Genomic DNA, 142,597 nt, shown 5'->3' with positions numbered 1-142,597 from the left:
GACATCCCAGGGTGTGATTCCTGGGGGCTGCTCCAGGGATGATCCACACCTTGACTTCTGCTTCCTCCCCAAGCAAAGCACTCTAACCTCCTATGGGACAGTGATACAGGATGAATTTCGTGCCCATCCCTCCACAAAGGACTGCATTTTTAATAAATAAATAAACAAATAAATACTGCCCTGTGTCCCTTGCACCTGGAGGAGGGGATTTGGGCTGTGGTGAAGGTTTCTCCATCTGCACCAGGGAGATAATGACACTTCCCTGTCCCCAGGCTCCACGGAGACAGGGCCCCACAGAGGGCAGAGGAATCAGGAGCTATCTCAGCTCACTGAGAGATAAGGGGGTACAAAGCCCCGATGGCATATTAGCTGCAAACCCCTGCCTGGTGGGCAGAGCCAACAAACCCCATTTTTGTTCCTCTGCTTCAATGTAACAAACCCCATTTTTGTTCCTCTGCTGTAATGCCCCCCAGGTAACAACCCCACAGCATGAGGGACAGCTGTGACACGGAGGGTGGCTGTCCCAACGGCACGACCAGCCTGACATTTACTATGTATTGTAAATATATTGACCCTCTCAACAGCATCCAAATGTTCCTGCTCCTGACTCCGGCAAAGCAAATAGGAAAGCAGCAGCAGTTTCTTACCTGAAGCTGCCAGGGCATGAAGTCTTTCCCAGTGGATTACAACAACCTCCACCAGCAGGGACCTGCCTGGGCAGGATAAAGCTCAGTGTCAGAAGCTCTGATCCTAATTTCACTCACAGGCCTCCTGTACAAGAGTAAAGAGTGAAAAGAGGTCTCAGTATTGGGATTCTTCCCTTGTAGAAGTGAGGCTGGAATACAGAGGAATTATTAGAGGGCTTGATGGTGCTGTAGATAAGGGGAGAGAAAAGCCTGGGAGGAGATGGGAGATAGGAAATAGATGAGATAAGCAGCCCTGTGCAGAGCTGATGGATAGAGAGGGAGTGTGGTTGTCTTTCCTACCTCACTCTTTTAAATATTGACCTGGAAACATTCTTGGCTCCGTATCAGTGAGCTCTGATTTACACTCCTGACTCTGGCTCCCTGGGTTCTTTTCCCAGTGGAAAATCAAAGGCCTTGTACCTACAAATGCCCATTTTCCACTTGGCCAGAGCTGTGCCGAGGGTGAGCCGCTGCCTCCAGATGTGCACAAATGTGCAGGGGCTTTCCCTGCAGAGTGTGGGGTGCTGCATGGCACAGCAGTGGGGAACAGGCACAGAGCACTCCTGAGACCCTGCAAGGAACATCCGAAAGGTTTTCCTCACCTGCTGTCCTTTGATGTGTCTCTGGCTCAATCCGAGCAATGCTGTTTAATGCCCCTGATGTGCCACCTCTTCGGGCCTCTTTGAACTTGAGGAATTGTTTTTTTCTCACGATTTCCAAGCCAGGTTTAATGACTGCAAGAAGCAGCTCAGCTGAGGCACTCCAGGCACGAGGCACCCTGAGGGGCTGTCAGGGAGCAGCAAAAGCACACATGGCACAGACAGGTCACAAGTCACCTGTGCTGTAAATGAATGTGCCTGCTGCTCTCAGCACTGACTTCTCCTCACCATGCTCCCTGAACTGAAATGCTTTCATATCTGCAGGGAGGGGATGGGGAGAACAAAACTGTTCCCTGAAGATAAAGAGTGCAATAGTCTATTTTATTTTCCACTTTCTACCTCAATGATGAGAAATTCTCCTCCAGGGACAGCAGCAACATGCTCCACTCTACCCCTCCCCAGTGAGCATCACAAAGCACCCCTGAACGTGGAGAGGCAGAGCTCCAGGAAGATCAGAGCCGGGGCAGGAGGGGAAGCAGGGCCAAGGCAGAGCCCGAGGCCATGGACAGGAGTTACACCAAGGTCAGGCCTTGAAGTTGTGTCTACAAAAGCAAACAGAGGCAGAGCAGCTCTAAGATCCCCCAAAAGGAAAACAAGAAAAAAGAAGAAAAAAAAGGAAAAACACAGGGAGAAAAGAAAAAGAAAAAGAAAAAGAAAAAGAAAAAGAAAAAGAAAAAGAAAAAGAAAAAGAAAAAGAAAAAGAAAAAGAAAAAGAAAAAGAAAAAGAAAAAGAAAAAGAAAAAGAAGGCACAAAAATCCAGGCAGGAGCTGTCACACAAGAGAATGCTTCTTTATAAGCCAAAGATAAATAATATATAAATAAGGCTTTCTGCTGCTTGCAGATACTAGAGTTGATCAGAAGCTCAAATACCTCAAGGAAATGAGCTTTGTTCACTTGATTTCTTCCTCTGACTGCTCCTTTTATCCCTGTTTTCCCTTTTTACACCAGCTCTCAGTGTGTTGTGACATTGTGCCCTTCTGAACAAAAAGTTCCCCCTCTAGTTGGGCCAGCACTGACTCAGCTGTTGCTCAGATTTCTTGTAAGCCACGGTTTAGGAGAAAAAATCTTCAATTTGTCTTCAGTTCTGGGATCACAAGAGGTCAGGGAGCAGGGTAAGGGTGTGACAGGCTGCACCAAGGTCCTTCAGGGACTCTGTCACTTCCATGGACCAAAATCCTTCTCTACAGATGGAGATTGATCCCCCTGGAGCTGCTGCAAGGCTGGAGCCCCTCTGGAGCCAGGCTGGGAGAGCTGGGGGTGCTCACCTGGAGAGGAGAAGGCTCCAGGGAGAGCTCAGAGCCCCTGGCAGGGCCTGAAGGGGCTCCAGGAGAGCTGGACAGGGACTGAGGACAAGGGCAAAACTGGTACCTACCTCTATTTTTCTGCAAGAGTCACTTTAGGCTCCACAGCCTCCACTTGGTCTCATTTGCCCCACCACCCCACCCCCCCCCAGTTGCTGTTTTCAGAGGATGGGGCTCAAAGCTTGTGACACACAATGAACAGCCTCGTGCTAAATGCCAGGAAAATCTGCAGCAAAAGCAGGCAATCACTCTGGGCAGCTTAATCTTTGACTGCTTAAATTAAGATCTTTTACAAGGACTTTATTTTCAAGGAAAGAGTGATCAGTTTGTCCTGAAAATGAGATTCTTTTAAAGTGTTTCATCTGCAATACCCGCATTTGACAAGTTTGATGTGATGGAAGCCCTGGTGGAGGATGTACTTAGAGGGCTTGGTGCAAATTCCGGGCAGGGAATGGATCTGTGTTCTCAGGGAATGGATCTGCAGCCCACTCCAAGTCAATTACTGCCAATGCCCCACCTCTGCTGCTTCCCACAAGCAAATAAATCCTGAATTTGTTGCTACATTCCCATCCCTGCGTTTTTCTTTGCAATTAAGTGCTGCTTTATTTCATGGCTGTAAAATACATCATCCCAAACCAGGAGTGAGGGTTTCACTGAAGTCCCTGGGAGCCACCAGCAAGCCCAGGAGCTGTCACACCAGTCAGACCAGTATGGCATCACCTGGTGCTCGTTAACAATGAAAGCAGTGTCTCCCCATTCTACCCAGGGCAAGGGAAATTGGATATCTTCATGTTCAGTAAGGAAGTGACAAAAATAGTAACCCCAAAAATAATAAGTGCCCTTGGTGAATAACAGTGATGGACACCCCCAAACAGCCCACTGGGAGACACCAGCCAGGAGGGAAATGCAAGCAACACACATTTTACATATTCCAACTTGTTCTGCCCTTTTCCTCTGTTTAATAAGGGAGGGAAAGCACTTGGTGTGTGGAATGGGAAAGAGAAATCAGGTGGCAAGGGGGCCTTTTCCAGTGAGCACCACCGTGCTGGGTGGAGCTGCTGTGTCCCAGCAGGAATGGAAGTGCCTGTTGCCAGATGTGAAACCCAAGGAATGAACAGTGGGGTTCCACCATCTTTCAGGCAGTTGGCTCCCATTTAAATAATGAGAATCTTAATTTTTAGCTTGATTTGAGCTGGGCTTCCTTGTACTTAATTCTAACACAGAGATGCAGGACCTGGGCTAGGAATAATCTGGTCTAGAGGGAGTTCCCTGTCCATGGCAGACTTGGAATGAGATGGGATTTAAGGTCCCATCAATCCAAATCATTCCATGATTCTCTAACCTTGTTGGGTTGAACTTAAGCACAGGGACATTGGTTCCTCAAGAGGAGAGCTGGGACTGCTCCTAAACAATCACAACCAAGCCCCTCTCTGCACCCTGCATCCATAAATTATCCATGTCCTTTTTTCTTCTCCTTTCTTGCTCTCCTCCTGAGTTCAATAACAGCTGTGACAACAAGCTCAGACAGTTGGTAACATTCATTACACCTGGATAGGGGGCAGAGCTCCTTTGTCACACAGCATTTGACACAAATCCTGGCACTCCAAACCTCAAATTGTCCTCAGGAAAGACTGATCCAGGGGGAATGAAAAAGGATAGAGGAAAAGAGAGGTGGAGGTGGAGATAGAAGGGGAAGAAAAGAATGAGTCAAGAAGCCCAAATTGTGTGCTACGCCCAGTCCCACCACGTTCTCCCAGTCCTACCATGTTGTCCAGTCCCACCACGTTCTCCCAGTCCCACTCAGTTCTCCCAGTCCCCCATATTCTCCCACATTCAACCCACCATACAGCCAAGTTAATGCCATGCTCCCACCCCTGGTGGGGTGCTCCCCTCCCAGATCTCTCCTGGCCTCCATGAAGCCCATCCAGGTGGGGACAGCCCAGCCCTGCCCCCCCCAGGCAGGGTGAGGGCCATGAGGAACCTTGTCCTGTGCAGAAGTGGAGAACTGCAGTGGATCATTCCGGGCTAGAGAGGACCATGGTGGGAGCAGAGCACTGCCAGACCCTGCTCCCCAGGGATGGTGTGGGAAGGGGAGCCCATCGCTTCAGCCTAGGGGAGCAGCATCAGCTCTCCTCGATGAGGCACTAATGCAAAGAATATTTATCCTCAGAGCTCCAGACACACGTGGTGACAGCTCTTTGCACAACAATGTCACTGTGCATTTCCCTCCTGGCTGTGCTGGGCTGGAGCTGCCAACCCCAGGAACACTGGGAATGCAGGGCAGGAAGGAACAAAGTGGGAAAACACAGCTGGGATTCACAGGCAGGACTGGGGCACAAGGACAGAGTCAACAAAGCAGCGCGAGGGGTTTGGGCCGTGTCCTTGACCCGTGGTGTCTGTGTTTAAGCAAAAAGCCAGCAATGGAGCAGTCACCTTGCAAGACTGAAGATAATTTTAAATGCATCAATCACAGATATCCACAAGCTCTGCTTCTCCATACAGTTTTCTGAATTTGGCCCGTTTCTTGCTGTGGGCTGTGCAGCACCTGTGGCTGACAGCTCTTAATAGCAGTTTTCTCATGCCCCCATCGGGATCCTAGGATGCAGCAGTGGGAATGTCCCATGCACCTGCAGTGCTGCTGGACATGGTTGGAATACAGCTCCATGTGGACTCACAGCAGCTGGAAAACATTCCCCTCCATCCCCTGCCACTCAAAATAAGGCTTAAATACCTTATTTGCAAATACAAAGAACAGGGAGAAAAAACTCCCAGTTGGAGGGAAGCAGCTACTGGATAAGAGAAGATGTGCGTCCATTCTGACAATTCCTGCAGGGAAACAATTGTTTTAATGAAATAAATCAGAAAAACAAAGAATGGTCTGGCTTGAAAGAGCTCTTTGCAGAGCCACAGAGCCTCCTCACAAACCCAGCAGGTTTTTTCAAGTCCCTTCCTGCAGGAAACACTTCAGACTTCCAGCACCTCTCCCTTGTCAGCATCCTGCCCTGAGCTGGGGGCAAGGTCTGACACCAGCAGAAAATGTGGATCCCATTTCCTCAGCGTGCTGGAGAGGGTGGCAGGGATGAGGGAATCATGGCTGGTGGCCCAGGGAGGAGCTGGTGGGAAGACAGCAGTTTTCATACAAACCCACAGGGGGTTCATTTGCCTCAGCTGAAATCCAGTGTGTAATTAACTGATCTTTGATAACATTTGCCTTGTCAGGATAGAATTCAGATTTTATCTTGTCTGACAGCAGCATTTATGGTGTTAATGCTGGGAAAGAAAGGAAGATGCTGTAATTGTGGAAACCCTATTTAATTTGAGAATTCTGTTATCTTGTCACCAGGGCTGAGATTTCACTAATAGATTCTGACTCTGGCAAAATTATATGCTCAAATAGATGGGATTTTAACAGACAAGATCCCATTGATATTTCTGTGAAGATACAGTGGCTGCACTGAGTGTTTAGAGATGTGATTTTGCTTTGGGAAATCGTGGGAGCAAAAGGGTCAGAGCAGAGCTGGATCATCCCAGGGTGGGAGCAGAGGGTCCTCAAAGCAGGCAGGACACAGAACCCCTCCCATGGAGTCTCCAAGGCACCAGCTGTGACTGGGTCATCCCAAAGTTCCCACCCTGGTATGACCCGAGCAGGAAGGACGGGCCGTGGTGTGCTCCAGGCTGGGTTTATAAACAAAGGTGTTTCCCTAGAAAGACAAATACCCACAGAATTTTCAATACCCTTGCCAGCTAAAGGGTGATCAATTATTTCTATTTATGGCAAAATCATAAACTCCAGCTCCAGGAACCCATTGTATCTCCATCAAGATTATTGATTATCTTGCAGCTTGCTAACAACTGTTCCTAGGAGATCTCCTCCCTTCAGCCCAGCCTGATTCCAGCACAAATCCTGCAGAAACCCATTCACCAGTGCATGTGGGGTGTGCATGTGAACGTGCAGGGCTTTGGAAGGCCCTGCTTGCACTTGAAAATATTTGCCTGGAAACCGAAGTGGTGATAAAGCTGCCTGTACCCGCTATCAGGCAGGAGCATGGAGCAGGTATCTGCTCCACAACACGGGAGTGCTCGGCTCCAATAGCATAATCCAGCCGTGCTGGATTTACCCAACATTTATCTGCCTCGTTTTTGCCCCTTCCTCTGTGTAAGATAAGAGCTACACCAAAAAAAATAGCCTTGTTAGTAGATATTGCAGGGGTTTTATCACTTTTTACTTATTTATTTATTTATTCATAGCTGATTAATTCTTATCGGTGATGCCAGCTGTCAGCAAGACAAATGTGACACCCCCATTAACACCTGATTCCCTGGGAACGCTCCATGGATGAGCGATGTTGTTTTGGTCAGGCACCCACTGGGTTTGGCTCAGGGCCCTGAGGTCCCGGATATCTTCCTTCCTTCCCCAGGAGCATCCCAGAGCGGGAGCACCGAGGGAGCAGCCCTGCCTCCCCTTCTCTCTCTCCCTGTCTCCCTTTCCGTCCCCTTCCCTTCATCCCTCCATCCCTCCATCCCTCCATCCCTCCATCCCTCCATCCCTCCATCCCTCCATCCCTCCATCCCTCCATCCCTCCCCTGTTTTCCCAGCATGTGCTGCCTGCTCACCCTGTGGGGGATCTGTGCCTCCTGGAGAGTGTTCCACAGCTTTGGGCACTGCAGTTATTTCCTGTGTTGCTCTGGGAAAATCGGGTTCAGGCCGGGACCCGAGTCAGGTTCTGCAGCCTGAGCTGGTGAAGGAAGGAGCAGTGATAGCACAGAGAGCTCGGGCAAGAGGAGCTCCCTTGGAAACACATCAACAGTGTGTCACAACATCCTGCTCAAAGCACATAAACCATCCACTGAAAGCCAAGAAGCTTTTCTTTTCCTGATGAAATTATGAAATTTGCATCAGGAAGCAGGCAGAATTGGGGGTGGGGGTTGGGGAAGATAAAAATCATTCTGCCAAAAGCTTAACAAATTCCATCCTTGGTAGGGAAACCTCCTGAGCACACTCCACTGTCCAGTCAGAATCCTAAAATAGTCTGGGAAGGGACCTTAAAGACCATATTGTTCCAACACAGGGACACCTCCCACTGTCCCAGGCTGCTCCAAGCCCCAGTGTCCAACCTGGCCTGGGACACTTCTAGGGGTCCAGGGCCAGCCACAGCTTCTGTGGGCACAACTTCTCAGTACAAGTTCTAAACTTCCACTGCCCCATGTCCCCAAATGCCACACCCACAAGCCCTGTAAACCCCTCCAGGGGTGGTGACTGCACCACTGCCCTGGGCAGCTGTGTCAGAGCTTGACAACCCCTTCCCATGGAGAAATGCCTCAAAACATCCAGTCTAAACTTCCCCTGGTGCATCTTGGGGAAGTTTTCTCTTATCCCATCTCTTCTCTAGGGAATAAAATCCTTTCCTTGGGGAAGAAAAGCCTGTTTGTGTAGAGAGTTCCTTCCAATTCCATTGAGACAAAAATTAAACTCCCAGGAAGATCTGTTTTGCTCCATCTGGCTTTTTGCCCATTCTCTCTCTAATGGAGTTACTGAGACACTTTTGAAAGCACAGAGTCTCATCTTCACCTCTGCTTTCTTTTTGGAAAATATTTAGTGAAGCTCTCTTAACTGGGCAGAATTAAAGGTCTTACAAGGTATTTGTACCCTGCTATCCCTCCTCCTCAGCCCTCCAAAAATGCTATAGACTTTAAATAAGTATTCTTTTCTTAAAGAAAATTAAGGAAAAAAAGAAGAGCTGATGGTAAAATATTGTTCTTTTGTGAAGGGGGTTGAGAAAGCAAACAAACCTTCCACGGGTGGCTGGCAAAGAAATGAGGAAGGAAACAAAAGCTGCTCCGGGGTAGATGTGCTGGGATGTGCTGGGACGCGTGTGAAACGCTGCACTGCAAATGAGCTCTGCCTGGTTTATGCTTGGTTCTGGTTTGTGCTCGGCTCTGGTTTATGCTTGGCTCTCCTGGTTTGTGCTCGGCTCTGCCTGGTTTGTGCTTGGCTCTCCTGGTTTGTGCTCAGCTCTCCTGGTTTGTGCTTGGCTCTGTCTGGTTTGTGCTCAGCTCTCCTGGTTTATGCTCGGCTCTGTCTGGTTTGTGCTCAGCTCTCCTGGTTTGTGCTCGGCTCTGTCTGGTTTGTGCTCAGCTCTCCTGGTTTGTGCTCGGCTCTCCTGGTTTGTGCTCGGGTCTCCTGGTTTGTGCTCGGCTCTCCTGGTTTGTGCTCGGCTCTGTCTGGTTTGTGCTCGGCTCTGTCTGGTTTGTGCTCGGGTCTCCTGGTTTGTGCTTGGCTCTGTCTGGTTTGTGCTCGGCTCTCCTGGTTTGTGCTCAGCTCTCCTGGTTTATGCTCGGCTCTGTCTGGTTTGTGCTCAGCTCTCCTGGTTTGTGCTCAGCTCTCCTGGTTTATGCTCGGCTCTGTCTGGTTTGTGCTCGGCTCTCCTGGTTTGTGCTCGGCTCTGTCTGGTTTGTGCTCAGCTCTCCTGGTTTGTGCTCGGCTCTGTCTGGTTTGTGCTCAGCTCTCCTGGTTTGTGCTCGGCTCTGTCTGGTTTATGCTCGGCTCTGTCTGGTTTGTGCTCGGCTCTCCTGGTTTGTGCTTGGCTCTGCCTGGTTTGTGCTCGGCTCTGTCTGGTTTGTGCTCAGCTCTCCTGGTTTGTGCTTGGCTCTGCCTGGTTTGTGCTCGGCTCTGTCTGGTTTGTGCTCGGCTCTGTCTGGTTTGTGCTCGGGTCTCCTGGTTTGTGCTTGGCTCTGTCTGGTTTGTGCTCGGCTCTCCTGGTTTGTGCTCAGCTCTCCTGGTTTATGCTCGGCTCTGTCTGGTTTGTGCTCAGCTCTCCTGGTTTGTGCTCAGCTCTCCTGGTTTATGCTCGGCTCTGTCTGGTTTGTGCTCGGCTCTCCTGGTTTGTGCTCGGCTCTGTCTGGTTTGTGCTCAGCTCTCCTGGTTTGTGCTCGGCTCTGTCTGGTTTGTGCTCAGCTCTCCTGGTTTGTGCTCGGCTCTGTCTGGTTTATGCTCGGCTCTGTCTGGTTTGTGCTCGGCTCTCCTGGTTTGTGCTTGGCTCTGCCTGGTTTGTGCTCGGCTCTGTCTGGTTTGTGCTCAGCTCTCCTGGTTTGTGCTTGGCTCTGCCTGGTTTGTGCTCGGCTCTGTCTGGTTTGTGCTCGGCTCTGTCTGGTTTGTACTCAGCTCTCCTGGTTTGTGCTCAGCTCTCCTGGTTTGTGCTTGGCTCTGCCTGGTTTGTGCTCGGCTCTGTCTGGTTTGTGCTCGGCTCTGTCTGGTTTGTACTCAGCTCTCCTGGTTTGTGCTTGGCTCTGTCTGGTTTATGCTCGGCTCTGTCTGGTTTATGCTCGTCTCTCCTGCTTTGTGCTCAGCTCTCCTGGTTTGTGCTCGGTTCTGTCTCCAGGGGGATGAGGCTCTGCCCCTTGCACAGAGCTCTTTCTTGCCTGGGCTGGGGTGTGCCCAAGCCCTTCCACTGGGGATGCCTGTCTGGGCCCTGTCCATGGAGCGGTTTTTGCTGCGTGGCTCTTTGGGCTGAGGGTTAAACCCGACAGTCAGGCCGAGTTTAGGGTCTGGACCTCCCCCCTCTGGTGTTTTTGTGCCTTATTTAATGGGTCAGCTCTGTTACTGCAGGGCTGGGGCGCGCACACACAGCCAGGGGACACGGAGGGGCTGCTCCTGCTCCCACCACCCCCAGGTCTGTGGGAACACTGGGTCTGCGGGGCCAGAGGACCCCGTTCTGCCCACCCAGCCCAGCACAGAGCCGCAGGGTCAGCTCAAGCACACTGGGCTTCTGCCACGGCCGATGTCCTCCCCCAAGCCTGGGTTGTTATGACTGCGGCAGAAGAGCAGCTCCAGCTTCGAGCAGACCCCTCACAAACGCGTTTTCTTTTAAGGACACCTCTGGACGGGGATTCGAGGGGGTCACACACACACACCGCTGCTGCTCCCACTGGACTGCCCGAAAGAGGGGAAAGAAAAAAAAAAAAAAAAAAAAAATCCCAGCTTTCTCTCTCGGCACTGCCAGCGATCCAAATCTCACAAGAGTCGCCAACAAACAAAAGAAGCCCCTTTCCGTCTTGGGGTGTCATGATGAGCAGGTGCTATTAGTTCATGGTGACAAATCAAAGGCTACTCTGATTGGTAATCTGATGTCCCTCACTTTCTGCCGGCCCAAAAATGTTGTTTTCGGTCTTTAATTTTACATTGGCTCGTTGTCCTTTGGGTCTTTTCTTTCCAAACGATGCTGGATTGTCTCTAATTTGCATGTAGCCTTGGGCGCACAGCCTCTTGGGAGCAGCAGGGGGATACCCGACGGAAGGGGGTACAGGTACAGGGTAGGTGGTAAAAGGGGTACAGGCTTCGACTGACAATTCATTGCAGAACATTAATATTTAACAATTGAACCTCAGTCTTGAGACCTTAACATTTAACAATCAAACCTTTACAACCTTAGGACATGAACATTTAACAAGTAAACCTTCAACAATTAAATACTCTTTTAACCAAGGACCTGTTATTTTGGGGATTCCATTCCCCACACGGTGAGGGGTGTGGAGCACAAACCCCTGGAGGAGCTCGTGGCACAACGGATTTTGTGTGAAAGGGGGCTTTGCATCCCACCAGGAATGCTCTCAATCTGCCCCCCACTCCTATTGGAACAGCTGAGCCAGGACAAGAAATAGAGGTTTTGTCCTTCTGGGAGAAAAAGCAACCGAGAGTTAATTCCACGCATTTGGCAAACATTTACAGGTTGAGAGTTAGGGAGAGGGACTGAGTGCGAGCCCAGCAGGTACCCAGGGCTTCACGCTAAACCCTCGTCCTCGCCATCTGCTCTCTTTCCTCAGAGCTCCTTACTGGGAGCACCATTTTTGTAGAACACGGAGGAGAGCTGTGATCACTGGCACAGGAGTCACCACCGTTTGTTTAATAAATACTGATGGGAGGGCGGTGGTGGGAGAGCGGAATTTCACCTTGAAAGCTGAGCTGGGCAGCCCTGCCCTTCTCCGGGCACTCACTGATGGGCGGAACGTGTGTGAGACGAGTTGAACACCAGATGTCGGTGGATGCTTGATGGAGTCGTTAGTGGGAGCACTGGAGTGGGCAGTGCTCGGGGGAATTAATGAAATCGTTCAGCCCTAGCACCAAAGAGGGGAGAGGGAAGGGCTGATGTGAGATATGGAAAGAAGTGAGGATTTAATGAGGTGCAAAGAGGCCGCAACGGAGGTTTCCGCTCTAATGGGGAGAAGGTGGGATGGGAGAAGGGGCCGGGACCCCGCCAGAGCCCAGCGGGTGCGAGTGGAGATTTGAAGCAGAGCTGGAGTGCTGGGGGCAGCCGGGAGGTGCCTCTGGGACACCGCACCCGAGCAGAACACCGGGGAACTGAAAGGAAAAGGGAAAAGCAGAACCCATTGCACTAATGTGATCAAATCTGCTTCTGCTCGGGATGACTGAGCAAGGCTCCCGTGCAGACGGTGAATTACTGGGGTTTTAAAGAACACATCTTCCCAGGCACACAAAACCAGAGACAAAAGTTTGAAGCTTTTTCCTTGAAGAGTCCCAGCGGTCTGAGTAATGATGTAAAGACAAAGGGCACAAGTCCAGGTGGTAAATCAGTCCGGAGAGTGCAGCACAATGCTGCAGCCCTGCCCTCCCTTTCCCTCATTAAACACTTTTATTATAGCCCAGGCTGGGGGCAGGTGAATTTGCATTTAAACTTTCCTTCCCCATCCGTGGTGGCACTTTCTGCCTTCTGCTTCTTTGAATCAGGAGATGCAGAATTGCCAAAGAAAAATAAAATAAAATGTCATCTTTTTTATTTAATATTTAACTGCTGTTAAGACTCCTCCAAAAAAAGACCCTGATATTACTGTTTGGATTGAATTACGATGGCTCCGCCTGAAAGTTATATATTGCTGATGCTCCATTATTCATTAATCGTAGCTTTTCCTGTCAAGACCAACATGTACTTCTCAGCTGGTACCTTTCCTGTGCAATGCCTCAGATAGGGAGGGAATGTAAAAAAGATGCCTCTTAATTGTTTGGGGATTTCAGACACGGCTTTTAAAATGTCAGTGTCGGCTCCTGAACGATGGCATCCTTTTCCCTGTGAGCTCTGGATTGCCAACAGATGTTACCAGCCCCCGGCTCCTTCAGGAGCTGGAGAGGGAAGGAACAGCAGCAGGGTACAGGCAGTGAGGTCTGGGGCTGAGTTCTGTCCTGGGAAGCAGGGGCAAAACCCCAGCTCGGGGACTTGGTGCAGCCTGAGCACCACTCGCTGTGCCAGGGCTGGAAGAGGGGGTGGTGGAGCTGCCAGCAGACAGGGGAGTTTAGGGGGAAGGAAATAAATTTAGGGAATTTTCTGTCCTGCAGCTTAAGGGTGAGCATTCCTGGGTCAGATCCTCCCTCCGCAGCGGACCTCACCCAGGTGTGAGAGCACCTCTGCGGTTCAGCTCTGGGGGATGAAGGTCAACTTCCATAGCCCTGCTCTCCTGGAGGTGCTGGACACCCACCTGCCCATGAGAAGCCAGGAACTGATCCCTTGGTTTGCTTTGTGTGTGTGCAGCTTTTGCTTCCCCTATTAAATTGAATTTATCTCTATCCATGAGCTCTCCAGATTTTGCCCTCACAATTCCCTCCCTGATCCCACTGTGGGGACTGAGCTAGGTGTGAGGGGCTGGGTCTGGCTGGCTTAAACCACGACATTTCTGCAAGCAGGACACTCCTCAGGACGTGTGGTGGTGCAGTGGGGAAGGAAAAACCACAGGTTTCAGCAGAGTTGGAGTGAGTTAATGACTTGTACTGAGGAGAAATTGTTCCCAGAGTAGCTGTGACTGCCTGACCCCTGGAAGTGTCCCAGGCCAGGCTGGACACTGGGGCTTAGAGCACCCTGGGACAGTGGACAATGTCCCTGCCATGGCAGGAGTGGGACAAGGACCTTTCCAACCCATGGTTCTATGAAGAGCACACAGAATAATCCCATGGCAGTCCCCAGAGCACCCAGGTTCTGGGGGTGCAGGGTGGGCACCCTTGAGGCAAAGGGTGTACCTGGCCAGGAGCAGAGTCTGCCTTGGAAGGAGCCCTGCTGGAAGATCATCCCCATGGTCATGGTGCTGCCAGACCTGACCTGCCCCATCCTCTGTCCCCCTGTGCTGGCCCTGGCCCTGGCCCTGGCACTGCTGGCAGCAACAGGAGGGCACAGTTCAGCTGTGCCCCCTCCCTGAGGGAAAGCCCCATGTCCCCAAATGTCCCTGGGACACCAGGGCTGTTTCCACAGTCACTGAGCATGTCTATTATGGGGCAGCCAGGAACTCAGGATGCAGGGACAGCCCTGCTCCCCTCGCTTGTCCTTCAGTTTAATGGGATACAGGCATAAATCATAGATCTGATACTGCACATGGGCCCTAGTTGTATTTTTTTTATAAAGAACATTTGCTCTGATTTATAGAGCCCTGGGTTTTGAATTAGTCTAGCTTGAAAACTGAATCAAATCTTTCCATCAAGTCTGGTTTTTTGCATTATGAATGGCTTAGCTGTTTAGTAATGGAATGCCAATCAGCCATTGCTTCTCTCCATGGGCAATGCCGAGAGGATCATTTCGGAACATAGACTCTGTGATTACCTGAAATGAACTGTAAAATTGTATTTTGTTTAAAGCTTTCTCTTCTGCTGGGAAGTTCCTGAGCAGATTGTGGAGTCTCCTTGCCAGTGGTGTGACAGGGGGTAAAGCAGGAGGGGTACACTGAGGGAAAAGGCATTCATTGAGCTTCTGCCTGAGTTTCCTCACGTGTGGAACCAGGAGGTTCACTTCCTAAACCAAAGGGGTGGCCTTGGAGTTCAGCCCAGAGCACATCTCTGGCCTAAACACAGTGGGACAACAGCTTTTTCCTGCTTCCTTGCCTGCTCTCTCTGCTTGGGGAAGGAGAACCATGCAGGAACAGCGCTCCTGACACAGAGGCTGCTGGAGCCATGGATCCAGCCACAAGCCTGGATCCCCTCACCAATCTCAGCTGCCCCTGGAGCTGCTCTCTGGCTTTGCAGACAGGTAAAGGTGCAGCACAGCCCCCAACTTTGCACAAAAGCTGTGCTGGGAACACTGCCCCACACGGGGCTGGGGCAGCTCCTGGCACAGCTGGAGATCCCAGGGACAGGTAGGAGTTAGAGGACAAGGAAAACCCTGGAATGCTTGGTTCCCACTCCCCTCAGCATCCCAAAGCCTGGCCTGACACAGAGCAGCTTCCCACAGACCTGAGCTGACCCAAGACCCTCAGCCCATTTGTGCCCTGAGCTCAGACCCCCTGAACCCCCCAAGCTCCCCAGAGCTGCTGCAGCCCCTCCAGAGCACCTTCCAGTGAGAGGTGAGAAATACTTAAAAATCCCCAGTCAGCCAGGCTGACCCTCTCCAGCAAAGCCCAGCCTCCCTCCAGGCTGAATTTGTCAGAATTCAGCTTTAATGAAGCTTTTTCCAAGGAAGGCCCTCGACACCAAGGTGACAGAGCTCCCAACCTTCAGCTAATATTTTTACTTTGTCACATACACAGAAGCATAAAAATAAGCTGTTTTTCAATCAAACAACCCAAGGTTGTCCAAATCCTTCATATTCAACCCGAGTGAATTATTCAGTGAATTATTTTGCTGTATTTAATGAGTTCCAGTTTGATTTGACGACGTGTAAGTTTACAAACACTCTCTGTCTGCTCCCATCCATCTCAATATGAGAGATTCGCTGAGATATTCCTTTAAAGTCACATTTAATGGCTTTGGGTTAGGTCTCATTAATACAGAAATGATTTTACTAAAGAGCTCACATGCTAAACCCACTCTGCAGAATACATCAGCAAAAACACTTTAAATGGGCTGAAATAAATAAAAAGCTTTCTGGAGCTTTTATATGCAGCTCCAGAACATCTAAGCTGAGCTATACTTGAATGGTTACATCAAATCCTTGTTTTGTAGAGAAAACTAATGCAATTCCACGTGAGATCATGTCAGGCCAGGCTCAGGGGCACAGCTCCAGGCTGGCAGGGGGGGAGGGAAGGGGCCCCTGTCTCATCTCAGCTGTCCTTATGTAAATTTGGGTGGTTTGGCTGGTGCCTTGACCCCGTTTTCTAGCCTCCCTTCATAAGTGTGAGTTTTGCCCAGTGCAGTGGCATCTCGCCTCCACACCCCTTCACACACACAGCCACGGGAAATCAGAAAAATCAGGAGGAAAAAAGTAATATTAACATGAGCATCAGACTCCAAATTGGCTGTTTGCTGCAGCTTTGGGCCTCATGGGGGACTGTGAGTTCTGGTTGAGGCTTTTCCTGCCATTAAATCTCATTTTCCTCCCCATCCTGCACCACTGCTCCAACATCTGATGGGGCTTCACTCAGGTCGTCCCTGGGGACTTTCTCCTCTGCTCAACTCCTGCTGACAGAAGGTGGCAGAATCATTGTGAACTCAATTGTGCTGTCAAATTTGCTGGGAGATAACTAAAATATTCAAAAATTCTAGAGGTTGGAGAAAGCAGAGATGCACACTCTGTACTCACAGCGTGGAGTTTCTTTAGAACTCAATTTCCTTCAGAAAACAGACAAAACACCTGCAGGAAGTTCCCAATTCACAAATTGTGCTCAGGGTCTCACCAGGAGGGTGTGCCAGTGGTCAGTAAGAGGCACAGCAGAGAGTGGGGCTGTCCCTGCCTCAGTTTCCCTGCTGAAAAGCAAAGCTGGAGGTTCCAAACCCTTTTAATTTTAATTCCCTTGGAGGCTGACACATGAAGATCTACCCAAGAGCAAAGCAGTCGCTATTAAGTGGCAGATTCTGGGAACAACAGGTGTTCGTGACAGTGCCAGGAGATTGCCTTCCACGAGGGTGTCCCTGGCAGGTGCTGGAGCTGGGATCTCTCCCAGTGGGAAAAGCCAGGAGCTGTGATGTATCGCTGCACTCTGGAAACAGTTAGAGCATGTTCCTCACAGTGGGAGCTGCAAAGCAGCTCCTTAAGCTTTTATCACAGCAGGGCAGTATCGACAGCCAATGAACTTCCCCTTCCCCGACCACTTGCGGAGGGATGAGTGCTAAAATCCTCCACCCGTTCAGCTCCCCGTCGATTTCCATCCGTGCTGAGCTCGTCTCGGGTCTGGGTCTCACCAGAGAGGGGTTCTGGCTGAGGGGCTGTGCCCAAGGACAGCGGACTCCACAAACCAGCTCCAGCCACTGGACACTGGGGCAGCGCCCCTGGACTAGAGACAAATACCCAGGGATTTCCCACAGCTGGGAAAATCAGGGAGCTGCAGTATGATACCCAAGACCCCACTGCAGCCCCCACCCCACACCCTGCCCACACTAGTGACTGTCAGGGAGGGTCCCATCCTGGGATACATTCCCTGTGAGAAGAGGAAGGGGTCCCAAAGGTGCCCTGATTCCTAGGGACTGACAGGCTTGGCACTGCAGCATGGTGAGGAGGAGCTAAAACTGTGGAATAAGATAAATCTGGACAAATACAACAACTTTGATACTTCACCTCTGCTCCACCTGCCTCCTCCTCTCCTTGTATGTTCTGTCTCAGAACTCCAGCCAAGGGTCATTAAGTCAAAGAGCAGATTTCCTGCTGTCCAGCCACCTGGGGTCAGGATCTCTTAATGCCTTGGCACGCGAGCACAGCCTGCAGCGCACCCCATATTCATTTTCGAGATCATTATTATTGACGTATCACTCATGATCCCTCCATCGATCCTGGCACACGAGCAGGACTCTGAACTGGCCTGGAAGCTCAGCTCTGCTGCAGCCTCGGGATTGCTGGGCAGGGAGCAGATGCTCTTCCTGGAACTATAGGCTGGGCTGCAACAGCGACTCTGATAGTGAAGTGCCAGGATTTTGGTGATTTCAGGGCTTGGGAAGAGGTCTGAAAAAGGAGAGAGACAAGAGCTGGAGCGCCGTGCCAAGTGCCTGCTGGAGATGCTGGCACAGCACTCGGGTCCCCAGTGTCCCTACATTTGCACTGTGCATTCAGTTTGGGGGCCCTCAGGACAAGAAGGACATGGAGGGTCTGGAGCATGTCCAGGGAAGGGAACAGAGCTGGGAAGGGGCTGGAGCCCCAGGAGAGGCTGAGGGAGCTGGAAAGGGGCTCAGCCTGGAGAAAAGGAGGCTCAGGGGGGCCCTTGTGGCTCTGCACAACTCCCTGACAGGAGGGGACAGCCAGGGGGGATTTGGGATCCGCTCCAGGGAACAGGGACAGGAGCAGAGGGAACGGCCTCAGGCTGGGCCAGGGGACGCTCAGGGTGGATTTTAAGGAAAATTTCTCCACAGGAAGGAAAGTCAGGCACTGGTTCAGCTGCCGAGAGCAGTGGGGCAGTCCCCATCCCTGTAGGGGTCTAAAAGCTAGTGCAGGTGACCTTGGCAGTGCTGGGTGATGGTTGGACTTGATGATCTCAGAGGGCCTTTCCAAACTGAATGATTCTATGATTCAATCCTTCTCCCCAAAACATTGGTGAACCTACTGTTCCAAAGCTCCTGGGTCACCGTTCCAGGACAGAGCAGGGCTGCCCACATCCCAAAAACCAAGCAGAGCTGAGATCCTTCCCGAGGAACTCACCCCCTTGCAGTCAGCTCCTCATCACCTTTGGGTGGCTGCAGACATCTCAGGGCACAGGAGGGCCCTGTATGCCCGTGGGAGGAGTGGGATGCAGAGATTCCAGCTGTCCAGCTTGATTCATGGGGCAATTCCAGAGGCTCTGAAATATTTGCACATTAAAAGCCAACGCAGTGACTTTCACAATAACTTTCTGTTGAATGATCCTGAATTCAGGCCCCAGGAAAGGGGACAGGAGCAGCTGGGAAGGCAAAAAAAGAAAAGATATTTTAAAGGTACAGGTTTTTTCCCTGCTCTGAAATGTTTCACCTCCAAAGGTGGAGCCTGGGGGTGGGGGGGGGGGCAGGGAAGCACAGCAAGGTTATCAGGAGCCCTCGGCATGACCAGGGCAGAGCTGTGACCTTGCAGAGAGCAGGGCAGGGCTGCTGCAAAAACAGTGTCCTGTCCTTGTCACCCTCCACACGCAGCTTCTGGGGGTGAACAAAGCCTCTCTCTCTCCACACTACTCTAAACTCCGTCCCTATCTAGCTCCCCACTGAGGCCTGCAGCTCCTCATCTGTGTGCATCACTAGATGAGATAAAGATTGAGGTGTAAGGCAGATGGAGATGGATTGGTGGAGAGTTGTCCAGACATCCATCTGCTCCTGCAACCATCCATCCTGCCTGCTGAGCTCTGCTGCACTGCCCTGCTCTCCTCCTGGATGAAGACTGAGAGGAGATGGATGGATGGCTGAGTGGATCTTTATTTAATGCATCCATCTCTCTCTTCTCCCAGACTGACCCATCAGACCATCTCCACATTTTTCCTCTGCCTGTTTATGCTCAGAAAGCCTGATCCATCCAGCTCCCAGTTAAGGATTTTACAGCTCCTCTCATCAAAGAGCAAATGCATTTGACCCTTCTCAGCACCATAAAATTACTTGCATCACTCCTTGGGTCTGTTATGGTTTTAATGGAGAGGAGCAGTCTGAGAAGAAGCAAATACCAGGTGCTGTCCCCAATTAAATGTCAGTTTAATCATCCCCAGGAAGGCATGAGCAGCATTCCAACGGCCAGGCAGGGTTCAGCAGAGCGTGCGTGAGGGACCCAGCCCAAAAAATCCCATAAAAGCCCCACAGCTTCCCTGGCATGGGTGGATCACATCCTTTGGGATGGCACCAGCTTATCCATTGCTGGGAAAAAGCAACCTCCACTGGGGGAGGAAGGGCTGGAGATTTGTGTTTGGCATCTGGAGGTGGGGCTGATTGAACCCCAGCTCCCTCCCCTCTCCAGGCTGTGTTGGGTTAACTCTGGGTGGTTCAGCACACACAGCTGGGGAATGTTCCCATTGCTCTTCCTTCCCTGGATCCTGTTCCCACTCTGGGGAGAAAGGAGCTCAGTGAGGGCTGCTGCCCTGAAGAGGTTGCAGCCAGACTTCCTCACACCTTAAAAACCAAGCAAATTAAAGGAGAAGGGAAAAATATTGACTCGGAGGCCACTTAAGTCTTCAGCACAAGACTGGGGCTTTAGAAAATGTCTCTTTGGTAAAACAGAACTTCTGCACAGAGGAGGCTGCATCCAACCCCCTCCTTTCTGGCTGCCTCTGGGACATTTTTGTCTTTGTTCGTGTTTCAGCCTTGATAGTTGCAAAATAAAAGACATTTCTGGTTTGAAATTATTCTGCCTTTCACAATGTCGAGCTGATTATCCTGAAATTAATTATTACAAACAGAAAGTTAACACGGTAGAAACGGATACAAAAACCTCCCCAAAATTGCCGAGGGAATTATTTGCACAGATCAAAAGCAATTTACTCTGCCAAGCCTTTATGTTGCAAATGGTTTTTGAGAGCTCTTCTTCCTAGCCCAGCGTGGTTGGCAGGGGAGGTTTGCTGAACCTAAAACGTTTGGCAGGGCAGGAAATTTTTCCCTCCTCCTGTGTGAGTTCATTCCCTGGAGGTGGAGGGGTCACAGGGAGCAAAACCCAGGGCAGCCCCAGGAAGGGGCTGAGGCATCCCCCTGCTCCCAAGTCGAATAATATTGCAAATTGAAGATGAGGAGATGAGGGTGGGAGCACCTGGCTGGATGAGGCAGGAGCCCTGCACAGCAAGGGGTGTACCTTGGGTGCAAAATATTTTGGGAAAAGCCCTGGAAGGCAGGAGGGGCCGGCAGGCATGGCAGGGCAGGGAAAGGGCAGCTGCCTGTCTGCTCTGCTCCTGTCCCAGGCAGTTTGTCCTTCATTTCCTGAGCTACAAATTCACTTGGACACATGTTCTGAATTTAGAAACAAGCACATTCAGTGGAATTCATATTTTATGAGGCTCCTTTTAGGGGCATATTGTAAAAGAAATTACTAAATCTGATTTTTCCATTCTCTTCAATCTCTTAAAACTTCCTAACAAGTGTGAGGGAACATAAAAGGACCTGCTTAAGCTGTGCTGTGAACCAGGAGATTCGGAAACCTGTGAACATCCCAGAATTTACCTGTACCAATGAGACGTTTATCATTAGGACATGGTTTCCCCTAGAGAGCTCTGCCATTACAACTCAGGTCTGGGGAGGAATCCAGTTAAACATTAGAGACCTGCAGCTCCAAGAGTGCGTTCTACCCCTGGGTGGTCGTGGACACAGGGTTTCCATCTTCTGCTTTTTTCTTCATTTATCCTGAAAACCACACACATAGAATCACATCCAAAACAGCTGAGGCTGCTAAATCCAGCACTCAGACATCTGAGAGCTCAAATTTGCCATTCTGATCTCACAGGTACAGAGAAAGATATGCAGGTATCCCTGCACTTCAGCTGTTCACTTAGTGCTGACAAAATGTCAGGGCCTCACCACTGAAGGTGTAGGTCATGGTTTTCCCAGACACAAAATGTGGATGTGCTGCACAAAGCAGCAACCCCTCTGCCTTCCCCCAAAACCTTCTCCCCAGAAATGGAGGGTCCTCAAACCACTGCTCCCCTTTGGAAATAAGGCAGGATTTGTGTCTTGGGCTATGACTGCATTATGACACCAATGTCAGCATAGTTTTGGAGTGCTTTGGAGTGGCCCCAGCCCTATCCCATGCTCTGGACATGGCTGGGGTGCTCCCAGAGAACCTTCTCACCCAGGAGCTGGCCAGGAGCCAGTTCAAGCTCTCCAGCACGGCTCCAAAGTGTGGACAAAATTGAAGGAGACACATCTCAGTCCCAGCTGATACACCCCTGGAGATGCCTAGGAGGGCCAAGGCCCCATTCCTCACCTCCAGACAAAGCTCACAGGTTTGGGATTTCAAGTGTGCAAACTTTCTCTCCACCTTCTCCAATCTATAAATCACCCTTCAGACATTTGGGCTGGGGAAATAAATAGTCCCTGCCACAAGCAGCGAGAGATAAAGTTGTAAGAGTTCAAACGTGTGTCTAATCCTTTTAATAGATCTCTTGCTATTAATTTCAGCACTCGCTGTGGCTCTGCCAGACCCTGCCATCATTCCTGGGGATAATATCTGTGGGTGGCCTATCTGCCCCATCCAAACATTTTTCATATTTCAGACTCTGGGCATTTGCATTCAGCACAAAGTGGCCAAACACCACAGGAGTCACTGAGACATAAATCTGCCACCCATCCCATGGGGAAACCAAGGGCTGGAGGGGACAAGGAAGAGGGCCTGGGGTCATTCGGCAGTGACAACCTCCCACGCAGCTCCAGGCTGGCACAATTCTCCTGTTCACTGAATGTTGGAAGGTGCATTTGTTCAGGATATGTGTGGTACAGTCCTGGGCACAGCACCTTGTGACCTGGAGGGGCTGGAGCATGTCCAGGGAAGGGAACAGAGCTGGGAAGGGGCTGGAGCCCCAGGAGAGGCTGAGGGAGCTGGAAAGGGGCTCAGCCTGGAGAAGAGGAGGCTCAGGGGGGCCCTTGTGGCTCTGCACAACTCCCTGACAGGAGGGGACAGCCGGGGGGATTTGGGATCTGCTCCAGGGAACAGGGACAGGAGCAGAGGGAACGGCCTCAGGCTGGGCCAGGGGAGCTCAGGGTGGACAGCAGCAGGAATTTCCTCATGGAAAGGGTGCTCAGGGATTGGCAGGGACTGCCCAGGGGGGTTTGGAGTCCCCATCCCTGGAGGTGTCCAAGGAAGGACTCTGGCACTGAGAGCTCTGGGTTGAGGACAAGGTGGGGATCAGGCATAGCTTGGACTTGATGACCTTGGAGGCCTTTTCCAACCTCATTGATCCTGTGACAGTTTGGAAAAGAGTAGTGTTGACCTGAGAGTCTCCAGAACAAACTTGGCCAGTTTATGCCCTTATAGCCGACCTCCCTGGGCACACTGAAGGTCAAGTGGTGAAGTTTCCTGTCTGCTCTAATCACCGCTGATTTTTAAGAGACAATGGAGAGCAATTGAGGAGCCTGTGTGTCCTTCCCAGAAGTTAACGGGCCCTGACGCCTCATCCTGGCACTGAGAGAGCTCCACCAGGAGCTTCAAGGCTGAGTTTACAGCTGCCACATCCTCAGCACCCCGTGGGTGCCCAGCTCAGCACCTTCCACCCATGTGGAACACGGGAGCTGCTCCGCTGCCATGAGCGATTTACAGCCCCCAGTTCAGCCCCCAGTCCTCCAGCTCAAACCATGCCCAGCCAAGGGCAGCGCTGCCCAGGGAGATGGCAGAGGACAGAATGCAGTGAGGACATGGGGAATGCAGCATCCTCAGAGCACATTGCAGCCTGTGTGAACAGCCACGTGTGCTGTGACCAGATGCTTCCAGCAGAAAACTGCTCAGCATTAATGCACAGGCAGCTCGGCTCATAAAGCCAGGCAAGGCATAGGAACCGAGCTCAGCATCCACTTTTCATGTCCCCTGTCCCTGTCTCCGTGCCTTTGTTGGGATGCCAAAGCCAATCAGGAGGTGCTGAACCTCCCTGGCTCGTGTTCATTTCTGGTAAATAATGACCATTAGTATTCAGGCCAAAGACCTCGCAGCATTACCCAGTTCAATATCTGCTGCCCTGTAACAAAGGCAATCCATTTCACATGCAGAACGTGGGAGTGCAACCTTTTGTTACTTGAGTTTCTTAAATTTTTATCTCAGAAATAAATGAAGGAATTGGAATTCCACATCTCATTTTATGGCCCAGAGAAAAAGAGGGAGAGCAGAAGGGAAAATTATGAAATAGAGGGAAAGGAATGAAAAACAACATCCAAGCTCATCCAGATATCCTCATAAACTCTTTAACAATTTAACTACTGGGCATTCTGTGCTTTGGTTTTAAAGCTCTGAATAAATGCTGGAGTTATTCTGTTGTGGGTTTTCTTCCCCCTTGCAGAGTCTATAGAATTGCTTGTGGTTTGTAGTTGATCTTCTTGGAGAAAGAAATTATTCTCCATCCAATTAATCTAATTAGAACGTAATCAAGTTATAGAGATCTGTGCAGCAGTGTGAGTGATTAGGAAAAATTACCTTTCTGCAAAGAGTTTGAATTTAATTTTAGTTCCATAATCTGAAGCCCAAATAAAGGAAAGTGTAATTTGCATTGCAATCCTTCATGCCATGCTGCCTCTTTCCTGGGAAAGCAAATTCCAGCTGGATCCAAACAAATCCCCCTCGTGTTTCATGGCCCAATCCCTGCAAAACCACTGAGCTCCATTTTCCAGAAGGAAATGGGAAGACAGACTCTGCCCAGGATCACACGAGGGTGGGTGAGAGCTTCACTGGGGGGTGCAGGGTTTGGGTAGGGGTGCTCCAGAGGTGACTTCTGTGAGAAGGTTCTGAAAAATTCCCCAGTAGGATGGACGTGACATTGGCTTCCAGCTTATGAGGCCCAAGGGAACAGCTGGAGCTGTGCCAGGGGAGGGTCAGGCTGGGTGTCAGGGACAGGTCCTGCCCCCAGAGGTTTTTGGGGCACTGGCCAGGCTCCTAGGGAATGGGCACACTGCCTCGCCTTTGCTCTTGAAGGAAAGAGGTGAAGGTAAAAGAAAAGAGATGGTGGGAAGGGGAGTGAGGAGGGGGAAGATGAATTGCTTAAAACTCCTATTGGTCTTCATTACCTCCTTCATTACCTCCTGCTTGCTGAGAGTGCCAAGGTTCATTTACCAGCTGGCAGGGAAATGGTGTCTCTGTGTGTCAGGGCTGCTGATCCCAGAAATGTTCCCTGGAACGACAGGGGACTCGGCCAGGGCTGTGAAGCCAAATCAGTTCCCATGCGCAGAAAATCCGTAACTGTCTGGTGGTGGATGGGTGGATGGATGGATGGATGGATGGATGGATGGATGGATGAGGGATGGATGGATGGATGGATGGATGGATGGATGGATGGATGATGGATGGATGGATGATGGATGATGGATGGATGAATAGATGGATGGATGGATGATGGATGGATGGATGGATGATGGATGGATGGATGGATGGATGGATGAATGGATGGATGGATGATGGATGGATGGATGGATGGATGGATGATGGATGGATGGATGGATGGATGGATGGATGAATGGATGGATGAGGGATGGATGATGGATGGATGGATGGATGGATGAGGGATGGATGGATGGATGGATGGATGGATGGATGGATGGATGGATGAGGGATGATGGATGGATGGATGGATGGATGGATGATGGATGATGGATGATGGATGATGGATGGATGGATGGATGATGGATGGATGGATGGATGGATGGATGGATGGATGGATGATGGATGGATGCATGGGCTTGGAGTGTTGACTGGGAGCAGGGGCAGAGAGGAAGATGGCACCTGGTGGGAGATGGAATCACAGAATCCCAAAATTACTGAGTTTGGAAAAGCCCTCCAAGACCATCCTGTGCCCACCACCCACCTTGTCCCTAGCCCGGAGCCCTGAGTGCCACACCCAGGAGTTCCTGGGACACCTCCAGGGATGGGCACTCCAAAACCCCCTGGGCAGCCCCTGTCAAGGCCTGAGCACCATTTCTCTGCAGAAATTCCTCCTGATGTCCAGCCTGAGCCTCCCCTTGAGCAGTCTGGGTATCAAAGAGGAGATCCCTCATGCAGAGACAGCAGGAGGGGATGCTGCAATCAGAAATGGCATGAAAATCTTTCCTTTCTTTGGTGACACCTGGTCAGGTGATGCTGCACAAGCCACCTGAGGGGCTCATTTGTAAGAATGATGTCTCTCTTTTTTCGGTAATAATAAAATGTGCTTTTTGCCGAGAATCCTCAGAATTCCCTTAAAATCTGCTGTGTCCTGCGCACCCCCTCAGGCTGGATATGGCCAGGACAACCAACACCCAGTTCTGAATGAAAACAGCAGTGAGGAGAGACAGCATGGTCTGAACACAGAGAATATTCTCCTTTTACCTCAGGGAATATTACTTTTTATTGATTTTTCCTGACATGTATTTGTAGCTTGTTCATGTTCTGTGCTCCATTCCCACAGGAGGCAACTTGCAAGATTTTTCCTTTGGGCTTCTCTTGAAAAAATAAAGATTTTTTTTAAATAAATTCAATATTCCAGTGAGAAAGGGAGGGTGGGAGCTGCTGGCAGTGATGGAACAGCCTGGATGTCACACAGAGACCATTTTTATTGAGTTTGGATGTTGTGAACTGATCTTCATCCTGCCAGGAGCTCCACAGGGTTGGCAAGGTCTCAGATGGTTTCCCAGCCTCCTGCTCCAGGAACAGCCTTGGTAGAAATGCACTGGGGTGTCCTGTTTGCAGCCCTCAGAACACATCTCCAGACAGACAGGTTCACTCCAGCCTTGGGACGTGTATTTTAAAGAACCAGTATCAACATTTGGGATTTCCATTCACTGAATCTGTGTTTCTTTGGAGCTCACTGGGGAGGAGGTTGCTTCAGGCATGGTCTGTGGGTTCCTCACCTCTGCTTTTGAGGAAAGCTCTGACTTCATGTTTCTTGCCTGTTTTCCTGCACACCCTCCAAGGAGAGGGTCTGTAACATGGTGTCTTTCCTTCCCTGGGTGGACCTGTGCTCACATGTGCGTCTCACTCCTAGGGACTCTTCTGGAAATCCTAAAAATCCAACAAAAATTGGTCCCTACCCCAAAAACCTTGAAACCTAAATCCATGAGAAGTTCAGAGAGGGAAGGAGAGACAGACACAGAGAGGACAGTGATTTATCCAAGGTCACCCAACAAATCAGTGGCAAAGGATGTTCCAGCACCCACAGAAGTCCCTCATAGTACAAAAATATTTTCTTGTAATGCAAAAAATCCTCTTTCCTATATTTAGCTGCAGAATTACTCCTGAAATACATTAGTTCTCCAGGCTCCTTGGACAAAATAATGTTATTAGACCGAATGCCAGTGGATGCAAAGAAGATTTGACATTTCACTGAAAATTGCACCCAGGACTATTAAGGAATGGGAACTTATTTGGATGCACTGCAGGCACGAACTCTTCAGATTTACACTTTTCAGTCAGAGCTGCCTGCAACTCTACTGCAAAATCCAAAGAGAATTTCATACTTTTCCCCTCCTCTCCCTCTCTTTACTCTGAGACAAATCTCCAGGAAAATTCATTACATGGTTTAAGTGATGGGATTTATCATTCCATTCAGCTTCCCCTTCTCACAGCTCTTCTCGCTGTCACACCAGCGAGGTAATTCTAATTTGTTTCTTTCATATTTCACCCATGATGTGCGACTCTGGATGATGGCAAGAAAATAGAGACGAGAGTAGGGAATGGCTCGGGGCTGCACGGGATGAATTTCAGCAGCTGCGTCACTGTCTGGGGCTAGGGACCCTCAGGAACTGGGGAGATGCTCCAGGCCAGTTCATGGGGACCTAATGCCAACCTCTAGAGGGGCTCCTGCACAGCATGGGGGCAACCCAGGAGCACAGGTGAGTTTGTCATCTGCCACAGAGGAGGTTTGTCACCCTAGAGAAGGGCTCTGGCTCAGCTGTCCTTGGGGGTGTTGCATTCTCTGACATCTCCACATGGTGAGAGCCCTTCTTCCCACCTGGAATCTCCTCCCTGCAAAGCATGAGGGTGGAAATAACCACCCCTCCAGGGACACTTCACACCTCAGAGTGATGGGGAATCTCTGCTGGGTGCTTGGTGTCACCAGGACAGTGTCACCAGGCAGCATCCTCCTGAGACAGGACCCCCAAACTGAGAGGAGGCGGGCAATGCCAGCAGTTGGCTTGGTCACAAACTGCCTGGAGCATCAGGAAAAAGCCACCAGAGCTTGAAGAGACCCAAGGCAGCAGCGTGCCCAGGACAGATGCAGCATCCTCATCCCTGTTTCCCATCATGGCCCAGGTTCCAGGTCCCATCTCATGGGAGGTGACAGTCCCTGCATCTAGTCCCCTCTCCCTCCTTCCTCCAGCCCGGGGGAAACCTCCACAGCTCACTGTGCAGCTGGGAAAGCCTCGAGTGGGAGGACCACTGTTGGACAAGACATTAAATCTGGCACCCAAGTCCCATTTTCATTAAGTCCTTGATCAGGCTGACCTTTATCCAGTGTAAATAATAAATTGATGGTGTTTCCTAACAGCCTTGCATAAATACATCTTCCAAATAAACACCCTGGCCATACACCCAGAGAGTTTGTTCCTCTCTGCCTGGAGTTATCACCTCATAAACAAGAAGCTGCTCCACACGATCACCTAATTGATCCATTTGCCTGATTCCAAATAAGCTATAAAAAGGTACATTTGCTGTGGGGAAAACTAGGGTTTTCATCATCTTCTGCCTCATCTCAAGGGAGGATGAAAGAAAGAAGCCCACTTTATGCTTGCTAAAATATTTAGAACAAGCTGTGAAAGACAGAAAACATTTTAGAACAGCTGTAAGTTATATTAATATGAGAGCCCATCCTTGAGAATAAACTGCAGTCCCAGGCAGGTAAAAAAGCTATTAAAGAGATAAAGAGATCTTCCTTTGAATTGACACATATCTGATTTGATTGCAGCACCATTCCCATGCAGTTCCAATGTTCCTTCTCCGCTAATACCGAATTAATTCATTTTGATTATTGTTATTACGGCGAATGGCAAGCGGAATTAGTGGTGATGAATCAGGCGCTTGCTGGGGAGCGCGGGCTGGGCTCTCCGCCTCCCGCCGGGACATGCTGGGATACGCGTGCACTGTGGGGCTGTAAAAATGATGGAGGGGAAGGGGACAGGAATCATCTGCAGATTAAAAAATTCCTTGCAAGGTAACGTCTGCCAGCCTTTGTACAGGACCCGAGATCATCCCTGTGTTCTGCAGTGAGAGGCAGAGGAATTTTTTCCCTGTTGAACTCCAGTTTTGGCTCAAGGGAGGGTGGTGTGGCCAGGACGAATTCCAGGGCTGAGCCTGGCCCAGCAGAGCACCCAAGGGGCAGCTGCTGCACCTGCAGGGGTTGGCATTTGAAAGGCAAATTTCAGCTGCAGAAAGGGGAGCAGGTCTGGGAAGCAACTCCAGAGCTGCTGGATCACAGGATCCCCTCCTCCTGCCCAGACCACGTTTGCAATCAGCTTCTGGATTTCTCTTCTGCTTTACTTGAACAGAGTTGGGGATTTTGCTCCACAGCATTATCAGGATAAGAGAGAATCACAGAATGAAAGAATGATTTGAGTTGGAAGACCATCCAAGTCGACCTTCCACTATCCCAGTCTCTTCTCTTACAGTCTCCTCCAAGTCTGGTGTTGGTGTCTCCAAATCTCGGTCCTTTGTGTGATCAGGATTAGCTCTGTCCATCCCAGAGCTCCAGAATCAAGGACAACTTTGAGGTGCTGAAATCCCTGCAGAGCAGATGTGTGTTTGTTTGTTTGTTTGTTTGTTTGTTTGCAGACACAGAAGTGGTGCAGAGCTCTTCAGCATTTCCAGTCCTTCTCTCCAGAGAAGCAGTGGAGCCAAGTCTGCCTCTGTTTAACCCAGCAGGAGAGCAGGGAGGGATGCAGAGGTGGATGTGCAGGAGGGAGCACTGGGAGCACAGTCCTGGCTGGAGAAGGACGTGGTCTCCCACGTGCCATGGCCACCACCTGTTCCCATCCCATATCTGAGCCAAACCAGGATGCCGAGGTGCAGGGATGTGGGAACAAGGGGAGGGTGACAGGGACAGGGGAAGCTGCATTGCTGATCCCAAGTGTGGTGGTCCTTTGGGGGTTATCTGGGAGGCACTCATACCTCAGGGGTGTTTATTAAGCAGCAACCATGGCAGCAAAGCAGAGTTTGGGGGTGAGGGAGGGGGTGGCCACGTCTCCCATTTCCCAGTGTCTCACCAGTCTCAGCATCACCCTGGCTGCTTCAGGAGGGGTTAACCTGTTAACCACTGCAGGGCTAAAGCATCCCTTGCCTTTGTGTATCCATCTCTGCCCCCCTTTCCCATGTCTGGGGATGCAGTTATTTCTGTATTACAGGGAAGTTTTAGGAGCAGAATCCATTAGGGGCTCATTTACAGCCGTGCCCTAAGGCAGACACAAACCTCACTTCAGTGAGATGATGGACTCATCCATCAACAGCTCGTCGTTAGTCTGCTCTGTCTGGGAGCAGCTGTACTGAGACTAGTACCAGCCCATGCCTGTGCTCTCACTCTCTGAGCAGCCTGGACGTGCTCCAGCTCTCCCAGACCCCTGTGAGCAGCAGCTCCCAGAGAAAACCCCCAGTACCCTCCCCAGGAGCTGAAGGGAGGAGGTTTCTCCTCCATGCCCTGATCTGCACCCTCTGCAAACTCCTGGGCTGTGTCCACCCAGCTGGGTCACAGGGATGGAGTTTGAACCTCTCTGGAACAAGGGGAAAGACCCAAATTGTGTCCAAACCTTGTCTTCCTGCAAGGAGCTAACAACAAAGTCAGATGCAACCTGAATTTCCTCCCAACTCCCATTTTGATCAATCTCTTCTCATTTCTCAGTGGCCATTTGTGATATGGGTATAGAAGAGCTTCCTGGATCAGATCAAAAGTCCATCAAGGCAAATCTCCTGAAGGGCTGATACAGGAACAGGACAGGCCATAAACCATTCCTAGTTCTGGCCATCTGCAGCTCGAGGCCTTCCTGAGCCAGATAGAGCTGTGAGTAACCTGTGTTTAAAAGCCCTTGATGGCCCTTTTCTGGCCACATTTCTCTAATGACTTTCAAAACCCATCTTTGTGTTTGGTCTCCCTTGGCCTTGCCATGAGTTTCACAATTGGATCAGGCATTGTCTGAATGTTCTTCCTCCAGAAGGGCACAGATAAAGTTATCTTGGATTTCATCTGTTGCTGGCACCAAGCTGAACACAAATATTTCTTAAATCTCTGCCAGGAAATGCAAGTCATGCCTGGCCAAAATCGGGTGTGGGACAGGGCCTGGGTGCCCAAGGGACCCCCAGATGGATCTCCCCAAAGTCATCTATCTCCATCCTGTCCCTAAAATCTCCCTAATTCTGACTAAAGGTGCTCCTATTAGGACCATCCCAAAGGTTTGTATTTTCAGACCTCATAAGTTTTCCCATCACTATCAGGTTCCTGATCTAACAGGACAGAAGAAATTATTTTCTTAAAAAGATAGAGAAGTGAAAGGAATTAAATTACATTTTTCAAAGTTGTGCCTCAAGAGAGGAGCTTGTACTTCCCTAATGAAGCATGAAGAGAAAGCCAACCCTCTCCAGAGGCCAAAATCCTTGGTTCATTTTCAGGTGTAGGTGGGACAGCTCCGTCCCATCTGGCTGGTTATGAACTGGCTCTGATTAGATAATGTCAATCTGGCTCACCAAAATTTCCATCAGGCCTGGATCAAGTAAAACATAAAACACAGGTCTCTCAAATCCCATTTTCAGCCTCTGTGGTCAGAGATGCTCATGCAAGAACACTGTGCTGTTCCCCCTGAAAATTTCCAGAGGGGAATTGAGGACTGGGAAGGACATGACATCCCCTGCTGATCCAGACCCTGTCACTGTTTGGCCATGAACAGCATTTTAGTGCTGAACAGTGACACTTTGGTTTATTGGTGCTCTCTCCCCACACCCCAGGTGGTGGCAATGTTCCTTCTGGTGTTTTTTTGGAGTGGATGACAAGAAAGGAAGGATTGCAAGAAATAAAAAGAAAGTTCCTAACAATGAAAGGGATCAGCACACACCTCGATCTCCTGATGTTAAACACTGCTGACACAGGCAATGCACTGCACAGATCTGTAACTTCCTTTAAATTAGCAATTCCATAGACACAGTAGGAGCTTGCATAAGAATCGTCCATAAAGGGAAGAGAGTCACAATATCAGCCTAGCATGAAACCCTGCTTTCTGCTTTTTAATTAAGATTTCAAACTTGTGTCTCCCCTGAGGTGCTGCAGGAGGTTTTGCCACATACAAGAAGCAGCCGGGGTCCCTCAGCAAATTGGCTTTCCCAGCTCTGCTCACACACTCTTCCACACCAAATTCCCAGTGCCAAACTTGGAGTACAGCATCCATGAGAAGGCAAAGTCCATAAGTTGGAGCCTGGACCCTTCCCTGCAGGCTCAGATCCTTTTGTGACTCCCCTTTCCCAGCAGGGTCTCCGTGGAAGCAGCAGGATGTGGGGTTCGGTTCATGTCACCCTCAGTATTGGACAGAAGGCAGCAACTCCTGGGATGATATTTCCAGTGTGAATACTTCTGTTTATATATTTTTAAACTATTCTGCACTCTGACATATTCTCTCAGCATTCCCTTGGAGCTCCTTTTTCCCTGGCTGCTCCTGCCTGCCACGTATCCCTGAAGCTGGAAAGGGAAATCAGAGAGATGTGAACAATCAAACAAGTTAACATCCAGAATTAAAGGCAGATGTTGGCATTTCCATTTGTCCTGATCCATTTCTCCTTCACAACCCAATTCCCACACCTGGAATCTCAGAGCAGAGCGCAGTGGATTATGAACACCTCAAAGGCGAAGCAGGGAGCCCAGGGCTCCCTGTGGAGAGCCAAAACAACCCCTCAGACACGTGGGTCACAACCAGAAATCCCTGTCTCTCTCCCTTCTACATCACTGCCAGTTTTGGACTCGTTCAGGAGGAGGCAGAGGCACCCCAGGCACCCCAGCACGGCTCTCCCCTGACTCTGGCAGTCGCAGATGTGTCAGGACTCGTCGCTGGGCACATCCATCATCCCCAGCAATGCTGCCCCTCCAAAGGAAACCTTTCCCGAGCACACAGCGCTCACATCCAGCAGCCACCACATCCTCCCGGCCTCTCTTGCCTCCCCGCAGGCGGGGCAGGATCCAGCCCAGCCAATGTCCCAGAGCAGGGATTTGGCTGCATTTGCACTGAAACGGGGCCCCATCATCGCTACCTGCAACACAAAGGGAGAGGCACAACCTGAGCCGCTCATCCCGGCGCTGGCTGTCACCACGTGGAGGGGACACTGACAAAAGAGTGCCCTGCAAGCACGTCTGAAGGTTTCGCAATTACACCCATAAAGAATTTAATGCGCAGTAAAAGCAGTGAGTGAGCTACCGAGGGCTGGTGTGGAGAGGGAAGCGAATGTTTTGCCCTACAGATGTTCATAAAATATTTAGTAACTTTAAAAAGAGGAGGGGAAAATGCAGCTCGATAAACCACTGTTACAAGCAGGTCCACTCTGCCAAGCAGCCCTCGGAATGCAGGATTCCTCTCGGACTCATTACCTCCCAACGCGGCGTTAATGGGGCTGTGGCCGCTCGTTCCTCTTTCCCCACTCCACGCAAACAGCTTTATTTAGAAGCTGAGATTGGAGCCCGGCTCCACCAGTAATGCTGGCCTGGATGTAGTTAGGCATCAGCAGAGCAAAACTCCAGAAAAGGGAGAGTGGAAATTCAGGTCAGGCAGCTCCCTGCCCACAGCTACTTGCACCCAGCTGGAACAGAAATTAATCTGGGGAATAGAATGCTGAGCTGTGGGCTTTTCAAGCATTTGTGTTTGACTGGGGCTAGAGGTAAGTGTGTAGAAAGTTTTTTGGTAGAAATTAGCTTGCTGCCCTTGGCAGAGAGCTGAGGGCTTTCATAGAATCACAGAACCCAGGAGTGGTTTGGGACCTTAAATCCCATCCAGTGCCACCCCAGCCATGGCAGGGACACCTCCCACTGTCCCAGGCTGCTCCAGCCCCAATGTCCAACCTGGCCTTGGGCACTGCCAGGGATCCAGGGGCAGCCACAGCTGCTCTGGGGACCCTGTACCAGGGCCTGCCCACCCTCACAGGGAAGAACTTCTCACCTAAACTTATCCTGTCAATCTGAACCCTCTTTCCCACTGTCCAGCCACTCCAGTTCCTGATGAACTCCAGTTCCTCTCCAGTTCCAGCTTCCCAGTTCCCCTTCAGTTCCAGTTCCAGCTTCCCAGTTCCAGCTTCCAGTTCCAGCTTCCCAGGAGCCCCTTCAGATCCTGGAAGGGGTTCTGAGGTCTCCACACAGCCTTCTCTTCTCCAGGATGTGTTTGTGCCCCCCTGCCACGGGGATAGACCAGTTCAAGCCACATGAGGAAGACCTGTCCAGTGCTTCATCCCCTCCCCTGATGGCCTTGCAGTGGGGTCTGCTCGGGCAGTGCTTCCCCCATTTCCAGGTGTGGTAGCTGAGGTCGGAGCAGGTGCCAGTGGGGCAGCCCCAGGCAGGCTGAGCTGCCAGCCCTGGGGGGGGAGAAGCTTGCAGAGCATCTGCCTGCCATAAATGAGGGAAGAGCAGGTGATTTCCAGCTGTGTGGAACAGTCCTCCTGGGAGCAGCAATTCCATCAGTGCTGCGGAGCAGAGCAAAGAGCTCCAGATCTGCCGAGCGTGGGTTACGTGAGGAGCAAACCAGAGCATCCTTGCACTGCCTCGGAAAGAGACAGGAGCAGATAAAAACCCCAAACTTCTGTTTTGACATTTGCTTGTCCCAAATGAGGATGAAAAATTCAAAACACGCAGGGAAACAAAATAACAGGAGAACCAGAATCCCATGCAATTTCCATTTGGATGTGTCAAAACAACTCATTTTGGCATAGTAAGCATCAACCCACCCCTGCCCACGTTCCTGGGGGAGCTGGGGGATGGCCACCAAAGCTGGAAGTGGCACCCCAGAAGCCACAGAGGAGAAATGATCCAACCTTCCTGGATCTTGTGGTTCTGATCATCTCCCTTGGGGCACACAAACACCTGAGTTCTCATTTGGCTGCAAAAATACAAATAATCAGGAAAAAAGCATTTTGACAGGAATAAAATCTATTCTTTAGGCTGCAAATCTTTTATTTTTTCCTTTAATACAAGTGTGTGTTTTGAGTGAAAGGGAATTAAGTGTCTAAAAAAAGAAGTTCTTTGAATTAAGACTCATTTCAATTTAAGGCTGTTGAAAAGTAGAATGCCAGGTGTTGTGCAGAGGTTCCTTTGTTCATTGTCACAATTCAGTGTGGATTTGCAAAATACTTTGACTAAATCTGTTCTGATTTTTCTGTCAGAATCATTTCAGGTGACAATTTTTACCCCAAAAGCTCCACTTGAGGTAACTCAGACAAAACAGTTTAACATAAGCCTGGAGGGAAGTATTTTGTTCTTACTTCCCCAAAGAAATGTACACTTCAAACACTTGCAGGGGAGATGCTTTGTAGAAGTCTCCAGTTTTACAGAAACCCAGTAGAGCAAGGATGTTTGCCTGGAAAAATCTTGGTCAAATCCAATATATCCCATGGTCCTCCCCAGATGGCAGTATCTGGTTTAAGGTGTCATCTCTCCACAGCTCAGCACTGAGGTGAGTGCACAAAGGCAGGTGCAGAATTCCCAGCTCCAGAAATCCAGAGCTCAGTGCTGGTGCCCAAGCAGGGCCCCAGGAGCTGCAATGCCCAGGGCTGGCCTGGTCCAGGCTGTGCCCCTGACACTGATGGGGCTGTGGTAAATTCCAGCAGCCAAGCAGAGCCCAGCCCAGAGCCCCCCTGAGCTCAGCACCAGCCCTGGCAAGCCCTGTGCTGGCCATCCCTCTGTGCTTCCAGGAGGGGTTGGTGGCTTGGATGGGATGGAAAGAGGGATGGAAACATCTGTGCACAGCCACAGCTTTTGCCTCAGGAAGGACCAGCCTGCAGCACAACCCCCTATGAAAGGCTGAGAGCTGATTTATCACCACCAACCCCCTTTTTCAGCACAGCCATCCTGAACTCATCCCTGAAGAGCAAGGAACTCCTTTTTCCTCCTCTTTCATCATTCCAAGATGACAGGAGTGGCTGTTGCCCTCCAGAACAGTGGGTCAGACCTGCTCCTGTGTTGCACAAAACCACCCTGAGCTGGGGCCAGGTGTGCTGCTCTCCTGCAGGACCTCAGGGTAAAGAGACTTGAGGAGTCCAGAACTCTTAAAGTTAAGGGCTTCCTCTCACACTGCTGGCTTGGTGTATTTAAACTCTTTACAGAAGTTTAGATTTTTTTTTTTTTCCTTTTTCGGCTTCAATTTTTTTTTTCTGTTTTTCATTGGAAAAGCTCAATTAGACTTGCCTTGTGCTTTACCTGCAAGTCTGCTTTGGTTCATCTCGTTCCTGGAGGCAGCCCAGGTCTCTGTAGGGTGAGGCATTAAGGGCAATCCCTGCAGCCCAGAGTAATGGGGCTGCAGGGCTTCATTGAGTCTTTTGTGGAGAGTTTTCTCCTGGCAAATTGTGCATTTTGGATGACAAAGCAGGAGCACTTCCAAACTCACTGGTGGAAAAAGCGGGCTGTAGCCAAGTGCTGTAATTCAGAGCAGACCCTCCGCTGGCCTGATTACAGCAGAGCTGCCACCAAACCTGTGCTGGCTCAGGGATGAGGAGCCATCCAAGCAATCTCTGACTTTGCTGGACTCGCTGAGCTCCACTAAGCTCAGCCTGCCCAGATTTGCAGGATTTCATGCCACATCCTGGTGGAGAGGTCCACCAGTGAAAAATGGGGACTCCACCTGCTCCAAAAACAGCAATTCTGAATGTAAAAGCAAATGGAAATGTTAAGGTTGGCTTGTGTTCGGAGCACAACTACAGAACTCATCCCTGGACCACTGGAGCTGTCAGCGCAGGAGCCAAACTTTCCAGCTTGGACCATGAGCTGGGATGGACCAACCTGGCCATGCACATCTCAGGTTTTTACCATCATTATTGTTACTGTTATCAGCCAGAAACCCCCAGCATGGCCTTGAAGCAATGCAATTTTAAAAACCCACAAAAATATGAATGCTCCTTCCAGAATGGGTTCACATTTTCCTTGGCTAATGGCCCATCCTGTGATTACAGTTGAGCCAAATCCTAAATTGTAAGAAAAACTCCATCATCTCCCTTCTGTTTGAAGGGAAACTGCCAATGTCTCACCCATAATCGTCTGGATCTAAGGAGAGACGTTCAGATTTATATTGGGAGGCAAGGAGCCAAGCCCCATTGATCTCCAGTGGAAATCCCTCAGTGAGAAATCCCTCACTCCCGTCGCTGGCAGAGAGAGCCAGGCTTTGCCTGCATGGCTGGATTTGTTCTCCAGCTCTCAGCACCATCCAGCCGGAATTCCTGTTGCTATCCTGTTATTATCTCTGATTGAGGGGGATGGGAGAGGGATTTAAGCCATTCCTGCACTCTTAGGCTTGAAGTGATGTGCCTTTAGAAGCCCTTTTTCATTTGTTGTCCTCAAAATCGAGTTTCCTGGGAGGGTTCTCACCAGTGGGGCAAAGTCTCACTCTCCTTTACTCAGCTTTAGGCTTAGGGACAAGTGGGTCAGGGTAATGACTCACTTTCAGTATTTAAAGCCAGCCCAATAAATCCCTAAATGACTTTCTAACGGTGCAGTAAACATAATCAATGCACATTAACAAAGCACTGGGAAGCCAAGAAATTCTTTGGGAGGTAAAACTCATACCATGAATCTTTCCATGTTGTATCAGGCAGGAACCACTGGCTCCCTCATTGTGTTTGACAGAGACAGATGGGAAATATTTTCTAAAGCCATTCCAAGGCCAGCCCAGGTTTTTCAAAGAGGGATTTTTGGAGCAGAAAGATACAGGCCTGATTTTTTTTTTTAAGGTATATAAATGCTTTAATATTCAGGTACATACAAAAAGGGGTTTTCACAAATGTCAGAGAATCTGGGGTTTCAAGGACCTCTGGAGGTCTCCAGCCCTCCTGAGAAGGCTTCAGTGTTACCCCAGGACCTTGTTCAGGCAGCCTTTGAATAGCTCACGGATGACAGGTCCTCCCACTCTCCCAGGGCTGCGCAACCTTCCAGGGAAGGGAACTGAACTCTGGGAAGATTTAGGGGCTTCCCAACTGAGTGTATTCCTTTCACATCTGGAGGGGGAAATGGGCCTTCCTCTCAGAGCCAGATTCTGGGTGAGCTTCACTCACCCTGACATAGACAGAAAAGTCAAACACATTTATACACTTCCAGCTCTCTCCATAATCCTTCTGGAGGAAAAAAACAAACAAATCATCTCATGCTGCACCAGCCCAAATGGAAACACCAGGCTGTGGAAAGGTTTGAACATGAGCCAGTCTTAGGTCAGGACACACAGATCCTGCCCCTGGAGGACCCCAAGCTCCAACCAGCACCTCTAGTCATCCCTGATCAGCATCCCCAGTCACTCCTGAGCAGCATTCCCAGTCACTCCTGACCATCTCCAATCACTCCTGACCATCCCCAGTGACTCCTGACCAGCACCTCCAGTCACTGCTGACCATCCCCAGTCACTCCTGATCATGTCCAGCCACTCCTGACCAGCTCTGTCACAGGATGCAGAAGTCCTGCCAGACCCAGCCCCTTGTGCTCTGAGCTGCACAGACACATAGCCAAGTCCTTGCCCAAAAAACCCTGCAGTAAAAATAGACAAGACAGACGGAAGCACAGATTTCTGGAAAGACACACATTAGGTCAGGAGCAGAGTTGAAATGAAAGAGCAGGGAAGTAGCAGGTCTGAGATCCCACAGTTAAAGCTTTTCCTTTGGCACCAAGGGACAAACCATATAGTTCAAAATGCCCTGGCCCAGATGCTCCAGCCACCCTGAATTCAGAACCCAGGAAGCTGCAAAACCTGAGTCAGACACGGAGATGAGATGCCCTGAAACAGCTACAGGCCCAAAGTGCTTCTCCCAAGACCCACAATTCATTCATGTCCCTGGTTTTCAGTCTCCTGAGACAATTTTCTCTGAACCTGGACATCCTCTCCAACTCCCACAGCTTTCCCTGGGCTCTGACTCATCAACCCAACCCTTTCCCTTGGAAATCAAGATGTGTTGCCATTGCATCATTAGTTGTAATGGCAGATAGTGTTACTGATAGTCACCCTTAATTAGCAGCCCAGCAATCACACTGACTGTGCTTTGTGTTCCTTACCCCAGCGCTGTGTTTGAGCTCACAGAACACTTACAAATAGTATTAATAGTAATTGCATCAATAATAACCACGGTTGTGAGATGTTTATGTAGCATCCATCTGCTCTGGGATCAGTGGTGACAGATAACGCCGCAGCCATCTGGCCTCGCTGGGTACGCTTGGCTCCTGATTCTCAGGATGGCAAAGCAGCCAGCCCCATCTCCATCCCGGCAGCTCCCACTCGTTCCGATTTGCCAGCACGGTAACTCGCTTCCTAAACTGCAGACACTCCTGGAGAAGAGATGGCAACCCCCAGGCTGAAGTTGGGAGCGCCAAGATGTAAAGCCAGAGCTTCTGACTGCAGCTGCACAGGGGAGAGGGGAATCTGCAAACCCCAGTGAAATAAGGACAGACACCACCGCAGACAAGTGCAGAGGCACTCCCAGAGCACTTACAGACTTATTTACACCACTTTTTGAAGTAGCCCGAGCTCCTGAGGGGAATCTCCCTTGTCCTGAGCCCTGGGTACCCTGATGGTGAGGCCGTGGCACAGCAAACACCACAAGGAGCATATTGAATGCCTGAGAAACATCCCATAATGTCACACCAGCAGTGTCACTGCCCAACAAAGGACAGGACCTATCAATGTATCTGCAGGGAGGGCTCCCAGCAGATGGTGACACACAAGTGAGCCAAGTGCCTGCTGGAAATGGCTAAAACCACCCCAAAACTGGACTTTTTCAGCGTCTCTCTTTTATCTTCCCTGCTGTGCCCAAAGCAAAAGCTCCAGGGTGAAAGTGAGAGGAATGTTGGATTTGTCTTTAAAAACGGGCTGTGGATCTGCTGGTAGATAAAACCAGCACTGATAGATAAACAATGGGATGGATCCCATTGATGGATGAATGGAAAAAGATATTTGCCTTTGCAAACAAACTGGAGGTTTGCTGATAAATGAAATTGGATATTGAAAGATGAAAGAAGCAATGGGGAAAATCCATGAATTCTGTAAGAATTAAAAATTAAAAGGGAGGGTTATATATTAGAGGGGAATCTCAGGTATCAGGTGTTCTGGGAAGTGTGTGCCTCTCAAGTACCTCAGCCCATGGGGAAAGAGAGAGGGAAATTTGGATAAAAAGGAGGCTGCATCCTCCAAAGATCTGAGAGATCCCAGGGGAATGCCCCATGGCCCCTCCCTTTATTCAAATAAAAACAAGGACTCCTCTGTCTCCTTTTTGGACATAAACCTCTGGTGTTTGTGGATTAATTTTCCTGACAAAAGGAAGAACTGTCTCTGTTCTCCCAGCAAAAGAAGCCCACTGGAAGGACCCACTGGAAGGCACCGGAGCTGCAGCAGTGACGTCCTGCCCCAAGAGCTCTGGCCTTGAGCACTGTGCCCTTGTGGGGAATGGAATCCCCAAAATACAGGTCCTTGGTTGAAATTGTTGAAGATTTACTTGTTAAATGTTAAAGTTCTAAAGTCGTAAAGGTTGTGGTTCATTTGTTAAATATTAATGTTCTGCAATGAATTGTCAGTCGAAGCCTGTACCCCTTTTACCACCTACCCTGTACCTGTACCCCCTTCCGTCGGGTATCCCCCTGCTGCTCCCAAGAGGCTGTGCGCCCAAGGCTACATGCAAATTAGAGACAATCCAGCATCGTTTGGAAAGAAAAGACCCAAAGGACAACGAGCCAATGTAAAATTAAAGACTGAAAACAACATTTTTGGGCGGCAGAAAGTGAGGGACATCAGATTACCAATCAGAGTAGCCTTTGATTTGTCACCATGAACTAATAGCACCTGACTACCATGACAACCCTAGACCAGGAGCCAACCACTCTTTTCTTAGGGACTCTCGTGGGGACAGAAGCCACAGCTGTGCTGAGAGACAAAGCTGAGATCACCTCCTCCTTCAGGTCATCCAGTGGGAGCAGTGGTGATGTGCACGCCCCCACCCAGAGCTGTCCGTAATAAAGGCCTTTGAGAGGGAGCTGCTCTCCTGGCCCATTTATAGCATCCTGAGCAGGATTTCCATCCAGCTCTTGCTCAGGAGGCCTCCCAGCATAGCAAGGCTGAAAACCACAGCTCTCAGGAGCAGCCTGGCAAAGGATTAATGCTCATTCCAGCTTCCCTTCCCCAGATGGGAGTTCTGTGGTTGTGCAGAGCTCCCAGAAATGACTTCCAGAAAAAATGCCATGGGCAGATCTAGGCTCCTCGGGCAGGAGGCCCTGCAGGGACAGGCAATGTGTTAGCCAAACCAACCCCCCAAAGCCTTGGGATCCCCACTTTGGCTTCTACAGAGCCTTGGAGATCCACAATTCCCTTCCAGGATTTTGATCCTCAATACCCTGATCCCATGCACTGGCTTCTCTGGCTGCAGGGCAGGGGTGATGTGTTTGCTGCCAGCAGGAAACTCTGCTTTGCCCAGCGAGGCATTCAAACAGCACTTGCAATTTTGGAGGAGTCACTTCGGCTTGCTGCAGCCAAGGCAACCCAAACCAGCCGGGTTGCTGGAGCCCTGCCAGGTCCTGGCAGCTGGAAACACTTCATGGCAAACTGGGCATCTTTGGACAATCTTGACCCCAGCAGAGTGTTCGTGCCAGCTGGAAAGAGATGGTCTCTGAGCCAGGAGCTCCAGGGGATTTGCCCATGAAGAAATCCAAGGCAATGTAGCCCAATTACAGCTTAGACAATGAGCTATTTCTGTGAAAATAGCAGAAATCCTCCCCAGAAAGCTTCTATTTACAAACCTCACTTGAATTCCTTTTCTACACTCTTTGAAGGAGTTTTACAAGTTTTGAGGGCTTTCACAAGACTTTCTGGTTTCAGCCAAAAATATATTTTCTTGTTAGAAACTGCGTTTGAAGGTAAAAGTGCTCATTCCAAGATAAATATTTGTCAAGTATTCTCATCAAATGAGGGAAAAGATTCAGGAAATCTGGCACTTTTTTCTATAGATGAGTTTTGACCACACCATCTTTTTTCCAGTGGGCATATCCTTCATGTGAAAGTGTGTCCAATTTCCTGAGCCACATTCCTAGGTGCTGCATGTTCAGGACAAGCAACAAGATTTGGTTTGCCCTTGCTCCCAGACACACAAAACTCTCCAGATAAAATTAGGGGAAATAACCACAAGTGAAAAAAAGGAAAAAAATTTTCAAATAAACTCTTTTTTTTTTTTTCTCCTCCAGCTCAACCGAAGCTCTTGAAAGTTTCTCCTCTCATGAAGTTGAGTCATTAGTCTTCAGATAAGTGATGCTTGAGCCTTTGATTAAAATGGCTGGGGAGCATCTCTGTGTGATTAAAGAGAGATAACACAATAAAAGGAAGAGGACTTTACACCATTATTATTGCAAATAAGTGCAATTCCCAACCTGGGAGCTGCACTGACTTGTCTAATGTAATAAATGCTTCCCCTGCTGGAAACATGTCAAATTAGACTTTGAGATGTCAGCCTTGAGTGTCCAAAGACCTCGGAGCCTTTTGGGGCACTCTGTGACTGCCAGGCTGATGTGACACCGATACAGAGGTGACACTGCCCCATGGGGCACTGAGCTGAGGAACATCAGCACAGGGTCTGCCAGCTCTGAGAGGTGGGAAAGGGTGCAGACAGACCCACAGATGGATGGAGAGAGGGGAGAGAATCTGGGGAGAGATGGGAATGTGGCACAAGGTGCCCAGAGCAGCTGTGGCTGCCCCTGGATAACAGGAGGTGTCCAAGGCCAGGTTGGACAGGGCTTGGAGCAGTCTGGGACAGTGGAAGGTGTCCCTGCCCATGGCAGGGGTGGGACAAGAGCTCTGAGGTCCCTTCCAACACAGCCCATCCTGATTGCATGATCTGGGATCCAGGAGAGGCTGTCTGGACCTGCGCAATGCCCCTGCAGGTCTGCCCAGGTCAGAGCCACCAGCTGCAGGTCCTTGCAGGGAGACTTCCTAGGGCTTGGGCAAACAGCAGGGGAACAGCTTTGTTTAGGCAGAAAAAGCATCATTTCCAATCTCAGCCAAGCTAGAACAGCTACTCTGAAGGAGGGGAAAAGCCATTTTTTGTCCAAAGCAAATGTCTACCTAAGGGTTTAGTCAGACCTACCCGATCTGACTCCCTGATGGAGACCAGCCCAGAGTTCTCTGCTCTCTTCTGGACGAAAGGATCATTCATTCCCTTCCCAGGCACAATGTGGGACTCCATTCTCTCATTCAAGGAGTTGCTGTAGTGCTGTAGCTTGTAAAAGTGCAGACAGATAGTTCACAGACACATCCTATTTGTGGCTTAAAATACACCAGTTTATCATGCAAATGATATGTCAACAGAATAGCTGTACTTGGCAATACTTCCCAGAGTGAATTAAGCAGTTAAACATACCACGTGTAATATTAAAGAGGTTATGTGTTACATAAAATAAGTACTTGAAGCCAAGTTGTCAGGAAGCCAGGTTTCCTCAGAAATCTGAAATTCAGTTTGCAGGAGCCAAGGTGCTCCTTCCCCGTTGAGTGGGTGATGTTTGGGAAAAATGGGGATTCTGCCAAAATACCTCGAGGCACCATGGTCTCAGCTGGGGCCCCAGGGGGGCTTTATCCATGGGATGAATGGTCCAGTCTCAGCTCCCTGGTTGGCATTTCAGGAGCTGGGGCACACTCAGGGCTTGCTCTGTGCATTTTTCACAGCTTGTGCTCTGTGCATCTGGGAGCTATTTGCACAGGCAAAAATATTGCAGGATCCAGTCTTCTCAAGGCTTTGCACTTCCTGGAGGGTGGAAATACCAGGCAGGAAAAGAAAAAAAAAAAAAAAAAAGAAAGATCTCGGATTGTTTCAGCTCTGCAAATTGCTCCCTGAGGCATGTAATTGTTGTAAAAAGCATACACAAATATTCAGATTCAGGTTTAACCAAATACCAGGACATTGGGATTTATTCAAGTGTCAGCAGCCCCAAAGCTTGCCTGCTTATTTCAGGCTCCTCTACATCAGCAAATGTTTTTTGTTTCACAGAAAATCAAAGTCAAACCTGGGGGCTCACAGGTCCCAAAATAATAAAATAAAAATGTTCCTTGCATGCCCCATGAACCAGCTCATTACACTCTGCTCTCCACAGTGGAAACAGCTCCAGTGATTTATGGGGAATCAAAGTTAAAATCCCATTTGTTTACTGAGGTGCTGCCTGGCTCCAGGGTGTTGTTTTAATGGGATGTAGGGGAGTGAGGCACAAGGTGTTCCTCAATCCCACCTTGCCTGGGGTCTACCTGACCCAGACTCCAGTCCTCCCCTTCCCCAGCACTTCCAGCCTCTCCCAGCTCCCCATAACCATTCTGCACCCAGTGTCCTCATGGACACCTCACTTGGAAAGGAAAACTCGTCTCTCTCTCAGGCTCCAAATTTCAAGACTTCTGTGAGCATTTAGCATTTTTATTAAAAATGCATTAGCATTTTTAATATTTTTCACACATCCTACAAGCTCATCCCTCCCCCAGCACACCCGTGTGCACATTCCTCATGGTCTGCTTCCCCTCGGGGCCCCAAGGGCCTGAAGACATGGTAAAGTTTCTGTAAAGTAGGTGTTTCTCAGGCATTTTCCACAGTTCATGACTCTGATTAAACCCCTGTGAGAAACAAAGAATGATGCATCATAAACCCCTGCGAAAGGATGGGTTGGAGTTAATTGCTTCAAAAACATGCAGTGATGAGAAATCCAGAAATACAGCTGGACAGAAGCATCTCTGCTGTTAAAAACACCGCCCTGCTCCTGGGCTGGGCTGGGCTGGCAAAGCCCTCCAGGCACTGGTGCTCCGGTAGCCTCTCCCTGCCAGGATGGGAAGATTTGGGAAAGGACATTTCTTCTCTCTGCAGGTGTAATGGGGCCATCAGCTAGATACTGCTCCCCGTTTTGTTAAATTAAATCATCACACTCCTTGATTTCCCTTCCTAAAGGTATCATTTCCTGTTCGTTTGTGTTTTTCTAGCTATTCTTTGCACCTCCTCCAAGATTTCCACACCCTTTTGGAAGCAGGGATCCTGAGCCAAACTCAGGGTTATAACAACCTTCCTGTGCAGAACTGGCTGGTGGATCACAAGTTGCTCATCAGGGACCTTCTGTCCCCAGGGCTTTCCTGAGTAATCAGTTACCCAATCCTGCAATTATCCTCTGCATTCCCTGGCTCCACAGCAGGGCATCCTTCCCCAGATTTAGCCATGTGGGAGTTGTGTGAGCTGCTCATCCAAGCTGTGTCAGTAGAGAGAAACGCAAACAGGCATTTTCCAAAGGAAATCCATCCCACTCCCAGGGTTATCTAAGGTACAGTGAATAACTCCTGCTCTGGAGGTGCCTCCAGCCATCCTAGGGCCAGCAGTGGACCCCACGTACCTGACCTTTAGGTGGCCTCAGCTCAGGGAGTTGAATTATCTGATATTTGGCCATATCAAATACGGTGTTTACTTGACCCAAGGCTTGGTCATTAACAGGGGCTCTATGAGACCTGTTTTCTTCCCTAGTCTTTGTGTCACTTCAACATTTTTCCATGAACATTTTACAATTTCTTCTATTTTTTTTTCCCCTGGCTCCTTCCTGGGGCCATTAAACGCATGGGGTCAAGACCAACCATTCCAGGTCTCCATGAGAAAAAAAGCTCTTTGCCTGGAATCTCCTTTTAAGACTCCATTTAAAAGCCAATTACAAACCCCACTTATTTGATGTGTACCATGTTGATTTTGGATGGCTCCACTTTATCCATTATGACTTTCCTCTGACATGAAGCCAAAAGCTTTTGAGAAGTTTGGCCGACATAAGAACCAGTGTAGAGGTGACTGATGAGCCTGAGACTGCTGGGGTGGGAGGGCACAGAGGATTGTCACACACAGGGGTCTGACCCCTGAGCAACACACTATAAAATTCCATCCATTAGGCTCCTTTGAAAATCCCAGCTATAAATTTTCCAGACCCAATTGTTTCCCTGCAGAGCTCCCCTGGAAGCAGCAGTTTTTTAGGAAGCTCATTCTGGTGGGGATAGGGAGGGAAGGGTCTGGCTCCAGCTGCACTCAGGTCTCTCCTTTCCATGTTGAAGCAGCAGCAGACTCCCAAAAGGATTAATATTTTCCATGTTGCTAATTTTAGGCTTTACCTCTCCAACATCCCCAGACTCAGAGACACAGCCCCGCTGCCTCTCTGCAGTTTAAATGTTTCCTAATGGCCTCAACCTCGAGATTTACACTGAGCCAACTCACTTTGAAACCCTTCCATAAAAACGCCTTCTGCAAACAGATTTGTTTCATTATCATCAGGCCTGAAAGTGCCTGAAGTAACAAACAACTTCAAACTCCTTCAGATTTATTGTGGCACCGGGTTTGCACTTCACTGCAGCCCCATGTACCTGGGAGCGTGTCTGAGTGGGGACAGGCAGGGGAGGTGGATGGAGAGCCCTGGTGCAATGGATCGGTGATTATGGTGCAATAAATATTGGATGGAGGATCTATGATAACATCTATTACGGCTTTATGAAATATTGATAGTATCTGAATACATATTGCCTGCTGAACAGCTCGTTCCGGAGATGTTTAATGAAAGACATCTGTCGTTTTATCCTTGAATTTCCATGCAGGAGAAGGATGGCCCCAGTGAGGGCTTCCAGAGCGGAGAGGAAATGGGCTGAGGGACTCAGGCTCACCTTTCCAGAGGTGTGGAGAGACACAGACTGTTTTATGTACACAGAGGCTTCCATTTGGGGAATGAATTAACTCCGTGCTCCTCCAAAATCAATCCCTGCACAGACAACTGCCTTTAATGGGGTCAATAAAAAGAATGCACAGACTGCTGTGGAAAGGGGTGGGAGAGACTGGAGACTCCAGAAAAATCAGCATTTCCTTAAGACTCTTATCCCTGATCCTCCCCTCTCCCCACTGAACCCTGTGTGCAGCACTCGGACACAACACCCCCCTCTCAGGGGATCCAATCCATGGTATACATTCACCCCAAATCATGGAATTATGGAATGATTTGGGCTGGAAGGACCTTAAATCCCATCTCAATCCACCCCCTGCCATGGCAGGGACACCTCCCACTGTCCCAGGCTGCTCCAGCCCCAGTGTCCAACCTGGCCTTGGACCCTGCCAGGGATCCAGGGGCAGCCACAGCTGCTCTGGGAATTCCATCCCAGCCCTGCCCACCCTGCCAGGGAACAATTCCTTCCCAAGATCCCACCCAGCCCTGCCCTGTGGCAGTGGAAGCCATTCCCTGTGTCCTGTCCCTCCATGCCTTGTCCCCAGTCCCTGTCCAGCTCTCCTGGAGCCCCTTCAGGCCCTGCCAGGGGCTCTGTGCTCTCCCTGGAGCCTTCTCCTCTCCAGGTGAGCACCCCCAGCTCTCCCAGCCTGGCTCCAGAACAGAGCTCAGCTCTGTCCAGCTGTTCCCAAATTGAGAAGAGATTGGCTCCATTTTAGCACTGTTACATTATGAAAATGAGAGGAAGACCTTGTCTTTTCCTCTGAATTGCACCACTTCCTACTTGAGGCTTCAAACCAATTTAGTGAACACCCTGAAAGCCCTCGTGTGGACATCTCTTACACTGGTAACTTACATGGGTTATTAAATAGCACCTTTAGCTGGATGAATGGAAGTTTAAGTAGTAGTGTAAATAAAAAAGGAGATTAATGCCCCTCTGACCATTTATCCTGCTCCCAGTTCACTGCCCAGCCCAGTCCGGGGTGCTCCAGGCTCTCGGCTCACGCAGCTCCAAGGAGGATCAGAGGCACATGGCCAAGGTCCGGCTGAGCACTGCTGTGGACCAGGGCTGGGGCTGAAACTCCGAGAGAGCAGAGATGCAGCTCGCCTGTCCCCAGGCTCGGACGGAGCTGCCCTGTTGGAACGTGCACACCACGGAGCCAGCAGCTGAAGCCGAGCTTTGTCCTTCCTATCCCACCCTCCTTCACCTCCTGCCATCCACGGCAGTGTTCCAACACCCCTTTTCCAACGGCACTTCCCTCCCCGCTGCCAAATGGATGCTGAGGAGCCGGGGACAGTGACACACGGCTCTAATGTCCCTCGCTGCTGCAGTCTCCTCCCATTACTGGGAGAGTTAATGGGCTCTCCACTGGTTTATCGCTCCTCTGGCAGCGTTCCTGGCTCAGCCCCGCTGCTCTGCCCCTCTCCGCTCGGGACCGTCCCCTCCAGCAGCGGCACCGCGCCACGAGCGGGGGCGGCGGGGGGCACGGCCAGCGACAGCACATCAAAAACACATTAAACAAAGCCAGCGAGCCTCAGCTCGGGTGGGAGGGGGCTTGGGGGGAAAGGGATTTTTATTTTGTTGTGTGAAGTGAATGAATAATTCATAGGCAAATCATTGACATGATAAATTCCTCCATTTCTCCTCTTTTGTGAATCGACAGCAAACAACTTCCCCATTCCTCCCCTCTGCATTTTCATTATTCAGAATTATTCGCTAAACAATTGCTTGGAATAATTCTGGGGAGCAGATTCCCTGCCGAGGATGTCGTGCTGACGTCAGTGGAACTGGAGCCAGCAGGAGCTCGGTTCAGAGGCACTGAGCCTTCCAGCACCGGGATTTGGGCTCCAGGTTTGAGCCATCCCAGAGGGATGAGGACCAGAGGGGGCACAGAGAGGCTGGATGCTCCCGTTTGCCCTCTCATTACACGAGCAGAGTTCTGCAAATCAGCTTTTCCGCAATGAAGATTGTATTTACAAATGACCAGAGGCTGGAATTGCTGGGATGCGGTGGGAAATTGCAGAGTGTCACACCGGCACCCCCAGCAGCACTTCTCCCACCGTGTCTCACCTCCAGCCCTGCAGGACCAAGGGACAAAGTGGGATTTCTCCATTTCCATTTCATCTGCTGCAAATGAGCCCTGCCCTTCCCAGGAACTCTCGGAACGCACTGCCAGGCTCACCAGTGCAGCCCTGCCTTTGATATTCATGTGAAGTGAAAAGAAAACAACCCAAGGTTTGCTTTTTAATTTCATGGGAAATTTTGCAGGTGGCTTTTGCTTGGTTCGGCACTTCATTTATTCATTTACACACTGACCCAAACCCCACATGAACAACTGAATGTTTCCAGAATACCACGGCTCTGACTCAGAAAGTCCTTGATATTTATCTGCCTGCAGTTTCCAATAAGTTAAACCCAGCTGACCTAAAATAACAAATTCCAAGGGAGCTCTTTGGCTGATGACTCCCAGTATCTGACAGCAATTGTCTGGGGTGCATTCTTTGTATTTATTTATTATAAATGAGACACCTGACACCATGAGATCATAAGCAATTTCCAGCTCTCTCCAAATCACCGGTAGGGTTCCAGTTTGGAGCCTCACAACATCATCAATTCTGCTGCAAAACTTTTCTGTGCTGATTGCCAGTAATTTGCAAGGCGTAAGCTGCAGGAAGGGAATTTCTCCTCTTCACCTTCTAGTGGAAATCAGCCCATGCTGAGCAGGCCAACCAGATTGTTGTGACCACAAAACCCCTAAAAATCTGGAGACCTGATTCTCCTTTGATTGCCAAAATGCAAACATCATATCCCTGTTTCCAGTCCTACCTCAGTGAGGATGCTGACTCCTTTGGCCATTTCTTTGGTTTAGCATCACGTTACACCCCTGCCTCTGGATTTAGGTGAATTTCTGTTACCACCTTAGACCCATCTGTTTACAGATTTGACAAAATAATTTCCCAACGAGAGACAACATCTCATAAACCTGATTTCTGCAAAAATCTGCAAAAATCAAGATCTTCCCTTGCTGCCAAAACCCTCTCATTAAAACTTCTCCCACCACAGAGAGGAGGATCTCCCATCAAGAGAACACAAATGCAGATCAGCTCTGCTTCCATGGTGCCTCAGGTAACTGCCCAAGTGAGCAGGAAGGAGCTTCCCATGCAGCTGAAATCCTCCAGCGTTTCCTATTCACATCTCTAAATCCCTCCTTTGGTGCTTCCACCTACTCCAGCCCATCCTGCAGGAGCAGGAATCCTGCCAGGAACAACTCGTTCCCCCCATGCAGGAGCTCCTCACACCTCGAGGATTCATCCCTCCCTGAGCCAGCTCCAGCTGCAGTGCTGCAGGGACAGATCCCACAGCCAACACACAAATGGATCATCCTGATTTTCTGCAGATCAGGACACATCCAGGGGCTCACAGTCTCAATCTCCCTCTCATTAGGAGGTGCAGCCCTGTGCTGCAGAATGTCTCATTTCTGTTACGAGGCAGTTTTCCTGCCCATCATCCTCCTGACCTGCTGTCTGGGGCAATCCCAACTCAAGGTCAAGTCCCAGGCTGTATCATGGGCCATCAATGAGATGATCTAGTCCAAGATGACACTTCTCACTGCAGGGGTTTGGACTAAATACCCTTTATTTGTCCCTTTGAAACCAAAGTGTCCTACCAAGCAGCTCCCACAGTGCAGTGGGGAATGGTGGGGACAAAAAGGATTTAACAGTGTGGCCCCAGCCTGGGAGGAAGGGCAGCCTGATGTTAATAAGGGGCTCCAAAGGGATCTCCAGTTGCCCAAGGGAACTGTAGGTGGACATGTTTCTGGATTTTGGCTTTGATTGAACCTTGTCCTTCTGTTGGTGTGAGTGCAGCAGCAGGGCAGTGACCCATCAAGCTTATGAGACCAATAAATACAGACCCCAATAATTACTGACCCAAGGCCAAATCCCCATTCCCCCTTTACTGGGGGCAGTTCACACTACTGCAAAAGTAGGAGTGGGCTGAGCCATAACTAACATATTTGCTCAGCAAACACCAGGCAAGGACCAGCACTGGGCACCGCTGGGGACAGGGCAGAGAGGCTCAGTGTGGGCACTGCCCAGAGCCCGGGCAGCAATGCTGGCACTGTCAGTGCCCAGGAAACACAATCCATCACTGCAGCAACCTTTGATTTGGGCTCTAGACGACATTGTGTCCTTCAAAGAGGCTAAAACAGAAAACGAGATCAGACAGGGCCTGGACAAAAACCACCCCAGCCCTGACTCCCCCACACCGCCCTCTGAGATGAGACCATGAGTCAAACCTCAAACTCGCTCTTCCTCCTCCCCTCACAACACCCTTGCTCCATTCAGCTCTAATTAAAAGGAAGTGAGTGCTTGGAGCAAGGAGACAATCGTGTTGTGAAACGGGGCTGGGATGAATCAGCTCTTGAGGGCATGGTTATCCTGGGGACTGGAGGGTCCTTCTGGGACAAGAGTAGGCTCAACAGCGAGGGACAGCCACGACTGCTCCCAGCCAGCCCTCACTGTGCCCTGTGCCAGCTGTCACAGCTGATGCCGTGGTGCTCTGGAGCATCCTTATCTCCCCAGGAGAGGCTTTCACTGAGCCCTTGAGCACTGGGAAATGGAAATGCTCAACTCATCCTCCTCTGCAGATCCATCAGGGGAGGATGGGAAGGGGAACAGCTCATCCTCTGTCACCTCATGGAGGCTTTGCCCTCCATTAGTGGCAGCTGATTCATTCCCAACCAAGCTCGGGCAAAATTGGTGCCCCTGTGATGGGAAACCAGAAGGAAGTTTAGTTCTGAATGACCCACTGTGGGTCAGGCAGCACAGGGGGCTCAGAGAGCTTGGATCATGCTGTCCATGGGGCCTGAGGGTTGATCCATGCCAGGAGGGTTGTAAATCCACAGAGTTTCCTTGACAGAAGCTCTCTACAGCCTAGGCTGGCCATTTCCCACGGGGGAGGGAAGGAGCCACTGCCAGTACCCAGAGCTGGAGTGTTGTCCCTGCTGCGCTTAGGAGGAGGGGTGGCACCACAGCTGAGCAGTTTGGGCACCTGGAGATGGACTCAGGCTTGCTGTGGTGACAATGTCGAGATGGGGTCCCAGCCCTGGGGTGGGAGGTGCCAGGTGTCTCCCACCAGCTCCTGCACCTGCAGCAGGGCATTTTCCTGGGATGTCTGGGTGGGAGCAGGGCACTGGGGGGAAGTGGCACAGCCCAGCACAGCCCCCACTGCCAGACACCCACACAGGCTTCAGGTGCCCCCTCCCAGCAGCACAAGCACCAACCTGCCCTCCTGGGTGCTGCTCTTCCTCTGCTGGTGTTTTGTGAGTCACACCACTGATGTCACCTCCCCGCGTCACCGGAGCTCCGAGATGGATTTAATGAGCCTTTGTTTACTTCAGCTAAGAAAAACCTCAAAGAGGCTCAGTCTCCAGTATCCTGAAGAGCCAGCAGGTCGCTCTGCCACTGTCCCTGTCCCCACAGGAGGACAGAGATCTGCAAAAGGGGCCAGGGGGCTGGCTGAGAGCTTCAGAGACCTAGGGACAACATCCAGGTCACTCCAGAACCCCTCTGTCCTCACCAGAACCTGCCACATGCTGCTCTCCTCACAGGAAGGCAGGTGAGCCCTTGCTGTGCCTTGCACTGCTCTGATTCCACGAGAGAATGAGAGACAGGTGGCAAAGGGCCGGTGCCACCATGCCTGTGACATGGGACAGCATCTCCAAAGGCTTCTGCACGAGGAGCTGAGCTGTGTGACATTCCTGGCTGGAACTCACACCCATGTGCTGGCACTTATCCTCTGTCACCATGCTCTGCCCTGCAGTCCTGGGGCCACCAAACCCAAGGGACAGGGTACCCAGGGTACCCAGGAACCATAATGGTATCTCCCTGGGGCTGCCCAGTGGCGTTGGCCACACCTGGGGAGCGAATCCTGATTTGCACCAATATACGTGGGGAATTTTAAACTTGTAGTGCTTTAAATCCAGAGGAATAAATCATTGCAAAGAAGAAGGGAACAAAATTCATTATAAAAATGGAGGGAAACTAAGATCACTCTTCTCTCTTCTATGAAGGTCACTAAAAAGGGAAACATCACGTGAGGCCCCTGGGAGCTCAGCAGTGTAAATAGTCAGTGGACAAAGGGCATCTTCTGTCAAAGAAAGTGTCTTGCTAAAATACATAGGCATCATATAAATTATTAGATAATAAAATTCCAGTTAATTTGCTGCCTGGTCAGCCACAACCCTCCTGCCACACTCCAGAGCAGAGCCAATAATCCTAAGAAAAAATTACATTGGTATGGAGGCAGCTGGTCAGTGGAATTTGGGAAAGAGCAGCTTCTTCAGGATTGGGTGGGGGGAGAAGACACTGCAGCCCCACAGCCCATTCCCCCTTGCCCCTCCAGGTCTTTTTCCAAAATCCCTCTCCAGCTCTTGGAGCACTTTAGACACTGGAAGGGGTCTAAGATCTCAGGGGGTTCAATAAAGCCTTTGCTTCCAGGGTGCCTTGATTCCATGGGGGATGAGACCTAGGAAGGGGAAGGTTGGGAATTTCTTCCCCTTCAAAAGAAGAGCTGCAGTGTTTGAAAGCAACGACAAAGTGCAGTATCAGGTCGTGGACCCATGGCCTGGAGTGGATTTGCAGTACAAATCCCATTCTAACTCCTTCCCATTAACCTTTTTCTTTCTCCCTCTGCTGTTCTGAACCATTGGCACTTCATAGCACCAAATATTCTACATGTTCCATGTAATTCTGAAGCCATTATGTCAGCTGCTCTCTGCCCCCAGCTCTTGAGGCCCCCAGTTGCTGTGTCAGAATGTAATTAGCTTTTGATGGGATGTTAAGATTTCTTGAGCTCCCGTGGAGAGGCAGCATGGGGAGAGGCAAGGCAATGGATTGTGATTGTCACTCCCCATGGGAAGTACTGGAAGACTCATTTGCAAAAATGTTAAATAAATAAATAAATAAACCCAGAAGCCACAGACCCAGTAGGCTTTGGTTGAATTGACTGAAATCACTAAGATATCTTTACCTCCGTGCTCTTTCCAGCTTGGAGTAAAATGGGAATTAATTCCCTGGTGACTGACAGAAGGGGCCATGGGGAGGCAGCAGCCAGGGCTTTATTCCACACCTATCTCCTGGGAAGCTCCTTCCAGAGCTGTTCACCCCTGCCTGTCATAGGAGGTGCTGTGAGCTTTGCTGCTTCCCCCAGCCCCTGAGCTGCTTCATCCACACTGGGACCAGCCCCTCCATCCACCCCAGAACCAGGCAGGAAACACTTCCCTAAGCAAAAGCCTGCCACAACCTCCCTGCAGATGCAGTGCCCTGATGTCAATACAGGCCTGACTCTGCATTAGTTGATAGTGTGAAACACAGATGTAGCCAATGCAATCCTGAGCCATTCCCATCGAAAGCCAGTTCAACTGAATAATGAGCCCTATTGATTGCTGCCAGGGCCAGACCAATCTCACTTGTCCTTTCAATGATTATTGTGGCATTCTCTACATTATTTCTGATCAGCAAAATTAATTCTTCTTTACCCACCCAATCCCTGTGGATGGGAGCTCATTCCAGCCTCCATTCCTGCAGAGGTAGAAGTTAAGGAGACCTCTGCAAGGACTGGACTTAATTCACTTCTAAACTGTTGTCAGACAATTTGATATTTGTGTTTCTCTCTAGTACTGCCACTGACATTAGCGGAAAGAAAACAATAGCTGCATCTGGTTACTTAAGGAGTCAGCCTCCCTTTCCACAGCTCTGCTGACATTTCTGTCTCCAGCCTGGACAGTAATGCATTCCATTTTAATTTTAGCAAATGCTTTCTTTATGATCAGAGACATTTTTCATTTGTATGTGTTTGCATCTCTCTTAAAATTCAATATTTCATTTGGGGCTGCTGGGTTATTGCTGCTCCTCAAAATAAAACATTTGTGGCATAGGGATCTTTCAAATTATTTTCTCTGGTTTCCTCCACTCAGGAGCAGCAATTGCCTTTCCAGCTGCTCTGGGAGGAGCAGAGAGGAGTCAGTCCCAGTCCCAGCCCTCTGCACGATGAATCTAAGGGGAAATGGGACTGCCCTGTACAGAATCACCAAAAAAATCAAAAGGAGAGGCTGAAGGAGATGTTTGTCCTCCTTTGGCCATCACACCAAAGCTCCTAGGAAAGACCTGCAGCCAATAACTTTTTACAGTATAATCCTATTTCCCTTGGGGGTCCAGCATGAGATTCCTCTGAATTCATCTTGTGCCTGCCTTGAGCCAACAAAACCGAGGGAGATGTTCTGCAGAGGGTTTGTTAGCAGGAGCCTGTGCCTGCCTGTGCATATCCTCCTCGGCTAATCCCAAAGCATTTGCATGAGGGAGCAGCCCCTGTGCCAGCCCATGAGCTTGCAGGGGAGGGAAGGAGCCATGGAGAGATTCCTGTGGGATGGAAGTGGCCAAGACTGGAGTAGTTCTGGCAGCAGAAACTCATCTCTGATCTGTCCTAACAACGGCACAGAACTAAAGGGCCCAGCCCTGCCAATCCCACCTCTGCCATCCCAAAGCTCTGCAGGGAGCCCTGCAGGAGCTGGGTTTGCACAGCTCGAAGAGAGGAGAGACCATATTTTACACAAGCAATAAATGTCAGCAGCTAAAATCAGGCTTCAATTCCTAACTGTCAATTTTCCATAAAAATAAAGGCTAGATACTGAGCTGAGTAACCCACAGGCAAGCTAGCAGACCCAGGCAGCTGAGTCTTCTTTAACACTGTGGTAGCTGGGGGTGTGAGAAATCTCACCTCCTCATCACAGAGAAGCCCCTCATTAAAAGCGGACTTCCCACTTCTGAACATGCCCTGACATCCCAGGATACACAGGGAGCAGCTCAAGGTCAGACACCCCCCAGTGCAAGAGCCCTCTTATCCCCAGGCACTCTCCTATCTACAGCATTTTCCCCACTTTTTCCTTTCCTACTCTTTCTGCCCAGCCCAGGTGTAAATGACTGAAGTGATAAAGTTCCCACCATTTTCCCTGGAAGATTATTCCATGGTCTAACAGACTTTGCCATAACAATTTTTTTTTTCCTTCCTAAGACCTAAAATTTGATGCAATTTAATTTCATCCGGTTATATCACTGTACGGAGAGAAAATAGAAAAACCATAGGAATGACAGAGAGGGCAGAAGGATCTAGAAGGGGTCTGGGCAGGATGGGGCTAAGGAGTGACAGACCCCATGACAGCTGTCCCAGCCTGCTGTAGAATGTTGGATAATTCATCTCCATCTCCTCCCCAGTCTCTGGAATATCAGACTCCAAGCTGCTGATACTGTGCCTGCACTGAAGAGATGCTCCCAGGGACCACAAGCTGGGCAGGACAGACACAAACCCACCAAATTCAGCGTGAAAACTGAACCCAGGGGAGAAAAGTTCAGGGTGTTGCAGCGCTGACAGAATATGCTCCTCCTTCCCTAATCGGGATGTGTTATTGGGGAACAATTAAAGACAAGTCAGGGGTAATTAAAGGTAATTAAATGCTCTCAGTGGGGAGTGAGATGCTCGGGGGATGCTGCAGAGCTGTCAGGCAGAGGAGCTGCCCTGCAATAGTTCTGCCCTCTGGGGAGGTGATGAGGCCACAGCTCCGTGACGGGATCGGGGCTCCCCCAGACCACACAGGAACCAACCTCGAGACGAGGCAGGCTCAAGCTCTTTGGTTTTCCCCTCCGGGACATCTTTCCCGCGGTAAAAGGTGTTTCTGAAAGAGCTGAGGAAGAGCTGGTGGTGCAAGGAGGAGCTCCCAGCCTGACTGTCGTCCCCCCCCCCCCCCCCCCCAGAATGCACGGGACGGGACCTGGGACAGCTGAGCGGGCACAGGATCCCCAGAGGGGAATGAAGCAGCTGCTGGGACTGGAAAAACACTGACTGCAAATGGTAGTTCAGCCTGAGGAGCAAAAGCTTTCCCCAAAAGCCAGCAGTCACTCTCCCGCAGCATTGATCTTCCCTGGATTACTGGAAAAGCAGATAACTCCTGATTTACTCCGAGTTCCTGCTTACACGTGCGAGGAGCTCCATAAATGCTCTTTTACACGATTCCCAGCCACATCCGACTGAGCAACAATAGGTGGAGCTCCAAGAGCTGCCAGCGCCCAGGGGGGAGAGCAGAGCCGTGCGCCGGGAAGGGAGAGACTCGGTCGGGGTGTCCCTGGGTGCGACAGGTCCCACTGCCTGGAGACCAGCCTGGGCCATGCCCCGAGCTCCGATGGACACGGCCTGGCTGCCGAAATACTCTGCATGGGAAAGACCTTTGCTTTGGGAAGAACTTATGCGTTAATGAACTCGGGAGGGATTTAAAAGCCGCGTGGATGTGGCACTTGGGGACAGGGTCAGTGTGGATTTGGCAGTGCAGGGGGAAGTGTTGAACTCGATCCCAGGGGGATTTTCCAACGGAAATGATTCTGTGAAGTCTTACTGCGGATTCTGTGCCTGGCTGTGTCCCCGCAGCCAGCGCTGTCAGACCTGGACTCCAGATCGTGCCCAGCAGATTATTCCAGCAGAGCCAGACTTGCAGCTCTCTAATTCCAGTGGAACTCACACTAGAGGTGCACAACCTGCACCAGGCCCCTCTGGGGTCTCTGGAGGGATTGCTCTGCCTGTGTAGATGTAAACAGGGGGTGCTTCAGCCAGCCAGAGCCCACACACTGTCAGGATGTGGTTCCTGCAGCAGGACCCCGTGGATGTGTGCTCCTTCTGCACCACACAGAGGAGTTCTGCGGAGTTCATGTTCTCAAGAGACAAGAGAAGCCCCCCAGCAGAGCACTCTGCCTGCAGGAGCATTGGGCAGTGTGAGAATGGAGCATCCCTGGGATGACATCTGTGTGCTGCCCGTGTTTCTGGAGCCCGTTTGCCATGCCCATGGGAAGAAACCCCCTGAGCCAGCAGGGTGACTAATGGAGGCAGTGCTGACAGTGCCCAGGGGTCCCAGGGCTGGGTAGGATGGATGTGTCCCCAGGTCTGATCCCATGTGTCCACAGGGCTCTAGCAGGGGCTACTTGGATGGAGCCTCTCCAAATCCCATCTGCCAGTGTGGGCTGGACTATTTCCAGCCTGGATGAAGCCTGGAAAACCTGAGTGTCACAAAGAGGGTGGAACCCAAACTGGGGAGATCATGCCATCTTTAAGCTTTGGACATGAAGGATGTTGGCTTAAATACCAACATTGTGCCTGCAGATCCCAAAGCATCTTGAGAGACACTCACCTGCTCCATCACAGCAGCAGCACATCCACAACAGCCACACACACACACACATACACACACACACACACACACCCCACATTTGGGCTATTCCTACCCAATTCCTGAATCAGGCCCTTCCCTATAGATCTGCTGCCACTCCTGTGGATACAGAGCTGTGCATCAAAAAAGGGTTAAAACTCCAAGGCAGCTGCTGATTGCATTTTTATGTAGTTCATAAAGGTCAATGAGGCCCTAGAAGCAAACATTTTCCCTTTTAATGACACCCTAATAAGTGAGAGGGACCTGCTTCCCTACAAACATTAAAGCAAGGAGATGGATTACCCTGGTGACCCCAGCGAGGGATCTACTGTGAACAGCGGGTGTGGAGACACGGAGGAAACAGCCTGGAAAAGAGTCTCAACAGCCTCGGGACAGGTGTGGCACATGCAGGTCAGTGCTGCTTCCCTCCACTGTCCCTGCTTGGCCCCAAACAGCCACCCTGGGAGTGGAACTGTGGCAGGAAAAAAGAAAATTGAAAGACCAGACTGGCAGAGGACACGGTGACCCTTCCAGCAGTGGCAAGGGGATGCTGGCCCTGCTGGGACTCGCCAGAGAAGCCACTTGCCTGTGACTGGCAGGATGGAAATCTGCCCAATTAGCACCAGTAAAAGCAGCAGCAGCAGCAGGGGCCCGGGCAGCCCCTGCCAAGCAAACGTGTTCAAATCAAACTGCAGCTCCTTTGCTCCAAAGTTTACAAGATGTTTCTTTCAAACCCTCATTAAGCCCTTCTGTCATCCCCCCGTGCTTCAGTGACGGTGCCAGCGCACATAGCCCTGCTCCAACCCTGCTCCTGCTGCTGCTGGAAATGTGGATATGGGCACTGCTGGCACAAGTGGCATGTAAGGGTCAAGGAAGTCTGAGGGATTGGATTTTCGTCTGTCCAGGTCATCCTCTAGACACAGCCACCTCTGAAAAAGCCCCAGCACAGTGTTTGGAAGTGGAACTGGGGACATTTCCTGGCCAGAGCAGCCCCGAGTGCAGCAGGAGAGAGCCTGACCTGGAGTGAGCTGGTCCTGCTCCCACCCCAGGCACATCCCTGCCGAGCTGCTCCTTGGCATCCACAGAGCCCTCTCACTTGGGAATAGCCACCAAGTCCTAGCTCTGGGTGGGTGGCTGGGCTGCTTCCCTGCTGCTGGCACAGCCCAAAACTGTCCCTTCTCCAGGTGGGGACTCAGGAGCTGGGAGACAGCTCCTTCCCCAGGAGACAAGAGCCAAACCAAACCCCATGCTCCAGACAGACTTTGCTCCTGAGCTGACACTTACTTTTTATCCTGAGGGTCTGGGAACACCTGCCCAGGGCTTGGGAACCCCAAACTTTGTGCCAGGGGGTGGCATCCCTGGGCACGTCCAGCCTGGGAGCAGTGAGCAGGGTCATGCCACAGGGGACCCAAGCCAGCTCCAGGCACTGGAAAAGCTGAACACTCTGCCAATATTTACTCGGCACTTTGGTCACTCAGTCCTTTCCTTTTGCTGTGCTCAGGGCTGCGTTAAGTGCAGTTTACAGGCAGCAAGGTGCCCCACAGAGAGCCTGAGAGTCGAGGAGGGAAACCTCAAGAAGGGAAATTAGCTGGAGAAACTCAGCTCAGCTCCAAGCAGAGCATCCCTCCTGCTGCCCTGAGCAGAGCTCTCAGAGCCTGCTGCTCTCTGAGCACTTTCCTGCCCTGTGGGGTGTCCCTGCAAGCATCACCCCATGCACAGCTCTGGCATGGCCACCTCCATCACCTGCAATAAGCAGAGGATAAAAGGAAAAGAGAAAGAACTGCAGTTCAGTGCTGGCCATTTATGGCCTCCCAAAAGCACTCCGAGCTACCGGCCAGAGCCCCGTGAGACAGAGCCGGAGACACAGCCACAGACACAGCCAGAGCCAGAGCCACAGCCACAGCTACAGCCATATCCAGAGCCAGAGAGACAGCCAGAGCCACAGCCACAGACACATCCAGAGCCAGAGCCACAGCCACATCCAGAGCCACAGCCACAGACACATCCAGAGCCAGAGCCACAGCCACATCCAGAGCCAGAGCCACAGACACATCCAGAGCCACAGCCAGAGCCACAGCCACAGCCACAGACACAGCCAGAGCCACAGCCACAGCTACAGCCATATCCAGAGCCAGAGAGACAGCCAGAGCCACAGCCACAGACACATCCAGAGCCAGAGCCACAGCCACAGCTACAGCCATATCCAGAGCCAGAGAGACAGCCAGAGCCACAGCCAGAGCCAGAGCAACAGCGACAGCCAGAGCCAGAGCCACAGACACAGACACATCCAGAGCCACAGCCAGAGCCACAGCCACAGACACAGCCAGAGCCAGAGCCACAGCCACAGCTACAGCCATATCCAGAGCCAGAGAGACAGCCAGAGCCACAGCCAGAGCCAGAGCAACAGCGACAGCCAGAGCCAGAGCCACAGACACAGACACATCCAGAGCCAGAGCCAGAGCCACAGACACATCCAGAGCCAGAGCCACAGCCACAGCCAGAGCCACAGCCACAGACACATCCAGAGCCACAGCCAGAGCCACAGCCACAGACACAGCCAGAGCCAGAGCCAGAGCCACAGACACATCCAGAGCCACAGACAGAGCCACAGCCACATCCAGAGCCAGAGCCACAGCCAGAGCCACAGACACAGCCAGAGTCACAGCCAGAAACAGAGCCACAGACAGAGCTGCATCCAGAGCCAGAGGCACAGGCACAGCCAGAGGCAGAGGTATAGCCACAAACACAGCCACAGCCAGAGGCACAGCCAGAGCCAGAGCCGCGGCAGCTGCAGCAGAGCCTGGCACAGCCAGGGGATGAAATCAAACACCTGGTGTGGCAGAGCCAGCAAGGCTTCTCCAGAACAGAAGGACTTATGCTGCAAGAGATCTTTAATGTCGTGTCACGTCCAACCATTACATAAGCCAGCACTGCCAACCGCTCCCCTCACCTTATCCCAAATTCCCGCGGCCATTCCTGTGTCAACCCCCCCAGGGCCGGTGAGTCCAGCGTCTCCCTGAGCTGCGGGATGAGCAGCCCAGCCTGGCAGCGGCTGGGGAACGCCGGGCTCTGGAAGGGTCTGTGCACAGGGGCTGAGCTCAGGGGCAGTGCAGACTCCAGCCCACAGAGCTTCTTTGGAAATGCACTCTAAACTCTGCAAAACCCGTTTGGATTTGTGAGGTGGGGGAAGGACAGGAAAAAAGCACCAGAAAACATCAGGTTTCAGCACTCACAGAGTTATGTTATTCCCCTTTTGATGCTACTCTTTATTTTGATTAAAAAATGCTTTGTGGTCTGACACAAACCTCCCTCTTGCCTGAAGAGTCAATGTCAACACAGAGCTCTGTGAGCTCCTCAGAGGGAAAAGTTTAGAATTACAGAATGAAAAAATAAAAATGAAAAGCCGCAGACTGATCTTTTCCAAGCTTTGCTCCTTCCTTCCCAGGCACATTGAGTATTTTTTCTTGTCTCCCAATGAAACACTGACATTTTGGGATCCCATGCCACTGACAGCAAAGCCCAGCTCCCAGGTGGGCAGTGTCCAAACCCCTCTGCTTCCACCCCTAGATATCATCCCAGGGGAAAGACCCTGTCTGGCTTTTCCATGCAAAATCTCTCCTCTTGAATCCAAGTCAAACACCTTCCGTCTTGGCATGGTGTGCAGAGCCCAGCCAGGCTATCAGCAGTTATTTAGTTAACGCTGGAAAAACCTTGGATCAAAAGAAAAACAACATTTTCCCACTGAAAATGCAATCTCCAACCCCTTCCCGTGCTCAATTAAAGCAATGCTACTAATTAGGCTTCCATCTACCCATCCCACACCCTCTCTTGGGCCAGCAGTTTCCTGCCCACCCTTGTGCAGCATTTAGCCAGCCTTTCTCCAAATGAAAAGGACCATGAAAGGCATGAAATTGGGCAAGGACAGGTTTGCAAACAACCTCAGCTTCTGAAGCTTGGCTATATTTGATTTCAGCAAGAGAAACTCAAACTAAGAGGGACTTTTGCCAAATGGTCTGGCTCCAGGGCAGCCAGTGCAGGCAATTCAAGGTATTTGTTCCCCAACCTTGCATTTTCTCTTGTTGTGGGAGCAGGGAGGGGGGAATTTTGTACTTCCACCTGCATTTTTATGACTCTGAGTGGCTCCAGCCAGGCCCACTAAAGCATCTGCCCGTGTGGACGCGTTTCAGGTGCACTGGGGGATGTGAGCCTGTTTATTTGTGTGTGTGTCTCTGCACTCCGGCTGTTTGTTGAAACAGGCTGCACTTTCCCCTGCATATGTCTCTGTGGCTACGTGCCTGACTGTGTGGGAGAGCTTCCCGTGGCTTTTTGGTGCCATTCCCAGGCAGCTCCGACAGCAAAAGGCACATTCTGTAGAGGGAAGTTATTAGATAGTGAGGGAAGAAGTGGGGAAGAGCTGAGAAAGGGTTAATTTGTAGAAAATAATCCAAATGGGCAAAGAAGTGCCACAGAGGATGTTTTTAGTGGCTCCTCCCAGACACGTGGAGGAGAGGGGACGGGGGCTTGGGAAGGGTGAAAGGGAGAGCCACAGGGTGGGAATCACAGTGCAGGTGCCCCATGAGACTCCAGCCTGCATTTTATTCCCTGGGCTTTTAAAGGGATTCTTCCCACTGACCCTTTTCTGCAGTCCTGACTGGGATAATCAACTGGGATGGGCAGCTCTGCAGTTCTGAGGGAACCTAGGGGGTCCCATCCATGCACAGCCCACCCAGGCCATGGGGCAGAATCGCTGGGGTTGCCTCCAGGACGAGGGTCCCTGGGGGTCCCATCCATTGCACTCCTATCAATGGTCTCAGTTCATCTCTCTAACAAATCTTCCCTGTGCATCTTGGTGGAAACAGCCCAGAGATAATAACAGTAGATATGGGTTGACCTATGGGATTCCTGGAGTGATCAAACTGTCAGATAACAGAATAAATCTTTCTCGTGGGTTGGGATTAAATCAGAGAGTGTTGGCTGCTGTGGCTTCTTATTTATTTGTGCTCTCTTAAATTGCATTTCCCTTCCCCCCATGAAGAGCATTGGCTGCCTGCAGCTGTAAATTACTGCAAACCTGGTGAGTTGAGACGCTGAGTCTCTTAACCTTGCAAACATCTCCTGCTTCCCTTAATGGTCTCTGAGAGCTCTCAGGAAAGAGAAAGCAAAATGGGGAACATTATTTGATGGGATGTTCCTACCTTGGCATTGCCCAGCAGCTTGACCCAGTCTGGAGGTCCTCTGCAACCCCTCGGTGTGGAATTCCTGGGTGCTTCATGGCCTTAGATGCAGCATTTCCTCTCTGCTTCCCCAGCCTCCTCCTGGCCCTGGTTCCCTGCAGCACCTTGGGGCTGGGGCTGGGCTGTGCCTGCAAACAGCCCTGGGGAGCTGGGAATCACGGCCATGGAGCTGCAGAGTCATTCAGGCTGGAAAAGACCTGTAAGAAAAGGTGGCACAGGGTGCTCAGAGCAGCTGTGGCTGCCCCTGGATCCCTGGCAGTGCCCAAGGCCAGGTTGGAGAGGGCTTAGAGCAGCCTGGGACAGTGGGAGGCACTGGATGGAATTTAAGATCTTTCCAACCCAAATCATTCCATGATTTAGGATTCCACGATCATCCAACCATGAATCTGGCACTGCCAAATTCAGCACTAAACCACATCCCTGGAAGAGGCCATGGCCCTGCTCTCCTTCACATTCCCAGAGTCCCCATTTGCTCTGGCAGGAGCAGCACATGGATAATTTGGCTCAGGCAGTATCTCTGGGGCTTGGGTGGGAGATCCCCATGGCAGCTGTAGAGACAGGACCCAGGGCTGGCTCAGGAAGGTGCTTGGAGAGATGTCCAGAAGGGTTTGGTCTCCAATGACAAGTCAGGAGAAATTCTTGACAGGGTAAAATATGTTGTCCTTAAAAAAATATATAAAATAAAATAAAAGGGGGGGGGGGGGGGGGGGAGAGGGGAAGTACAAATCAAGCCCAAACCAAATCAAGATGTGAAATTTGCTGTGAAATGATTCTGGAAATGTTTCTACATTTCAGTGCTTAAGTCCCAGTTTCAGACGAGGCTCCTGCCTGAGCCCCTGGTACTCTTCTACCTCCCCAAGGTGAGCTGCAGGGGAGGCAGAAGGGAGATCCAGGGAAGCTGGAGTGGATGCATGGCAGGATATCAGTACAGGCTTACATAGGAAAAGCTGTTACACTTTCTAATCCTTCCTTGGAGCAAAAACTTTGTGAATTGCACCCCAACAGACCCCATTGCCAGACCCCCAGTGAATTCTCAGGGGTCTGCAGAGCCACCAGTGTGGGGAATGGAATCCCCAAAATACAGGTCCTTGGTTAAAAGAGTATTTAATTGTTGAAGGTTTACTTGTTAAATGTTCATGTCCTAAGGTTGTAAAGGTTTGATTGTTAAATGTTAAGGTCTCAAGACTGAGGTTCAATTGTTAAATATTAATGTTCTGCAATGAATTGTCAGTCGAAGCCTGTACCCCTTTTACCACCTACCCTGTACCTGTACCCCCTTCCGTCGGGTATCCCCCTGCTGCTCCCAAGAGGCTGTGCGCCCAAGGCTACATGCAAATTAGAGACAATCCAGCATCGTTTGGAAAGAAAAGACCCAAAGGACAACGAGCCAATGTAAAATTAAAGACCGAAAACAACATTTTTGGGCCGGCAGAAAGTGAGGGACATCAGATTACCAATCAGAGTAGCCTTTGATTTGTCACCATGAACTAATAGCACCTGATCACTATGACACCCCTAGACTGAGAGCTACCCGTTGCTTTTTTTTAGGTATTCTCATGACAAGGGGGATTTGAGCTGTGCTGAGAGACACAGCCGGGGTCATCTGCTGCTGTGGGTCATGCAGCGGGAGCAGTGTGTGTGTGACCCCTGGAGCAGCTGCCCAGAGCTGTCTTTAACAAAGACCTTCCAAGGTGAGCTGGTCTGTTCTGGTCCCATCCCAGCCTTTCCCACAGCCACTCCAGCCTCCCTGCTGTGACCTAGACACTTCTTGCCAGAAATTCTGAAGAAAAAAATCAGGCTATGAGACCTAGTTCCCAGCCAGACATTTCTAATGAATCTAATTTTGTAAAAACAAAGATCTTGGAGAGTCAGTCAGCCAATCCCTCTTCAAACCTCATTAAGTGTCCCACAGAGCAGGGAGAGATGAGCTGCTCCATATTCCCTTTTTTTTTGCTGCTGTTTTAAACACCATCCATTCCAGAGTGGTGAGAGCTGGATCAATAGGCAGCACCTGAGGTGTTGGTGTGCTGGGTCATCAGCAGGCCATGGTTCTGCCATCACCTGGCACTACCTGTGGCCATGGTGACCAGCAGGGGACAGGCAGCCACATCAGAGCCAGGCTCTTCTGAGTTCTGGCAGCTCCAGCACCTAGCTGAACCCTCTGCATGGGCAGCAGCAGCAGCCCGGGTGCCCTGAGGGTTCTGCCTCGCTGGCACTGCACTGTCCTTGCCCAGGAACTTGGGCAAGGCAGGACAGGGGGACGCAGCATCATTGTCCCCAGGGTGACAGTTAGTGATGGGAGATGCTCTGCCCAGCACGGGGGCTGCTCTCAGCCCTTCCCCAGAATGCCACATGCAGGGGAGCAGCCCAGGTGTCCAGCTCAGATAAAGTCAGGCTGGATTTAGGAAGGGAGAGGTGAAGCACCAAGAGATCTCCTGAACGTGCACGGCAAGCCACGGGCAAACTCCACTCTTGCCTTACCTGAAGGAGCATCCTCCAGCCCACCAGCAAACAGGAGTTTTTCAATTCACTGGCTCCACCAGTGCAGCTTCTTTGGGATTGAAGGTCCTCCCATCACTTTCTTCACCTCCTGGGACTGGAAAAAATAATTTGTCACTTTGCCATTGACCCTGAAATGGAGAGGGTCTGGCACATGGAGATGTAGGTCCATCCATGGAGACCTGGGTGCAAAGCCATTGCCATGGAAGGGCTGACTGAGCCCCCGTCGTGTCTGTCAGAGATCCCCTATGGACTCCAAGGGCCCCAGGCTGCTCAGGAGCGGGGAGATCAATTCCCTTCCACCCTTAATCTGCAGAGACACCTGAGACCACAGATAAATCACAGGTTAAAGCTGTTCCACTTCTTCCAGCTGGAGCACCTTCCCTGTCCTGTGAACCTCAAAGGCATGACACTGAGAAGAAAATTAAATTATTCATTTGTTTTTCAAAACCATGTACTGAAAAAAAAAAATCAAATTTTTAGCCAGAGGAAAATTGTTTTGGCAGCCCTGGCCTCCAGAAGCTGTTTGGGAGTTCATTTTAGTTGACTAAGTGTGCTCACACATCTGTGATTAGACACTCACGCTACAGATATTTTTGTTAACCTCCCTATTTGAAATTCTCCCCAAACTTCCCGAGCAGGATTTTCTTGTCCAAGCATTTGTGTTTTGTATCTGTGCTGAAATACTGCCTTATAAATAGCAAGAGCTTTATCTTGACTCTAACCAACAACCTCAACTTAAAGCTAAATGCATAATTTACTGCAAATTAAACTTAATTGGACTGGAATAATTATGTTGACTTTTGGAAGTACTTAGGGATAAATACATGATTAGATATTTTGCACACCGTGAGGAAATATTTGTTTCAAAATACAAATTCTTCCCATTGAGCCACTGGATGGAACATTTAGAGGTGACATGGTCAGCATAGAGATTACAGCCCAGTTCAGGCTGCTTAAATAAATTATCCTACAGCATTTGGAACACTGGGGAGGTGGGAAGTCTCTGGAAGAACACAGTGTCTGTGCCATGGGATCATGGTCTGGGGAGATGGGCACATCCTTGGATGGGGCTCTTCAGCCTCTGCTCCCTGCGCCCACTGTGGATGAAGAGCCCTGGGCATCCCCAGGCTGGCCAGGGAAACAAGGTCATCCCACCCACCCTGCCCTCCCCACACTTGTGCCCAAAAATCAAACCAAGCAAGGGTGGACGGGTGGTCTAGGCACATGGCCCTGCCTCAGGGACAGGAGTGGGATGGGTCTGTCCCCATCCCAGCCTCCGCAGGGCTCTGCAGGACAGGGATCAGAGAGAGGATGAAGAGGACGAGCCCAGCCTGAGCCAAGGCAGCTCTTGGCCTCACAGGGACATCCCAGGTGATAAATGAGCCACTGGAATTAATTGAATTGGGGTTTGTTTTAATGAATTAATCTGCAGAGGTTAATCAGGAGGGTTTCACACAGCCTCCCCCGGCCCTGCCTCTGCTCTGCCCCTTGGCTTGAGGCAGCTTCCAAAATGCCACATCAAAGGGAACAAGCCCAAATTTCAGAGGGCTGAAGTGCCATGAGCCGCTGAGAGGGACAGGCATGGGGGCTCTAGGTGGGACCCCCACACTAGAAAGGGATCAGCTTCTCTTGAAGGAGGAGAGGAAGGGGAATCCCTGCTCCCGGTTCCTTTGACAGCTTTGGTCATGGCCCTCGGTACCTGTATGGGTGAGATCTGGGCACCCTCCTGACAACACTCCCTGTGTCCTGCAGAGGTTTTGAGGCTGTGGCTTCTCCAGGGGTAGGATGGCCATGGTGGGACTGGTGAGGACAAAGCTGAGCACCCACTGGGAACACTGGCCCCTCTGGGCAGGTGGAGAGGGGTAGGACAGGGACCCCACCTGTAGCAACTGCTGGACACCCCCTAGGCTGGAGCTGAACTCCTCAACACTTCAGTGCTGTCTGGCAGCCAGGATTAGGGAATGAGCCTGCAGATGGAATGAGAATATCCAGGTCACCTCCAACAATACCATGACATTGGCTTAGGGAAATTATTACCTGCTCTACCAGGCATGTGTGCTGCAGATAACAGCACAAAGGAGGCATGGAATTGGCAAGCAATTCCCAAGAGCTGGGCACTGGACATGTATTTGGATTAGTTACTGACATGCAAAGTGCTCCCTTTAAGCAGCTCTGATCCATCCAGGCCTGGTAGAGCATCAGCAGGAGCCGAGTGCCTCAAGCCATGCCCATGCCAAGCTCTCCTGGCTCTGGACAACAGGGAAAGAGGGGTTTCATCCCATCTCATCCCATCTCATCCCATCTCATCCCATCATACCCCCAAGAGGTTAGTCACCAGGACACGCTGATGAATCCCAGGTGGGACAGAAGGACACCTCCACAGGACATCTCCACAGATGAGTACCTGGACTTCTACTCTTGTCCTGGCTCTGAGGCCCTCTTGGCAGTCCATGCCACTTCCAGGACTTGCAGGAATGAAGTGAGGAAAGACACTGATGTCATCCACACCCCTGAGCTCCCAGGGCCTCTGAGAACCACCAAACCCAGTGGCCACCACCCTTGTCCCCACAGAACTGCTCCCTTTTTTACCTTAATGAGCCACAGGTCTTGGGTCCTGGTGGGAGCAGCTGGGAACCAGCTGTCCCTGGTGGGAGAGTCTCTCTCTTCAGACCAGCCCGAGCCCACTCTGCCCTCCAGAACAGCCCTGGGGACACAGAGCTCAGCCCCAGGGACACCCCTGCCAAGGCTGACCCACACACCCAGAGCCCTTCCTAAGGGCAGGACTTGGTTTTAATTTGCATGGTCCCCCTTTTTATTATTTATCAGTAAAGTGTAATTACCGCTTCCTTCACGAGCCTTAATTAGAGATGAAAAACAATCCTGACAAGTCAATTAGATTTTTTTCTTTGGTCTCCATTAAATTAAGACTCAAGTGTTACTGGAAGTGTTTCTTATCACAACACATTTAACTGAAGACTGCTTCATAATAAATAAATCACTGAAGACAATGCAGCAACTTTTCCTGAAGGCTCTTCTTACAACAGGATTTCATTTTCCAGCTGGGAAACGCCTCAGGGCTCTTTTCCCTCCACACCACGTCTTCCAGCAATGGGGAAGCTCCAGCAGAAGCTGTGAGCAGCTAGGGTGGCTGGTAAAGCCTGCCCAGTCCAAGATCTCAAGGAGGGCACCAACAGCAAAGCTCTGGAAGCACAGGGCAACCCCATGAGGGCTTTGTAGGAACCTGCCCCTGCAAATCTATTCCCAGAAATACACTTAAAAAGACAGGGCTGAAAGACAGAGGCTTTTTCTGCACCTCAGGGCTTCCCACATCACATCTCCCAGCTCAGAGCCAGGAAAGAACTCCAGAGGCCATCACAAATTTGGAACATTTATTTATGCAACTGGTTTTCTTAAAAGGAAAAAAAGCAAATAATAATAATAATAATAAAAAAACAGTTAAGAGCAGCTGGATGTGCATGGTACAATCCATATCAGATGTGTCCCTCCCTCAGTCCCACTGCTCCATCCTCCTCCATGGTGGAGCGGCCTCATGGTCCCAGGTCCCTTTGGCACCAGCTCTGGGATGCTGCCAGCTTTTAGGATCACTTTTACTGCATATAGACAAAACTGTTCCAATTTAGTGTTTTTTCTTGGGTTTTAATTTTTTCCTTTTTGTGTTTTGTTTTTATTTTAAAAAATGACCACTCCAATCTGTAATACCAATAAACATTATCCATCTTAAGAACAATATTTATATTTATATATATATTTCTATATATATATATCTATGTACAGGATGTCTTTGTCTCGTGTCAGAGGAACATCTCAGTAGGAGCTGGAGATGGGTTGGGTTTTATAGCACTTGGATTTTAAAACCTGCCCTTCGCCAGAGATGCTCTGTAAACCCAGAGACACCCAGCAAGGAGGTATCAAAATAAAAAAGGAAAACATTTTGATTTTAAAACATATATACAACTCCTCCAGTCTCTGTCATCTCTGTAGGACTAACTGGGGTTTCAATTCTCCTCACTTTTCTCTTTCTGGCAATACTTTACCTGGAGAGCCCTGTGGGACACTCCCTACCTCTGGACTGCAGGGAGGATGTGGGTGGCCCAGGCAGCAGCATCCCTCCAGCTCCCAGGGGGGCTGGACAGCCCCCAAACCATCCCATTTCCAGGGATTTCAGAGGCTCAGCTCAGCCATTTTCATACAAAACCAAACAATTTCTGTGCCCAGCATGCAGCACCTTCCCTAGGACAGGACAGACAGGGTTATGGAGAGATGGGGACTGGGAATAGGACCCTAATTTATCCCAGTGTGAGTACTGCAGTAGCCAGGTACTGATGTTACTGGACCATTTGGGGGTAAGAAGGGCCTTTTTAGGTAAGAACGGGCACACAGCAGGTGAGACAGCAGGGATGGAAAGAAGGAAGGAATTATGTCATATAGCCCTTGGAATAAGTTATTGTCAGGCTGTGAATTCCTCAGGAATTCCTCAGGGAGGAGGTGGGAGAGCCGAGGGCTTGGGATGGTGCTGAAATCCCCATCACCACAGCGGTGGCACATTGCCCAAGAGGAGAGAGGGCAGGGACTCTTCCTGCTCTCCTTCACCCTTGGAAGGTGGCTAGAAACATCTGGGTTTGCTCCTCCAACACATAGCTGTGCAAGCTTTCATGATTCCCTGGGGAGAATTCCCTAGGCAAAGGGATTGCCAGCCCCAAGCAGGCAGGGTAGGGAAGCTGCCCCTGCCCTGGGGAGGTGGGGCTGGAGGATGGGAAGACGGATGAAGAACAGGGCTGCCCACATGAAGCCTTCAGCATCTGGGTTACAGTTTCTCTTCTGCTCTGCTCCATCCCCCCCCAAAAGCGAAGGTGAAGGGTTCTGCCTGGCCCACAGGACAGAACCAACCTCCCCCCAGTGCTCTGAGTAGACCTCAGACCTGGATGTCTCTGGCTGCATCTTCCCAATGCTGTTTATTACAAAAAGGCTGAGAGCAGAATCCCTGTAATTACCACATCAGATGGAAAAAGTGCCATTTCACACCCACCTGCAGCAGAACAGAGCTAAAAAGCATCTGGTACCTTCAGCCACCAGTCCTGGTGGCACAGGAGTGTGGGGACCTTCCCCTGTCCAGCACCAACGCATATGGCTTTGGCACAGCTCAGCCCAAGCCAACACCATCCCAAAAATCAATCCTCCCACCCCACCAGGCCCAGCAAAAGACAAGAGCATCAACAGGCACCTGCCTGGCTGTGGCATCTAGTAAGTATTTGGGATGGACCCAAATTTTGAGGACTTTGCTTTAAAGGCAGTGACACGCAAGGGAAGGGTTAAAAACAGACCCATGGGCAAGTACCTGTGGGACAAAAAAGGAAGAATTCACTGCTACAGATGGACAGGAAGGTATGGAGACACTGAGGAACCATCCTCTCAAAAGCTTTGCAAAAGCACCAGGAGGGTCCAGATCCATCCCTGCAGATGGACATTGCATGGCCAGTGCCCTCCACCCCTCCCATCACTCATCCTCGTCTGTCCAGCGCTGGATACACAAAGGGTCAGAACTCACAGAACTAAAAAACAGGATCAAACTCATGGTGCCAACAGGAAGAAACTCAAGAGCTCGTGGGGAGGTCTCTGCTCCAGCTCAGAGCAAGTCCCACTGAGGGAAAACCTCCAGCAGCCTCTGGGCTCCTCGAGGAGCAGCTTCAATTGCACACACAAATGAGCAACATCTCCCAGTATCCATCTTTCCCTGCTGGGAAACAGCCTCAGCTTCTTCTGGCCTCCTCTTCCTCCCCTCCCTGGCCTCCTCTCCAGCAGCTTCAGAGACCCACCAGTATGGCAGGGCCACATCCTGCCCACATCAACCCTAGGCTGTGATTCCAAGGAACAGGATGAGTTGTGGGATCCACCCACTCGGGTACACCCAGGGCAGGGAGGATGGAGAGCAGAGGATGAAGATGGAGAGTGGCCAACACATCTCTATGTCCTTTCACTTTCTGGATCCAAGGAGTTTCCTGGTGGGTCCTTTGCTGTTTCCCTCCCCACCCCAAGCAGGGACACAGCGTCCAGCTGGGAAGCACAACTGGCACGGCCCCTGCACGAGCCCTTGCTGCCCTTCTTGTGGCCAGGTGCTATCTGGTCTCCAGGGACTCCAGGTATTCCAGTGCTATGTCGTAGCAGAAATGATACTGCTCCTGTTTGGAGAGAGAAGAGAGGGTGTTACAATCCCGAGGGAACTATTTCCCAAAGCTATCCCTATCTGAGGAAAAAACATGAGTCAACAGCGCTAAGGAAACACCAGTCAGCCTACTGGGCCCCCTGACTCAGTGCTGCTGAGGCCACAGCCAGGAAAAACTCCACTCCTGGCATACAACACCCACTGCTGGGGCGGGGCATGGTGCCCCAGATCCAACAGCTCCACATGCACTGAAATCCAGCATTTTGGGGACACACAGCACCTTCACGTGCCCCGAGGGAGGGACCAGGTCTGCAACATCCCCTTACTATAAAAATACCTTTATTCACCACCCCAGGTACAACCAGCATTGGGGGCTCAGCAACCTCATCACCTCAGTGACTGGCATGTGTCAATGGTGCAGAGACGTGGGAACGATGGAGTCTGGGGTCAGAGGTGTCTACAATAAAACCTTAGGCAATAAATCAAGGAGTTTTTGTCTCCGAGTTCAGCAGAGGCTGGAAAAGGGGAGAGCACCCAGGCAAATATCCATGGTTGGAGTGGATGGTGATTGCCTGCCTGGCTGCCAGGACATTCCTTTATCACAAATTCTCTTGCCCAGCAGTACCAGGCTCTCTCCCCTATCTTTTGCTAAGACACCCAGGGGTGGTGTCAGCATTCTCCCACCCCTCACTTCCCATCAGCTGTGCAAAGGGAAAGCCCAGAGTGGCTGAGTCTTGATTTTATAGCAAAAATCCCTGAACTGGGGCATGTGAGGGCAGACTCATCCATCCCTGTCCTCCTTTCCATGAGCTGTTCCCGTGCTCTCTTGCCCTTGTACAACTCAGAGCACAGAAACCTCAGGAGAGCTCTGACCATGGCAGTGCCCATCCCAGGAGATGTTGCTCCAGTCAGAAAAACCAGCCAAATCAGGGGGGAAAACTCTAAACAAAACAGGATTTTGGAGCTGCTACAGGAACTGGGACATTAAGTAGGAGCACTCTGGGAGTGACAGCAGGGAGGGAGAGGGGAGAGCTCATTTCCCCAGATCCTGGCTGCAGGATAGGGATTGGAGCCTGAGCACCGGCAGGAAAATCCTGTTATCCCACATGGGTGGGCAGCCACGGGATCCCAGGTGGGAGCAAGCAGAGGGGGAGAAGGACTTCAAAGTGAGGAGGCTGCAGCAGCCCAGATTAAAAGCACATAATGCTTTTTGGATTAAGGAAAGGGATTGTTTTCATTTATCATCACATAAAAATAACCCCCGGAGCAAACAGAGTGGCAAGAGGCACAGGCAGCGAGACATGGCTCTCTGCTGGGCTGAGCTCCTTACATCAGGAACGGATCTGGCCTCCCAGTGACTGGGAGATTGAGATTCCCAGAATAACCAGTTCAGGTTCATTTGAGGCAGGAGGAGGCTTGTGTCCTGATGGGAAATGTTGCCTTTTTTAATATCCTTGCACTTTAGCCCAATGGGTCTGGTGGCTTCATGCTTGTCACATCATCTTTCCATAATATACATCCCTCCCCCTGCTCCCCTCTCCCCTCCCTCACCTTCTCCTCTGCTTTTAATTCCCAATGCAAATCACATCCCCTCCTCAAAACCATTTCATTTTGCAATTTAGGGATTTTATAATCCAAACAGGGAAAACATTTCCAGCTGACTTGCATTAAAACATCGTGAGGCACCTGGATCCCTCCACCATGGGGACGGACATGCGCCCGCTCCCTCCCCTGTTCTATCATCGGGGGCCTGAATTAGAGCAGAGGCTTTTTGCCCTGACCTGCTGCCACCTCCAGCCTCCTCCTCAGGACACATCACTCCATTGCTGCTCCCAGCAGCTCATCCACCCATTCATTTCACTCCAAGGGCTCATTCCCTTTTGTATTTCTGATAGGAATTTATCTGACTCCACAACAGCGCTGCTCCCAACACCACAAACCTTCCCAAGAACCACAGTTGCATCCTATAGGTTAATGTGACTCAGCCTTACGACTCCTGGGGAGGATTTCCAACAAGCCCAGCACTGCCTCTGCAAGTGTGCTGGCACAGCAGGATGAAGACAAGCCCAAGGCTTCTTTAGGAGCTGCCTCCCTTCCCAGCACAGTGCTGGTGTGAAGATGCCCATGATGCGCATCAGGATTTGGGGTGGAAAAGGTGGTGTTTTGGAAGGTGAGCATCCCCAGCACCTCCCCTCTGTGCCGGCACCAGCAGCCAGGATGGACAGGCAGGGTCTGGTGCTTACCAAGGTCTCCACCATATTTGGTTTGTAGTTGCGGAGGGTCTTGGCAGCAAAGAAAACATCTGCCATGTTGTGACGCTTGATCATCTCCAGGATCATGGTGGAGGCACAGAAGGTGCCACTCCGGCCACCTCCATTCCTGGTGGGACAAACACATGTCAGGGGTGAAAAAGTGGCATCAGAGCGCCATCCTGCTCCCTCCAAGTCTCCCTTTCTCTATCCAACCCTTCATCCCAGGGGATGTACCTGTACCAGGGGCCTAAACCTGACAACGATCCTGCCCTCCAACCCTCACACGAGCATGAAAACACCTTTTTGGATCACCAAGGCTGGATCTTGGACATTTGGGCTCAGCTCCTAGCCCTGCCATGGATCAACTCCTTGTGACCTTGGGGAAGCTGCCATGTCCCCCCTTTGCCTTGCCCAGGGTCACCCTGGGCTGGTGACATGGTGGTGCTGCTGCCTGGAGGAACCACCCCATGATCCACACGGGGCACTGGGAACCTCCCCAAATCTCAGGCTGAACCCCTGTTCCCACACCAGCACACCTGAAGCCTGACAGCAATGGGAACAGGGCAGGAAGAGAGAACAATGCCAGAGCTTTATAAAGCATGTTCTCAAATTATCCTTCAGCTAACGAAGATGGACAAGGCTGTAATTAGTTTTTGATTAAAGGCTCGCCTGCTGTCTCTCCCCATCTGTGAACGTGCTGGGTCCCATCTGAGGGGAGTACACACAGTGTTTGTGAGCCAATCCCACTGGGAGGACAGGGGCAGAGACCATCTCCAAGCTGGACAGGGCTTGAAGCAACCTGAGGTGTCCCTCCAGAACAAGATGAGCTTTAAGGTCCCCTCCCAACCAAATCACTCCATTAATTCTGTCCCCACAGTGAGCAGCAAGTGGTGGGAATGGCAGAGCTCCCACATCCCTTCGGAGCCTATCACACACACAGAATGTGGGGACAGGGCTGGGACCTCTGCCAAAGGTGGGGGACCAGCACGAAGTGACCAGTTGGTGTCACCCCTGCTGAGTGAGCATCCATCTCACAGAGGTGACTACAGGGTGCCTCACCCACAACTCATGTTGTGGCAGAGATAGCCCCATCTGGGGACAAAGTCACCCCAGTGAGGGCTTTGTGGAGGATCTCCAGGCAGAGCTGTGGCCATGGAATGTGGAGGCATCTCTCCCCCATCAGAGCTTGCTCCTCCCCAGCTGACACTCACAAGCAGTGCACCACAGTCCTGCCATCACCACTTTCCTTCTGCCACCTCTCCACCTGGGCCAGGAGGTGTAGGAAGGACTTCTTGGAGTCTGGGGTGTCTCGATAGGCTGACCAGCGCAGGTACTGGAAATGCCGGACCATCAGGTGCCCCTCCTGCAACTGGAAAAGCAAAACTCATCAGCTGGAACCCATGGGCCGCCCTAATTTCCTTCCACTGGAGGTTTGATGGAGGGCAGAAGGGTTTTGCCATGCACGGACAGCAGAGACAGAGAGGGAGACCCTTTCCTGCTGCTTTAACATGGATGGTTCAGCCCTGGTCTCCAGCTCACACGTGTTCTACCACCCCATCCCACCCAGGAGAACTCCACTGCCATGGTTTATCCAACCTCGCAGACCTTGGGCTGTCTCTGTATCCCCCAAAACCATTTCCCAGGCCCCTGAGCTTCCCCGAGGCTTCTCCATCACAACCTTTCTGTGCATGCTAAAGATCCATGGGATGTGGTTCTGTTGTGCTCGCTGTAAACCAGGCTGCTGAGAGGCTGCCACAGAGGCGGGAGCTTAATACCTGGTAATCTGGTTAGTTTGGAAACTTAATCTGGTTAGCTGGATCCAGGAGGATTACATCCACGGAGCTCAGCAGGCTTTAGCTGGGCAAATGTGGGGCTCCTGCTCAGGAGCACTCAGAGCATCCCAAGTACAGGATAAGATGAGACCACGGTCACCCCCTCCAGACACTACCTGGGGCTCACAGCTTGTGTGTGGGGAGCATGTGGAGGAGAAAGGGGGGGGTCAGGCACAGATGGGAGGCACTCAGCTCTGGAGGATTCTGTCCACCCAGTTTCAGGTGCGTGCTGAGTGGGATGAGCACTAGACCTTCTACATCCAGCAGTACCAGGTGCTCCTGTAGAGGAACAGATATTCCCGGGGACTGGGAGCTGGGGGGACTTGGTACCCACTCCAACCTGCACATTTCAAACAGAGGCTTTCTTGAACCTTTCTGGGAGCTTTCCCAAACCTTTCTGGTTCTGGGAGCTCTGATGTGAGCTGGTGATGTGCCTGTGATGGACTGATCACCCCAGGTTTCAGTTTTTGCTTCCAGCTGGAAGCCAGGAAGGCAGAGGAGGAAGGGGAAATGAATGGAGTTAAAACAGAAGAAAACTCCTTTGACAGCCTGGGAAGGAAAGTTTGGGATCTGCTTTGAAGTAAGGTGAAAGCTCTGGAGCACTTGTGACACCCACAATGCCCATCTCCATTCCAGCAAGGTTTGGCACAAAGTGGCATCATGCATTTCCCAGCCCTGCTCCAGCAATCTGCTCCCTGGAGGAATCTCCTGGTTGATCCAGAGATTTCCATCACACTGCATTTTAATTTAGCCCAGAGTATATTCTGCCACCTGAGAGCTGAGAATATTTGGTGTAGGATTTTGTGCTGACACCCAGGAAATGCCAGATGCTCCCTTGGGGAACGTGTACCAAAACGCTCTTTGTGTTAAGAGTTCAGATAATCAGGATTTATCTCCTCTGGCCCCGGCCAACCTGCCGAAGCACCTTCCCAGCTGGGCTGTCAGCCAAGCCACACATTCCCTCCCAAGCTCCCTAATTCCCATCTGCCCAGTGACCTTCACTGGGGCACTGGCCTCAGCCTCTTGGCAATCAGGAGTGTAAAGACCTCAGAGATGCCACCTCATCCCAGCTGGCATTTGTAGGCACATCAGTTTCTCCTTTTCATGTACAGCTCTGCATCAACACATCCCTTCCCTGCTGCCCTGCATTTCTCTTCTTTCAAGGCAAGCTTAACCAGCCATGCAACACTGACAATGGATGAAAATCTGTGTGGATCTTCTCATCCTACAGGGAAAGGGCTCTGCTGGTGCCAGGGGAGCTGCTGTACCCACGTGGGAGTATCCATCCTGTGCTATATATGTGGCAGGGCAGAGATGGACCTTCAGGCAGGAGGAAAAAGCTGTTCCTGCAGTTTTCTAACACCTTTCAAGGAGCTAACTCCAGAAAGGTTGGATAGAGCAATGGTAATTTTACAAGTTCTTCTCTGGCAGGAAGAGAGCTGGGGCTTCCTCCTCTGCAGGAGCTGAGTTAGGCTGGAAAGCCCAGCAGTCAGGAAGGATCCTACTGCTCTCTACAACTCCCTGAAATGTTGGAGCCAGGTGGGGACAGTCTCTTCTCTCAGGTAACAAGTGATTAAAAAAGAGAAAACAGCCACAAGCTGCATCATGAGAAGTTTAGATGGGGTATTAAGGGAAAATTTCTCCACCAAAAGAGTTGTCAAGCCCTAGGACAGGTTGCCCAGAGCAGCTGTGGCTGCCACTGGATCCCTGGAAGTGTCCAAGGCCAGGTCATAATGGGCTTGGAGCAACCTGGGATAGTGGAAGATGACCCTGCCCATGGCAGGAAGAACATGGTTTTGAAGATCCCTTCCAACCCCAACCATCCTGGGATTCTGTAATTCCTATAAAGCAGCTCACCCGTGTGATGTTCTGGACTCGGAAGAGCCGGGATACGATGTCCTCATCCGCCACTCCTGAAATGTATTCCACCTCCATGGGGCCGTACTGCTGGAGCCCTGGCTCAGGCCAGTACTGCAGGCAGGGCTGGGGAGAGAAGCACAGCTCAGCATGACTGGGAATGTGGGCTGAGACGCAGGGGAGGGCATCAGGCACCAGGAAACACCTGTGAAGGGAGCGGCTGGTGCTGGAGCCTGGGGGGCTGCTGGCACAGGGTGGCCCCAGAGTGGGGTGCTGGACCACAATGCTGTTTCTCACTCAGCACATCAATGGCTGGAGGAACTCCCAGCTTATTGGGGGATCTGAGATGAAAGGTCAGGTCTACCCCCAGCACCCACACAGCCCCCTCACACTGCACAGACACAACAGCTGACACTGCCTGGAATGGACACTGCTGTTCCAGAAGACTGCAGGATGGGCTCTGCCCCAGCTCCAGCACAGACCTGATCCTGGGCTGCTCCCAGTTGGCTCTCAAGCCCCGTTGGCTTTAGGGGCCAGTCTGCCACCAGCAGTGACAGCAACGTGGGATGTCAGTGCTCCTCATCCCACGGCTAGGACATCTCACCAAACCAAAGCAATCCCAGCCTGCATGTCCGAGGAGCAATTCCCCCTCCCTGTGTCCATCATGGCACTGACGGATGGTCAGTGGCTTGGTCCCTGGAGCATGGGTGAGATTGTTTTCACAGTGTGACAGCTAGGAAACCAGCACCGACACAAAATATATGATATTTGTCACCACACTTTCACAGGGCATTTAGCAACACAGGTCAGCCATGGCCTGGGCCCTGCATGGCAAACGTGTCTCAGGAATAATTGGTTATTAATAGGGGCTATAAATCTCCGAGATCTCTGAGCCTTCCAGACTCAGAACTATCATTTGGATATTAAAACTTTCCTTGGCAAGGCATAGTTCAAGTGAGGGCTGTACCCTCAAAGTCACCTTTCAGAGCTGCCTGCTGGAAAGGTTGATTTATTACCTGTCGGTCTTACATCAGTAAACATTTAGGATCCAGCTAAATACTGTAACCCAGACACCCCTGAAGAACAGAGAGAGGCAGGGCTGAGTAATGAGGAAAAATGGCAGAGGGAAGGGAAGGGAAGGGAAGGGAAGGGAAGGGAAGGGAAGGGAAGGGAAGGGAAGGGAAGGGAAGGGAAGGGAAGGGAAGGGAAGGGAAGGGAAGGGAAGGGAAGGGAAGGGAAGGGAATTCTGTTCCTCTGCCCTGCTTAGGTGAGACCCCACTTGAAGAGCTGCCTCCAGCTTGGGGGACATGGACCTGCTGGAGCAATGTCAACACCAATTTAATGCCAACACCAACTCAAAGCCAAGGTAACATCAACACCAACAAAACACCAATGCAACAACATTGAAACGTCAACACCCATGGAATGCCAATGGCAATTTAATGCCAGCGCCAACTCAAAGCCAATGCAACACAACACCAATGCAGCATCAATGCCAATGCAACACAACGCCAATGCTACACCAATGCCAACACAATATAAGTGCAACACCAATGCCATGCACGCAGCACCCGAGTTGGGCTGCTGTTCAACACCTCTTTGGCTCCAACTGGCCAGCCCTGTGCTTACAGAGGACAAATCCTGACTGCTGCAGACAGTCTCATGTCCCCTTGCAGAGGAGAAATTGCTGAGTGAGCAAGGCAAGGGGCTGCCCCTTGCCCCCGCTGACAGGGTGATGGGAACAGAGCAGGAAAAGCCACTCACAGGGACAAGGCAGGACAAAGCCACCCATGGGGCCAGCACAGTCCCTGGGGCAGCAGCACTCACCCAGGCAGAGTTGGACTGGTTGAGCTGGTTGAGCATGACGATGGAGGTGCAACCATAGTCATACACCAGCCGCCAGAAGTCGGTGGTGGTGTTCTGCAGCGGGTGCAGGGTGACAATGAAGGCAGCGCTCTTGGTGTAGCTCTGCAGAGAGGAAAGATGAGCACCAGTAAGGACATGGTGGTAACACTGGAACCACTGTTGTCACATCCCAAAGAATCAGTGCGACCAGATGAATGGGACCAAAACCCTCTTCTCTGTGCCTGAGTAGAGCTGATCTCCCTGGCACAGCCTCAGTCCCTCCATGCCCTGATGATGGGGAGATTTAAGTGATCCCTGCCATTGGTCAGGATGAAAAGACCCACGTTTTGCTCTCACAGAAAAGAGTATTTTGGATACATAATTAGGGAAAAGATGTCACCTTTGAGCCAAGCAGAAGCCGTGGGTCCCAGAAGACCCCAGCTCTGCACCCTGGCCTTGACTGGAAATACCACCCATGGCACCACCCCCACCCACAGCACCCCAACACAAGGCACTGAGAGCAGCAGAGACAACCACTGACGTGGGCTCAATTTTTTTTCTAAGTAGGAAAGAAAACCCCAAAAATAAAATCCTAGAGACTGCAAGAAGGAAGTGGGAGGGAAGGAAATTATCTCTGGTTTGTGCTTTGAACAATATGCATCCCCTTGGTCATCCTGCTGCTGGTTTGCCAAGGGACAGCTGAGCTCAACACTCTATCAGACACACTTACATTAACACAGTTTGGGTCAAGCATCTTCAGACACAGAATCAGCACAGCTCTCTGCTAACAGGGGTCCTCTGCCTGCTGCAGAACCTCCTGATTGAGCTCACAAGAAATGCCTTTACTGAAGCATTCCCCTAGCCCTGTCCATGGGCAGCAATGAGACCCCAGCACTCAGCGAGAGCTATCCACCCTCAGGGAGGGGCATGAGAGCAACAGGGCGAAAGATTTCACCAGGTGCTGCCCAGGCTTGCCTTGACACCCTCTTTGGCACAGGTGTAAGTGACAGCAGGGTGTAGACAGGGCACAGATCCGCTGGCACCAGCACCGCTGACAGGTGGCACAGGCCAAGCTGATCTGACAGACTGACTGAGCAAACCACTTTGGCACTTAAAGAGAATGAGACTTTTTTTTTTTTAACCCAAAGAGGGAAATCAGGTTTTATCCCTTCAGCAAGAATTTCATTCAAAGGGCTTTGTCTGTCTATAAAAAACATTTCATTCACTGACCCTTTAGCAGAGATTAAGGGAGGCTCAGTGATGCATAAAGATAAAGTGGATATGCAAACAGCAAGCAAGCCGGAAACAAAATTCCCATCCTACTCCCCACCACCAGCAGCCCACTCTGCTTTACAAACTGCTTTTGCTGTGGGAGCAGGAATCGGGGAGATAGGATCTGCATGGAGATCCAGCGGGACAAATCACCCACAGCATTGAAAACATAATGCTCAGCCTGGTGACAGCACTCAGCTGTGACCATGAGGGTCCAGGGAAGATGCCTTAGGTATGGGGGGCTCCGTCCTGCCCATGCAAAGCATTTCAAGGAAAGGGAAGTGGAGCTGGTGATGAATGACCCCATCCCTCAGTGTGGGCTTGGAGCCTGCAGCATCCTGTGTTCTGCTTTGTGATCATCAGCCACTAGGAGACAGCTTTGTCACCACGGGGTCCTTTCTGACTGCACCAGGGGATGCATGGTGGCTCTCGGAGCAGTTCCAAGTCCCCCAAGTTGCACCAGGAGGAGGCCAGGAAGATCACAGGGAGGCTGGCAGCACATGGGGGGCTTAATGCTACCAACGCCCCCAAAAGCTTCCTCTCCTTCCCCTGCTTCAATGTCACTGAAAAATCCTGAAGCCCCTCAGTGCCTGGCTCATGAGAGCAGAAGGAAAGCTCTTGCAGGGTGCTGCTACACAGAAGAAGGGGTGCAGAACTCGTTACACCAGTCCCAACCCTTCCATCCCCTGCACACAGCTGCCATGAGCCTTCCTGCCCTTGTGCACAACGAGGCTATAAATCCAAACCAAGTGAGGTCTTGCTCTGAAAAGTTGCCTGAGCTCACGGGAAGCAGCCCCTTCCCTTCCCCAGGGAACACTCACATCAGTTAAGGCTGCATTGATGTAGTTGTTGCTGTCTCCATCCACAGAGATGAGGAAGGGAAGGCATCGGTCGGGCGGCAGGACGTCCATGCTGCGGTTGCGCTCCCGGTTGCGGGGCAGGAGCGCGATGCTGCACTCCTCCACATCCAGGTGTGGGGTCACCGAGTTCAGGGTCTGCGGGTACACAGGTCCCCCTCAAAGCCCTGTCTAGTCCCAGCAGGGGTGGGCATCAGGAGGATGAGGACAAGGGGCAGTTGCAGAGGTTTTGGGATGCTCACCTGGAACTCCTCACGCAGCTGCGAGGAGTTGCTCTGTGGCTCTATCCTCACCATCTCCTTGTAGGTGGGCTTGAACTCGCTGGCAGGAATGCTGGTCTCCCCACACAGACAGGCCTCTAGGATGGCATCATGGATGAAGATGTACTGCTCCTTTGGGGAGGAGAGGGCACAGGGCTGAGCCTCCAGAGCCAGCTGGTGACAGCAGCCCCACGCATCTCCAGCTGTCCCCAACACCCGCTCACCTCCGTCTGTATCATGTTGATCCTCCGTGAGCAGAGGGTCTTCACGCAGTTGTAGATGTCCACAACGCCCTCGCACTCAGCCATGTCCAACATCACATCCAGGACAATGTAACAGCCAGTCCTCCCCGTGCCAGCGCTGGGGATGGATGGGGAAACAGCAAACACATTCTCAGTCTGTGTTGGCATCCACACACAGCCCAAAAGGCTGCTGGGCACTGAGCAAGGTCTCTGTGGGTGAGTGCTCAATACACAGACCCTGTACCAGGCAACCCCGCAGGGCTGCCAGGACCTTACACAGCTTCAGGGCCTGGTATAGCCTTAAACCTGCCCAAACACCCTTGCTGCAGGCCCAAGGGTGTGTGAAGGCCATGGGTTGGCACCCATTCCTAAAGTTCATTTTTAATTTAAGATAGCAGAACACATGGTTTTTTGCAATGAAACCAACAATTAAACCATCTAAGTGCCAACAGTCCTCTCAGATCCCAGCCCAGAAGCACCAAGGAGGGCTCACCTCTGAGCCCTGAGAGAGCAGGGAGGTTCCCCTGGCATGGGCAAGTCTGAATGCCTCATGGGAGACCCTCAGGGTAAGGCTGAGCCCAGCAGGATGCCCAGATCCAGCTCAGCAGTGATGATATCCCAGGCCCTGGCATGGCTGGAGTCACAGTCAAAGACCTACTGTGCCCTGACCTTCCCCATGATGTGTCAGGAACAGAACCACCCCCTGCTCCTTTCCTACAGAGTCTTTTCCAGGGAAATACTAATTTCTGGGGCTGATGAATCACTCGTTGTGATTACCAGTGATTACAGGCTACGGGCACTAATCACACTGACTGGTGAATGAACACTGATGAGGCAGTTGACAGGGAGAAATCAAATTTTAAAAAAATCCTTCCCACTCACCAGCGCCTCCTGATCTGCCCAGTGGAGGAAGAGCCATTAGCCTATCATGTGGGAATGTCTGCTCAGGGCACAGGGAGCCACCAAAGCTGCTCAGATGTGTCATTTGTGTCCTCCCAGCTCCGGTGTCCCAGTGGCTGAGCCCCGCAGGGACAGCCCTGCGGGTAACCCTGAGAACAGGGCTGTCCTGCTGCCCCCTGCCTCTCCCTTCAGCCAGACCCCATGTCCTGACCATCAGCAGGGGTCAAGCTGCCCATTGCTGTTTCACTCTTCCCCACCGGGACAGAGCTGTGTCACAAGGACCAGGCTGGAGCAGCCCCAAAACTGCTCACTGCTTGTCCTCCTGGACCAGCCCCAGCTCCTCATCCCTGCTGCCATCAGCCCAGTGGTGACATTTCACAGGCAGATGCCATTGCAGAAGGACGTCAAGGCCAGGTTGGACAGGGCTTGGAGGAATCTGGACTAGTGGAAGATGTCCCCGCCCACGGCAGAGAGATGAGTTTTAGGGTCCCCTCCAGTCCCCGGCTTCACACGCCCTGCCCGCACCTGCAGTGAATGACGATGGGGCCGGCGTCGGGCGGCGTGGACGCCTTCACCCTGCGGATGAAGGCCAGCAGCCCTGTGGCATGGTAGGGGACACCGTGTTCAGGCCATGACATGAAGTGGAACTGCTTCACCTCGTGCCGGGCTGAGTAACCCCGCTGCAAGGGAAGGGTGAGAGGGCAAGGTCACTCAAACACCAAATTGTCTCAGGAATCCATGATTTTGCCAGCTCAACATTCAGGCAGATTGACTACACAGCAGTCACATGGGGCTTGGGCAGCCCCACAGCTCTCTCCTTTTGGCTGCAAGAGGGTTAAAAACCGCCAAGGAGAAAAAGGAGGAGGTAGCAGAAGCCTCAAGTCTCCCTGCCCTATAACCAGACCACAACTTGACATTCCTGTAGATTAAGGGGTAAATTGCACTGGCTCCATCTCCAGTTATCACACTGCAGAGTGATGGCTACATCGCCTCCAGCCCAGAGGAAAGGAACACATCCTTCACCCCCACCACACTCACACAAAAATTAAACACTCACTCACTGTCCAAATAAAGGTGAGACTGAGCCGCTCGCCTGGCACAAGGTGCAGAGCCAGGGAAAAGGCAAAGGAAGGAGCGACTGGTGGCCCCATATTGGGTTAATTAAACAGGGTATTCATAAATGCCAAGATGTGGAGGGTGTGAGGTGCCCGAGACGGGTCTTTCCCAGAGGCAGGGTTGGGCAGGGGCAGGGCCGTACCCTCTCGAGGGCGAAGGTGCGCACAGCGTACTCAGCCAATGTCTCTGACTCCACCAGCGTGATCTTGATGTCGCCATACATCTCAGAGTCATCTGGCCAGTACTTGGAGCATTTCACCTGCAAGAAGAGCACACGATGGGGGGTTGGCTCTGTGGAGGTGGCTTCCAGCAGAGCTGGAGCCTGGAGAGATGACATGGGCTGGGCTGTGATGGGATGGGATCCTTACCCGGCCCACCTCCACCAGCTTGGTGATCATCACAATGCTGGAACAGTGCTCCTGCCACACCATGCGCCAGAAGTCGTACACCATCTCCTGCTTCGGCCCTATGGGACACAGTAAAAACCCCACAGATGGATGGGCACCACCAGCAGAACCCAGTCCTGGTAGTGGCCTGATGCCCTCCTGCCTCCGAGGCACCAACAGCTCCAAGGCACTTCAGAGCCCTTTTCCCCAGGGCTGTGCAGTGCCAAGGGGAGGCAGGAGGGGTGGGAGCTGCTCCATATTGGCCCCTTCCCTTCCTTTCCTGCTCCTGCAAGGTTCAATCCCATCAGGAACAAAATCCAGCTGCTACATCAGAAGCTAAGGAACCACTGGCTGAGAGGGCAGGGCATGACTCACCTTGTGTGGCTATGAAGTGGTTGGACCTGTGGTAGCCCTGCAAAGGAAGCAGAGGCATCAGTCCCAAACTGGGGCACAGACCCTTAGACATTTTCCAGTCACTCAACTGGTAGAAATTCCCCACAGCCACTGGCCCAAGTCCTGCAAATCCACTGCAGGAGGAGGAGGAGGTTCAGCAGCCATCCCACACTCAGTATACCCTGTCCTGGGAGGGTGTATCACTTGCATCCCACAAGAGGCTCATGTAATGCCCAGCCTGCACTCCTGATCTGCACCAAAATCCTTTATCAGCACCTTGAGGGATCCATGAGCTCCACTCCAGCTCCTGCTGTGACCACACTGCTGCCAGGAGAGCCCCATTAGTGACCCCCCACTCCACAGCAGCCACCTGGTGCCGAGATAGCCCCACTCTCCTTCATCCCAGTTGCCCAACCCTTAACAAGGACATGCCAAAGAGCACATTCCAGCCAGGCTACTGCCAGAGGGACTGCAAAACACAGTGTCCCACACCCTGGCTGTGAGTCCCACAGAGTTTAAACCACTCCACACACACAGAGGTGACAGTGGCTTCTCCATCCCCCACAGGTCTTTCCACAGGGGATTTTTGTGGGTCAAATTCAACCCCTTCTCTGAGCACACAGGCCCTGCTTTCCATGCCCCAGTGCCACACAGACCTTGCTTTCCCATTTCCCGGACCATTCCCAGGCTTACTGACACATTTTCCCAGCCTGCCTCTCCCTGATGGTATTTAGACCGCATTGGCCAGGGCAAGGCCTGGCAGGAGATGGGAGAAGAGAAGGGAGGAGAGGGGGAACAGTCTACTTACTTCTCGGTTAATCCGAATCTTAATGATCCAGTTGGGACACAGGTTTGAGAGAAAAAGATCAGAGACATTAGTGAGGCACAGAGCAGAGAGTTAGAGCACCCGCCCCAGAGCAGGCCAGGGAGAGACAGGGCAGAAAGGACACAAAGGATAGGGACAGGCTGAGGGACACTGCTCGGGCACTGGGATCAGGCCACCACTGACAGACAACACCCTCTGGCCAGGAGGGAAGACTGGGATTTGCTGCTGCTTCCAGAAGACACTGGAGCCTTCCTGCACCTGCTCTGGTCTCAGCAACACTGGAGATGAGAGAGGACATTGCTCTTGGGCACACTGCTCTCAGAGGATAGAAGGTCTGGGCTCAGATTCACAAACACCAGCAGGATCAAGGGCTACCCTGGTGTGAGAGGTCCCTTGGTCCTCTCAACCTCTGCATGCCCTACCCAGGGAAAGGGAAATCCACAGCCACAGGTGAGGGGGAAAAGGAAGAAGAGCAGAGAGAGAATGAGAAAGAAGGGACAGAGCAGAGCAGGGAGAGATGAAACAAGCAGAAATTGCTGATGAACACAAATACATCAGGCAGGTCCTTCATGATGTGTTCCAGGGATGTGCTGACCAGCCCATCCTGGGCTGTCCAAACTCCTCCAAATACTGCTGGACAGACCCTGAGGGTCTACAGGAAACTCCTGTTGCAGCCCAGAGCCCCAAGGACACAGGCCCTGTCCCCACTTACATCGATGTAGTTGGCGTTGATGTAGTCAGAGTTGGGGTCACCTAGCAGCGGGTGCAGCTTCACACGGTGACGGTCATCTGGGGAAAGGGGACAAGGAATCATCAGTGTCTGGGCACCCACCAGGGCATCCTGGTAACCACTCTGGCTCAGGAATCTGTGGAACACAGGATTCTGGATTCTGAAGCTGTTTGGGGTGCCTAAGCCTCTGCAAAAGGCACTCACATGTGGACACATGATCCTGTCTCCCTTTGGCCTTGTCTTTCTTCTTTGAAGCATCCCATCCTTCAAAGAAACTCTGTAAGGAAAGGATGGACATCTTGAGACGAGAGCAGGACTGTGGGGTCATCCCAGCCCCAAAAGCTCCCTGGGGAGCAGGACAGACAAGGGGGTCCCTCCACCCCAACACCTGGCTCCTACAGCCTCAGCTCCACCTCCACAGCACGTTCTGCCAGCTACATACTCCTGTTGCATCCACAAAATGGTCCATTTTCCAGCAAATTATAGACTGCCTGTTTATTTTTTTTTTCCAGGATTGGTTGTAGATTTTTATTTTCCTAAACCTCACCAGCTCCTTTCTCTCCCTAGCACAGAACAGGTTTGTGTGTAATAACAGTGACATTCATAGATTGGTGTAAGAGGGGGAAAGTGGAAGGAAATTACATGTTTTCTCCCCTCCCATAATATCTGAGTGCTTTCAGATGACTAGTTCCAAGAACATACAGCAGCTTTTCAAGGAGCACTAATGATTATCACAAGCCCTGGTTTGTCCAATGTGTGAAAGGGGGGGAGAGCTCCTTTCCTGAAACAGCTGAGGATTAAACAGTAATTTCACCAGGGAATTTCAATCTCTAGACCTGTGGGACACCGAGGAGCCAGGAAATAACCCCATTGGCTGTGCTGAGGCAGAGGCTCATGAAATAACCTGTTCTGAGTGCTCTGACCTGGCCAGCTGGGATGAACATGATGCCACCAACAACCCTTGGGAAAGAAATCCCTCCACTGGCATCACCCTCCCCAGCATCCTCTCCCCAGGGTCTTCATGGTCTTGGAGCTGCCAGATTGCATAGGATTTGCTTGTCCTTAGGCTATTGCCATTCTTATCACAGGCCAAGTGTGCTGGAGAGCAGAAGGTGACATGGTGATGCCCAGGGGAGGGAAAGGAAGGAGCAGCCCTGGCCCTTGCAGGAGAGCTGGGATCACACACTGCGGACAGGGCTGGCCAGGCTGCTTTGGCTCATTTCAGGGACCTGCTCAAGCTGACAAATAACCCAGAGCTGTCAGCACCAGCCATTGGATCCAGACTCAGGACACCCCCCATGCTGACAATGCCAGCGCAGAACTCCAAACCTGGAGCATCCTCTCCTTGCACACAGATCCTATGCGTGTCCCTCCTGTCCACCCTACCTCCCACTCCCCCTAAGGTGCTGGCACAAGCTGTCCCCACCTCATACTCCTGCTTGAAGCCGTAGCCCTCCGCTGTCTTCATCTGATTGATGTGCTGCAGGAGGTCGGCCACACGCACGGCCGGGTGCAGCTGCCCGGTGTGGTACGGGGAGCCCTTGCGGCCGCACTGCCGCCGCGGGGAGCCCCCCAGGAGGCTGCTGGACTCGTTGACCACACTGCTGCGCTGGTCACCTGCACATGGGAGGGACAACCAGGGGCTATTGGGGCAGCAAAACCTTGGGCTGTATCCTCATCACCTCCTCACACCCACAGAAGCACCCGGGAGATGCTGGTGCTGCAGGCCCTCTCTGGGGACCACCAAGGGTCCAGCCCCCAGTCCCACTCTCACCCCCTTCATGTTCTCTTCAGCTCTTCCTACACCACAAGGCCAAAAATGCCCAGCACAGCCTTTTAGGACCCCAGCAGATCTATTAGAAATCAGTGGGCAAGGCCATAAAGTGTAATAATCCCATTTCTCATCAGCTGGAACAATGAGCTCCATGCAGACAAGCAAGAGCTCTATGCCCAAATATTCACACAAGACCCCGAGTTGAAAAATCACCTTGCCAAAGTCTCCAGCACAGCTGAATAGTTCATTTCCTCACTGCTAGAGACCAGCACTGGATTCCTCACACTGCCACAAATGGAGCTTGCTGCTGTCAGATGGAGAGTCTGTGCAGCATTTACCCGGTTTATGCCTTTGCTGTGTCATTACCAGCAGAGCCAGGCTAAGATCTCACCTGTGTTTGTCAGTGGAAACTCCCACACCAGATCCCAAAATCTGGGTTTGCACAGAATCTGATGCTCTGTGCTACTCCCAGAGATGGGCAGGCAGGGACATATGGAATGGTTTGGGTTGGAAGGGACCTTAAAGCCTGTCCAGACCCACCTCCTGCCATGGGAGGGACACTTCCCATTGTCCCATGGTGCTCCCAGCCCTGCTCAATCCAGCCTTAGACACTTCCAGGGATCCAGGGCCAGCCACAGAAGCCCAGTTTCTCTGGGAACCCTGTGCCAGTATATCACTGCCCTCAGAGGGAACAATTCCTTCCCAATATACCATCTAACCCTGCCCTCTGGCAGTGGGAACCAACAGGACAACACAGGAGAGTGCTCCACACCCCATGACCTGACCAACGGGCTCATCAGCCTGTGGCATTAATGAGAAGGTAATTAATTGCTGGCATTTGCAATGTGCTGCCACAGCCTCACTCCGAGGAGCCACTTGGTTTCCATGAGGATTAGTGACTTTCTTTTAAATGCACAGAAACTGAAGCATGGGGTGGGGGGGAACAGCCACCAACTAGTCACCAAATCATTCATTTCATTAATTGAGGATGTTTACAGGGAGTGGAGACTCTCCCAGCCATGGCAGGCAGTCCAAGCTCCTCAGCTCAGCCCCAGCTCAGCCCCACAAGCCTTCAGGAGTTTCAAGGACAGCAACCAAAGAAAAAATACACCCAAGCTAGCTCTATGAATTAAGAGGAGGAAAAGTTTGCCCTCTGGGTTTTAATGATCCATGAGACAATGGCAGGAAGCGCATTAATCCCACAGCCTGTGCGGAAGAGCCACGTGCAGGCAGCATCTTGCAGTTACTGTAACAGATGTTATTAGCATATGGCTGAAACTGGGGCATCCAAAGAGTTATTTTACAACTAAATCAGCATGGAGACACATCCTCCAGTGGGTGTGAAGTTATCAGTCTCCCTCTAATGTGAGTGCGGGGTCTCTTTAACCCTTCAAAGCCCAGGCTGTGTGGGGAAGGCTGGGGGAAAGCTTCCAACCTCAGCATAAGCCAGGGGAATGGGATTCACCCAGTTCCAGGGGGGCTGCAGCTGGATCCTGAGCCCACAGATGGCCTCAAACTGCTCAGCCACAAGCTCAGATCTCCATGAGAAGACAGAGACCCAGCTCCCCACAAGAGCTTCCCCTTCATCAGAGTCTGGATGGTGGCAAAACCTGCAACACTGATGAAATCCATGCCCTTGGAGATTGACAGAGGGCAGGGAAGAGCCTGCTATGCCACACACATCAGTCTAAAATAGACATAACACCATGCCTTCAATAGAATCACAGAATATCCTGAGTTGGAAGTGACCCATAAGGACCACAGAGCCTAACTCCTGGCCTGCACAGACACTCCAACAACCCCACCCTGTGCCTGAGAGCATTGTCCAAACACTCCTTGAGCTCGGGCAGGCTGTTTTTGTGATATTTTGAAGTTACTGGGCACCTCTGCTGTGACTGGAAGGAAGCAGGAGGATGTCAGGGTCCCCATCCTTACCTTTGTTGCCACAGCTGTGGGATGGGAGCAGGGGGATACCTGGTTACCACCCTCACCTCTGTTTCCACAGCTGTGGAAGGAGAACAGGGGAAGCTAAACTCCCACCTCACCTCTGTTTCCGTAGCCATGGGTGTCCATGAAGGACAGCCCCAGGCGCTCGTCCTCCTGCAGGGTGCTCTGGTCCGTGAAGCTCCTGTCAATGGCACTCATCATGTGTGTCTTCTCGTGCCGGTAGTTTATGGTGGCTTTGGTCATATTCACGGGTTTCCTGCAGCAGGGAGCAGCAGAAGTGAGCAGGGCTCATCATCAGGTGCTCTAAGGTCCCCTCAAAGCTCCTGGATTGTTCCAGGGATCAGGATAGATTATTTCCAGCAGTGTGGTCATCATGCTTTGGTGCTCTGCTGTCCCAACTCGGTCATAGCCACATGTGCAGCATCCCTCAACAGCTGCAGCAACTCCAGCTGCTCAGCCTCAATGTCCCCTCCTGTACCCTGCCCTTGGACAGTCAGGAGTGCTCCTTGTGCAGTCAAAGGCTCTCTCCAGCCATCTTCCATCTCATGGATCTGCCCCAGCCACCCCCAGCCCCATTCCTCCAGGCACTAGCCCCGGTCTAGTGGAAGGTGTCCCTGCCCATGGCAAGGGTTGGAATGAGATGAGTTTTAATGTTCCTTCCAAGCCAAACCATTCTGTGACTTTAAAGCCATGTCAGGGGCCAAATCCATCTAAAGGGATGGACTGGACCCCCTTCAGTAAACCTGTGCTCAGCACCCACTGCAGAGGCTTTCCCCCCATGCAGGGTCTCTTTAGGCTCCTAATGAAGATGCTGAGAAATCCCAGGAGCTCTCACTGGGACAGAACCTCACACCCTAAATTCAAATCATTTAGGCAAAGAAATCTGAATGAATGTTTTTGAGAGGCGGCGTCAGGCTCCTGAAACCAGAGCAGCAATTAGACCAGAAGGATGAACAGGAGATCTGAGCTCATGTTGGCATTGTGGTGGGTCTGGAACGCTGCAAGGCACTGCTATAATCCAGAATTCCACTCAGAGTTGCTGACCCTTTCCCTTTATGCTGCCTTCTGTCTCTAACAAGCTCAGCAGCATTATATCCCCTGATCCAAAGAGACCCTTAAAATGCACTTGGCAGAGATAAGGACTTGTTGGAGCAGCGGGGTGAGGGGGGCAGCCAGGAGGAGGGTAAAGCAGGAGAATGACAATTACTTACGGGTAATAGGAGTAAGAATAGTAGTTCCTTCTGGCAAGCATGCAAACAAAGAGAACAGCAGAAATTGCATAAGCAGCTTTTCTCCAGCATTGGGAAGGGAGGTTACAGGGCAAGTCAGCTGCCAGAAAATTCAATGCACCATAAAGGAATCAGGCTCCCCTGGGGCACTCACAGGTTATTTATTCCAGGCAGGAGCTGGCACCCCAGCAGGAAAGCACAAGCACTGGCTCTCAGCAAGACCACACTTGTGATGGGTGTCCACAGCACCCCTGTCCAAGGGGTCATTCCATAATTTTTAAGAGTGAACAACAAAGTTGTCCCAAAAGTAGGGATTTCACCCAGGCTGCTGGTTAGGGGCTCAGAAGGGGAGATAGGGTTGGGATGTCACATTTCCAGCACATTTACTAGAGACAAACGTATTCCAAAGCTGCATTTCCATTCTACCACATCAGTGTTTCTCCAATGGCAAAGCACTCTGGAAAAGATTTATAAGCTCATCCCAGCTTCCCAACAGCCCCAAATTCAGGGCTCTGAGCACCAGACCTAATTTGTGGCTCTGGTTTATCCTTCAACAGGTTCATACTGGGATGCTGAAGCAGAGCTGCTCCTCCTCCTCCTGTCCCGCAGCTCCAGCAATGGGAATGCAGCAGCCATACTCACAGCCTCCCACCCACAGAATCACTCCTCAAAACACATCAGCACTGCTGGCATTTGCTCCACTGAGGAAGGATCCAATGGAGCCATGAGCCAGCCCAGCACCTCAAAGTGTGCAGGGATGCCACAGCCCCATTCTTCCAGCAGCATAAATCCACAAGAATCCTTCCAGGGTGCACGGAGCCATAACGAGCTTTGCAGATTTACAGGGGCCGAGGCTCTGCTGCCCTGTGTTTTTCTCTCCCTCTGGCTGTTCACATACTTTGCTCCATCCTCCCAAGCCCCGTGTTTAATTGCTGTCCTTTATCCCAGCTCTGAGAGCCCCCCCAGCCCAGTGCTGCCTCAAGCCCTGCACGGAAGAAGCCACTTTTCCAGGGCGTTGCATCCACGTGAAAAGCAGTAGCTGCATCCCCAGCACTCCTGGGGATGAGTGTCCCGAAAAGCCCTTGCCTTCCTCCCTCCCACCCCAGGAGCTACCCCAGTGCAAGCCCACCACGACAGCCACAGCCACATCCATGCTGGATGTGCTCATGCTGGCCTAGCCAAGGCAACAGAGAAGCCCAGAGGCAACATCTCAGTGTAGATTAAGCTGATTTTTGTAAGTTTGGGCTGGGGGTGCAGGGCTGCACACCCTGCGGTCCTGTGGCTGCTGTTGGCAGGGAAGAGATGGCGGAATGGGGACAGCTGGGCTTGGCACCAGTGTGGGGCTCAGCCACAGGCCAGAAGTGTTTCCATCCATGCAGGGTCACCAGAGCAGCACAAAGCCAAGAAGCACAAGAAGAGGCAAAATACCAAAAAATATGAGGGAGAGGGATAGTGGAACAAAGCTGCAAAGGGGGAAAGGACTTTGCTGCTAAGTCCCCAATGTCCCCTGCCGTGCCTGGTGTCACACAGCACAGAGTCTCTGTGTGCAGTGAAATGCACAAGCACACGGAGACACAGCTCAAGGGAGCATCTGCAGCCTGCCCAGTACAGCTGAATGCTCACCAGTAACTCCAGTTAGTGGTGGGGTGGTGGAGAAGGGCTGGGGAGGGAGGGGGGGAGGGAGGGAGGGAGGGAGCACCAGCCATCAGCCCAGGTCTCCTTACCCTTTCCGAATGGCAACAATGATGGCTCCCAGCAGGATAATCAAGACGATCAGTCCCCCAGCACAGATCCCCAGGATCAGGCCCATCTCCTCTGAGTGCTGGGACACCTCCAGGGGACGCTTGCTCTCTTTGCAGGCAGCTGCCAGGGGACAAGGACAGGCAGAAGGGGTGGGTGGACAAGGGTGCTGTGAGTACCCACCACACTCCACTGCAAGGGGATTGGCAACATCAGACATGAAAACATTGGGATTCATCCCATGGTATGCTCGTTTCTCCATGAACACACATTATTCCACCAAGACGCTACAGGGCTCTGCAGTGCAACACCATGACCATGGACAAGTCCCTCTCTCAGCTCCAGTGGGGTGAGACAGTCTTCTTGTGCACCACCTTTCATCACACTCCATGTAAGATCATCCATCCCCGGATTCAGCATCCAGCACCACCATTCCAGCCCGCCACCTCCACCATGGTAACAGCACTAAGAAGGAAAATTCAACCAAGGGCAAAACCCCTGACCCAAAGAGAGTGGGAAACAAAAGAGTGTGGGGTGTGGCTGGAATAACCCATCACATGCAGCCCAACCACCGCCAGTGCTGGTCCCCACCCACCAGCTCAGGCGGGGCGGAGCCCCGGCCTCGGTGGGATCAGGGGAAAGAGGGCTCACCTTTGCGAGCGATCCGGACACAGTTCAGCCGAGTTTCCTATGGAGGTAAAAAGGGGGATCAGTGCTGGATGAACATCCCAATGGGTCCACTCCCCACTCCTGCCCCAGCGAGGCTGGGTGTGCACAGGGATGGTGCACTGATGCTTCGGACTCTAGACTGAGGGAGTCCATGGGTGATTTGCACTGCAGCACCCAAACAGCTCCTGAGGACCCACATCCCAAGAGATGCTGCTGAATGATCTGTCCCCAGCATTCCCAGGTTTAGCTGGAGCCACTGCTCCTGGCACAGAGGGGATGGCAAAGCTCAAGAGCATGGGAGGACCCAGCAGATGCAGCCAAGCCACATGTCACCCATGTGCCACCAGCTACAGCTAAAACATTCCCAGCCTGTCATCCAGAGCTTCATGGGCTTATCTTCCATCAGTCAAAGTTTCAAGCCCCAGTCCTGGTGCTCTGCACCTGCTGCCAAGGTTGCCGTGAGATTCCAGCTCAAGTCTCCAACAGTTTCAACATCTGCAGTTTAGGGATGGATTCAGCTAAAATATTCCATTTTTCCATGCATACAACTTCTGTTGCAAAATAAAAAACACCATTGTGGCAGTACTGTCTTCTTCTCCATCCATCCTTCAGTCTCTCAGGACACCAGGCACCAATGCTGCTCTGTCCACCCTGAGCCCAAGACCTGCCCATGCCATATGCCCAGGGCAGGGACAGCTATAGCACTGCTCTCCCTGGGAACTTCAGTTTTGCCTTCTCCTTCTTCTTGCTTCATCTGGCACAAAAAACATGAAGAAACCCAGCTACGATCCAGCGTCTTTCCAACATCTGATGGCAGCTGGGATAAATCCATTGCCTCCCAGCAGGAAAGATGTAACACAGCATCAGCCACCAGTTACTATCCACTGGTGCCAAGCCAGCCAGAGCCAGGATCCTCCCTGTCCCTCTCGGCTCCAATTACAACGCAGTAAAGCGTGAACGACCCCGGAGCAAAGAAAAGGACACAGTAACCACTTTCCAGCAGGACGAAGATGCGCAGCATGAGGATGTTCCCCGGGAATGGGACAGGAGCTGCCAGAGCAGGTGATGCCGAGAAAAGTCCCCACAGTGTCCTGGTGGTCCTGCTGGTTTCTGGAGGAATCAGCCCACAGGATGCAGGGGGTGCAGCTCTGAAGAGGGAACTGGCAGCAGCAGGGAGGGAAGGGCAGCCTGGGAGGTCCCACGAGTTCTCTGGAGCTGGGACTGGCCATCCTGCTAGCGCTGGGTCCCAGCAATGACACACAGCTCTGGCTGTCCAAACTGTCCTTCTTCAAGACAGGAGCAGCCCCAGGAATGGGGTCTCCCCTGCACTGGTGCCTGTTGGTATCCCGGCTGGTACTACGGTGGGTGGAGGAAATTGGGCTACTTGACCCCCAGCATCAGCACGGGGATGGGGACAGGCACCACCCAGGGGTGCTGGAGCAGGACACCCAACCATCACCTCAACATGCCATAAAAGGATGGCCTGGAGCACCAACTGCCCCCTGGCAGAATACCAGAGGGTGATCCAGGGGAGGGGGAACTAAAAGTAGTCCTATTTTTATCAACCCCCAGACCCTAACCTGCCTTTTCATGGTCTAGCACCTGGCTGGAGCAGGGTGCCAGGGCTACTCACCCCTTTGAGATTGCTCATGGCCTGGAAGTAGATGAGATAGGCCTTCTTGGGCTCCAGGGGAGGGTTCCAGTAGCCACTGTAGGTTTGGTTGTCCCCCACAGTGAAGGGCTTGGCCTCTGTGAGGCTGCTGGCAGGCAGCTCTGCCCCGAAGTAGTGCACAGAGCCGCGGGACACGGCGTCATCGAAGGTGAGTGGCACCGGGAAGCACTCCTGCCCCCCCAGCTCCCGCTTCAGCTTCTTGGGCCGGTCCTCCTCCACGATCACCTGATAGGTGCTGGTGAGGTTCAGGCACGGGTTAGCTTTGGGAAGAATGGTCCTGCCCTTCCCTGGACCCTGCTGTGCCACCCCGCTTTGCACCACCCCCCCCTTCCCCCACCCCACCTGCATCCCCGACCTACCTGATGGGAGCCCCTCTGCCCTGCGCCGGCCGCAGCAGCACTGTGATGGTGCTCTCTGACTCACTCAGCGGCGATGGCATGTCCCCGTAGTCAAAGGTGGGAGCTGCAACGGGAGCTGGGATGAGTTCCAGGGCTCCCCTGGCTTAGGCAGAGACTGAGACATGAGCAGCTTTGCCCAGGGCAAGACATCAGCAAGTGGTGTAATATGAATTATTGTAAATAAAGTAAACAAACTCTCCAGGTCCTGAGTAAGAGTTGAGAAAGGACCCCTGGGTGTGCACAAAGGTTACCAACACCAGTCTGGCAGAGGGGAAGAAACCAAGAGTGGGATCCAACCTCAACAGGACCCGAATGCTCCAGTCTTGAGATGTGCCCAAGAACACCACCACTCAGAATCGTGGGCACAGTGTGAGCCTCCCCCATCCCAGGGCAGAAGCACACCTGAGCCAGCCCAGCAACACCCCCAGACCAAGGTGGGGGACCCCCTTCATGCCTGGCATAGTCTTATAATCCCCAAACCTTCGCTGGCAGCTTCTGGGGTCCAGCTTGAACTGCTTTGTCCCAGTGCCCCCATTCACGCTCGGCCCATTTATTGCAGTTAATGTGACGCCACAGACATGAGCACAGAGCCCCAAGTACTGCACGGCTTATTAACAAAGCCCAATTAATCCCTCACTTGTACACTGAGAACTCTGACAGCACCAGCCACCAGCACTGGGCTGGCCAGATTCCCCAGACAGGAACCCACCAGTCTGGGGACTGCCCGGAGGCTCACAGTGCATCTGCCACCAACAGAAGCATCTTCTGTGGTAGCAACCAGCCACCAAAACACTCCCAGTCACTAAAACCATGGGAAGTGAGCCAGAGGCTCCACACCACTGTAGGACACCTGAGTGGAGGAGAAGCCCCAGCAGCAGGAGTGGAGTGGAGGAACCTACCAGAGATGTTGGTGGTGATCTCAGTGAGCGCTGTCTGGCCAAAGCCCTTGCCGGTGCGGGCCCGCACCGAGAACAGGTAGGTGGTGCCGGGGTGGAGGTTGGAGAACACGTGGTAGGTCTCATTGCGCAGCTTGGACACGGTGCGCCGTGGGCCTGGCACGTTCACCGCAGGGTCTGAGGACTCAATGCTCTGGTAGCTGATCTGCAGGGACAGGGCACAGCATCACCTGCGGCCGTAGGAAAGGGGACAGAGCCCAGATTGGGGTGGAGAAGTGATTAAAGTGAAGAATTCAGAGGAGGGGATGATCACAGGGCAGTCTGGAGGCAGCCAGGGACTTTTAGAGGTGAAACAAAAGCCAGAGGTTCACTGGAAAAGCCAAAGGGCTCAGGGGTAACAGCAGCTGCCTCAATTCCCCATGGCCGACAGCAGAGGTTTTCCGAGACCCCTCCAACACACCCCTCAATGGGACCCTCCCATGTCCCCTGGGTGCCACACCAGCTGGGATGTACCTCGTACTGTGTGATGAGCCCGTTGGGTTCCACTGGTTCCTCCCATTTCAGGAATATCATGTCTTCCAGTGGGGTGAAGGTGAGGGACTCAGAAGCGATGCCGCCAGGCACTGGGGAAGGAAAGGAGGTGTGCTCGGATACAGCTGAAAACCAGTCTGTAAGAAGTCCTCCAGGGAACCCCTCTGGGTGGCTGTGGCAATTGCGCCCTATGACTGAGCCACCACATTCCCTTTGCTGTGTCACCCACCACCGGCATGTGTCACCAGGCAGGGCTGGTGGCTCCCCGGAGAGACACCGAAGGCATTGATGCTCCTGGACTCACTGGTGACACTTTACCATGGGAGGGGAAGGTCCCTACGCCAGCACAAACCCACAAGTACCACTTCCAGCACTTCAGCCCAGGCACTGGCAGCAGCACAGGGTGCCCGAGCTTTCCAGCACGAGGAAAAGAAATAAATTCCCTTTTCCCTCACAACCCAGTTTCCCCCTGGAGCCATTAGCATCCCGTGGTGATACTGCCAGGAGCAGCAACATCCTCACATGCACACGGACTGGACGTGGCCCACCCTCCCCTCTAATTAACAGCACCACAGTAATAACTGTAATTGTGAATGGCAGTCAGCAGCGCCAGGATCAATATCCACTCCTTGATGATGGATTTCTCCACCCGAGGCAGTCAGCAAGGAGAGGCGATGGCTCGGGAAGGCACCGGCAGCATTCCCCCACTCCCAAACCTTGCAGGGGACAGCAGCTCTTGTCTCTGATTGTTTTTTTTCACAGCTTTTGTCCTGGGGTAATTACGGGGCTGGGAGAGAGGGATCACCTCCCGCGCTTCCCACCCTGCAAATGCACTGTTTCCACCTGATTTACAAGTTAATTTAATCAGAGGCACTGTGTCCTACACGTGTACACAGGCGCTTATTAAATTCGGGAAGAATTACAGAAACCTGTAAGGGCAGGACAGTGTGTACCTACAGAGACTGGGTTTTAATATACAGAATCTACATCATATATAATTATATGTTATTTTCTATTATTATATATAGCCTGCTTTATATAGACAATTACATCTTATTTACTATTACTGTATGTTGTATCATTGTTACTGTCTATAGGATAATTTATATATTATCTTAATATTATAATGCCTATATACTCATGTATATAAGTACAGGTATTGTGCTTCCACCCCAGGGTGAGAGACGCAGAGGACGCACACAACAGCTCTCAGGTGTGCACATACCCCTCTGCTATCCATATTTGCACACACATATTTATTTATGGAACTATATACATTTATCCTGGGTTGCATCGCATGCACCCTGCTTGCACAGAGAGAACTGGCTCCCCGCAGCACCATCACACTGCAGGGATATTTCTACAAGTCCCTGGGATTGAGTTCCATCATTTCATGCACACACAGAATGAAGTCTCCAACTGAGGGTCACCTGGATCCACAGGGAGGACTGAAACACCAGCTGGACAACCCATGGATGCAGCACACTTCCCTCAGTGTCCTGCCCACATGCCCAGGACAGCTTTGTCCAGGGTCCAAGAGGGATGCTGTGAACAACAGCCTTAGTTTGGCCCATTTACTTGGATTTCCCAGCCCAAGACCAGGGTTTACCACTCAGGATGGGGAGGTGCCTCTTTGCAGCCCACCAACAGCAGCTCCAGAGGATGCTGCTGCCAAAACTGGCCTCATGCAAAATAAATCACAATTAAGGGTCCTATCATTAAGGAGCCTTTGTCACCATTGTTTACTTGCACGTGCAGCTGCTCATCCCACAGTTCTAGGAGCTCAAAACCTCATCATCCTCCCAGGCAGGCTGGGCCAGACACATGAGGAGTATCTGCCATATACCCATAGAAGGATATCCATAGATCCATCTCCATGAGACTGAATGTACACACAGCCTCAAGTTCAATCCAAGAGGGAAGCCACCAGCCCCAGTTAATTGAGGCACAAGGAAAAGCAGCTGGAGTGATTATAGTATAGCAAAAAGACATCTGGAGCTCCTGTATTAATATTCCATAAGCAAACAGCTGGAGCAGTCACAGCCCAGTGAGAACAACAGGAGCAATTATAGCTGGAAAATAAACCGCTGGCAGGGTGGAACTGGGTGCCCCCACTGGGGCAGGCTCAGGGTTTGGGGATGTGGAAAGTGCTGGTAGGCAGAGGAAGGTGCTGGATTTAGGCTTTGAAGATGAAAAAGGACCTGGAGACACTTTCAGCTCCACTCCAGCTCTTCAGGTTTTGCTTTCCAGCCTGGGAGACAGGAGTGAGCATTGCACACACAAATGCAAGTCCTGTGCAGGAGAATTCTGTGGCAGGCTTCTCCTCAGGGGTCCTCCAGGGCTCTGGAGCCAGATCAGTCCTTTGCAATTACTAGTTCCTTCACTTTAATTGCTGATTCTTGAAGCTAAAAAGTGCTTTGGAAATTAATTCCATTTTTGCTTAACAAATAATTCCATGTGAGCTAGGGATGCTCCAGCCACACTCAGTCCCCAGCAGTCAGCAGTGGGAGAGGCCAGCCCTGGATGTGACCCGTCACTGATGGGAGGCACTGGACACACAGAGCCAGCTCTGTCCTGTAGCTCCTGCCATATCCACTGGATCTCCAGAGCCCAGAGTGACTCAGGCACTGCTGATGGCAAGCTGCAGTCAGGGTGAGGGGCAAGTGAGGCCGGACCTGGGAGACCTCTCCAGCAGCTTCAGCTTGAGCAGATCCTCAGGGAAGGACTCACCAAAGCAAGAGATTCCAAAACCAAGAAGTCCTGGAGCAATCCTGGAGTGTCAATCAAGGATGTCCTCCTGCCCAGGTGACAGGGAAACCAGAACAGGTGGAAAACAGGAGCAAAGCTGATGCCAGAAATCAGGGCCTTACCACTGCAGAGCTCTCTGCACAAACCTGAACCCACCCGAGAGCAAACTTCACCAGGGAAGAGCCCCAGGGAAACCAAGAAAAGCTGCACCTGCCCTGGTAAACCGCACTTTCCCAGAAATGCAGCAGTGCTGAGTCCATCAGCAACCAAGCAGATAAAAGATGTTACCTGAGTGCAAAGCATTAATTGTTTTAATTGCTGTTATTATGGCTGCCAGGCTTTGGTTCCCAATAACAGGTGAATGAGGACAACTCATGCTGAGAAAAGCTGGGCATGAGCCAACTCCCACACCCTCCGTTGGACTAGCCATGGGTAAAATTCCACTTCAAGAATGAGGGCAGTGTGTCTACAGTGACATCCCCATCCAGTCCCTGAGCCTCCCAGCCTGCCAGGCATCTCCTTTCCCCAAACACCATCACTGCCCCTTTCTCTCACCTCCTGTTGCACAGCTCTCGGGCTCCAAGATCCTTTTCACCTCCCCCTTGGCTCAGGACGATATTCCCATCATGCCCATGGGCCAGGAGCCAAAGATGCACTCCATGCCACAGGAAACACCCCAGCAGCTCACCAGCTACAGAGTTCCAATTCTGGGGATGACGCACCTCCCTGAGCAGACTCACCATCCTCATCTGTCTGGAATATCACCTCCTTGCCCTCCTTGCGCCCCTCAGGGTTGGAGAGGATGAGCTTGACGTGGATGTTCTTGTAGGGCAACAGGTTTTTGATGGTGTAGCGGTTGGCGTTCCGCTCCATCTTCACACACTCCTGGAAGGTCTGGTTGTGGCCGCTGCCCACGAAGTAGCGGTAGCACAGGGACACTGTGTAGGTGTGGCAGCGGGTCAGGTTGTAGCCCAGCGGCTCCCACTGCAACGTCAACTGTCTGGACTGGATTTCAGAGAAAGCCAGGCCTTTAGGGGCTCGCATAGGTTCTGCAGGGAAAGAGAGATGGGAGAGGTGAGTGAGTAGGCAAACATCTCATGGATTTATGCCTCTGATCAGGGAAAACCGCTTTACAGCATGGGGACAAAAGGGATGAGTGCGGAGAGCAACCTTGACTGCAGAACTGGGATCAGCCCAAGCACAGGATGCTGCTGCCTTGAAGACAGGGCGGGGGATATCTCTCAGCCACCAACCCTGCAGGGTCCGCAGCCCCCACAGGCTCATCCTTCCCTGTGGAGGTGAAGCAGGGTACCAGCCCCACAAGCAGCCCCAGATACCCAGAGGAAAGTGCCCACACCACAGTAGCCCTTGTGCTGTCATCAAGCCCAAGTCAGGCTCTCCAGACGAGAGGGACCAAGCGCCATCAGTGGGAGGGAGTTTAATCAGCTCTAATTGCAGTGAATGGAAGAAGCTAACGATGGACACCTCTGCCAGCAGCACACACACAGACACAGACACACACAGGTGCCTTGGGTCAGTTCCTCTCCTCACCACAGGAAGGGGAAGGGCTTGGGGTGCCAGGAGCTCTGGGACACACCTGCACACTTGGTGCGGCTGATGAGGGGTGGCCCTGGCTTGCCAGTGCCCCCCTCACCGGGCCGGGTGAGCAGGACACTGATCTCATACTCTGTGTCGGGGTCCAGGTGCCAGAGCTTGTAGGTCTGCATGTTGACAGCGTGGACCTCCGACCAGGGCCCTGAGGTCATGCGGTACTCGATCTCCTTGCGCACAATGGGGCCGTCGCCGATGATGGAGTTGGTGTTGAGCTGGATGATGAGGTAGGTGGAGCCGGCCCGGAGCAGCTGGGGGGGGGCGATGGGGGTAGGGGGCTCTGGAAAAGAGCACAGAAGGGGCAGGTGGAGCATCCCTAGGGCCAGGCTAGGGCTGGCGCAGCCACAGGTACCATGGTTTTATGTTACTGTTTACAGGCTGCAGTTGACATGTTTCCAGTGTCTTTTCCCACATCAACCCACCACACTCAGGCTGGAGAAGAGAACCCTTGTTGTGACATAACTGTGGCCTTCCAGTATCTCAAGGGGCTACAAAAGAGACTGAGAGGGACCTTTTACAAGAGCATGTAGTGACAGGAGAAGGGGGGATGGCTTCACACTGACACACAGCGGGTTTAGATTAGATACTAGGAAAAGATTCTTCCCTGTGAGGGTGGGGAGGCCCTGGCACAGGTTGCCCAGAGAAGCTGTGGCTGCTTCATTCCTGGAAGTGTCCAAGGCCAGGCTGGAGAGGGCTCTGAGCAACCTGGTCGAGTGGAAGGTGTCCCTGCCCATGGCAGGGAATGGGGTTGGATGATCTTTAAGGTCCCTTCAAACCCAAACCATTCTGGGATTTGTGCTGCAGAGCACAGAAACTTGGATTCCCTACCCAGAGGATGCGGGAGTCACCCAAGTACATGTAGAATCAATCCAGTATTCAAACTTCAGTCTGTGCCTGTGCCCTCCATCATTTTCAGAAGGCTTTAACAGCTGCAATAGGGTTTCATCTGATCAAACCTTAATTATCTTTATAAGTCACACAGCCCAGCGTGGTGCCGCACAGTTTCACCATAATTAATTAATTCCCACCTACTGCAATCAAAAATAAATGATCTAAGGCTACCAGGAAAGGGAGTTTCTGGTTTTATGCTGCACAGTCCACATTTAACAACTCATCCACAGTGAGAAACTGCAATCCCAGTGTCCCGGGCATCCCACCTTCCTCCGCACACAGCAGAGCAGGAGTGGCAAGGGCAGCTCACCCACCTTTGACAATGAGCTCGGCGAAGTTGGAGACGCCGGCGCTGCGGGCGGACTGGGTGACACAGCGGTACAGGTCCTGCTCTGCCTTGGACACCGCATCCAGCTGGAATGTGGCCAGGAAGCGCCGGTGGCTGATATGCTTCACCGAGGCAGCAGGGACCACCTCGCCACTCTGCCTCTGCCCATGGGACACACACGGTGTCACGGGAGGTACAGTGGCACCTCCGGAGCCACCAGGGCTGTCCCCAGATGATGTCTGCTTAAAAGCAGGGGGATCGCCCTTCTCCCGCCGTGTCCAGCGGGATTTTCTGCCACAGGAAAGCCATGTGTGCAGCTGGCTACAGCGGTTTTACCACCTCCATTCCTCACCTGCATGAGGAAGCGCTCAGCCTCGGCCGCCTTGCCAGCGGCCACACACTGGAAGGTGGCGTTTTGTCCCGCATTCACCTCCACGTCACCCAGGCGGGAGAAATGGGGTGCTTTCGCTGCCGAGGGACAAAGCGAGGGGTGAGGAAGGACCCGAGCTCCAAGGGGCCCCACGGCAGTGCTGCTGCAAAAATCCCTCACCACCCAAAAACCCACCCAGAATATTACAGCTGAGCCAAGCCTGATGCCCACCCTCACAGCCTGGCTCCAAGTGAGCCATGTGTTCCTGTCTCCACAGGACCAGCCAGTGTACCAGGGAGGGATGAGCCTTTCTCTCCAGCACTCCACAGTGCTGGTGCCAGATGCTGGGTATGGGACTGATAGAAGGAGCAAGTCTCCTGCCTAGCCTGGAAGAAACAGGGATGACCCCAAGAGCCAGTGTGTTGGGACAGTCTAGGATTTTGGGTCCCCACTAGCCTGGGTGGCCCCTCTTGATGGGGACACTCAGGCCTTGTGTTCAGTCTGTGCTTTTCCAAGGTTTTATAAAAACTGAAGTAATGCTTGAACTGGTGGAGACAGAAATGGAGCTGCAAAAAAGGAGCCTCAGGGGTGCCCAGGAGATCGAGATCCACCAGCCCAGGTAACATCAGGACACCCAGGTGCCACCCTGGCATTAGGCCCTCCACTCTCCCCAGGACTATCGCAATGGACACCAGCTCCAAGCCCTGCTGCTCAGCCCAGCCCAGCTACATCCCCTCCTCAGGTCCCATCCCATGACACTCACAGCACGGATAATTCAGGAGCAAAATGTCATCCAGGCCCAGGTACCCCCTGCGCTCACTGGAAACCACCGCCTCGAAGAGCACCTGCAGCACCAAACAGGGGTCACCCGTGGCCAGGGGGTCTGGGCTGGGGCCAGGGGGGTGCTGCTGGCCTCACCTGATACTCGCTGGGCCAGAACAGGCTGACTGCCAGCTCCGCCTGGTGCCACTGGCGGCCGTGCGAGCCAGACGCATTCCAGACGGCGCTGCCCACCAGGCCCCCGCTGACCCGGACGTAGGCGCTGAGGGTGCCGGGGCTGTGGCCATCCCGGCTGAACATGAAGTAGCTGAACTGGAGGCAGTGGGTGTCATTCTCACTCAGTGCTTGGAGGAGCAGGTGAGCTTTCTGGCCTGGGGTGTGCTGAGAGGAGTTCACCATCAGGTAGGAGCCTGAGGCAGGAGGGGAGAAGGGGGAGAGTGTGGAGTAACTGAGGATGGTGAAGGGTCTGAGGGGCCATGCAGGGGGTGGCTGAGGGCACACGATGGAGTTCAGCTGGAGCAGAGGACACTGAGGAGAGAGCTCAGCAAGGGGTGCAGCTCCACTCTCTGCTCCCTGGGACAGGGACAGCACCAGGGAACGGCTGGAGCTGGCCCAGGGCAGGCTCAGGCTGGAGAGCAGGGAAAGGTTCTTCCCTCAGCCAGAGGGTGCTGGGCACTGCCCAGGCTCCCCAGGGAATGGGCACGGCCCCGAGGCTGCCAGAGCTCCAGGAGCGTTTGGACAGCGCTCCAGAGATGGACAGGGGGGATTGTTGGGGGGTCTGGGCAGGGCCAGGGGCTGGACTGGACGATCCCTGTAGGTCCCTCCCAACTAAGGATATTCTATGATTCTAGTCCCCCTGTCCTATCTCTCCTGAGCTTTGCCAGCAGGGATAGAGAAGGCGGAGGATGTGGGACCACAAAGATGCCCATGTCCCCCAGGACAGTGGTCCATGACAGCCCACGGAGATGTGCAGGACAGGATGGACTCAGGGGCAGATGCCTTTTGGGCAGTAGCAGGGCACTGTGGTGAGACCTGGCTGCTGGTTGAGAAGAGGAAGATCAGAGCTGCTGCCTCCCCAGGGCACCAGGGTCAAGAAAGGTTCCAATATTGACCTCCTTTAACTCTCACAGCTTTGGCTGCCTCAATCCTCGCCCACAGCCAGGCCCCAGCTGTTTAACTCCATTCCCAGCCCCTCCTATCATTTACCAAGCAGTTGTCACTGTGTTTAAACTGTGCTCAGCAGGCATTCACAAGGGGGAAAACCTCATTGGCTTAAGGAGCAGTAGCAGCATCCCAGCTCTCAGGGATGCCTGGGATGTCATTCCCAGATCTGCCCCACCACCAGATGCCACTGGGATCCCACCTCTCACCACCCAACATCAGCAGCAGCAAAACCAGGAGCCCCAGCACAGCCTTGAAGCTGTACTTATAGGGCAGGCAGGATGACAATCCCAAAGGGGACCCCAAAGGCAGCATCATTCCCTGTCCCTGCACTCTCCAACCTAGGCAGTCTGGAGGCAGGAGGGGGATGCAGGAGTCCCAGCCCTTCGTGGCAGCTCCCAGAGCTGTCCCAGAGCCATGGAGCTGGCATACAGGATGGATGGGATACAGGATGGATGGGAAGCTGCCCTACCAAATCCTCCCCCTCACCAAATGCAAGGGGAATATTAATCTCCATTTTAATACCAGCAGAAGCTGTAAATAACAAAGCTGGGCCGTTTATTCAAGCCTACCATTGTTTTCCTGACAGTCAGTGCTTCACTATTAATTAATTCTAAACTCAGGTGCTTTCCTCCCATTGACTCCCACTGAGTAGCTCAAGAAAAGCCTAAAGAAGGTGAAGAGGAATTATAGGGAGCACCCATCCATTCCCCTACAACACTTGGGATTGCAGGGGGCACCCATCCACTGCCCCACCGTTTGGGACCTGCACCTGGGGGGACCCCAAAATACCCAGGTCATAGCACCAGCTGGGGTGACACAGTGCCAGTACCAGACATATATCCCAGTGCATTCTTCAGGGATGGGAGCTGGGGCAAGGGAAAGAAATTCCTAAAAGGGAAATTTTCACCATACCACTGACCCGCCTGGCTGCCTGGCCCTGTCAGCCCGTTGGGGTGGTTACTCAGGGTGAAATAAAATGATAACAATTTATTTCCTCATAGTCCAGCACAGTTCATTTCACACACCAAGGGGAAGCCACTATGTTCATGCTTCTCTTTCTTCTCCTCTCATTTCCCCCAGCAAAATTACTTCTGCTCTAATGAGATCAGCCCCATTTGGTCCAGGCAACAGCAGAGTGGAGAGAGACCACTGACCCACCCCATGTCAAGGGACATCTCTCAAAAGCCACCTCATTAAAAAATGGGCTCTCATTAACAAACACAGGACCTTCCTCTGCCCGCCCTTTACAAACACAAAAGCCACAGGACCAAAATAAAGAGGCCAAGACTAAAATTAAACTACTGATAAGTTATTTTAAAAGAGAATGACTACAAGGTCACCTGGGAGCAGGGATGCACCTGAGCATCCCTCATTGGGCAGGGCTTCCCACACACATTTTCTCCTCTTAATTTTCTTCCTGGTGTTGTAGCACTGGAAAAAGCAGGTTCCAACGTCTTGCTTTTGTGCTTATTTTTATCCTCCTCTGCTGTAAATACCAGGCGTGAGCCTGAAGCCCAGGGTGTGGGTTGGGTTTCTTTTATAAATATAAGAGAAGCAGAGGTACTTCAAACTGCCAGAGGGTAGGGTTAAATGGGATATTGGGAAGGAATGCTTCCCTATGAGGGTGGAGAAGACCTGGCACAGGGTGCCTAGAGAAGCTGTGACTGCCCCATCCCTGGAAGTGCCCAAGGCCAGTTGAAGCCCTGACTGCCCAGGGAGGGAAGGGGCAGCTCTTCCTATCATGCTGCCCATCCCAAGGGTCCTGCCTGCCATTGCATCCCTCCAGCGAAAACCCAAACAGCCCTGCAAGAAGAGAAGGAACTCACTCCCTCTGCTTCCCTGTCTCAATGAGTTTTTCCTCCTACAAAATCACCAAGAGATAAAAATAAATTTTAAAAAAACTTCCAAGAGCTATTAGAAGGCAGGGAAGGCAGGCGGGATGACGAGGAGAGGACGGCACTGCCAGACAAGAGGTGCCAGGGGACCAGGTCTGAGCACCACAGCATCTGTCTCCAGGAAATCCTGCTGGAAGACAAAGCTGAAGTGTGCCAGAGCCTTCTCCATGTCAGAGTGGGCACGGCAATCAGGGAACCCTGCCCACTTCTGTGCTGAGCATCTCCCAGAGCAGCCTCTGCACCAAGGGCTGATCTCCCACCACCACAGCATCCTTGGACACACTGCAGCAATTCCCATGGGAGCAAACAATCAGGCTTTGCGGTTCAAGCGTTTTATGGATGTGCAACAGGGGCTGATTGGGAAGCAGTTCTGGAGCTGAGAGCTGAAAGGAGCAAGTCCTTGGAAGGGATGGGGAGACACTGGAGCTCTTCTGGGCAGGGACAACAGCTCAGTCCCCCCCAGCACAGGGACAGGGTTGTGCAGGGATACAGCAGCTCCGTGCAACAAGAAGCTCCAATGCACATGGGGTTTCCTAATGCCAGTGAAGGAGAATCTAGGAAAAAGCACATTTGAGGAAAAAGCCCACCCACAAATATGTTGTTTTAATATTTTGAGTGAGGGGTCTCAGAGCCCTTTTCAGTACCCAAAGAGACTTGGGACAAGGCATGGAGGGACAGGACACAGGGAATGTTTTCCCACTGCCAGAGGGCAGGGATGGATGGGATCTTGAGAAGGAATTGTTCCCTGGGAGGGCGGACAGGGATGGAACTCCCAGAGCAGCTGTGGCTGCCCCTGGATCCCTAGAAGTGTCCAAGGCCCGGTTGGACAGGGCTTGGAGCACCCTGGGACAGTGGAAAGTGTCCCTGCTATGGCTGGGAGTAGAACCAGGTGAATTTTAAGGTCCCTTCTAACCCAAGCTAGTCTGGGATTGCAGGCTCACACCTGCCTTACCCAGCTCCCTGCAGCTGCTCCTTTAAAAAAAGAACAATAAAGAGACGAAAAAAAGAAGAAAAAAAGATAATCACAATTGCCACGTGGGAGAGACCCATCTGTCATCTTTAGGTGAAAGAGAGGCAAGTCAAGAGAAGGGGGGAAAAAAAACCCAAACCAAACAAGAAAGCAAGAATAGAGTGGGATGGAAAGGTACCAGCAGGTGGCCAGCAGCCAGTACCCGCTCCAATAAATCCTACACTCCTTGAAACTGGCTGATCTCCAATAAAAACTCATTTTAATCTGAGACCACAAGACTCTTTGGAAAGTGCTCCCTGAAGAGGCCCTGGAGCTGTAAAATCCCTTTGATCCCCTGAGCTGCTGCAAGGACCGAGGGGGTGATAGGGCTGCAGGAACAGCTCCCCACCCCAAACAGGGTAAAACCACTCAAAAGCAGGGTCCCTGCAGCCCCAAGACCATGACCAAGACCATCTACCTGGTCTTAGGGGAGCTACAGGGACAAGCATCCTCTTTCCCAGAGTGACACTGCAATGCTCAAACCATCCAACCTGAGATGTCACACCCACTTCCCCCTCAATCCTCGAGTTTATCCCTTAAACTCTTTGTTCCTCAGGTAGGGAGAGGAACATTCCACCCAACCCTCTAGCCCCCTGCAAGCCCCCACACTTTAAACTCAGGCAGTTCACTGCAGATTTTAAATTACAACTGAATATTGAACAGGAAACTCAACTAATTACAGGTTTCAGACTCCATCACAAGCCACCTCAACTCCCAGCTCTCCTTTCCCCAGGAAAATCCCCCTGGACACACACCAATTAGGATAGCTCAGTTTAAAGCAATTACCTGGAAAAATAATCAAGGGAAGAGCAGGGATCTGTCAGCAGATCTGTAATGGTTGTTTGCCCTTGGTCAGCACCCAGGACATGCCAGGAGGGACAGAATGGAAGGCAAAGGTGATGGGGAAAGGCAATGGCAGAGGAGAGTTAGTGGAGGGGAAAAGCCAAACTAAGCCCTGGCACAAACAAGGCACAAGATAAACAGGTGGAGGCAGGTTGATGGAACAGCAAATAGTTTCCTATAAAGCAGGTAATATTTTAATAAACAGAAAATTTGAGCTGTAAACCAGCTCTCCTGTCTTCCTGCCCATCTGCAGCATAGGACTTGGCCTTCAGGATCAGACAGGAGCCAGCAGTCCCAAAAACAAGGGGCATCCCACATCCAGTGAACCCCACTGAGCAAATGGGCTCAGGGGCAACGGAACGGGGGTCACAGCAGGACAGAGTTCGGAGCAGGGAGCGAGTAAAGCCCCCACATGCACCCAGCCATGGTGCCCACACCATCCTCGTAGAGAGGGGAGCTCCTCACAGCTGCCTGGCTGGCTCTGCTCCCCCAGCCTGGCCACCAGAGAGGACATGGACCCAGAAAATAACAAAAGAATAACAAAAAAAAAAAAAAAAAAAAAAAAATCACACTGGTGGTTTAAAAAGTCCATTTTCATTTTCTTCCTTACCATTCCCAAGATTCTGGAGATGCCTCCAACTCACAAGCCCTTCTCCACACTCGAAAAAGCCAGAAATGCTTTTTCCCCAATTTCCCACATAGCCAGAAAGAAGCCAAGCCTAAAACACTGCAGGAATTAAACCAGGAGGAGCCACATAGTCCAGCCCTGGGGTACAGGACACAGAGGCAGGGTAGGAACAGAGGCTCCCAGGGACACAGGGACCCCAGGACTCACCATGAGGCAGGTCAGGTGTCAGGTGAGGCATCAGGTAACTGCGGATGAGCTCCCAGTCGAAGTCATCGTCCTCACCCTGGCTGTACTCACACTGGTTAGGGTCACTGTCCTCTTCGAAGGTGCAGCCAGCTATGGGGACAGACCTGTTAGCTCCTGAGCTCCCAGAGTAGCCGTCCCCTCCCCAAAATGACGCCAGGATGGTGTGATGGCCCTAGAATGCCCCACTGGGAATTGTGTGATGCCCCTGGAATGTCCCACCGGGAACTGTGTGACGTTCCTGGAATGTCCCACCGGGACAGTATGGTACCCCTGGAATGCTGGGGGACTCCAGGCATTCCCCAAGGGCCCTGTGAGCAAGGGTCAGGTCCTGAGTGCAGCCAGAGCCCTGGGGCTCCTGAGCAGCTCCACCAGTAACACGAGCTGGCAGGAGCAGGATGCAGCTCCCAGCTTTGCTTCCCAAGGTAACACAAGGGACTCTCTCCAAGAAACAGCTGTTGGCTGTGGTGGCCACACAAGATTCATGCTTTGACCCCAACCCTCCACCTGCAGATTGGGCTCCTGGGGGTCTCTCCATGGCCTGATGTGAGTGTGGCAGTTCTGAGCCAGGACCTCCAACTCCCCTGAAGGCAGCCTTGAGACCCCCCGGCACTGCTGAGTCCTTTTGGCAGTTCTATTTTATTACGTATTTATCTCCTGGGAGTCCGAGGGTGTTTACACCGCACCTCTCTGAGGAGCACACCTCCCTTCTCGGCTGAGCACGGAGCAGTGGAGCAGATGCCAAGAGGCCACTTGTTCCCACGGGAGGTGACACAGAGCCCCCACAACCTACCTCCCTGTCCACCCCCATTTTCCACCTCCCCCATCCAGCCCTCCCTTCATCCCACATCCATCCAACCCTGGGGCTCGGGCGGCTCTGCCGTGGGGCCAGCAGGGGCTGGTTGGTTCACACTGCCCCATTGTCCCATTAAACCGACGATTACAAGGACCAGGGCACAGCGCTAATTAATGGGCCGGCTGACAAGGGGGCCCCGGGAAGCCCTGAGCAAGCAGAATGAACAAAAGCAAATATCCCCTAATGGGCCGACAGGAAAACAGAGCTTCGCCAAGAGATTATTTCTGCTGTTTTCTTCCCATTTTATCCCAAATTACATCAGTAATCCCCCCCCCCCCCGCCCCCCCCCCCCCCCCCTCCGCCACCGGACACTTTGATGCAACACTTAGTCAAACACGAGCCCAAACATCGGGAAAAATGCCCATAGGATGCCCAAAAAATTTCAATTCCCAACTCTTTCCTACGTAAGAAGACAATTGTGGCTTTTTTTTTTGCCCCTTTGCACTCCTTTTTTAAAGCATGAGGGCACATTCCAGCTCCATCACCAACTGTTTTTTCCTCTCAGACCAATAACAAACTTCTTTTTTAAAAAGCGTAAGCAAATTCTCTCCTATTCATATGTCTGGAGGCACTGAGACTTCACAGCTCTCTTAAAGCCCTTCCCGAAATGGAGTGTCTGCCCAGCCCACGTGCGGATGTGCCCCCGCACCACAGCCCCTGGTCCTCAGCTCTCACCACGAGACGTGTCAGATTTTAGAGTCTGGAACTTGGCTGCACTTTCTAACAGGAGGAAAATCACAAATCTGTCAAAATTTTCCAGGAAGGAAGGAAAATAAAATAAATTTCAAAATAAAACAGTGTCAGAGACTAAGTGCCAAGTGATTTAAAAGAAAAAAAGCCCAAGTGTTTCTTTCCAAGATCTGCAGAGCAGGATATTCTGGGAGGCAGAAATTTGTTACTGGGGGATTTTTTTTTTTTCAGCCTGAGAAACCAGAGCAGAGACAAACAATGTTTCAGGCTGGCAGAGCCCCATTTCCCAGGGAGAAGTGATTCCTTCACTCCCAATAAACCATTTCCAGCTGCTGAAAACATCATGAGATACATACCCTCCTCCTCATTCTGGACTGCAGCCCCGCACCCAAATCCCACTGCACCCCCAGTGCAGCCACTGCCACCAACCCACAGCTCCATCACCCCACGGCTGCATCCTCGGCCACCCACGAGACAACGCCTGGGCTCCAGAAGTTTAAAATGCAATTACAGAGCAGATATTGTGCTGGCCGAGCTGATCCATCTCCCTCAGACAGGTTTATTGCCATGGCTTTTCCCAGTGTGAGCCTTCCCTCCATCCACAGCACAAAACGAAGGCAGTTCCACTGGCCACTCCATTTCCCTGACTAATTTGTCCATGATTTGTACACACAGGGAAAAAAGCCAAAGGGTTTCACAGAGTCTTGGTTTCCATTGAGTTATGGGATACTTTTGGCACCATCTCTCCCTAGCCAAGGACAGGGCTGGGAGGAGCTCGATCTCCACCAGGTTCTCCCTCCTCATCACAAGATTAAGGGCATAAAAATTAACACCTGACCAATTAAATGTCAACAGCCCAATTCCACAGTGGGTGGCTGGAGGTGCTCCAGCAGCTGTGGAAAGCCAGAGGAGGGCAGGGAGGCTGCAATCCAAAATATCGATCTGCAGCAGTGGGAGGGTTATTCCATCCCAAAGGCAGCAGGACAGGGACTGTGGGAGTTGGGTGAGACAGCTCTGGGTATGGATATACCCTGAAAACGAACCAAGGAGCCCCCAGCTCCTGGAGCTAGCTCCAGGCCAGGGCAACAGCAGCTTCAGGCGCGGAGGGTGAAGGCAGCGAGTGCGGGAGGTGAGATCCCAACACAACAGCAGCTAAAAATACTGCAGGGAGCTGGGGGTCTGTCCCCGGGGGTGGGATGTGTCTGAGACACAGCCTGAACACCCCAAAGCTGCCTAATCACCCTAAACACAGAGAGGCACCCCATGCACGAGAGGCAGCCCGTGCCAACGATGAGACATGCCCCACTGAACACCCCACACAAAATCCCCATAGCATCACAGCGCTCCTGGGCAGAGGGGAGAGAGGGATGAGCACCAACACAGGCATTTAACACCAGATGGACCAGAATATTTTTAAAAAGAAAGAAAAAAAGAGGTGGTTTGAGAGATTTGCTAGGGAGATGGAGACCTGCGCTACTCAGCCTCCTCCAGGTACTGCTGCCACCTCCATGGATCCACCATGTGCTCAGGCAGAAGGGTTCAGAGCAATGTAACAAATGCAGGATGAAGCTAAATTGTTTGAAAGAAACCAAAAACAGGTGGCTTGAGGGGCTTGTCAGCCCTGGTAGAAGGCTCAGCATCCCCCAGGGTACCACTGCAGCACCAGGGCATGCTGAGGGAGCAGAGGCATGGGCACCAATATGAGGGTTAAACACGAGATGGACTAAATTTTCTTAAAAAGAAAGAAAAGGAGGTGGTTTAATTGCTTCACCAAGGGAGAAGGAAGTATACTTCCTTCAGAGCTTACTGAGCTTCCACTCAGTATCCCCCTCTACAGGGATGGAGAGGAAGAAATCTGGGGAGGAGAGGGACTAGTGATTCACAAAGAAGAGGGAGGAAAAGAAAGACCAAACAGCCAAGTACAAAGGACAGCATCTAATTAATTCTCCATGGCCACCAAGAAACGTGGCCGCCTGCCCATAGCCCACCCCGCGCTCTTTCATCCACAGAGTCTACGCTGCTCTTGCTTCCAAGTTAATTACACACTTAAAACCTTTTCCTGTTTAACCTCCTGCACCACAGGACATGATCCATGGCTTCACTTGCCTTTTATCGAGCAGCCTTGAGAAGGCTCCTGTGCCAAAGGGAAGCCCAGCACCATCTGGGATTGGGATCACAGGCTGGCATCATCCGGGATGACAGGATTGTGCTCCCCCCACCCAAGACCCTCAGGGGTATCATCTGATGGGAAATGGTATGCCAATAATGTCCCAAAATGGGGACAGGCTTTATGAAAAATGGACTCATACCAAAACTTTAGCAAGTGCTGTTTCCCCAGGGTTACAAAATACAGTGCAGCCACCCAGGACACCCAGTCCTGATGGGAAAAAGTCCATTTTGCTCCTACTCAGGCTTAGCCAAGACTGGATCAGCCCCATGGCCATCTCCAGGGTGCAGCATCTTGGGAGCACAAGCCACAGCATCCCATGGCACAGGCACCAGCCAGGGGAGATAACACTGGTCATCTTTCAGAGTTAAGGTAATTTTTTTTTATCCCTGGACTTTTCCAGCCACTCCAGTCCTCCACCCCAAGTAATTCTCAGCAGGAAATGGGGAGGATTCAGGTACCCACAGGACATGACACACTGGCCTGGCAGCCAAGGGCAAACACCCTTCAGAGTGAAACCATCATATGACCACACCAAGATGTGGCAGAGGTGAACAGAGCTCTCCTGCCATCAAATCCAGAGTTCCCACTGGATTCCAGAGCATCCCAGAAAGAAGGGATAGAGACAGAGGCTTCACAGTTGTACATCCTCAAACTATCACACCCATTACCTCTCCTCCTACACACAAGTGAGGAAGACACTCTTTGTCTGCACCAAAGGATGAAGCTTTCTACACCAGGTAAACAGTCAACGAGCTGCTGCAAATGGGGAAAGCAAGGCACAGAGGCGATGTGGTGCAGTCCCAGAACACTGGCAGCCCGAGATCACCCCAGGGATGGCAGAGAGCCTGGGGAGCTGGGTTTGCTGGGATACAGAACCACAGCTCCAGCAGATCCCGGCAAGGTGACATCCCTTCCCCAGCACCCCCAGAGCACAGCCAGCCTTCCGCCTCCCAGATCCCAGCTGCTATTTAAAGGTGCCTTCCTTGGCACACTCCTACAGGAATGTGCCCCAGGAAGGAAACACTGGGAGTTACTTTCCTCCGGATGCCAGCAGACACAGGGAACAGAGAGCACGTTCTGCAACTCATCTAAAAGTAGATGCACTTTTCAGCCAGTGAGACCCTGTACGCAGCACCCCACAGGCTCCCAGGCAAGGTTAAGGGATACGGGATCGTTTCCATCTGCAGGGGGCTCAGACTCCAAGGGCTGGGATGTTACAGGGGCTGGGGCTGTTTGGCACTGAAAAATCCATGTCAGTGAGAAAATCTAGACAGGGAGAGGGTCCTGTGTGCCAGCACCCTAACATCTCACACTGACAGGGACCCCCACCAACAGCTCCACAGCCAAGCCCAAACATTCCAGTTCACTGGAAGAACCTCTTCCAGCCCAGGACAAGGGGAACTGGATCCCTCTGTAGCTGGACTTGGCATACACAGAGAGCCTGGGGCACCAGCAGAACACAGTGTTTCTGTACATCAATGCCCAGAGATGACAACAAACCCCTTCCCTGCTCCTCTGCTCCCCACTTCTGCCAAAGAGAAACTTTTAAGAGAAATATCACTGATTTCTCAGCCCTGATGAAAGCTGATTGGAAGAATATGGAAAGCAGCACCATTAGAATTCTCACCAGTAGTTTGTTTTGGTTACCAAGTAATTTTAAATATTGTATATAATAGAAAAATAATTTGCTCAGCTGTAAGAAACATCAATTTGCAACTTGAAGCCTTGTATATTAGCCAGAGAAGCTAATGTGTAAACATTAGCAGCTCCAGGAACGCGTGGGGTTTGGCCAATGCAATTCCAGGGAGAGAGCAGCCAGATATTAAGGCGGAGGATTTGCATAATAAGTCACTTATGCCTGATAACCTCAGTGTTTGGAACACGCAGGACTAGAGAACAATATCCATCTGCCAGCAACTACAGAAGACAAATCTCTTTTTATCCTTTTATTTTTTTTTACTGGTGAAGACTTTCTATGGCTTTTACCTGCAGGTCCCCAAGGAGTTGTCAAACCTCCTGTAGTGAGTACCCAGTCCCAGCAGCCCCCAAGGAACCCCAGGGATGGGAGAGAATTGGCAAATCTGGATTCACTACAGGTATTTTGAAGCAAATACAACTGGGAAAATACAACTCCAAAGAGTTTGCAATGCCACAGGGATGGCTCGTGTTTGGGCAAGGACCAAGTGTGCCATACATCACTGTGTGGTAAAAGTGCATTTTAAAGCAAAGGGAGAATAATTAATCTTGCAAGAATCCTTCCTTGGGGCAAATCCAGCTGCCAACTGAAGCTCCATATGCTCTTAGCTCCAGGGGGATCAGCACTCCTGGGACCAGGGTGCTGCAGGTGGCACCAGGAATGTCTCCCTGGAGTGCACCTCCCTGGATGCTCTGGAGATGCTGTGGGACACAAGCCAGGAGGTTTTAGCTCCATGCCCAGAGGGAATGTGGGGATTTAACATCCCATCCAAGGGCTGCTTGTGCCCAGCACCCAGATCCAGACAGTGCTGTTCCCAAGGAAGGACCAGCATCACTCAAACCCTGCTCAAGAGAGGTCCTGCAGCACAAAAACACCCTCGAGCTGCACAGCCAGGAGACCACTAACCCGCAGCACAAGTGCTTTAATAATGAACCATCACTTAATTAACGTCATCAGTGCTGCCTCTTGGACTCTGTGGGAAGAAAAACAAGGTAGGAAACCTTTGGAAACCCCCATCCTTCTGTTATTGATCACTCCCTGTGCAATAACAGCTCGCGGGCTGCGGAGCTGTGTGACACCTTAGGGGGAAAAAAAAATGGGAACAAATCAAAAACCGGAAAAGGCAGGGGGAAGAAAGCTCATTTCTCCCCCTGGCTCCTTTATTATTATCAGGTCCTCCAGGTCCCTGCTGAGGACCATCCACCCCACGTGCCCAGGGACCCAGAGAGACCAGGACTATGAGCTCTGAGGGGCACACGCTGCTTTCAGGGGATGCCTGAGGACATGGAGATGCTCCTTTGGCACGAATTCAGGCAGGAAAAGCAGCTACCCAAGGACAAAACAGCACCACCAAAGCCCTGGGGTAGAGCACGTGTCAGCACTGAGAGGGCCTCAGGAGGCAGCTCCGAGGGTCATTCATGGCTTTCAGGGCAGAGAAGAGAGCCAGAGAGTCCTCAGCCCCCACCCTGTGATAGGGCCACAGCATCCCCACCATGCCCAGAGCCCCAGCCAGCCCCAGGCAGGATAAAGGTGGCAGGAAGAAGAATGAAGCTCAGTGCCACGCAAAATCCAGGTCACCGTCCTCCTCCTCCTTCCATGCCACCAGCAGAGCCAGGAACAGCAGTGTGGGCTGACACGGGGCTGGAAGGTGACAATGTGTGACGTGGGTACATCCATCACCAGGGCTTGCCCCAACCTCTGCCGTGCAATGGGAGGTTACAGGCAGGAGCCTTCATGGGAGGAATGAAAAGGAGCCCTGTGCCCAGCAGGTCTGCCACAGCTCTGGGGACCATGCCAGGCACCCCTCAGCCAGGCAAAGGTAAGGAAAAGGCAAATCAAGTCCAGAAAAAGGTTTGTTTTTACCAGTTTTACCATGGTTTATCAGTCTGTGAATTTGGCTCAGCCACCCCAGTCAGCACTGGCTTGGACATCCATTCACCCTGACCTGCAGCACCCTCAGCCCACTCCAGCAAAAACTCTGGGATTACACTAAGTGTGCAGGAATGACTGAAGAGTCCCTGCAGTGCTAGAAGTGTACACAACACCCTGCAACCCCATGGGAGAACCATGAAATCCCAGTGCTCATCACCTTCCATCTCCTCACTGCACATATCCTGCCCCAGGACAGATCCCAGCTCCCATCCAAGACCAGCTGCTGCCACCATTCCGTGGGAAGGAAGGCAGGAGACAGCCCTCTTGCACTGAGAAATGTCATTCAGAGCCAGCAGCTCCCTAGACAGGAGTGAGAGACTAAATAAAAAGTTCAGCTGATATAAAGAGAAATAGCCCAGTGTGGAGATGCACTGCTTTAGTTTAATATTGTTATAATCCAGGGAAAGCAGGTTGGTTGCTGGCTGCAGAAAATCAATGGGATATTATCACTCAGCAGACAGATGAAAAAACAGTAAAAATAAGTAGAAATAATAACAGAAATAAGAGAGTCCTTGGGAAGAGCCCCAGAAGAGCACTAACCTGCACCACAGGGAGAGTTAAGAGTCTGCCCTGGCACTGGGGGGCTTCCAAAGTCACTCCCAAGCTGCTCCTTCCCCAAAAAACACACTGGAAAGCTCCAGCACCCACCTCCACAGGGTGCAGAGGCAGGTGCCCCATTGGCACCAAAACCACAGAAGCAGATGTCCCAGTGAAGACCTTGAGGTGCCCAGGATCACCTACCTGCACTAATTCAATTAGCCACATTGAAGCACCTGGTAGTTAAGGAAGGAGCATTTATGCAGCTAATTGCTCAGGGTTTCAGCTTACTTCTGCTAACAGGCAGGGGATGAAGACCTGGCACCCAAGGGTGTGTGGGGCTGTGACAGGTCCTCATTCCCACAGCTGGGCTGCCAGCAGCAGGGAAGAGCTTTAGAGGAGACACCATCCTTGGATGGATCTGCCTGGACTTCCTGACCAGCCTTGAAAATTGCTACTGTTGAACCCTCCACCATAGCAGCTTTTTGGAGGAAGCCAAGGCTCCAGGCTCACTCAGCACAGGAAAGAGAGGGAACTGCACTCTGAGGAGTCCTACAAAGCACCCCCAAAACCACAGCAGCTCCACAGACACCTCCAAATCTACCCAAGCAAGGAAATGCAGTTGGCTGGAGTCAATCCCTGCACCTGCTCTCGCCTCCTCTGCAGTGTTCTGTCCCCTCTGGAGAAACGCCATTCCCACATCTCCTGTCAGGACACAGCAGGAAGACCCCTCAGGCAGCGCCCTAAAGTCAAGACCCTCTCTCTGGGGGAGCAGCTGGGCCACAGCAAGTGATTCATCTCCTCTTCTAGACTGGCCACCACTCATGTCTGCTGACATCCTGCTCTGGGTGTCCTTCTGGACCAGAGCCTCAGCTCAGCTAACTGGGCTCATTAGGCTGAAGGCCTCCAGCACAAAACAGCACACAGGCTCAAACACCCAGGGGTCACCAGGGCTTGTCTCCTGAGCAGGGCCATGGGGACAGTGGCCTTGTTAAGATTCATCAGATCATTAATGTCCCCATTCCTCAACCTCAGAGCATCTCCTGCCTCCCCATCCCAGCCACAATCCTGATTAACTTAATGATGTCAGGAAAGGTTGGAGCCAATGGGGTGTCCAGGGAGCCAAAACAGTTATTGGTTAATTTAGGGCTCCCCAGCACCATCACAGCACTGGAACAGGCAAGGATGGACCCTCTGGCAGTTCAGGAAGGCTGCAGGGAGCTGGGGGAGCTGTGCCAGCACAGCCACCCTATCACGAGTGATTTGACAGTATTTTTCAAGCCCTATTAAAAAAAGGCATCAAAAAATTGTGTATGACAAAAATATTCAGGAAGTTGCTCCAGCTGCAGCATACTCCCACCCCCCCAGCTGCAGTGCAATGCTCTACTCCCACTGCATCCCTGTCGGGGATGGGGGCTTTCCCATTTCCAGTCAGGGTCCACCCTGGGTGGGCAGTAGGGTCCCCAGGCAACAGGGGGCATAGCAAGCACATCCCTGCCCCTTGCTTTCGGCAGCAGGGCTGCCCAGAGCCTCCCACCCAAGCTGGGGCCACCAGCCCCGCTGCTGGACACTGGGGTCAGCCAGGTGCCAAGAATCCTCCCTTACCCCCTTCTGTTCCTCAACATCTGGAGTACTCTGGGAGGCAGGATGGTCAGGAAATAACAAATTCATGGCCAAAGCCAGTCAAGAGGCTCCTTCCAGCTGTCAATCTGTCACACAGAGTCAAGGTGACACACCGAGACCCCACCGAGCCCCAAACTGCAGGAGCATTGCATTCCTGGCATTTCCACTGCAGCCCAGTCTCCTCTCCAGAGCAACCAGCATCCCAGTGGCCAGGGACACACAGGAACAGCCCCTGCATCCCTCAACACCCCATGGCACAGGGGAGTTCTGCTGTCCTGCTCCTGCAGCGAGCAGAGCACCAGCACCCAAAACTGGAGTCTGGCAGAGGCCTCCAGGCACAGGAAACAGGGACAACCCTAGCCTGGCTTGCCACAACCCACGCTTGGATTCACTCTCCAGGTGGGAGAAATTGGGGTGCACAGTCTGGGTCCCTTAAACATGCAGGAAACATGTTCCCCCCCACCAGTGCCCAGGCAGGAGCTACACACCTGGGCTGTGACACCCAGACAGGACCTGGAGCAGCACACAAGCAGCTGGGAATGAGCTGCAGACAATAACCACCCAACAAGCAGGAACAACACTCCTGATTTTAAAAAAATACATAAAATAACAGCCACAAAGGGCAGCTGACATGTGAGCCCCCAGTGCTGTCAGTAGGGAGGGGGAAAGGGCTGCTCCATAGGCAAGAGCTCTCTGCCTTTGCCTTCTAGCAGCTGGAGAGCTGGACTTTGCCTTTTGATCCAGGCAGAGGGTGCAGAACCCTGCCACTCCCAGGGCCAGGAAAGCAACAGCTCAGGAACACCCACGGAAGTCCCTCTGACACCTGCCAGCTCCACAGCCACTCCCCTGAAACGCCCTTCACCCAGCGAAGACGAGCAGATGCATTGTCCCCAGGACCACTCCAGCCAGGCAGCTACAGGCTGGCACCCCTTCCCCACCCCATCACCCCCCCATATCCATCCCAGCACGGGCAAAAGCAACAGCAGCTCCTGCCAGGCCACCTGCAGCAGAAAGGAAAAGCTCCATCTTCAGGACATACTTATTTTGAGACTGACAACAAGGAGGCAATTAGCTCCAGGGGATTAATTGTTGGGAATCCTTCTTGTCCAGAGGGGAAAGCCTCAGTTTCACCAAGTACAAAGAGGGGTCTCCAGGATGAAATGGGAGAGCAGGATCCAAGGAAAGCTGCAAAGCAAATCCCAAGCTGCCATGGGGAAGAAGAGGTTTGGGAATCTTGACATTAAATCATGCAGTAACTAAAGGTTCCCAGATATGTCTAATAAGACAATTACAGTGCATGATAATAATAGATTATTAAAAAGCTTATTTATGGAGGTTAGCAGGCAGATGGCAGGGCCATGTTGATAAGGCTCTCCAGAGCCTGTGCTACCTCCCAGCTCCCAGGGATGCAGCAGGGATTTGCCTTCCTCTGCCTCCAGCCCCTTGTGCTTAACCCTCGCATGACTGCCCAAAACAAAGCAGCAAATCCCTGCAGAGGGACTGCAGCCAGGAGAACATTGTTATGAGGAATTTCGGGGTGCTCAGAGCTCCCAGCCCCTCTGCAGAGCAAGGACTGTGTGATGAAGTGATGGAAAAGCTCCATCTCAGGTGTAGTCAAGGGAAAAACCAACATCAACAGACAGCAAGGAGGTTGTCAAAGCCAGGACAGGGGTTAAAGCCACCAACAAGCACCTGCCTTGGTCTTCCAGGGGGTGTCCCTCCTCCCCAAGGGTTCAGATCCTGATAGGCTTTATTCTGGGAAAGATCCCAGGGAAGCTGGAATAGGGCTGGTTTGTCTTAGTTTGGATAATAAAGGGGAAAATGTGCATTTCAGGCCAGGAGGTGACTCACCAGCACTCTTGTTCCTGGGGCCAGGGCAGGTCCAGCACCCAGAGGAAAAACACGAAACAGGAGTTTTGGAACAAGAAGAAAGGGTGAAAATGAACCAAATGCAACTGCAAGTCTTGATGGGGAGAAGAAAAACAGGCATTGCCAGGCTCCACCATGGAGCTGCAGATACAGAGCCAGAGGGATAAGTCCATCCAGCATCACTTGGAGCCTCCCTAAATTCTGCTTCTCCCTCATGCATGGTGAAAATCTACCACATTGCAGTGTCCCTCTGCACACACTGGAGAGCCAAGGCCTTGGGAGCCAGAAACCTCTGCCCTGGGCACACTTGGGCATGTCAACAGGATTTTCCAGAGCATCCCGACATAGGAACCTCAAGGGTGTTTGCACTGTCTGGGAGCTCTGGGAAAGGGCATGGCATTCCCAGGGCATTAAAAACACACACAGGAGCAAACAAGAGAAAGAGCTTCTTCCCTGGCACAGCAGAATAGACAAGGGGGGGGGGGGGGGGGGGGGAGGGAAGGGGAAACGCAGCCTGAAACAAGCTGACAAGGAAAGTGTAACGTTCTCGCACATTTTATGTGCTTGGTGAAGGCGGGGTGGGGAGAATAAAAATGCCTTGGCATACGAGAGTCCACGGAGGGAAACAAACACCGGGAAAAGCGCTTGGAAGAGCAGCATCGGGCACCTGAGCACCTGGAGGGCACAAAACACGGACACCGTACCCCAGCAGCATCCGAGGACACCCCTGCTCCTGAGCCCCCTTCCCCGAGCATCCCCTGCTCATCCTTCTCCCAGCAGCTCCCGAGCCCTGTGGCCGTTAACGTGCCGGGGCTGCCCCGCTCCCGACCCCAATCCAGGCCGCGGGAGCGGCGTCTGCTCGGCTGTTCCCATTCACTCGACCGCGACAGCGCCGCCGCGTCGGGGTCAGGGTCACCCGTGCCACCTTCTGCCAGCGCTGTCCCGCGGGGACAGGGACGCTCGAGGGGGCCGTCCCCCCTGCCTGACCCCAGCCGGTCACCACAGGCGGCAGAACAGCCCCCAGCCCCCCCAAGCAGTCTGAGTACCCCCGGAGACACCACCAGCCCCAGTCCAGTGCTCCCTGGCAATCCCAACCTCCCAAGTGGAAGCTGCAAACCCAAATATTGTATTTGCTTAATTGCTGCTAACGAAGTCGGAGCCGAGCGCAAACAACTTCCGCATAATTCCGGCAGGAGTGCCACGCAGCACCGCGGCTGTGCGTGCCCATCGCCGGAAAACAGCCCGGGAGCACGGGCTGGGACCCCGAGCAGCTCATCGCTGAATTCTTGGGCTGCAACACGGAGAAACAGAGTGCACCTCACCATGGAATTATTTGAATTGGGAAACATCACTGAACCAATCATGCCCCCAGCACGCCCCCAAGTCCCGCGTTCACCTTTCCTGGCAGGGAAGGCAAAAAGCGGAGGGAAATACCTGAGCCTGAACAACCTCCTGCCCCCGGGCCCAGCGCGGAGCCCTGCGAGCCAAGCGGCTCCCGGCCACGGGCTTCCAGCAGAGAAAGGCTCCGTGTCCTGCTGCAGGGAGCCCAGGGAGGAGAGATGGGGCTGACAAAGGCTGCTGGTACCAAGCACAGGTCCCCATCCCAGACTGCTGATACCACACGAGCCCCACACCTCTCAGTTTGGGGGGGTCAGCCAGTGCCTCCCAACACCAGCCAGGTCCCCTCTGTGACAAGCACAACGAGCCGGCAGCCACAGCAGCTCAGTCACTGCGAAACCTTCATCAACAAGAAGTTTGAAGGCTGCAGGAAGAAGCAAACAACACCCTAACGCTGTGGGGGACTGTGACCAGGGCACCCGCCTTCCTCCCTGTGCCTCAGTTTCCCCACCTGTAGAAGGGACCACATCACACCCATTCTTCGCAAAGGCACAGCTAAAAAGCCCCATATTCTGAAAATATCCACCGAGACAAGCAGCTGGTCCTCCCTAGCGGCCCACAGCACGTGCAAATGGCTTAAATATTTTTGCCAGTCCTGCCCACTGTGCAGCCCCAGGGACGAGCCGGGCAACCTCCCCACAGCCGGCCAAGCCACATCAGCAGGAGCAAACAGCAGATCCAGGTGAAAAGCAGCCTGCAGCAGAGCCCGGGGGGGGGAAGTGGTGGGTGGTGAGGGAGCAGCAGACCCCTCACCTCCAGCCGGATCCAGTCCCTTCGGCTCCACTGCGGAGCTGAGCCTGCTCTGCATCTGCCAGGGAAATGGAACAAACAAGCTCCTGATTTACACCAGGAGCAGGCTCGATCCTGCCCTTCGCCAATGCTGTCCTGCAGCAAAGGGAACCCACCGAGGGAAAAGGGTTTGCTTAGGATGGGGATCCTCCCCACAAAGCCCCCAAATGCGTCCCCACCACTGCCCCTCCAGCCCCTCACAGGCTGCAGTAGCTCAGCCCTGAGAGCCACCAGAGCACTATACACCAAGGCTGGGGAGCAGTAAACCCCAAACGCCCCCTCTGAAACGGGGGGGACAGAGGTCCCTTACTGCAACGGAGCACTGAGCCCCCTACCAGCTCCGTGCCTCAGCTTCCCCATCACCCCCTGCTCAGCCCCGAAGCTCAGAGCAGCTCCCCCAGCACATAACCTCTCCCCCCTCCCAAACTGAAAATCCATTCCCTCCCCATTTCCCCCACCCTGCATGAGCCGGGGGAGCCTCAACGGCTTCACATCCCCCCCACCCATCGCCTCTCAACCCCCCTCCAATCCATCCCCCACCATACGGGTCAGCCGCTGCTTGTTTTTTGCTGATGGGTGTCACTATTTATAATCTTTGGAGAAATGCCACTGCCCAAAAAACCAAAATCAATGCACCACCATAGGGGCTGCGTGCAGGTGAGCAGCTTGGATTTAAAGCTAAAAACCCAAAGAACTAGGCAAAAATACACTTTAACGTGATCAGCATCACCCAGAAGCTGGAGGTGACAGCACCAGGGACCCCTTGGAGTGAGGCACCCACTCCCAGTTCCCTCATGGCTCGGTTTCTCCCAAAAAGCACTCGCAGTCCCCGGCAGCACCTCGGGAGCTCCATATTTCCATTCCCCACAGCATCCAACCCCGTTCCAGCTTCCCGAAGGGATCGGGAGCGACTCATCGTCCCCCCCAACACCAGCCCTTCCCCAGCCCCTGCCTGGGGGGTCCCAGGGGGCACAGAGCTCGGTGCCGCGGTGCTCAGGGGAAGGAGGGGAAAAATTAAAATATGTAAATTAATCAAATCAAATTAATCGGTCGATCGTATTTCGGTACAACACCCCCAGTATGCCTGCGGCACAACGAGAGCCGGCAGGCTGCGACCGGAGCCGCCGCGGCCGCCACCTGTTCCTACCGGAGAGTCCCCGGCTTCCCATCGGGACCCCCAGTGAAACCACCGGGATTCCGCCGCGCTCCGGGCACCGGCACAGGAGCTCCTCTCGCCCGCCCTCCCCCGGCCGCCACCGGGGAAGTTTTCCCTCCCGGGGTGCGGCGGAAGGGGGGCTCGGACGGCGACCCCGGTACCGGGAGTGAGCGGGAGCCGCGGGGCCGCGCTCGGTGGAGCATCCTCGGGGTGGGGACGCCGCCGAGACCCCCCGGCCACCGCAACACCGGCAGGGAAAACTTAGCCGGTGGCAGCGGGGCGGTGGGCCCGGAGGCGGCAGGACCCACCCCATGCCGACTCTCAGAGGGGAAGGAAGCGGGATCCAGGTGGTTTCACGGGGGACGCGGATCCCGAGGCAGCTCGGGGACCCTCCAGTGGGAACAGGTGGCGGCGGGACGGGCGGGACCCTCCGCGCACCGAGGGCGATGGAGCCCCGGAGCAGGCACCGAGCGAGCAGGACCCCCTCTCCCCGGCGCAAACACCGCGCTCCGTTCCTACCGGCGGGCGTCTCGGTGTCCAGCGCGTAGACCCGCAGGGCGAGGGCGAGCAGCAGCGCCCGGGCGCTCCGCATGGTGCGGCCGGTGCCGGGAACCGGGCGGGGGGCGGCGGGGCCGTGGCCGCCGCCGCCGCTGCGCGCCCGCGGTTCCGGCGCGGTGGGGGCGCAGCAGGGCCCCGCGCCCGCCCCGCGCCTCAAATACCGGCGGCGGCGGCTCGCGCCCGCCCTGACGTCACCGCCGCCCGCGGGGGGGGGGGGGGGGCCCGCCGGTACCGGGAACGGCAACGGCGGGCGGGGAGGGGGCGCCCCCTGGCGGACACGAGCGGTGGTTCCTCGGGGGAAGTTTAAGGGCACCGGGGGGGGGGGCGGGGGAAGGGACGGTCCCGGGAGTTACGGGGGAAGTTGGGGGGTTCTCCGGTACAGGGGGACAGGAGAGGTGGGAAGGGGTCCCGGGAGCTGGGGGCGGCGGGCGGCACTCGCTTAAGGGAGGAAGTTTTCCCGTGCTGGGGCGTGCGGGGAGAGGGGCGGTACCGGAGTTATGGGGGGGGGCGGTGTATGGGTAAGAGGAGCGGTTCTCCTGTACCGGGGGGTGCGAATATCCGGTACCAGGGTAGAAGGGAAGGAAGGCCCAGGGGAGGCGGGGAATGAGGGTCCCGGGAATTACGGGACTGAGGGCGGTGCACGGTGAAGGGAGGGGAGGTCTCCGGAAACCGGGGAGAGGGGCCCGGACTGCCCGGGAGCACCTCTTGCTCGCTGTGGTGCAGGGGAGGAGCCCGCAAGGGTGCAGGAGAAAGCACGGAGGTGTCCGGCTGCAGGGACGTCCCGCTGCGAGGAAAGTCCCTATTGCTGCGGTGTCTCCGGCTGCAGGGGGAAGGAGGGGTTCCCTGCGTGCAGGAGGCTGCCAGGCTTTGGGGGGTGGTCCCTGGTTTTTGGGTGCGCAGGGATGTAGGGATATCCCCCCTATCTTGGGGGGCGGCTGCTTCCCCACGATCCCCCAAATACTGGGGGTGTCCTCAGGGATCCCAGCTGTAGGGTCCCCACCAAGCTGCAGTGGATCCTGCAGGGTTTCCAGCGGCAGGACAGGTGCTGGAGAAGGCTGGGACAGAGGGAGGTGATGGAGACACCCACTTTGGGGTGGGTAACCCCAGCCCCTCGAGCGCCCCCCATCACCCCTGGGCTGTGCCTGAGGCTGTGGGGCAGAGACAAGACCCTACGGGTCAGACATTGGAGACAGAGCCTCCTGCCCATCCTGGGGTGTCGTCAGACCCTGAAACCCCCCATGGTCCTTCCATCGTAAGCTGGATGTCCTTGAGGGACTGGGACAGGGGCAGGGACAGGATGCTTTACTCCACGGGATGGTGACAGGGAAAGCTGGACAAGGGTGTGTAAGAGCAGCAGGGGCACCTGAGACCCCCGTGATATCCAGCAAAGCCATCATCCCCCAGGGTGGGAAGGGGTGACAGAGGGAGGTGCAGGATCTAACTCAGAGTGAGCAGGAAGGAAAAAAAAAACAAAAAACAAAAAAAAAAAAAAAAAAAAAAAAAAAAAAAAAACAAAAAAAAAAAAAAAAAAACAAAAAAAAACCCCAGAAGGATGTAAAGGGAGGAAAATCTCTGTCCCTTTCCCAGCTGAGTGCACAGGATCAGGCACAGAGTGCTGGCAGCCCCGGTGTCCCTGCTGGCATTGCCAGCGGGGATGAAAGGCCCCTTGTTCGTTGACATCCTCTCCAGCCCTATTTCTGGAGGAAAACGTTTTCCCAAAGGTTTGGGGCGAGGAGGAGGGGAACTTCGGATCAGCTTTCCGGCTGATGCTTGGGTCACCTAGCCCCAGCTGCGACTCCAGGGTGGGAATCTGCCTGGGCACAGGAAAACTTGCAAGGCAGAGGGAACAGTGCTGGAAATACTGGAACTTCTTACCCTAAATCACACCTGAAAAACAGCACCCAGCTGCCAGCACCCAGCAAGGTGACAGAGGGACAGGGGACAGTACCTGGGTGTTGCTGAGCCCGGTGAACCCACCAGGAAGCTCCCAGCCCTGGAAATAGGACAATACTGCCTGCCAGCTTCATCCAAGTTCAGCTCATCCCTAGGGATGCTGCTGGCTGCTTCTCCGTGTTGGGCTGGCTTTATTATCTGGGGACACTGCACAGCCCTGGGGACATTGCATTAACCTGGGGACACTCCAGAGCCCCCTCCCAGCCCCCTCCTCCCTGGGACAGGGGCTCAGCACATCTGGGGTACCTCAGAGCTGCCAGCCCCAAATACTCCTGGCAGTGTCCCCGGTGTCCATGTACCCCTCCCTGTGCCATGGGGATACAAAACGTTTATCTTTCATTCCCAGTTGCCCCCAGTTGCTCTCCAAGCAGCCCAGTTTCTCCCAGCAGCCCCCAAGCAGGTTAGCACCTTGCAGGGATGCATCATGGATCTGGGGACAAACTAGACCAGTACCGCGTGTCCCCCAGCCAGGACAGCACATCTGGGGTGAGGGCAGAGTGATGGACACTCCTCTCCACGTTGCCCCACGCTGAGCAAGGAGTGATCCTGACAAATCCTTTCCCCAGTGACACTAAAAGCCTGTTAAAATCATGCCTGATGAAGGAATTAAGCTGCTCAGATGTGTGGCAGCAAAGGCAGGAGAGGGCTGCCACAGTGCTAACTCTGCAGGGTCACCCTGGAGTTTCTTGGCGAAAGATCCCCCAAATCCTTCTGGGAAGAGGAGCTGGGTGACACAGCAACCGAGGGTTGAGCTGGGGATAGTCTCTGCCCAGACTGGGGAGGAATCTTGGGGGGGAGGAGGGGGTCTTGTCTCAGCAGCCGAATCGAAACGGGGAAAATGCAGCCAAGGACAAGCAGAAGCAGGATAGTGCCAAGATTCTGGAAGAATCAACCAGGAAACATGGAGCTTTTAAATGGCACAAGCCTGTTGGAGCACTGCGCTGTGCTTTCCACCATCTTATAAATCCCTGAATTGTATTTCCAAACCAATCACTTCACAAAACAATAAAAAGGGAGTTTTGTTGCAGCCAGCATATCACAACAGAACTGTTCCCCATTCCCTGTGGGTCACCATCCTGCTCCAACACTCCACAGCCCAACTGTGCCACCTCCTTGTGTGAGCCCTGGGTTCATGTGGTGACACTCACGTGCTTCTCCACGGGTTCATGAATGCACCAGGACCCGCTGTGCACGGAGGGCACGGCACCAATGTCGCATGAGTGGAGCAGGACGGACACAGGGGCTCCACAAAGGCTCCTTGTCCCTGCGAAGGGCTGGCACTGGCCCAGGGCAGGGCGGTGCAGGGGGGCAGCAGCTCCCAGGGGACTCCTCCTCTGGGGAAGGGGCTTGGAGGAGCCTCCCAGGATGACAGAACTGGATATGGGGAGGGATGCATGGAGGAATGCATGGAGGGTGTGTATTCATGTTGCCACTGGGTTTGGGGACAAACAGGAATTGTTCCCAGGGCTCTGCATGAGGACAGTTACAGACATTTTCCTCTCCAGCACATCCAGCTCAAATCCCACCTGTCCAGCAGGGCTGAAAGGGAGGAGAGTTTGGCCAAGGACCCATCACCGCTTCCCTGAGCTGGGGGGAACCTGCCTGGCACTGACCAGGCCAGGGGTGCAGACAGGGACACAGGGATGGGTTTGGAGGTGGCACAGCACCCATCATGAGTGGCCTGGGGCTAATCCTGCACCCAGGGAAGAAAGGAGGGACAAAGGGAAGCAGAGAGGTAGGAAGGACGGATGGGCAAACAGCACTGCCCCATGCAGCTGCAGGGATGGAGCCAGTGACAACCCATCAGGACCAAGCTCCATCCCATTCCTGGGATGCAAATCCTTTCCCCTAACCCTTCTCAAGCCTCTCTTCCCACCCTGAGCACTGGCAGGATGAGCCTGTAGTCCTCTGCCCTGTCTCCCTGTGCCATCAGATCCCAAGTTTCTTGCAGGAGCAATTGAGCTAAAATGAAGTAATCACTCTTCAAGTACAGTCATTTTCAGGAAAAATATAGGCCTTGCTGTGATTGCAAATGGTCTCCACTGCAACCATCCCTCCCACTCGAGGGAGAAATGTTTTCATCTCCAGGGTGCTCAGTGACAGCAGCCAGTGTGGCCACATCACATCTTATGGCTTCTCTCAGGTTGGGGGTAAAGAGCCTGGATTTGGGGGTTTGGATCTCTTAGGAGCCAGCAGTACTTTCAGGAGGATTCCTTTGCTCTCAGATATCTCTGTAAAATGGCAGGTTGAGGGAGAGGGGCTGTCCTGAGCCCTTATCCTGGAGCCAGGGATGGAGCTGCAGCACCCACTGGTCCTCCCCAAACCACTGGGTGAGCATCTCCATATTGACCACACCAAAACCCTTTCATTTTCGACTCATTTCAGAATACCGCCCTTTGCTGCCAGCACAGTAATTCCTCATTTTTCCCCATTAAACCCACAGGACATAGAGCCCATCACTCTCTCCCCGGCATTGCTCCCAGCAGTGCCTTCCCTGCAGCAAATGGCTCTTGCAGAGCTGCTGGGACACAACACCCCACACTGAATTTTAAGCAATTTTATCCCCCCAAAATTTTTTTGCTTTCTGTTTTTTTTTTCCTTCTTTTCCCTTTACTCCAGTCTCTCTCCCTCTTCCTCCCATATCCCCCTTTTTCTTAACTCCATATACCAGACCCCCATCCAGCCCTTTCTAACAACTCTCTGCTATTTTCTCAAATCACCTGCCTTTTGCTAATGCCAAAAATCCTTTTTCTTTCTTAACAGACAAAATAGATTATCTCATCCTGCTGTTCTCCTCCCTGTCTGTCCAGCCCAAAGCGGTCAGACGCCCGCCGTGGTGCTGTGGCCGGATGTAATAGGGCTATTAGATGAGTTATCACAGCCTGAAAGGATGAAATAACTTCTGTACCTTCATCCAAATAAAACTCCCTATTCCTGTTCAATGCAACGAATGAACAAGAGTTCCCAGGGGAAATAGTCAAGAAAAATGTTAGAAGATGTTAGAGGTGTTAGGAGATGTTATTTAAAACCTGACCCTTTGCCAAGTCATCTCTTGGTTTGGGCTCAGAGGGTTCTGCCATTTCTCCATGGAGAATTGGGAAGCCCAAGGATCAGTGCCAACACCCAGAGCTAAATCCTCACCCTGGTTGTACTGGTTTGAAAAGCAAAACCAGTGAGACTTCAAGTCAGTAATACAATTTTTAATAGGGAAGAGAAAAAGGAAAAACAAAATACATGCAATAATAAAAAATAAAACCACTGACAGAGTCAGAATACAACCTGATACCCTGTCAGTCAGGGTGCTGGTGCAGCTTTCCTCCAAAGGGTCCAGCGATGATGTGGAAAAAATCTGGTTCTTCCTCTGGAATCCAGTGGGAAAAGGCTGCCTTTGGCGTTCTAAACCTCAGTTTATATCTAGGTAGGAAAGGCTTGGCTCGTCCTCCTGGCTGGAGCATCTCCCAATGGGATGATGTAATCTTATCAATTATACAGTAGGACTCAATGGCCCATTAACAGAAGACATTTCCCACAGAGATAAGGATGATCACCCTTCTCAGATGGTAATAGAATATGTATCTTGTATTGTAAACCAGGACATAATCCACCCCTTATTCTATTACCGTCTACATTATACCCAAACCAATACCCTCTTACAGATATATATATACATAATACAGAATTAAATCCTACACACAGTTCTCTCTTAAAATAAGGTCTCCTTGCGGTACACAGCGGGTTTCCCCATCTTTCTGCATTACCCACCAAGTGTAACCAGGTCCTTGAGCAAAAATAATCCCACTGATTGGTTTGCCTTTGCCTGTGGTGGGATTAATCCAAATAGTCTTTCCTAAAATACCTTTCATGTGTACCACAGGGATTCTGTCTCCATCCACTGTGTGCAGGGGTTCAGATTGGGCAGGACCGGCTCGATTGATGGACCCTCTGGTGTTGACCATCCAGGTGGCTTTTGCCAAGTTCATTTCCCAATTTCTGAAGGTTCCCCCACCGAGTACCTTCAGGGTAGTTTTAAGTAGTCCATTGCACTGTTCAACTTTCCAGGCAGCTGGCGCGTGGTAAGGGATATGATATATCCATTCAATACTATGTTCTCTGGCCCAGGTGTTGATAAGGCTGTTCTTGAAATGGGTTCCGTTGTCTGACTCAATTCTTTCAGGGGTACCATGCCTCCAAAGGACTTGTTTTTCTAGGCCCAAGATGGTGTTCCTGGCAGTACCATGAGGCACAGGGTAGGTTTCCAACCATCCTGTGGTTGCTTCCACCATGGTCAGTATGTAGTGCTTGCCTTGGCGGGTTTGGGGAAGGGTGATGTAGTCAATTTGCCAGGCTTCCCCATACCTGTACTTTGACCATCGTCCACCGTACCACAGAGGCTTCACCCGCTTGGCCTGTTTGATTGTGGCACAGCTCTCACAGTTCTGGATGACCTGTGAGATGCTGTCCATAGTAAGGTCCACCCCTCGGTCACGGGCCCATCGGTATGTTGCATCTCTCCCCTGATGACCAGAGGCATCATGGGCCCAACGAGCTAGGAATGATTCTCCCTTGTGCTGCCAGTCTAGATCCACCTGTGATATTTTCACCTTGGCAGCTCGGTCCACCTGCTCATTGTTGTGATGCTCTTCATTAGCTCGACTCTTAGGTACGTGCACATCCACGTGTCGAACCTTCACGGTTAGCTTCTTTACTCGGGTGGCAATGTCCTGCCAAATCTCATCAGCCCAGATGGGTTTCCCTCTGCGCTGCCAGTTGGCTTTTTTCCAGCGATCCAACTATCCCCACAGAGCATTAGCTACCATCCATGAGTCAGTGTAGAGATAGAGCCTTGACCACTTCTCCCGTTCAGCAATATCCAAAGCCAGCTGGACGGCTTTTAGCTGTGCAACCTGACTCGATCCACCTTGTCCCTCGGTAGCCTGTGCAACTTGTCATGTGGGGCTCCATACTGCAGCTTTCCATTTTCGGTTAGTGCCTACAACTCAGCAGGAACCATCAGTGAAAAGGGCATATTGTCTTTCAGTTTCTGGTAGCTCATTATATGGTGGGGCTTCCTCGGCACGTGCCACTTGCTCCTCTTCTTCTTCAGAAGACAACCCAAAAGTCTCACCTTCAGGCCAGTTTGTAATTATTTCCAGAATCCCAGGGCAATTTGGATTTCCAACACGGGTGCGCTGAGTGAAGAGGGCAATCCATTTGCTCCATGTGGTGTCAGTGGCATGATGTGTGGAAGGAACCTTTCCCTTGAACATCCAGCCCAGTACCGGTAGTCGAGGTGCCAGAAGCAGCTGTGTTTCAGTGTCAAGTACTTCAGAGGCTGCTTGAACTCCTTCATAGGCAGCTGAGATCTCCTTCTCTGTGGGAGTGTAGTTGTTTTCAAACCCTTTATAGCTTCTGCTCCAGAATCCCAGTGGTTGACCCCGAGTCTCACCAGGCACCTTCTGCCAAAGGCTCCAGGATAGACCATGATTTCCAGCTGCAGAGTAGAGCACGTTCTTTACCTCTGGTCCTGTCCTGACTGGACCAAGGGCTACCGCATGAGCGATCTCTTGCTTGATCTGGGCGAAGGCTTGCTGTTGTTCAGGGCCCCAGTGGAAATCATTCTTCTTGCAGGTAACTAGGTAGAGAGGACTCACAATCTGGCTGTACTCAGGGATGTGCATTCTCCAAAAGCTTATGGCACCTAGGAAAGCTTGTGTTTCCTTCTTGTTGGTAGGTGGAGACATCGTGGTGATCTTGATAATTACCTCTGTTGGGATCTGACGACGTCCATCTTGCCATTTGACTCCTAGAAACTGAATTTCCTGAGCTGGTCCCTTAACCTTACTTTGCTTAATGGCAAAACCAGCCTTCAGCAGAATCTGAACTATCTTCTCTCCTTTCTCGAAGACTTCCCCTGCTGTGCTCCCCCATACAATGATGTCATCGATGTATTGCAGATGTTCGGGAGCCTCACCCTTTTCCAGTGCAGCCTGGATCAGTCCATGGCAGATGGTGGGGCTGTGTTTCCACCCCTGGGGCAGTCGGTTCCAGGTGTACTGCACGCCCCTCCAGGTGAAAGCAAACTGAGGCCTGCACTCTGCTGCCAGAGGAATGGAGAAAAATGCATTGGCAACGTCAATGGTGGCGTACCACTTTGCTGCCTTGGACTCCAGCTCGTACTGGAGTTCCAGCATGTCCGGCATGGCAGCGCTCAGCGGTGGAGTCACTTCATTCAATGCACGATAGTCCACAGTCAATCTCCATTCTCCGTCAGACTTGCGCACAGGCCAGATGGGGCTGTTGAAGGGTGAGTGGGTTTTGCTGACCACCCCATGGCTCTCCAGTTTATGAATCATCTCATGGATGGAAGTCACAGAGTCTCTGTCGGTACGGTATTGCCAACGGTGTGCTGTTGTTGTGGCGATTGGTACTTGTTGCTCTTCAACTCTCAGTAGTCCCACAGCAGAGGGGTCATCTGAGAGATCAGGCAAGGTATTCAGTTTTCTGATGTCTTCTGTCTCTATAGTAGCTATCCCAGAAGCCAAATGATATCCCTTTGGGTCTTTGAAATACCCATTTCAAAGATAGTCTATGCAGAGGATGCATGGGGCCTCTGGGCCAGTCACGATGGGGTGTTTCTACCACCCTTTCCCAGTTAAACTCACTTCGGCCTCTACTACAGTCAGCTGCTGGGATCCTCCTGTTACCCCAGAAATAGAGATTGACTCTTCTCCTACATATCTTGATGGCATCAGGGTACATTGGGCGCCGGTGTCAACCAAAGCCTTATGTTTTTGTGGGTTGGATGTGCCAGGCCATCGGATCCACACAGTCCAATAGGTCCTATTGTCCCTCTCCTCTACCTGGCTAGAGGCAGGGCTCCTCTATTCCTGGTCTTGATACACATTGCTCTCTTCCTGTACATAGGTTCTTGAAGTCCCTTGAAGAGGATCAGTCATATCATCCTGATACTGTTTGGAGTTCTGTGCACGAGAGACTGGAGCAGCGTTGACTCTAGGTGAGCTTCTTATGTTCGGTGTCTCTCTTTTTAGTTCACGTACCCGGGCTGCTAAGAAAGAGGTGGATTTTCCATCCCACTTCCTCATGTCTTCTCCATGCTCCTGAAGGGAAAACCAGAGGTTACCTCGTGGAGTGTGTCCTCTCTCCCTGGCTGGGAAATGCCGGCTCCTAATGGCAGAGACTCTTGTTGGTTCTGGTGAGATCTGGTAGTTTTCTTCCTTAAGTTCCTTTTTTAGTTTCTGATGGCCCTCTTCAATCAAGCTCCAGACCTGCTCAACCAGCCTTGTTTCCACGGACGAGACATGGGTACGAAATGGGGCAGTGACAGTGTCCTCATAAATTCTTAGTTTATTGGCCAAGACGCCTACCATGTCCTCACCTTCCCTCCATTGCAGCGTTGCCACATAACGGGAGTACATCTCTGGTCCAAGCCGTGCGAACCTCAACCACATCTGTGACGTGCACCGGACACAGTCTGGGCTCTTAGGAAATCTCTCATCTTCTGAGAAAATGATCTCCAGCACAGCCAATTCCCTCAGGCATCGGATACCTTGTTCCATTGTGCTCCATTTTCCTTGGTGCACCTGGAGATCTTCTTTACAAAGGTATCTGTCCTTCACACTTGTCAGCAGTCGCTGCCAGAGGGTGAGGGTTTCTTGGGTTTTCCCAATCTCCTGGTCAATGACCACATTCTGGGACAGAGATCCCAGTTGCCTGGCCTCACTTCCATCCAGAACGGTGTCATTGGCTGCAGCATCCCAGATGCTGAGCAGCCAGGTCAGGATGGACTCATTTGCCTGGTGGGTGAATTCCCTCCACAGGTCACACAGCTCACCCAGGGATAGAGAGCGAGTGATGATTTCTGGCTCTGTCTCTTCTGCTGGGTGCGAAGGTCCTGCCACGTCCTCATCAGTGACTATGAGAACTGATTTGCTCTTTGATTTCTTCTTCTGAACAGGGGCAACTGGTACTGGTTTGGGCTGTTCTGGTTCGGTGACAGTTTGTGTGGAGATGCTGATGGCACTTTTGGTTCCTTCTTCCTGGATAAAAGTCTGTGTAGAGACGGATGCTGTTGCTTTGTGTTTGGCTCTTTTCTCCTTTGTGACATTCTGTGCAGACATGGATGCAGTAGATTTATTTCTTTTTTCCTCTTCCTCAAGAATACACTGCACTATACCATGTAGTGTTTTGTTTCTAAGCATGTTGCAGGCTGTGAAGGCCATGCAGAGGAGACAAAGCAGAACTAACAACAACATTATGCTGTCCTCGGCATCCAGAGAGAACTCAACATTTCTAAAAACTGCTGTGTCAGGCCAAAAAGATTGGAAAAAATCATCCTTTTCCCCTCCCCCCAGGGGATGGGTGCGATTGTTGAGACCCCAGATGTAGCAGCCTAGACTAAGACAAACAAACAAAGTTGAGTATATATTCCAAATGATGTTCATTGCCTCAGAGGTTATCATGCAATAGACATAATAGACCAATAAAGCAATTTTTATACCATACCCTGGTCTACACAGGAGCATTACAACCGGCAGATAGCTCCCCATGTGCGGAAAAATATAGAGAGTAAGATATAAAACCCACATAAGCATGTTGAGAATCATGGTGAATAGGTGGCTTCCACAATTCAAAATTGTAATGCTGACTTTTTCTCAGTACCTTTGTGCCCCACGTTGGGCGCCAATAAATGTACTGGTTTGAAAAGCAAAACCAGTGAGACTTCAAGTCAGTAATACAATTTTTAATAGGGAAGAGAAAAAGGAAAAACAAAATACATACAATAATAAAAAATAAAACCACTGACAGAGTCAGAATACAATCTGATACCCTGTCAGTCAGGGTGCTGGTGCAGTTTTCCTCCAAAGGGTCCAGCGATGATGTGGAAAAAATCTGGTTCTTCCTCTGGAATCCAGTGGGAAAAGGCTGCCTTTGGCGTTCTAAACCTCAGTTTTTATCTAGGTAGGAAAGGCTTGGCTCGTCCTCCTGGCTGGAGCATCTCCCAATGGGATGATGTAATCTTATCAGTTATACAGTAGGACTCAATGGCCCATTAACAGAAGGATGATCACCCTTCTCAGATGGTAATAGAATATATATATCTTGTATTGTAAACCAGAACACTGGTGCTGCTCCAACATTTTTTGAGTGCTCAGTGGCACAACCTCATGGATGTCCCACATGTGGCTGAATCCTTGGACCACTTGCATCCAGCAAACTGCTGTTTGCTCACCTCAGGTACTTATTCCAAGGAGAAACTTTGCATTTTATCTCAGAGAGAGCTGCCTCAAGGTGTCCCTGAATTTCCCAAGAGCTCCATGCAATGTCCCCAGATCTGCAGGTGGAACATCTTGCCCAGCCCATGGCAGCATCCCAGCCCCTGTCAGCTGGGAGCCCCTGGGCAGGCCCTGCAGGGCACCACTGCCCTGGCCAGCCCTGACTGCCCTCCTTTGTGCCACCAGCTCCCCCAGTGGGGTTTTACAGGGATTTCCATGGAGAGATGCAAACCCCCAGGACCTCCCTCCTGGGCTGGCGAGGAACGGCCCAAGGCAGCAGCTCCACTGCAGAATTTTAAATCCCAACAGTTATTAGGACTCTGGTTGTTCCCCCTCTGCTACCCCACTAAACTCTCCCATTTCTGTCCTCCCTGGAATGGGACAGATGTGGGGACGTCGGCACCACCAATGTTACCTCGGGGCATACTGTGCTGCTCCTGGAGCTGCACCCACAGCACCTGGAGACACAGCTGCTTCCTAGCCACCCTTGCAGGAAAAGTCCAAATGTTTCCTCCATTCACCTTGTTTTGGGCTTATTTATCTCCCTTCAGGTCAATTTTGTCTCTGTTTTTTTATTCCTGGAAATACTTCTGTGAGTGCAGGGTGGAAATGCAGAAATAGCCCTGCATTACCCTGTGGTCCCTACCCTGGAATTGTCATGTAAAACAGCTAAAAATCACATTACTGGAGACACAAGGGTCCATTTTAGTCCCTCCCCTGCTTTTGGAGCTCTCTGGGAGCATCATAAATGCTCCTAGAATTTTCACAAACTGCTTTTAACCCCAAAATATTCCACAGTACCATGCACCATCCACCTGTCCATCTGCTCAGCACTTCAGCCCAGCTGCCATTCCAGCTGTGTGGATTTGCCCATCCCTAAACCTTTCAAGAAAATGACCTTGATTAAAAACCAACCAGAACTAAGGCATTGATCCCAAGCAGTTCTACATCAAAACTGTTAGTGCTGCTCCTTCGGTATTGCCTCAGGATGGAGGTTTTTTGAGGGGGGATATAAATCAGTCAAGGCATTTTGTGTCTCTGGTCACATCCAAAATCACAAATTTAATTTATTTTCAGACCTGAGGTTTGGCTATTGCTCAAATTTCTCATAATCATGTCTCAGTGCTGACAGGCTGGAGCCTGAGCACAGAGCTGGGTGTGCAACTAGTTCAATTTAAAATCCAACTGCATGGAAAGGAGGGAAGAGTATCACATCCAACATTTATTTATTATCATTTTTAATTTGGTTTTACATCTTGTTTGGGTTTATTTTGTTCAGTTTTATGTACAGGGGAAATGCCAGCACTCCTCTCTCTTGTTTGCCCTCTTCCAAGTATCAGCAGCTCTGCTTTAGTGGTTTTCCAGACCCCACTGGGGAAAAGATGCACTCGGCAGTTTGTGACAAAGAGAGTTCATCAGGCGTTTCACAGGAACAGACAAAACCAACCATCTCTGGAACAGACAGAACCCAGACATCCATCAGTTCCTTTCCCAAGTAATTGTTCATGCTCACAATTTCCTGCAATGCTGGGAAAATTTCAGGTCTGCAGACAACAGAAGGAAAAAAGAGAAGTTAAAATACAGTTTTAAAAGTATATAAGACACAAATTTGGTGATTTTCTTCACCTGGGTAACTTTTCAAGATGTTTCAAGAGATCTTCCATGCCAAGTCACTTGGGATGATGCCTCTGGCTGCCATTGTGGCAACATGGGCCCCCAAAGCAGCATCTCCCCAAAAGCAGCATCTCTCTTCCCCATCCCGGCCATGCTCTTCCTCATTCAGCTGGATGATGGCCAGTGGACATCATACCTCAGTTCTGTGTCACCTCCCAAACACCAGCCTCCAGGACCAACTCCTGCACTGTCCCAAGCTGGAAAAATGTCTCAACTAGATGATTTTTTCATCAATCACCCCTGAAAGTCCAGGGATGGACCAGCTCCACTGCACAACCCGAATATTGGCAGCACGGGAAAAAGCTTTGATGGAAAAAGCAAGGAGCAAGCAAGGATGATGTCCCAGCACAGCTGGGTCCTCTCAGCATCTCCCTCTCCTTCTTTATTTATGGCTGGAGCTGAATCTGCCTTGTTCATCTCCTTGGCAGAGGATCAGAACTCATCAATTCTCCATTTGCCATCGAGCGTTATGTTTCTTCCTATACATTTTTTCTTAATTATCTGACAATGAAACAATTTAAAGGGGGATTTAAAAAAGATCAGAGAGGCAAGAAACAGCCATCAGTGTGCTTAAAAAATAAAACCTCTGTGGGCATCCCATCCCACCACCCTCATCCCCATGTGGAGCTGGGAGCAGCATCGGGCACATGTTTTGAGGTGAAGAATTCAATAGTTTATGGGATTGTCCAGCTCCATCAGAGATGTTAAATGAGGGATTCAGGGATAAACCAAGGATTATGTAAAGAAGGTCTTTAAGGACAATATGTTTTCCATTCAAAGATTCAGGCATGTCTAATAAAAAGCAATTGATGTCAGAGCAATGGGGCTCTGCCAGCACTGCTGGGTTTAGGGGGAGTGAGGCTCAAAATGGGAAAATAACCAGCTGAGCTGTTGTCAAGCATTACAAAACATAGGAGGTGGGGAGAGACTGGCCCCAGGAGCCTGCAATGGACGCAGGATGGTGGCTGCAGTGACTGGGAAGAGGGAGAAGGGTCCAGGGACATGGGACATGGGAGCTCAGTGCTTGGGGGTCAGGGTAGCCCCTCTGCCACCTTCCCCCGTGGGGGATTCTGAGCATCCCCTTCTCTGCCTGGACAAGGAAGTTATTTTGGGGCTTGTTTCACAAGCCTTGTCCTTTTGGTGCATCCCAGCCCTGAGATCCCAGCCCAGCCTCCTGATCTGTTGTCCAGGGGATCCAGCAGGGCTTGGACCACATCTGGCTGCCCTTGGACAGCCACTGAGATGCAACACCAAATTCTGCCCCCCTCCCCAGAAACCCTTCCCAGAAATCTCTCCAGCCTCACCTTTCTTATTTTATCCTAAGCAAAGCAGACACACCTTCCATTTCTCCACCAGAAAGGGAAAGGGCTATAAATTATTATTCCCTTTAATTAAAAGGTGTGTTAATCTTATAAGGAGTTAATTAATAATTCCACATTAACTTGATTAAGCACTGAGGCAGTACAGCCCATGAGGCTCCCGGGGTCAGGCTGAACCTTCTGGGCTCAACTCCTCCTAAACCAGGAGAGAAAAATCTCTGTCCTCAATAGGATTTAGGGAAAAAATGGTAGCAAATGCCACCCTGGTGTCATGAAGGTGCTTGTTCCCACCCTGCATCCCCTCACATCTACAGGAATAAACCCAACTTATTGGCAGCACCTTTGCCTTCCTGTTGTGCCCAAGTGAGAACAACTCCAATTAATCAATGGCTGTATAAATCATGATAATATGAAAAATCACAGCTCATTAACAATAACAGGGGTTAAAGCAGAGGGGAGCAGAGGACATCACTCCTTCCCCCAGATTCCAGATGAGGAATCATCTCCTCTTCCTCCTCTGCCCACCTACTCCTAAACCCTCAACTGCAAAGTGGATTTTCATGCAACACTTCTATAAAAAAGTGTAATTCCAGGATATTCCAGGATATATAATTGTAATTCCAGAAGTAGTCATTAATCACCCGGAAATTGTGCTTGTTGCAGGAGAAACATTAACCAAATAATCATAAATCGTCTGCCAGCCCTGATTTGTGGGTGCACACATTTATAAGGGGATGGAGAGGTCTGTCATTTGGCTGCTGTAATTAGTGATTAACCCCTTGCCATGAGGGGCAGGGCATGGACACTACCAGTGTCCTCCATTAGGGGCTGCTCATGTGTCCCCCCCATAACACAAAATATTGGAGGTATTCCTGGCATCCTTGGAAAGCTGAAGGTTTTGAGGTTATTAAAATCCCATAATTTTATTGCTGTGATTAGATTAAAATGCTGATTGAAATGTCCAGCCATACTGGAAGCAGCCAGGGAGGCCCCTTCCTGCCCGGAGGTGGAGGTGCTGCCAGGACCTGGACATGCCCAGGATCCCACCAAACCAACCAGGTGGGAAAAGGCTGTTTTGTCCTCTGACTCTGTTGTCCTTGAGGTGCCATCATATGGGAGACTTTTACATCTACCTGCAAGTCTCCTCAAGACTCATAATAAGCAGAAGAAGTCAATGAGAAAAGTTCTTTTTCTGTCTTCCCCGTGCTGTCACAGAGGCTCTGGTGGGAACGCCCCTGAGCCATCTGAGGCTCCCCCAAAAAGCAAATCATAACCCAGAAAAGGCAGAAAACCCTTCTTCCAAACCTGAACTTTTCCTTCATCTTGAACCTGAATTGACATGAATTCATACCCCAAATAATATATTGTTTTCCTTTTTTAATAAAAAAAAATGATGTGAACTATCAAGCAGCTTGACTAAGTCTTTTATTTAGGATCATGACAGCCTTAGGGATGGGTCTCCTGAGCCAGAAAGGACTCTGCCCTGAGCACCTGACCCTGTTTCAGTGCCTACCAGGTCTGTCTGCAGTGGCTCACCAGAATGGGGACTGTCTTGGGAAGATCTGTGAGGATCCAGGTGGAATCTGTGGGGCTGAACTTAGCAACTCCTCCCTTGGATACCAATCCTTTACAAAGCAGTTCTACAGGGATAAAATACCATGTGCTTGAGAATGGAATGGGGTGAGCAGTCAGGGGAAGCATTTGGATTTCAGGGTGATGCTGGTGGCCTTTGAACCCAAACACTGCAGAGCAGGGATAGAACTGGCCCCCTAAACTGCAGGTGCCAAAGTCTGGGAGACGCAGGACCGGGCCACAGGTTCCTATTGGAGATCCCCAAGGAGTCCTCACCCACCCTGGGTACTCCAGGCCACAGGGACCAGCAGACTCCAGGCTTGGCACAGGGAGGGATAGTGTTAATGAAGGAATCTGCTAATTACACAGCCTGTGTTGGACAAACCAGGATTTAGGGAGCTGCTCCCAGCATCCAGATGAGAAGTCCAATCCCACATGAGAGAAGAAATAATTTTTAAGCCCCACTGTTCTCTGTGACAGGTCTGTCAGGAAGGCAGGAGCCTCCACTTCTCTTTCCCCCCCTCTGATCTAATCAGTTTTAATTGGAAGACTAAATGAGACCTTTCATTCAAGATAATGATACAAAACATTGAATTAAATTACTATCAGGAATTTGTTTCTCACCACTTGTGTCAAGCACCTGTTGTTTTAAATAATCATCTGATGAACACTTCCCTGCTGGGAGTATGTCCATCCTGGCCAGGGCAGCTGGAAGGCACTTGGTAATAAAGCAGAGAAAAGGGACTTTTCTCCCCAAAAATCACAGAATCATTGAATGGTTTGGGTGGGAAGGGACCTTAAAGCTCATCCCATTGAACCCCTGCCATGGGCCAGGACACCTGCCATTATCCCAGGCTGCTCCAAGCCCTGTCCAACCAGGCCTTGGACACTTCCAGGGATAGGGTGTCTCATAACCATGATCTTGGAGGTATTTTCCAATCTAAATGATTCCACGATCCGCTGACCACGTGCACCAAGATGCTCTTGTGCCCATCGCACAGAGAGCCTGGCTGCGCCGACACGGACACAGTTAATAATCTCAGAGCGTTCCGGGGACAACCCAGCAGGAAGCGAGGCCCCCCTGCCTGAGTCCCGGCTCAGCCAGTCAGTCCCTGCTCCGTAAGTAAGCAAAGTAAGTAAAGTAAGCCGAGCTCCGGCTCGGTCACCGCCCGCTCAGGGCAGGAGCGGCCGGGCCGCCTTAAGGACGGGGGGGGGCGGGGTGGATGGGGCGGAGCCAAGTTGAGCGTCACCAGCGGCTGCTCTGGGCTCAGCCGAGGGGCGTCGACAAGTGCCGAGTTCGGCCGAGCGGGGACGAATGCAGCGGGCGGCGGCGCGGGTCCTGCACGGGGCGCGGACCCCCCAAGTGCTGAACCCCTCGGTTCGGACCCCCGCGGTTCGGAACCTCCCCGTGCGGGCGCGATCGGCCACGGCGGGGACCGCTCCGCTCGGGCTGTTGTATGAGCGGCACGGGGAGCCCGCAGCCGTCGTGCAGTAAGGGGGGGACACGGGGGTGCATTGCAGGGGCGTGCAGGAATGGGGTGGGGGTAAATCTGGGGGGCATTGCAGTGAGGGGGTGCAGGTGTAGGGCCAAGGCTGGGGGGGGGCACAACTGGGCAGAGATCTGGAGTGGAGGCTGGCACAGGGGTGCAGAGGGGGGTGGGGGTGCAGGTGAGGTTTTAGGGTGCTGCAGGGCTGCTTCGGGGGTGCAGTGCAGGGGGTCAGGACTTGCCCACCCCAGGTGTAGAGGGTGGGGGTGGGGTGCAGCTCCCTGTAGGACCCCCGAACACCAAGGGGGACAGGAGGACGCTGGGATGCCCTGATATTTTCCTGGTGCCATGGTCTCACAGGTGGATCCTGGGGGTGATGCCTCCATATCTCCCACCCTCCTGCTGCTGCTCCTTGTGTTTGCCTTAAACCTCATGTTTTTCTCAAAAATCCCATTCTTGCTTAATTTGGGGTATGACAGGGAAGTCTGGGCCCCAGCATCACTGCTCCCCAACTTCATCCTGGGTTGTACCCCATTGATGGGTCTTCTCTTTGAGATCCCAGTTTAGGGACCAAAGCAGCATCACAAGCATTTGTTGGGACAGCTGCTGATGCTCAGCATCAAAAATCGTGGCAAGGAGAAAGTCATAGTTTTGTGGAGTTTAGGCTTTTTTTTTCAAGGGAGGAAATTTTGAGGTCTTGC

General features: G+C 52.0%; 2 protein-coding genes across 2 annotated transcripts in view; one reads left to right on the top strand and one right to left on the bottom strand.

Annotated features, from left to right (window-relative positions):
* Window positions 1-71,143: 71,143 nt before the first annotated feature.
* PTPRU (protein tyrosine phosphatase receptor type U) lies at window positions 71,144-109,447 on the bottom strand. Its single transcript, XM_062509315.1, has 31 exons — window positions 109,289-109,447; window positions 103,681-103,952; window positions 103,526-103,607; window positions 102,745-102,860; window positions 102,379-102,553; window positions 101,160-101,453; window positions 100,303-100,611; window positions 96,797-96,906; window positions 96,287-96,488; window positions 95,349-95,451; window positions 94,951-95,224; window positions 93,300-93,336; window positions 92,633-92,771; window positions 90,891-90,920; window positions 89,778-89,935; window positions 87,385-87,575; window positions 86,163-86,235; window positions 85,941-86,017; window positions 85,211-85,228; window positions 84,385-84,421; window positions 83,992-84,089; window positions 83,766-83,882; window positions 83,033-83,187; window positions 81,590-81,725; window positions 81,348-81,497; window positions 81,070-81,243; window positions 78,959-79,099; window positions 77,132-77,257; window positions 74,654-74,811; window positions 73,434-73,569; window positions 71,144-71,206 (listed from the first exon to the last, which is right to left on the bottom strand). The coding sequence occupies exons 1-31, from the start codon at window positions 109,317-109,319 to the stop codon at window positions 71,144-71,146; spliced, it is 4,182 nt and encodes a 1,393-aa protein (XP_062365299.1). The 5' UTR covers window positions 109,320-109,447.
* Window positions 109,448-141,723: 32,276 nt separating this feature from the next.
* MECR (mitochondrial trans-2-enoyl-CoA reductase) overlaps window positions 141,724-142,597 on the top strand; it is a 6,569-nt gene continuing 5,695 nt past the window's right edge. Inside the window, exon 1 of the mRNA XM_062508883.1 lies at window positions 141,724-141,900. Within this exon, the coding sequence (XP_062364867.1) occupies window positions 141,725-141,900 (176 nt within the window). The 5' untranslated portion in view covers window position 141,724. The remainder of the gene's footprint in view (window positions 141,901-142,597) is intronic.

The sequence above is a fragment of the Cinclus cinclus genome, chromosome 26 (assembly GCF_963662255.1).
Source record: "Cinclus cinclus chromosome 26, bCinCin1.1, whole genome shotgun sequence".
NCBI classification, from domain to species: domain Eukaryota; kingdom Metazoa; phylum Chordata; class Aves; order Passeriformes; family Cinclidae; genus Cinclus; species Cinclus cinclus.
This window is presented reverse-complemented; position numbering and strand designations above follow the sequence as displayed.

Coding starts and splice junctions, on each gene's coding strand:
- PTPRU (XM_062509315.1), bottom strand. CDS start 109,319: ATGCCTCACCTGACACCTGACCTGCCTCATG. Junction 102,861..103,525: donor GCTCCTGAATTATCCGTGCT/GTGAGTGTCATG, acceptor GTCCCTCGGCAG/CGAAAGCACCCCATTTCTCC. Junction 79,100..81,069: donor TCAATGCAGCCTTAACTGAT/GTGAGTGTTCCC, acceptor TCCTCTCTGCAG/AGCTACACCAAGAGCGCTGC.